The 144,179-nt window shown below is 41.2% G+C and overlaps 3 protein-coding genes across 13 annotated transcripts; 1 reads left to right on the top strand and 2 right to left on the bottom strand.

The window, feature by feature from the left end:
• Window positions 1-40,658: 40,658 nt before the first annotated feature.
• Window positions 40,659-44,442, bottom strand: SOX18 (SRY-box transcription factor 18). The gene is made up of 2 exons (XM_007475495.3): window positions 43,406-44,442; window positions 40,659-42,527 (listed from the first exon to the last, which is right to left on the bottom strand). Exons 1-2 carry the CDS (start codon window positions 43,848-43,850, stop codon window positions 41,626-41,628), a joined length of 1,347 nt encoding a protein of 448 aa, XP_007475557.3. The 5' UTR covers window positions 43,851-44,442; the 3' UTR covers window positions 40,659-41,625.
• Window positions 44,443-47,349: 2,907 nt separating this feature from the next.
• On the top strand, window positions 47,350-107,267 carry TCEA2 (transcription elongation factor A2). Of its 8 annotated transcripts, XR_008915390.1 has the most exons (12): window positions 70,858-71,154; window positions 80,807-80,869; window positions 82,588-82,693; window positions 86,080-86,170; window positions 88,667-88,747; window positions 91,451-91,584; window positions 92,221-92,282; window positions 98,136-98,285; window positions 101,864-102,010; window positions 102,791-102,890; window positions 103,377-103,595; window positions 105,160-105,236. XR_008915390.1 is itself a non-coding variant. In XM_056812778.1 (11 exons), exons 1-11 carry the CDS (start codon window positions 71,083-71,085, stop codon window positions 106,948-106,950), a joined length of 987 nt encoding a protein of 328 aa, XP_056668756.1. In that variant the 5' UTR covers window positions 70,858-71,082; the 3' UTR covers window positions 106,951-107,267. The 8 variants fall into 8 exon arrangements, 2 of the variants coding, with proteins under 2 accessions (XP_056668756.1, XP_056668757.1); XR_008915394.1 differs by lacking the exon at window positions 70,858-71,154 and adding an exon at window positions 47,350-47,373 and having other exon boundaries at window positions 102,791-103,595; XR_008915392.1 differs by lacking the exon at window positions 102,791-102,890.
• A 5,808-nt stretch (window positions 107,268-113,075) lies between these two features.
• On the bottom strand, window positions 113,076-137,860 carry RGS19 (regulator of G protein signaling 19). 4 transcript variants are annotated; one of them, XM_007475491.3, is made up of 7 exons: window positions 137,505-137,859; window positions 127,221-127,397; window positions 117,536-117,637; window positions 117,212-117,333; window positions 116,395-116,469; window positions 115,913-116,147; window positions 113,076-115,399 (listed from the first exon to the last, which is right to left on the bottom strand). In XM_007475491.3, exons 3-7 carry the CDS (start codon window positions 117,563-117,565, stop codon window positions 115,211-115,213), a joined length of 651 nt encoding a protein of 216 aa, XP_007475553.1. In that variant the 5' UTR covers window positions 117,566-117,637; window positions 127,221-127,397; window positions 137,505-137,859; the 3' UTR covers window positions 113,076-115,210. The 4 variants fall into 4 exon arrangements, with proteins under 4 accessions (XP_007475553.1, XP_001367556.1, XP_056668758.1 ...); XM_001367519.4 differs by having other exon boundaries at window positions 127,221-127,392; XM_056812780.1 differs by lacking the exon at window positions 117,212-117,333 and having other exon boundaries at window positions 137,505-137,860.
• Between the last annotated feature and the right edge of the window lie 6,319 nt (window positions 137,861-144,179).

Genomic DNA, 144,179 nt, shown 5'->3' with positions numbered 1-144,179 from the left:
CTTTTGTGTGAAGGAAAACCACAGTTGGCTCTTGATTATCTGCACAGATTGAATGACTTTTTTTTTTTTTGCTCTCTCTCTCCTGTACTCTCTGCAACCTCTGATAAGTTCTGCCTTGTGGCTAACCTGAGTTCCTCCCACTTTAACTTCTGTCTCTTTCCTTTGCTTTGTTCCTGATTCATGATGGAAACTTGGTCCCAGTGCCTTTGCCATTGCCCCATGCCCATTGATTTCCACTTCTGAGGAGCAGGAGCAACTCCTCCTCTCCTGTCCCTCTATGGGGCCAGCATGCTTTCCTTGCCTTTCCCTCTCCCCGAAGGCCGGCCTCTTCTCGCCTACTCCACTCCCAGCCATTCTTTGTAGCTGCCTGGGCCTCTGGCCAGCAGCAGGTTCAGTGAGTTTCCGCCCTGGTGCGCGGGTCTGGAGTCCCAGCCCTGCTCCCCTGGCCCTTCCTTGCTTTGTCCTCTAGCTAGCACACTCGGTGAGAATTCCCAGCCCCAGGCGCCGCTATCAGCCCCTAACAGAGACATCACCAGTGACCAGCCCACAGCAGCCCTAGCTCCCTCCTGAACCCACTAGCGCCCTCGATGTTAGTGGGTTTTCTGTGGCAAAGCCCGACTGCATCATCCTCAAATCAGGGCCCCGGAGAAGAGCTAAGAAGTATAGCTCGGCCGCTGTATTAGCTCCCACTGGCCCGATTTGTTTGGCTGTTTCTGGTGATGATCTCCACAAAGGGAGAGTTCCCCGTATTATCTCCTGGCCACGTGACTTTAGTGGGGCATGCCCATTTCTACTCAGGACTTTTTTGTGAGTTCGTTCCCTTTCTTGGCTTGTGCCTTAGTTTCCCTGTGGGGCTCACTCATCCAAATCGGGCCTGAATGAATGGAGATAGATGGATCAGAGGAGGTGCAAACTCAGGCTTAGGGTGGGGGGCGGCACCCATGTTAGGCCTCACGCTGTGGTCCCTGAGTCAGTCATTCATGGAGTCCCCGGGAAGGTCAGTTCAACCGAAGGCATATTCTAGGCTCTCCCTGTTTATGTTCCTAGTCTCGGAGTGATGTGAGCCGGAATGAGCTTTTGGGTTCCACTTCCGTCCAAGATTCCCTCCTGCTCTGCTCAGCCTGGGTTGTGCCAGGCTGGGCGGCCAGTAGGGCCCGCCTGCTTATGTGTGGCTCCAGGGGAAGGGAGACTGGCGCTGGGGGTGGCTGGGGGGGGAGGGGAGCTAGGGTGGGTGGGAGCCAGCTGTGGGGTGTTTGTCAAGGAACTCGGAGAGGAGTGCGTGGCTGAGATAAGCCCAAGAATGCCCGGGTGCTTAGGCCGGCTTCCTGCCGCTTCCGCCCCCTCCTCGGGCGCCTGCTCCAGGTCGTCTAATTTCCTCCCTCTGCAGCCTGGGCCGCTTCCTGTTTTCTCCGTGGGGGTTGGGCTGGCCGGTCTGCCCGGCTGGTGGGGCGGATGGGAATCGTGGGGAGAGGGAGCCATGGGGGACACAGCACCTGCCCCAGTCGATTCTAGAGCGGCTGAAGCTGGAAAGAAAGGTAACTAGTGGTTTGGCTCCTAAAAATGGACGGTGGCTGCCTCCCCCCACATCAGCGCTCTCCCGTCCGCTCCAGGACCTCAGCCTCAGGGAGCCAGCAGGTAATAGGACGAAGAGCTAGGGCAGAGCCCAGCCTTCCGAAGGCCCCCAGCCCACAGTGAACGTCTGGCCAGGGGAAGTGAATAAGGTCTTATGAGGTCAAGAGGGCCAAAGCCTTATAGGGAAGCCAACCAGGTGTTTTTCAAGGTTGGGACAGCCCAGAACTGGCCAAAGGGAAACAGGTGTAGAAGGGGCTTTTGCCGAGGCTAGAGGGAAGGAGGAAGGGGAGGTGGGAGGAGGGAACAAGAGAAACCAGGGGGAGGAGCTGCAAAATCCGGGTGTTTTGTACTGTACTCTGGGGCCAAGATTCCATAATGGGAGCCCAGTGTTTGTCCAGTGCCTCCCTGCTGGGGTTGGGGGGAGAGTGGTCAGGGAGAGAGGAAGTCAAAGCAGCAACTGAAACAACAATGAGAAGGAAACCGGACTCATAAATCAGGGACCCCAGGGACACTCCCCTCACCCTGTCCCTCCATAGAGTCTACTTTCAATTATCTGTTCTGCTAAGGGGCATTCACTCAGATAATCCAAAATGGTGGGTAATCCAAAAGCAATGGACTTTATTATATTAATTCCATTCTCTTTGCCATTGGAATGCAGATTAAAATCATTGATTTTTTTTCCTACTGCCAGAGGATCTGAGTTCATTTTGGCTTAGATGTCCAAAGGAGTATTGCCTAGGTATGGGGAGGGAAGGAAGGGAAGGAGCCTGGGTGAAATGTAGGCCCCAGTGAATAATCACTTTAGCAAATAAGAATTTGGAACTCAAAATTTAAATAAAAATGAATGTTAAAAAAGAAAAGAAAATGGAAAATTGATGCATGTTGGAGGGACCAGCAGGAAGAAAGAAAATGAGTTAAAAGAGCTATCCTAAATTCTTTCCATTGATAAATTCATAGTTCATAGATTTTAGAGCTAGACAGGATCTTAGACACCATCTAATTCCACTCCTTCTGACAGATGAGGAAACAGAGTTCATTTGCTCATGATCATACAATGAGTTAAGAGTAGAATAGAGATCTGAACCCAGGTCCTCTAACTTATAGTCTAATAGTCTTTTCACTGCTGCTTTTTTAGGATAATAATAATATATATGTGATCTTTTGGAGTTTTCCACTTTTAAAAATATCTCAGTTCATTTAAAATTATGTCATATCCAGCATGTATTTCTTCTTTTTATGCATTTGATGAAGTCCATCTACTTTTCATGAATTTAAGTTATTGTGGCATTTCTACTTCCTCATATAACATACTGTCTACTGAGGTTTTAGTAAATAAATATGGTGGTTGTATTGTCATTAATGATAAGAAATGATCAATGGTAGTCTACTCTGTTTTATGTCTATATGTTATCCTCTCAATTTTACCTGTAAATGCTCTTGGAATAAACAAGCTTAGTGGAGTGTTATACTTTCAAAAGGCTTATTTTCTCCTCTTTTACTTTCAGTGTTTTGTGAAGGGATCCTTCCCCTAATCTTCTGAATTCTTATATGTAATATTTTTCCATTTACTTGTACTTTAAATTATTGTTACCCTTAGTTTCCGTGTCTCTCTGCTTGGCAAGAGGCCATGCTTTCTGAATGAAGTAGTTTCTGGGGTCTTTTGGCTTCTCTGTTGTGACAATTGTTTAGTAATTGTTAAATTTATCTTAGAAATAGCTATGACCAGAGTCAATGTCTCTACATTTGTCCATCTCTAATTTTTCAGAATCAACCCTATTTAGATATGTAGCATTGAGGCTGTTATGTTTGCATATAACATTTTTCCATCTTTATTTTTTTCTTTTAATTTAGTGTTGAGTTCCTTTAACCAATCAGTGACTAGAATGACAATGTACAGCAGATTCTGAAATGACTATAGTAGCAAACATGTGCTTCCTGTCTGTTAAAAGTTATTTTTATTAATTTCTCATTTTGTTTGGTGTTTAACATGTCTGATATCTTCTAATTATTTTTTGTTAATGCTTTATGAGTTTAGATGCTAAGGCATTTTGGAGCATATATGTTTAAAATTAATATTAATTTATTATCTATGGTTCCTTTCAGCACAAGATGTTGCTCAGTTGTCCAACTCTTCACTGGGATTTTCTTGGCAAAGATACTGGAGTGGTTTACCAGTTCCTTCTTTGGGTCATTTTTTACAGAAGAGGAAACTGAGGCAAACAGAGTTAAGTGACTTGCCCAGGGTCAAACAACTGGTAGGTATGTGAGGCCAGATTTGAATTCAGGAAGATAAGTTTTCTTGATTCCAGGCCTGGCACTCTATTCCCTGTGCCACCTAGCTGGCCTCCTCAGCTCACAATAGTTTCTGTATTTACCTTTTTTTATGTTTCAAAGATTTATTTTTGCTAATCTAGTAGCAAGATTACAATGTTTGCTTTTTTTGGATTTACTTGATATATAGTAAATTTCTTCTAGTCCCTCATTTTTATTCTCTGAAAGTTTTTGTTTTTTAAATGTTTCTTGTAAGCAACAGATTATAGACTTTTGATTTTTTTGCCCAGTCTTTCACTCTTTTTCATTTTATTGGATTATTTAATCCATTCACATTTAAAGTTACAAGAGTTGGGTTTATATATTTTCCTACATTTGTCTTTAATATTGATTTTTCTTCCAATATGGGATTTTGCCCCTTCGTCTACCAACATAGTACTATGCTTCTTTAGTCATTTGAGTTTAGCTCCTTTAAGGCAATCCTATTCCCACCAGCTCTCTTCCCCTCACTTGTAAGGCCCTCACTCTGGTTTGTTACCACTTTCCCTAGTTTTGGAGTTTTGCTTTCTTGTACCTTTTTTTAAATCACTTTAATCTAGTTATTTAATATTTTTCTTCCTTTCAGCTCAGTAGTCAAAATTTCTCTCCTGCTCTTCAGTTTTTGTTAGTTTTAAAATTTTTATTTTCTTGCCTTTTTCTAAAAAGTTTTTCTTCCCTTCGTTTTATTCTTCATTTATCTTCCCTTTCTGTGTAATCTTTCTTTTGTTCTTTGATTCATGGCCCTTAAATATGTTTAACCCTTTTTAATCCTCTGTATTCCTCATGGAATTAAAACTCCTGAGGCATCTATTTTGGGATCTCTCTTCTAGTTATTGCATTGTAGATTTTGTTCCTGGCCTCTTTTTTTTCTGTTATGCCTCACTTTTAGATATATCCATGCAGGTGATAGAGAAGATATTTTTTGATGGCAGGAATCTTCCTATGTCCCTGAATGCTCAGTTTATTATTGACTTTTGTTAGAGTCCTTTCCCAAATTGACCATATTTCCCCCATTGGCCATAGTTTCCCCATTTTCCTTGAAATCCCTTCCTTGGGTTCATGTTCTTCTAGATTGTCAGGGTGTTACTTACCTGCAGGAGCTCTGATTCTCTTTCTCCTGAATCAGGATGAATAGTATCTATTTACAAGCCTCAAATTCCTCAAGTACTTTTAGATTATACCAATTGTAAGATCCTCATTTCTCTTTATAGAAAATTTCTCTTCTGTCATAGGAATGTTATTCTATGGTACCCATTTCTACTACTAAAACAAGATTCCCCCATTTCTTTTTGCCTTTTTAAATTCTTCCCTTTGCTTCTTTGCCCATTCTCCTGTAGGTTCTCTTTCCTGAGAGGATAAAGGAGGTATTTACTCTTCATTGTTAGCCTTTGGCTTGATTAGGGTACATCACATATTGCCTTCTATCTTCTTCTTTCCCTCATTGCTTTTATTCACCCTCCCAGTCTGTAATTTAGTTGCATAAAAACAAAAAAATCAACAAATATCAATTTACCTATAGGTGGGAGTGATATGAAGTTTGTTCTATGAATTTCAGGCCTGTTTCTCTATCTTTGTTTTTATTTGATTTCAGCTTTCATTCTTTTCTTTTCCATACATTTAAAAAGAAATATCTTAGCATTCTCTTTGGTGTAATTTTGTTATGAATATGATCCGTGATGGCTGTATATGTTTACTTTGCTTGTATTTCTATTGACCGCGGTGTTTACATAGCTAAAAATTTGTTCAAGTCTTGTTTTCTTTCTAGGAATGCTTCTTTTTCATTAATAATTTGGCTCAGACTTGTAAACTAAGTCATCTTGGATTGCATCTTAAACTTCTTTTCTCTTTAGAACACTTATTCCATTCTCTCCTATGGTTTCTGGTAGGTGAAGAATAGTCTTGTATTATTTATATTTCTTTTCCTTTATATTTGAAGATCTTTCACTTGCAGATCACTTGAAGAATTTATTTCCAGTGGAATTGTTAAATTTAGCATTATGTATTTTGGAGTTTCTGAATAGAGTTTTTTTTGTTTTCTTTCTGGAAGTGATCTATGGATTCTTTCAGTTGACACTATTTCTGTGTTTAGAAGTTCTGAACAGTTTATTGTATTTTCTTACATTGTGGTGTTTAGATTTTTAGATTTATTGTTTTCTTCCTTAAGCTATCTCTATGTATTCTTTTTTCCCCTTTTTATTGTCATGCAAAACATAATTCCATATTGTTGTAAGAATAAACTCATACATAACTAGAACCCCAAAATAAAACCACAAATACATTGATGTGAAAGATGACTCCAACAGTTCTTTCTCTAGATGTGGATATGTTTCTATGTATTCTGTCTTCAGAATAAATATGTTTTGTTTTTATGGAGACTCTGCTTTCTTTAATGTTATTGCTTTTTGTTTCTCTTCTTCCATACTTCCTTTCACTTCCATGTATTTGCATTCTCAATCTGTTATCCTCTCTTTTGTTTCTTTGGTGAGATTTAGCACTGTGGATTCATATTTTTCTATTCTTCCAATCATTTATGCTGTGTGAAACATAAATTCTGCTTTCACAATTCTTATTTCTATTTAAAACAATTCAGGAGCATCCTGATATGGTTCTGTGCTCTCTTGGGAATCTATATGGTCTTCTTTCCTAGTAGGTATTGATTCATTTTCCTTTGTCTTATAATCATTATAAATGCCTAAAATAATTTACCTGATTGGAGAGGCCAAATTTCCTTTTGCCGCTAATATTTTTTTCTTTGGTTTATCTGGCCACTTTAGTCTTTTCCCCTTATTTTTCCATATTACTCACTTTCTGACCCTCTCCCCTTTAGTGGTTGTTCTCCCGAGGGCTGGATTTCCAGCTTTGGTCTCTGCCTCAAGTGATTTCCTTTACTTTATGTAATAGTAACAACTCTTATGACAGAAGGGTATGGGCTAGACAAATAGAGTTAAGTGACTTGCCCAGGGTCACATAGCTAAGAAGTGTTTGAAATTAGATTTAAATCCAAGTCCTTCCAACCCCAAACTGGTATGCTATCCACTGTGCCATCTAGCTTCTATCCACCATGTTACTTTAAAAAAATCCTGATGCTCCCTGGCAGGCCTGGAGGAGGGCAGTGCATCAGGAAGTCTTAGCTGGGGGGTGGTTAGAGACCAGTCCAGTGGCATGATCATGGCAGCAAGAATTGGTCAGAGGGCCTTGAAGAGAGTGGTCTTGGGCTACTGCCCAAAGTTGGTGGCAGTGCCTAGAGGCCCCACCTTGGGTCTAGGCCCTTCAAAGATTGCTTGGCATCTGGCTTCCTGTGGTATTTTGATGACCAGAGTGCCTCCATTACACATATCACTTGTGCCCAAGGAGATCTCTGCAAGAACTTTCTTCAAAATTCTTTAAAAAAAGAAATGACTATTCAGAGAGGAGAATTCTAGGATATTCTATGCAAGAAATGTATGATGTAGTATCTGGTATGGAAGATTACAAGAATTTTGTTCCTTGTGGCAAAAAATCAGATGTAATATCAAAGAAATCTGGATATTGCAAAACAATGGTTAGAAATTGGGTTTCCATCTGTGTTGGAGTGATATACATCCATAGTAACCTTGGTGAAACCACATTTGGTCAAGGCATCCTGCACAGATGGAAAACTTTCCAATCACTTAAAATAGTTTGGTGTTTCAGCTCTGACCTTCCTAGATAACCAATGACTTGTACAGTGAATTTTTCTATTTCTTTTGAGTTTCATTCACTTCTACACTCTCAGTTCTTTACACTATTTTTCTTTTTTTTTAAACCCTTACCTTCCATCTTTGAATCAATACTGTGTATTAGTTCCAAGGCAGAAGAGTGGTAAGGGCTAGGCAATGGGGGTTAAGTGACTTGCCCAGGGTCACACAGCTGGGAAGTGTCTGAGGCCACATTTGAACCTAGGCCTGGCACTCAATCCACTGAGCTACCCAGCTGCCCCCCTTTACGCTGTTTTTCAATGAAGTTGTGAAGCAGATGGTAGCTGCCTTTGAAAGAAGAACATCCCACTTCCTTACCTCTCTTCTGCCTTGGAGCCAATACACAATATTGACTCCAAGACAGAAGGTAAGGGTTTAAAGAAAAAAATGAAAAAAAAGAAAGAAGAACATCCAAACTATATGGTCCAGAAACTAGTATACCTTGGGAACTGATGCTACATGAAGTCCATCACATATAAAGAAAAAGAAAACCTGGCTCTGTCTGCTATAATGATCATTTTAATCTAGTCCACTTTTAAGTGTTTTCATCACTGTGCTTTCAAAAGACAGGAAATAGTTGTTATATGTAGTTTTGAGTGTAAAAATGAAAGCATTGAAAGTATGCAACCAGATGTACATAGATGCTTGCTTTAATCAAGTACAATTCAAGGTAATTTGTACATTAGCATGTTCTGTACTTATGATAATGAAATGTAATTATTATTGCTAGAATACAGCTATCACTTTTCCTAGCACAATTTCAAATCTGTAAATCAGAAAAAACAATTGTAATTACTGCTTCACCTAAAATGTTAGCTATTTCTATTCTATGTAATATATTCATAATCAAGTTTAAGTGACTAAATCCAAAATATTTGTAACTTATTGTTATAGGGCCTATTTTGATAGCCTGAGATGTTTGATCTCAGTTTGAATCATTAGTGCATCATTAAGGTAAAAATTTTATGACCTAAAAATTTTGCTCCTGAGGGTACATGACATTGCTTTTGCATATTTTTATAGTGATTTTATCAGCCTGAAGGATTTTTTTTTAAATTTTTGGTCAGTGGTCCAGTGCTTTAAGCTACTTTCTGAGTAGTTTGTACCCTTCCCTCCAGGCACCCACTTGGCTGTTCTTTCAGCACTGTTAATTGAATACCAAATTTAGTCGACTGCAATTGACAACAGATTCAGATGAATTGGTTGGCATCTCTAGCAGTTTTCATCCCCATGTTTTTATTTATATTAATGTGTGCATTCACTTTCAATAATGTATTTTAAACCTTAATTGATATTTTTTATATCAAATCAATATAAGCACTGAGGAGGTAATTTAATAATGTTACAGCAATTTGTTAAAAAAAATTCTTACCTTTCATCTTAGAATCATTACTTTGGATTAGTTATAATGTAGAAGAGTGATAAGCCATTGGGGGTTGAGTGACTTGGTCAGGGTCACACAGCTAGAAAGTGTCTAAGGCCAGATTTGAACCTAGGACCTCCCATCTCTAGGCCTCTGACTCTCAATCCACTGAGTTGCCCAGCTGCCCCTATACCATATTACTTTTGATACTTTCCAGTTCTTCCCTCTTAGCTTCAGGAGGGAGGTGGTACCTGTTAACCAGAACACAAGGGTACTACTATAAGGTTGGAGACGAAGGTCATACAACAGGGGTGGGACTACTTCTGATTGACTAAGAGAATCATAGAAAGCTCAAGAAGTTGGGCAGAGACCAGCCTTCAGGGAAAAGAAAGCCTGAAAATAAGATGGAATTTAGTGGGAATTTAGAATGGAGGAAGACACATGGTTGGAGTGTTTGGGAGAAAACAGCAACCACACCATGTGTTGTAAATATAATAGCTGAACACTACATCCAGATTCCTATTATCTGATTTGGGGTTCATTTTGACTTGAATTAATATTTTGAGTCTCCATTCCCTCTGAATATCTTCCCCATGACTAGCTGCTATATTAATTCTGGGATATCACATTGTGATGGTGAAAAAGAACAGTTTATTTAAAACATTTAAAAATAGTTACTATCGTGGACCTCACACTGCCAGAAGAGGTTGCCAGTCTTTTTGCCATTGGTCAATTCCCTACTGATTATATTCCTCTAAAACTTTGGGGTCTTCTGAACTCCAGTTCTATTTAACCAATAATTAATAATCATGTTAGCTTTTTTTTTTAACCCTTATCTTCAGTCTTGGAATCAACTGGGTTTAAGTGACTTGCCTAGGGTCACACAGCTCGGAAGTATCTGAGGCTAGATTTTGAACTCAAGACCTCCCATCTTCAGGCCTGGCACTCTCTCCACTGAGTCACCTAACTGCCCCCATATTAACTTTTGCAAAAGAATATTTACTTCAAAGGCATAACAAGAACTAATATGCAAACATTCTTTCCCAACATCTAGGGGCATAACCTGCCCCCCTCCCACCCCCATCTCAATCCTTGAAGAGGGAAGAAAGATTAGGTTCCTTGCTTAACTCAGTTCCAACATAGGTTTGTCCTATCAAGCTTCAAGTTCAGATCCAACTTTGGGTCCAAACCCTGGGCACTCAGGTTTTTCAGAGCCTCTCTGATAGTCAAACATCAGTATGTGATCATGCAGTCCTTCCTCCAAGGTCTACTTTGGGGACACTACCTTTTGCATGTAGAACTGAAAAGAGCAAATAGAACAGAATAAAGCCCTAAGTCCTTTCTTGCGATAACAGGGCCTAAAAGAGGAGAGAGGGATATAGTTCTTCCTCTCACCATCTCGTTTCAGAGGGCCTGTGCTGTGGGCCTACAAGACCTTCACCTCTCTGGATACCACCAGAAAAAGAAAATGTCCTCATCAGGTCATTTTCAAGATGTAGCTTATTCTGGTTACATAGCCAACAGGAAAGAGTATGTTTCCACCCAAATGGTAGGTCATATGCAGAATCCTTCTCCTAGAGGCAGGTCCTGGGCATCTCCCACATGTGTGCCTCCAAGTTAGGTATTTTTGACATGCACAAAACAAGCCCCATTATAATAGAAACACAGGGTAAAACCAGGAAGATGCATTAACTAAAACCCTCTTAATACTCATGCCCTCCCACCCAAAATTCCCATGGTCCAGATCAAACTACTCCCTTCCTTAGATTCCCCAGAAATGAAGGATTTTTGACTGCCGTCTAGTACTACCTCCATAGTCAGCAAGGATGGGTAAAGGGCTCTAGGGTCAGCAAGGTGCAATTGCATCAAGTTCCAAAGTTTGCTATTGGCAGGAATGGGGGGAAAAAAACAACCATCAGTGACTACAGTGGTGCTGCTATCTCAATGATCAAGAATCTGATATCCTGGGACAGGAGAGAAAGACTGAAAATTCTGCATGAAAGGAATCTATGAAGTTAGAAGCTCTCTCTTCTATTTCCTTCTTCAAGGCTTCTCCAGCATTCCTCTTTAAAAAATCTCTTCTTAAAATAAACAAACACCTAAGAAATGTCCCAAATATATGTGACCATTTGTGCTTTCCTAGGACAGATAAAGTCTATAGTCCAAAAGCCTTATGGGAATCAATAATCAAACATTTATCAAGTATTTATTATGTGCTAGGCATGGTGCTAGGATCCAAGAATACAAAAATAAAAATAGAATAGTCCTTACCCTTAAATAGCTAACAGTATCAGGAGAAAACATGTATAATAGTAGATATGTGAGTGTGAGGATAGGGTTCTACCACTTCCTCAATTAATCAACAGAATAGGTATTAAAGGAATTTCCTATCCTTATCACAATGTGTGGACAATGTTTGAACTTAATTTGATAGGATTATGACTCTTAGATAAAATGCAGAAAGCCCCACACATGAATCATCTTGGTTAAGAAGTTCAAGTTACCTCTTGGATTACATATGAAAAAGAAAGTTCAACCTGAGCTAAGGAAAAAATGGACCATCTCACTGGCGATGGACTCTAGGTTCTGAGGATAGAGGGGAGAAAAGAGTTTTTGCCTTTCCTCCTCTCAACCCTGTCAGAGAGAAAGAACCAGTAGGAGACAAGGCGTCCAGTTGAAAGTCCAGAAATGTGATAGTTATCTGAAACAGAAGAGATTATGTCCTATAGCAGAGAGAGTATAATAAACATGAAGAAAAATGAATACATCAGGTAGCCAGTGGAGGGAGAAAATGGCATCAAGGAGTGCGACCTCTTACTCCAAAGAAGAATACTAGTCATGGACCCAGTAAATGATTTCCATTAACTAGTAGGAGCTGTGCATATTTATCCTTCGGACAAATGTTTTCTACATGTATGTGTATTTTAAGTTTGAGCACACTCTTTCCAGGGACCTTTTTTGTTCAAGGGGAAAGTACATCCCTGGTGTAAGAATAATGGTTTTGTAATTACGTTCTTGCTATAATTTCATAGTTAATACTTTTCCTGAAAGCTAGTTGAGTCTGTCTAGCAATTATCAATGGAAAATATAGGTGAGGATTCATGAATGACACAGTACCAGAAATGCAGAACTTTAGGTTTATTTCTAGTTCCTAGAGAATGTCAGCAGCTCTTTGGGAACACAAACTTTGAACAGAGCAAATAGCCTCAAAGTGGGGTGCTATGTAAATATGCAGAATAACTACAGGAGGAGATGGAGTCAAGATGATGGAGTAGAGGCACAGAAAGCAGGAACTTTCCTGAGACTCCTCTCCAACTAACCTTAAAAATAATGCTTCAAAATGAAGATTGGAGTGATAGAACAAACAAGGGGAAAGAGTGAAACAGTTTTCCTGGAGAAAATAAGTTGGAAGTTGGCAGAGACAATCTGGTTCAGTGGGATGAGAGGGAAGCACAGACCGTAGCAAGGCCATACAGCTTATAGCAAAGCCACACCAAGGAGTACCAGTGCAAGCCAACAGCAAATCCTTCCATCCCACTCCTGCTGCTCCAGGTTCTGAACCTAGGCCTAAGCCAACTTCAAGATCCAAGACTCTGCCTAAGCCAATAGCAGAGCACCAGAGACTATTGGCTATGTAACTCAAAATTACAAGCCCTAGCATGATCCCAGAGTGACACTCTTAGGCCCTGCCCAAACCTTCAGTGAGGCCCAGAACCCCAGCACAAGGCAGCCCACAGTGTGCCTACCTGGCATAAGACCAAGGGGAATCCCAGAGCCTTTGCCCAAACCTGCAGTGAGAACCAACCCCCAGTGGAAGGTAGTCCATAGTGTACCTAACTGGTATAAGGCCAGAGTGAGTCCCAGAGGTGAGTCCTTCAAGCCCTAGCACAAGGTAGCTCACAGTACCCTGGGCCTTACAAGCCCTCAGTAGGCTCTAGGGGAGACTAAATCAGCAATGGGAGATAACTTTCAGAACTTGACCCACAGGCTGTTATACCACCTTGGAAGAACTGAAACTTCCATAAATCCAGAAATACAGCTAAGGGTAGTAGCAAGAGAAAACTGAATTTTAAGAGAGTACCCTTTCTATCTTGAGAACAGAGCCCATCTTTAAGATAAAAGCAAAATTCAAGAACAGGACTGGGAAAATGAGTGAACATTAAAAAAAAAAAACCTAATGAAAGAAAACTTCAAAGAAAAATGTGAATTTGTCTCAGGCTCCAGAAGAGACCAAAAAGGACTTGAAAGAATCAAATAAGAGAGGGAGAGGAAAAATTGGGTAGAGAAATGAAATGATGCAAGAAGAAAATAACATGTTAAAAAGCAGAATTGGCCATATACAAAAAGAGGTACAAAAATCCAATTAAGAATTTCTTAAAAAAGTAGAATTGGCCAAATATAAAAGGAGGTTCAAAAGCTTATGGAAGAAAATAATTTCTTAAAAATTAGAATTAGGCAAGCAGAAGCAAACAATAAAGCAAAATCAAAAGAATGAAAATGTAGAAGTAAATGTTAAATATCTCAGTGAAAAATAATTGATGTGGAAAACAGATCAAGGAGAGACATTTTGAGAATTATTGGACTAACTGAAAGCCATTATTTAAAAAAGCCTAAACATCATATTACAAGATATTATCAAAGAAAATGGCCCTGATATTCTTAAACAGGAGGGCAAAATAGAAATTGAGAGAATCCAATTAGCATCTCCTGAAATAAATCCCCAAATGACAATTTTCAGAAATATCATAGCCAAATTCCAGAGCTCCCAGAGAAAATACTGCAAGAAGCCAGAAAGAAACAATTCAAATATGGAGCCACAATCAGGATCACACAGGATTTAGCAACTTCTACATTAAAGGATTGGAGGGCTTGGAATATGATATTCTAGAAGGCAAAGAAACTAGATTTACAACTAAGAATTGCCTACCTAGCAAAAGTAAATATATTCTTTCAGGAAGAAAATGGTCATTTAATAAAATAGAAGATTTCCAAGCATTCTTGATGAAAAAATCAGACCTAAACAGAAAATTTGATGTTTAAATATAAGACTTAAGATAAGCATAAAAAGATAAGAAAGAGAATATTTAAGTTTTTCAATAAGGTCAAACTTTATATTCCTATATGGAAAAATGATATTTAAACACTTAACATTTTTATCATTATGAGAAAAGTTAGAAGGAGTATACACAGAGGATGTGGGAGTTAAGTTGATTAGGATTATATGGTATTCTCCCCCCCTAAAGAAAAATCAAGGGGTGAAAAGAGGATTTCACTAGCAAAAAAGGAAAGGGAGAGGTAGAGCAGGGTAAATTATCTCTCCTAAAGAGGTATGAAAAAGATATTACAATGGAGGGGAGAAGAAGGGTAGTGACTGGCAAAATTTAACCCCCATTCTCATTGGAATTGGCTCAGAGATGGAATAACAATCACACTCATTTGGATATAGAAATCTATCTTATCTTATTGTTAAGATTAAAATTTGCCATAGACTGTTTATTAATTTATAATTATTCATTAAATACTAAAAGTGGGTTGGAGAGAGAAAAGGCACATAATCACATGGCTGGTTGACTATAGATAACCTGAAATTGCTGCTCACCCCATGTCGTGCTTACTTTCTGCTGCTTCCTAGCCAAGAGACTGAGCGTGCCTCCTTCATCCAAATTTTATACCCCTGGTGCTATCGCTTTTTTTCTGGGTCTCCCTGGTTAGAGAGACTTGGGCTTCAGTTTGAGTCAGAGGCCTGTCTTCTGGACAACAGGAGTCATGTGGGACAAGAGGCAAGTCCATCTTCTAGGATATCAGGGAGCCAGAGACTTCTCTTTATATAAGTAAGCCTCAAGCCTCATTCTCAATCCAATGAAAAGGTAGGGGTGGGGAGTAGTGGTGGTGAGACCTAAATTGATTTTCAGAACTTTCCTTTTAAAAAGGAAAGAGGGATTCAAATTTGTGTTAAATTTACATACTGTAGAGAAAAAGGAGGGGAATAAGGCAAGGAGGTGGGAATAACAGAAAGGAGGGGGATGTAGGGATGGTGATTAAAATCAAAACACTTGTGAAGAGGGATAGAGGGAAAGGAGAAAGAAAGAACAAGATCAAAAGGGGAAAATAAAATGGAGGGGAATACACAGTTATAACTATGAATATGAATGCGAAGAACTCATAAAATGAAAGTGGATAGGAGAGTGGATTAAAAACTAAAATGCTAGGATATGTCATTTACACATTTGAGGCAGGAAGATGCACACAGTTAAGGTAAGGGGCTGGAGGAAATGGGAAAGGGACATGAACAGACAATTTTTAGATAAAGAACTCAAAACTATTAATAAGCATATGAGAAAGTGTTCTCAATCTCTTATAATCAGAGAGATGCAAATTAAAACAACTCTGAGGTATTACCTCACACCTAGCAGATTGGCTAACATGACAGCAAAGGAAAGTAATGGATGCTGGAGGAGATGTGGCAAAGTAGGAACACTAATTCATTGCTGGTGGAGTTGTGAATTGATCCAACCATTCTGGAGGGCAATTTGGAACTATGCCCAAAGGGCGTTAAAAGACCGTCTGCCCTTTGATCCAGCCATAGCCCTGCTGGGTTTATACCTCAAAGAGATAATAAGGAAAAAGACTTGTACCAAAATATTCATAGCTGCGCTCTTTGTGGTGGCAAAAAATTAGAAAATGAGGGGATGCCCTTCAATTGGGGAATGGCTGAACAAATTGTGGTATCTGTTGGTGATGGAATACTATTGTGCTCAAAGGAATAATAAAGTGGAGGAATTCCATATGAACTGGAAGGACCTCCAGGAACTGATCCAGTGTGAAAGGAGCAGAACTGGGAGAACATTGTACACAGAGACTGATACACTGTGGTACAATTGAATGCAATGGACTTCTCTATTAGTAGCAATGCAATGATCCAGAACAATTCAGAGGAACTTATGAGAAAGAGCACTCTACATTCAGAGGAAAAACTGTGGGAGTAGAAACACAGAAGAAAAACAACTGCTTGATCACATGGGTTGATGGGGATATGATTGGGGATATAGACTCTAAATGATCACTCTAATGCAAACATCAATAATATGTAAATAGGTTTTAATCAAGGACACATGTAAAAGACAGTGGAAGTGTGCATTGGCTATGGGAGGGGGTGGGGAAAGGGAAAGGAAAGAACTGATTCTTATAACCAAGGAAAAATATTCTAAATTGACTAATTAAATAAAAATTTCAAAACAAAGAGATAAGAAAGGAAATTACATCTTGATAAAAGGTACCACAAATAATGAAATAATAGCAATACTAAACATATAGAGCCTCCAAATTTTTAAAGGGGAAATTAAATGAGTTAGAGGAGGAAATAGACAGTAAAACTATAAGAGTGGGGACCTCAATTTCCTCCTCTCAGAACTTGATAAATCTAACCAAAAAATAAATAAGAAAGAAGTTGAGAGGAATGAAATCTTAGCTCTCTGTAGAAAATTGAATGAGAATAGAAAGGACTATACCTTCTCAGCAGTATGTGGCACCTACACAAAAACTAACCAGTATTAGGGCATAAAAGCTTCACAACCAGATGCAGAATAGCAGAAATTATAAATATATCCTTTTCATATTATGCAATAAAAACAATAGTAAGGATCTGTGGGAAAGAAAAATTAAAAATCAATGGGAAACTAAATAATCTTTTTTTTTAAAAAGGATGGGTCAAAGAACAAATTACAGAAATGATCAATAATTTCATAAAAGAAAATTACGAGGAGGTAACATATCAAAATTTATCAGATACAACCAAAGCAGTAGTTGGGGGAAAGTTTATATCTCTAAATGCCTACCTCAATAAAATCGGGAAAAAAGCAGATCAATGAATTGAACATGAAACAAAACAAAACAAAAAAAACTAGAAAAAGAACAAATTAAAAATCCCCAATTAAATACCAAATTATAAATCCTAAAAATCAAAGGAGAAATTAATAAAACTGAAAATAAGAAAACCATTGAACTAACAAATAAGACTTGGAGTTGGTTTTATGGGAGAAAAACAAATAAAATAAGAGCCATGGTAAATTTGATTTTAAAGAGGAAAGAATAAAGTCAAATTGGCAGTATCAAAAATGAAAAGGATAAATTAATCACCAATAAAGAAGAAATTAAAGCAAACAAAATGATATATAATTAGACATACAAGGTGATACCATAAGTAAATTAGAGGAGCACAGATCTTGTCAGATCTATGGAGGAGGGAAGAATTTACGACCAAACAAGAGTTAGAAAACCTTATGAAATAGAAAATGAATAAATTTGATTATAGTGAATTAAAAAGGTTTTGTACAAACAAAACCAACATAGCCAAGATTAGAAGGGAAGCAACAAACTTGGGAAAATTTTTGCAACAAATTTCTCTGATAAAGGTCTAATTTCTCAAATACATAGAAAAGTAGTCAAATTTATAAGAATGTAAGTTATTCCTCAGTTGACAAATGGTTCATAAACAAGCAGTTTTCAGATGAAGAATTTAAAGCTATCAACAATCATATGAAAAAATGTTCTAAATTACTCTTTATTAGAGAAATACAAATGAAAACAAATTAGTTTGGGGTTTTGGCTTTTTATGTGTATTACCTTACAACAATAACCAGTATGGAATAAGTTTTTCATGGTAATACATGCATTACTCAGATCAAATTGCTTGCCATTTCTTGGAGGGGGGAGAGAAAGGAGGGAGAGAGAAGATTTGGATCTTATAATTTCAGGAAATATATGTTGAAACTTGTTATGTGTAATTGGGAAAATAAAATATGAAAAAATAAATTTTAAAAAAGAGAGCTAAAAAAAAAACAAACCCAACAAAACACAAAACAACCATGGCAAGGAAAGACCTGGAAGCTGGGAAAACCAGAAAAGAATTTATGTAGAAGATAGAACTTGAGGGAATGAGGCAGACAACTGGAAAATCTCTTTTCAAATGAAGCCTAAACCTCAACTTTTGTGTTTGGGAGTAAGTTGATAATATATTGGGAGCCACTCCTAGCTTTCGTGTTAATTTCTTTAACACTGATCTTTTGTAACACCATAGCAGTATTTCTGGAGAAGTAGTATGTTCTGGCAGATAGACCACTGGACTAGACACTAGAGCCCTTAGGTTCAAATCATAGATTTACTAGCTTTATAACTTCACCAGCTTCCAAAATTCTTTCTTTCTTTCTTTCTTTCTTTCTTTCTTTCTTTCTTTCTTTCTTTCTTTCTTTCTTTCTTTCTTTCTTTCTTTCTTTCTTTCTTTCTTTCTTTCTTTCTTTCTTTCTTTCTTTCTTTCTCTCTCTCTCTCTCTCTCTCTCTCTCTCTCTCTCTCTCTCTCTCTCTCTCTCTTTCTTCCTTCCTTTCTTTCTTCCTTCCTTTCTTTCTTTCTTTCTTTCTTTCTTTCTTTCTTTCTTTCTTTCTTTCTTTCTTTCTTTCTTTCTTTCTTTCTTTCTTTCTTTCTTTCTTTCTTTCTTTCTTTCTTTCTTTCTTTCTTTCTTTCTTTCTTTCTTTCTTTCTTTCTTTCTTTCTTTCTTTCTTTCTTTCTTTCTTTCTTTCTTTCTTTCTTTCTTTCTTTCTTTCTTTCTTTCCCTTCCATCTAATACTATGTATTGGCTCCAAGGCAAAAGAGTGGTAAAGGCTAGGCAGTGGGGGGCAAGTGTTAAGTGACTTGCCCAGGGTCACACAGCCATGAAGTCATGAAGTATCTGAAGACAGATAGAACCAGGACTTCCCATTTCCAGTCCTGGTTCCCAATTCACTGAGCCACCTAGCCACCCTGATCTACCTCTTTGGATCTCAATTTTCTCATCTGTAAAAATGAGATCTTATTTTTCCCATGGAGTTATTCTAAGGCAAGTACTTTAAATGAGTTATTATTATTATCTTTTTATTTTCTTTATAAATAAATCACAGACTGTCTGCCCTTTGACCCAGCTATAGCACTGCTGGGTTTGTACCCCAAAGAGATAATAAGGAAAAAGACTTGTACAAGAATATTCATAACTGCACTCTTTATGGTGGCCAAAAATTGGAAAACGAGGGGATGCCCTTCAATTGGGGAATGGCTGAACAAATTGTGGTATATGTTGGTGATGAAATACTATTGTGCTAAAAGGAATGATAAAGTGGAGGAATTCCATGGAGACTGGAACAACCTCCAGGAAGTGATGCAGAGCGAAAGGAGCAGAACCAGGAAAACATTGTATACAGAGACTGATACACTGTGGTACAATCGAACGTAATGGACTTCTCCATTAGTGTCAATGCAATGTCCCTGAACAATCTGCAGGGATCTAAAAAACACTATCCACAAGCAGAGGATAAACTGTGGGAGTAAAAACACCGATGAAAAACAACTGCTTGACTGCAGGGGTGAAGGGGATATGACTGAGGAGAGACTCTAAATGAACACTCTAATGCAAATACCAACAACAGGGAAATGGGTTCGAGTCAAGAACACATGTGATAACCAGTGGAATCGTGTGTCGGCTATGGGAGAGGGAAAGGTGGTGGGAGGGGGGGCGGGGAGGAAAAGAAAATGATCTTTGTTTCCAATGAATAATGTTTGGAAATGACCAAATAAAATAATGTTTAAAAAATAAAAAAATAAAGACTTCTGAAAGAAAAAAAATAAGTCACAAAAAAGTTATCCTTGGGGTTTTAGAAGCATGTGGTAGAGGAAGAAAAGATGAGAGGAGATTACCATAGCTATTGTGGACTGAGTGCATAGCTGGGGACCAGTGATCAGGGTACAGGAGAAGTGGGAACTGTCATATTTCAAAGAGGTTAAGTTTAAAAGATATGGGGTAATCGGGATCAGGGAGAGGCAGGAGGGAGAGCTTTTGCAACTGAAAATAAACTTAATTTTTGAAAAGATACTGAGTGTTAATTGGAGTCATGGGAAAAACCTCAGCAGATTTTCTACTTTGGACAGATCCCAGTCTGATCTGAGCCCTAGCCAGGGGAATTCCTCCCCAAGGGTATAAGGCTGTAGCTTCCCCCATGATGTGGGGATTGAGAGACTAATTCTATTTGGTTTTTAAGGTGCCAAAATGTGTTTTTCTGTCAGAAGGGCAAGAAGGAGTCGTTGGTGATCATTTTCCCTTGAATCCCTGTCCCCACCCCACCTTCTCCTCCAGGGGCCTCAGCTGCTAGCAACATAGCTCCCCTGCCCAGGAAGGGTCAGTGACTCTTGTTCTTGTGGTCCATGACTTGGGTGGGGCTTATTCCAGCAGACCTAGAAGGAGAGGCCAGTATGGGGCAAGATGTGATCAGCACTTGGAAGGAGTGACCAGGTTTCAGAAGAAGGAGATAAATGTCTTACAGAGGGAGCCAGAACACCTGGATTGTATTCCTGACTGGGCCCTGACTCATAGCTAATGTTAAGGCCATGACTTCCCTTCTCTGGGCCTCCTGGCCTTGCTCTGTAGATAGGAGAGAAACAGCCAACCTTCAGGGGAGCTGGGGCTGGAGCCAGGGTGGAGGCAGGCCTGGAGGCTGGACACAGCCAGGGAAGGGGGTAGGAACCCCTGTCCTCTGTCTCGTTCTGGCTTGAGCTTTGGGCTCTCTAGTTCCTGGTGGAATACAGAGCACTAACATTTAAGGGTGGCAGGCAGTGCACGGGGTACTGGTTAGACTGGAGGGCGTGGCAACAAGGGCAGCAGTCATGGAAAGGCTCAGGAGACAGAGGGAAGGAGGAGATGACCTTTCTTTGCTGGGATTCTGAAAATTACTAGGGATAAGCTTTGGGGATGCCTGTCCTCCCATTTCTAACCCCCTACTCCTACCCCCCAGCTCATTCTTCTCAGAGTTAAACCCTGGGAGACTCTTCTCTATCACCAAATCAACACTGTTCCTTTAAGCAGTTCTTTACAGCAAAACATTCTTACAGAATTAATCAAATACATGTAACCATGTCATTTAGAGGGGGAAGGAGAGGCAATTGGAAGAGCCTGATATTAAAACCATCTGCCTACCCTTCTCTCTCCCCACCCCCTCCATCCTAATAGTTTCTCAATGGGAGCCAGCGAGTAAACTAGGGGAGAGCCAGGACAGCTTTCATGTCCCTTTTCTGATCCCATTTAAGCTTAGAGGGATTCTGAAGGGTACCCAGAGAGGGACTGAGGGAAAAGTGGAAGGGGCTTGGCATACTCTTTCCTCCTGGCCTCAAATATATCCTCAAGATGACTCTCATTATTGAATTGTCTGCTCTGGCACAATGAAGCCCATCGTAGCATTTCTGGGTTCCCAGACCTTGCCAGGGTTATAGGCACCAGGTTGCTAAAGAGCTTGCTGATGCCATTTCCTAACTCCTTGCTTTCTGTTTTCCCTCTGACCCCACCAAATATGGGGATTTTACCTTTCTCTGCATTCTAAATCTTCCTGATTTCTGGGACCCACCAGTCTGAGACACAAAGCTACGACCACCCTGTACTTCCAGTCTGCTTGATTCTTTGAATTCTAAGATTTCCTCCTCCCAAGTCTACATTCCATTTTCCTCTTCTGCTGTTGCCAGATTCATTGGGTACCCAACGCTAGCATTTTCTCTTCCTTCCCCCTACCCCCAGCCCTTCCCATTCCATACCACAAAAAGGTATTTCTGTAGCAGAGTGTGTGTGTGTGTATATATATATATGTATATATATAAGTATGTAAAATTCAGAAATAATACACTAGAGGAAGGTAACTAAGTATATAACAAAAAAAAAAGCACTCATTTATAGTTTAGGTGCCCCTTGAACTTCCCAAATTGTTTTTCTCCATTCTCTAAACCTAATTTGGCCCCATACTATCTCTTAGGCCCCCAAGCAAATGACAATTTCTATTCCAGTGCATCCTCTGCCAATTTGGGATTGGTCCAGCTAGATGCTCTCCATAGAACCTATGGGTTCATACTATAATCTTTTTCTAGTTCTCAGCCAATCAGAGAATTTTCCAGATGGCACAATTCAGTTTTTAGGTGCTCCTTTGCATTCCTTCCTAATCCCTAACTAATTCCCCAGAGGAAAACTGAACAGGTAAAGAAAGGCTTCCCATCATCTCCCCAAACAGGACACAAACCTGAAGCATTCACAGAAGAGTTCTTTAGCCACAGAATCCCCAAAGGGGATGATTTTGCTGTTGTGGGGGTGGGGAGGGTAGCCTGTAGCACTGTGAGGAGAGAAAGTCTGAAGGCAATGGGGGAGGAGGAAAATGGGATGGTCTAGGGGCCAGGCAGGGTCGGAACTGTCTGCTCTGGCATGGCGAAACTGCCTTTATCCTAGCCCTGGCCCCAGCAGCCTGGCTCAGTTCCCAGACAAAGGACCCAAGCCAGCTCCAGCTGGGTAGAAGAGACTATGTGCGTCTGACTGTGAGAGTATGTGACTGTTTCTGACATTGCGTGTGTGACTTACTGTGAGAGTGTGTGATTGTGTATTTCTTGCTGTTTGTGTATTTGTTATGTCTGAGTAGCTGACATTGTGATTATCTGTGGCTATGAGAATGTGATAGTCTAATAGTACATTACTGTAAGAGTAATGGATTATGTGTCACAGAGACCAAGGTTACATGGCATTGTGTGTCCATCTGTGACTTCAAGTGTGCACTTTAGTGTATCTGTGCCCCGGGTAGGTGTGTAGCTGTTGTGGTGAAAGGTGATAAATAAATCTTGTCCAATTAGAGGCAGGATTTGGATTTACTTTGGGAATGTGTGAGTCTTCTTTCCCAGCCCCCCATGAGGAAGGGACATGGTTTGGTTTGGGCCAGATAGGAAGCTGGGCTGAGGCTACTAAACATCTGTCCACTTCTGGCTACTGCTGCTGGGGAAGAGTCTTTAGCTTCCCTTTCCTCCTTCAAAGGTCTCTATCTCTGAAAGAGACCAATGCCAGGGACCGAGAACTGGACCCACCCTGCTTCAACAAAGCACCATCTCTCTCTCTCCTCTGTTTCTCTAAAGGGAAGTTTGGAGGTTTTCTGTGAATTTTAGTTATTCATCCCACATCTTTCATACATATTCTCTGAGTCCTGAGACAGGGAGTTCTCAGACAGGGACTTTCTGGAGGAATTTTGATGTCTGTCTTGGCCTATCATTGGTAGGAGGGCTTTGGGCAGAGGATCAGAAACCAGTGTTCCCTACCCTCACCCCCCCCAAAAAAAAACTGGGGAATCATCCAACTGGGTGGCTGATGCCCCTTTTCCTTGCCTCTTCCCAGATTCCTTTATCCTTCCCATGGTTTCTCCCTCCTCCACCCTGGTCAAAGCCATTGTTTGTGGGAATTAGAGCTGTTGTCCCTAGAGATCCTTGGGACTCCCCTTGTTGAAGTTTGCCCACTTGTGAAAGAAGTTCAGCAGTCTTTCTAGTTAGTCGCAATCCAATCCTCAGACTCTTGGGTTATTCTCAGAAAAGTGAAGGAATTGTTCAGCTTCTGTGAGCTTCCATTTATGAATGGGGTTTATGTGTTCTCCAACTCTTCTTCCCTGAGACCAGATTCTGCATTCCACTTCCATCCTGGACCCTCAGGCTAATTCACTGCTCAATCTAGCTTGAGGTCAGTGATGACTAAGAAAAGTTTAGGACAACTGTACCATCTACCAGTTGTGGGGATATCAGTCCATTTCCTAGACATAGGCGTATGTCCACCTGTTTCTCCAGTGACTTGTCTGCCTGTCTTTCCTTTTCCCTATATCTCCCTATATCTCTCTACCTTGATTTCACTCTATCTCTTTTACTTTCCAACCCTCTTTTCTATAGTCTATGTGACTCTTTCTCTTTCTGTCTGTCTCTGTCCCAGGAGTGAGGAGAGGGCTTCAGGTATAGTCATGTTGTAGGACTGCTCTTCCTAGTCCATCTGGGCCACCCCCACCCCCAACCCAGCTGGGCTTTGTGTGAGACATGCTGCTTTAATATGGGGTGATGTCATCATGTTCTCCATAATGCCATAAAAAAACAGAACATCTATAAAAATACAGTCTGACATACATTTAAAGATAATCAGACACATATCCACAAATACGGAGACTCTCATGATCCTAGTCACACAGATATAAGCTCACACCATCACAATCGCAAGGAGTCACTCTTACACACAGGCTCATTCCATTATAGTAATAAGTCATGATCACACATAGATTAACATCACCATACAAGCTTACAATATCACAGTCATATGCAGATCAATGCACACAGATTTACATTCACGTGTTTGAACCTAACTATCAGAGCCATACTCCACACACAGAGGCTCTACACCAGCATAGCCAAACATATACAAAGGGAGGCATATACCATCTGGCTCATATAGCTCTAAAGGCATACCGCTACAGGTGTGCAGGCCCAAACTCACATGTATGAACACATACACACATATCACACGAGAATGGATTTTAATCATAAGTCATGTAGACTCTGCCCAACTCCCAACCCTCCCTCACACTTACAAGTATGGATTTATGCACACACTGCCTCAAGACTATCATAGCCCCCCTCCCCAACCACTCACAAATATACACAAATTTAAAGAAACAAAGTAATCTATACTTCCCCCATTTTCCTTTCCCTACTGCATCCACTCCTACACCTGTGACTAGCCAAAGGTAGAGAGTGAAGCCTGGCAAGTAAACATGAGCTTCTGGTATCTTAGTGCTCAGGTAGGACATGGAGGAAGCTATGCCTCTCTATCCCTCTCCATGTACTGTTGGTGGGATTGGATCTAGGGCTCTGTGGAGATGACAGAGCATCCCCAAGTTGTTGTCTGCTTTAATATGGGAGGAAAAGGTCTGGGGAATCTCCTGGTAGAAGTTTAGGGCAAGGGCAGAAAATGTAGAAATGAAAAGAAGAATCTGGGCTTGCTGGTGTTAGGGTTCCATTGCCATAGTGTATGAATGTTGAAAGTCTTTAACTCTCTGGTTTCAGGGCAAAGCTTAACTACCTTGTCTTCTTTCATCCCTTAAATATGCTCTGGGATCTTGCTAAAGTCAGCTAGATGACACATTAAATAGAGCATTGAACATGTATTTAAGAAGTCCTTAGTTCAAATCTAGAAAAAACCCACTTGTGACCCTCTGCAAGTCACTTAACCTCTGTTTAACTCAGTTTTTCATCTGTAAGGGTTAATAATATTCTGACATTCCAGAATTGTTATGAGGATCAAATGAGATAATATTTGTAAAATTCTAGCACATAGTAGGTGCTTAATAAATGCTTGTTTCATCCCTTCTTTCTCTTGACTTGAGGGTGGCTATTGGAGAAAATATGTTTACTTAGTTGTGTGATTGTTTGGTAATATGAATGAACATCTGAGAATCATTCATTCCATTAAGAGGTTATAAGATTGTGAGTTATCCTGGAATTGTAGAATGGTTGAATGAGTTTATTCTAGAAGTTGATGAGCCCCAAATTATCAAGATGGTGTTCTTATGAGGAAGATGATGTCCTTATTTGGGATATGAGAGAGACCTAGACCTAAAGTGAACCATGAATGAAGATGGACTCTAGTATGTCCCAGAAACTTTAATCAAGCATTAGATTATTAATCTTAGGTGGGTTCCAGTGTAGGACTTGGGAGCTTTCTATTATACACACTTATAGTCTGACCTTGGTACATAATTTCTGAATATAGATATTTAATTTTATATTGGAAATAAAATTTTAGAAAACATAATTGTCCTTTTTGAATGTACTGAGAAAAGGTTAAGGTGGGGTGGAAACTGAAGTGGGAGCTGGAAAATGGCACCAAGATATAGGAAGGAGCAGCAGGACAGAGTAGAGTGGGATTGGGAATCTAAGACCAAGGAGCCAAGCTGGCTCTTGAGATCCAGGGAGGTCCAATGAATTCACTCTGATTTGAGGTTCAGTCATCAGGGAAATTTAGAGAGTAGCAAAGGAAGAGAACTCTTGCACCAGGGCAGATATCCTCTGAATAGTTTTAAGGAGTATCTGGGATCTCTACGTAGCTGAATAGGTTTCATTAAGGCACAAGATCCAAGAAAAACTTTTAAGTATTTGGGAATCAGAGAGAGAGGTATATCTAGCCAAAGTAGATTCGGGGTGGGGGGGGGGAAGATTCACCTTCTAGATTTATAAAAGGCAATTCTAATTTAGGATAAATTAGTAAATTTAGAATCACTTAGCCTGATAGATTGGAAATTAGGGAAAGGGATCTATCTAGACAAAAATATCTTTAGCAGATGTTTTTGTAGTGGCCAAGAATTGGAAACTGAGGGGTCATCCATCACTTGGGGAATAGATGAACAAGTTGTGGTACATGACTATAATGAAATACTATTGTGAACATTGTACACAGAGACTAATACACTGTGGTATAATCGAACGTAATGGACTTCTCCATTAGGGGAGGTGTAATGTCCCTGAACAACTTTCAGGGATCCAGGAGAAAAAAAAAACACCATTCATAAGCAAAGGATAAACTATGGGAGTGGAAACACCGAGAAAAAGCAACTGCCTGAATACAGAGGTTAAGGGGACATGACAGAGGATAGACTTTAAATGAACACTCTAATGCAAATACTATCAACAAAGCAATGGGTTCAAATCAAGAAAACATCTAATGCCCAGTGGACTTACGCGTCGGCTATGGGGGGTGGGGGGGAGGAAAAGAAAATGATCTATGTCTTTAACGAATAATGCTTGGAAATGATCAAATAAAATATATTTAAAAAAAAAAAAAAGAAATACTATTGTGCCATAAGAAAAGACAAACAGTTATAAATTCAGAAAATCCTGGAAACACTTCTATGAACTGATGCAGAGCAAAGTGAGCAGAATCAGGAGAAGAATGTATACAGTAACAGAAGTATTGTATGACAATTAACTGCAAAGGACTAAACCATTATCCAAAGTAAGTTTTTTTGGGGGGGGGGCAGAGTCAAAATGGCCACTTAGATGCAGTAAAAGTCCAGATCTCTCTGAAAGTCCTTCCGCCCCAATCGAAAACAAAGTGCTTTGAGGGAACAGAAAGCCAAATCTAAAATTAGGACAGAGTTGTGGGACTCTCCTGCTGGATTCAGCTTAAAAGGTACACCAAAAAAAAGCCTGAATTCTTGAACTCTTGGGTTCCAGGGAAAGGAAGAAGGAAGGTCCCAGGACCCCTCCCCCTCCTACTATGCTTATTCTCCAGCAGTCCCTGGATTTTTGGGCAGGCAAGGGCTCTAGTCTTGAGGGAGTGCCTTGCTGCCACTGCTGTGTCAGGCTCAGGGCGTTAAACACAGGCAGCAGGTGGGCAGCTGGAGGAGAAGTGCAGAGAGGGCATAGATATAGGCAAAATACTCCATCTTGCCCCCCACACCCCTTCTTAAGGTTTTGGCCTCAAAGCACATCCAGCTCTGCAGATCAACCCTGCCCTGGTTTAATCTTATTAATAGGGCAGATAAGCCTTCAGAGGGCAGGGAAACTCAATCTCCAACACCCCTCCCCCACTGACTCCACTGAAAGCCTTGCTGACTAAGCTCTGAGGTCAAAGGCTGCAACCACTACAGAATACCTTGGTAACAGGATGGGAATCCAAGTTTCCTTCAGCCTCCATACCTTCGTCTACACCTTCAGCTTCTGCTGCCAGCTGGGGAAGATCTGACCTTAGGACTCATTAACACCATCAGCCTAACCTAGTAAATCAGCAGAGCAAAGAAGAAACTCCTTTGGGGCAGAATAGCCCAAACTCATAGATCCAGAAAATAATCAGAGGAACAAGATTACAACCAATGACATGGGAGAAAGAAGGAAAAAATATGATTAAACAACAGAAAAAGAAAAAAGAAATTGCAATTGACAGCTTCTATCTAGGTAATGAACAAAGAGCAAATGAAACTGAGGAGGAACAAGGAACACCAAGCAAAAACACAGAAACTCCAGTGAATTGGACACAGGCTTTGGAAGAACTCAAAACACAATTCAAAAAACAATTAAGAAAGGCTGAAGACAATTGGGAAAATTGCTTAAAAAGCAAAATAAGTCATCTGGAAACAGAGACACATGAACTAAAACAAGAAAATAGTGTCTTGAAAGCCAGAATTGACCAGTTTGAAAATGAGGCAAAGAAGGTGAAAGATGACTTACAAAGGAAATCAGACCAGAAGGAGAAGGATGAACAAAAAGCCAGGGATGAAATTCAGTCTTTTAAAATTAGAATCCAACAACTTCACAAGGCAGCAAGAATCTATAAAACAAAATCAAAAGAATGAAAAACTTGAGGAAAATAGGAAAAACCTCATTGACAAGACTACATATCTGGAAAATAGATCCAGGAGAGACAACTTGAGAATTATTGAACTACTGGAAGATCATGACAAAAAAAAAAAACAACTTGGACATCATTCTATAGGAAATTATTTAAGAAAACTGCCCCAACATTCTTGAGCAAAAGGGAAAAGTGGAGATTGAAAGAATCCACAAATCACCTTCTGCATTTAATTCCCAATTGACAATGCCCAGCCAAAGTCAAGAACTACCAGACCAAGGAAAAAATATTACAAACTGCTAAGAAGAAGTTCATTCAGATATTATGGAACCACAGTTAGGATAACTCAAGATCTGACTGCATCTACACTGAAGGACCAGAAGGCATGGAAAATGATATTCCGGAAAACAAGGGAACTGGGTCTATAACCAAAAATCAACTACCCCACAAAACTGACTATATTCTTGCAGAAGAAAGTATGGTCATTTAATAAAATAGAAGACTTCTAAGCATTCATAAAGAAAAGACCGGACTTAAACAGAAAATTTGGTGCCCAAACACAGAACTCAAAAGAATCACCAAAATGTAATTAAGAAAGGTAAAAAAAAACAAACCAGAACTTTTTTAAGGGACCCAATAAGTTCAAATGATCTGTATTACTATAAGAAAAGATGATATTGTTAACTCTTAAAATTTGTTATTATCATCAGGGTAGTTAGAAGAAGTATACTTAGAGAGAACAATGACAAACTATATAGGATAAAATGTCAAAATATATATATATGTATGTATACATAAATATCAAACTAGAGGTAAAAAAGAAGGATAATACTAGGAGAAATGGGAAAAGAGACAAAATTGGGTAAATTTATATTTCATAAAGAAGTGCATGGTGGTAGTTGTGGAGAAGACCAAGACAATAGAAGGGTGAAAGATGTTGGAGACAGGTAATACTTAATTCTTTTTTGTTTTGAAATTGACTCAAAGAGGGAAGAACAATCAGATCCATTGGGGCAGAGTATTGATTTGTGCCCTATAGAGAAGTAGAAGGGTAACAAATGGACTGGTGGGGAGGGAAGCAATACAAGGGAGGGAAAGTGTGGAGTATAGTTTAAAAGGACCCTAAAGAAAAATAAGGGGGGAATAAGAAGGGAGGGGGGAGAAAGGGAAGTAAAATAAGGGTGGGGATTAGGGGGACTGATTAAAAACCAAAGCAAGTTTTCAAGATAACCCACAAGGGACTCATAATGAAAATGCTATCCACAGCAAAAGAGGGAACAGTTGCAGTCTGAGGTAGATCTTGTACTTTATTTCTTTCATAAGATTTTTATTGTATATATGTCTTCTATCATGACATGAGCAATATGGAAATATGTATTGCTTGAAAATACTTATATAACCTATATCATACTATATACTGTGTGACAGAGATGGAGGAGTAAAGGAAGGATGGAGAAAATCTGAATCCTAAAATCCCAGAAAATAATTGTCAAAAAATATTTCTCTATGTAACTATGAAAAAATTAATTAATTAAAAAAAAGAAAGACTGTTTGAACTCAAAGTGGCCCAGCTGGGTTATAGGAAAGAGGTGGAGTGGTAGGGTTGGTAGGTATGTCATGGTGATGGCATTAAATACACTGATTTCTGACCTGTAAAGAAGGGACCAACTTAGCTTTAGAGTAAGAGGACTTTAGAAGGTAGTGCAAGTTCCTGGTTATATTTAGAGGTAGAATCTTACAATTAGACAAAGGCCTTGTCCTAGTCTGCCATGCCTTGTAAAGCTTAGTCTGTAAGTGGTTGGGGAGGAGTTGGAAATGCAAGTCTTGTAAAATCCAAGAATATGCACATTGTCTTCCTTCTTTAATGCTTTAAGGAGCCATAATTTCATTTATATTCAGGACCCTGCCAACCAAGCAGCTCACAATCACCATGATATAGTTGATGGTTTCATCAGTTACTGTGTTTAAATGAATTCATATGCAATATATTGTTCAAATCTCAGATGGTGGGCCTCCCTATGCTTAATTAGTCCTTGGGTGCCTTGTTGCCAATTTCTACTCCAAATCATTCCAAAACTGGAAGGAGCTTGTGCCTTGGTAACATAACCTTCAAGAAATCAGGGTCATCATTATATTATGAGACATTGGAGGAAGATGTTAGGTTTTACAGTCAGGAACGACAAGGGAAACCTATGTTCTTTGGCCCCTATTATCTTTTACCCTGAAATAAAGTTTCAGGGAGTAAATAGGGATGGGGGTGTGTGGAGGAAGCTATAGTTAATGACTCCACAGGAATTGTGTGAATTAGATGAAATATAAGCATGGAGAACAGAGACCTTTTTTTTTGTGGGCAGGTGATGCCAGTTTGGGGTAAGGAAAATATTCAGAGGAAAAATTTGCTGCTGGTTTCTCCTTTACCAAAAGGATGCTTCAGAATCTTTCTCCCAAGAAAGCAGGAGTAGTAATCATAATCTCAGATAAAACTAAAGCAAAAATAGATCTGATTAAAATAGATAAGAAAAGTAATTACATCTTGATAAAATGTAGAATAGACAACGAAGAAATATCAGCACTGAATATATGTACCCCAAATGATATAGCATCCAGATTAAAAAAAATTTTAAATTATTAATTAAAAATATTTTCCATGGTTACATGATTTATGTTCTCTCCTTCCCTACTTCCCTCCCCTCTCCTGGAGCTGACAAACAATTCCACTTGGTTATACATGTATTATTAATCAAAAACTATTTCCATATTATTCATATTTGTAATGAAATAATCTTTCAAAACCAAAACCCCCAATCATACTTCCATCGAACCATGTGATTGATCATGTTTTTCTTCTGTGTTTCTGCTCCCACAGTTCTTTCTCTGGATGTGGATTTGTGCAATAAAAAATATAACTAAGGAACTCTCCCATCAGTTACACACACACACACAAAAACATACACATTTTTGCCTGAAATATTCAGATAACTGAGACATGGAACTTTTTGTGGTTTAGAGAATGTGAGAGATAGTTTCTATTCAATATACAAATGTAGGTATTCAGTGTGCATGATACATATATTTTGTGAGATACTATAAGTATGTTGGTTTATGGCGGACTCTCTGTCTCTGCTAGATACTTTGGGCTGATACTTATTAAGGAGATAATGTTTATGTATCAGGAATAGATATTGCATACATGCAAAGGACAGAAATAATGCATGTGTACCAAGGAAAGAAATACTCTGTGTGTCTAAGAGAGATTCTGTATGCATGTGCCACCTATAGAGCTACTGTGAATAAGGGTAACAGTGTAAGGAACAATATATATGTATGTGTGTGTGTATGATTAGGATAAAGACACAGTGTATCTACAGCAGGTAGTGTGTGTGTGAGATCAATGGGGTATGGATGTGTGTCTATATATGGCAAAGATATTATTTATGTCAGAGACAGGGATGTTGTGACTATTAGGTTCAGAGAAATGTGTGTGAGTGTAAGAGATAAGGTAGACTAAAATAACTGTATTATGTAGATTTAAGTAGAAAGTAAGCTTCTCCAATAGAATATAAGCTTGTTTACAATAGTATATTTTTTTATTTTTGATCTCGAAATCTCTAGTACCTACCACAGTGCCTTGAATATAGTTAGTGTTCAGTAATTGTGGAATTGTTTAGTTTGGATTGGAAGATAACTCACAACTACTGTGTTATTTTTCTTTCTCCTCCCAAGGACAATTTCAAATCGGAAAGGATAGAACAAAGATTTACTTTTAACATAGGGAACTGAAATCTGTAACAAATGGGGAGATAATAAGAGAATACCATACTGTTCTTAATTAATTAAAAGAATTAGGTCTACATAAGCTAAGTGGACCTATCAGTATGTGTCCTTTGGGTCATGGTTTATCCTGTTTTTGAAGTGAAGGAAGAAATGCTAATTAGGTCATAGAAAGTTTGTTTTTTTCTTAAATAGCTCTCACATTTGAGTAGAAAAACTGGGGACTTTAATGTACAGTTAGTAATAAGCCATTACATTCTCCTCTACCCTCCCATCCCTCCTCTACACACTGAGAAGGCAAGAAATATGATACCCATTATACATATGAAGTGATGTAAAACATTTCTACATTAGCCATGTTTTGAGAGAAAAAAATAAGCAAGAAAAATAAATTAAAATGTTTTATTCTGCACTTAGAGTTCATCCCTGCTGGAGGTGGATAGCATTTTTCTTCATGAGTCCTTTGAAACTATCATGGATCATAATATTGATCAGAGTAGCTAAGTCTTTTATAAGAGATTTTTGTTACAATATTGCTATTATTGTGTACAATGTTCTCCTCATTCTGCTCACATTGCTTTGCATCAGTTTATATATGTCTTTCCAGGTTTTTCTGAAACTATCTACTTTGTCACTTTGTAGAGCACCATAGCATTCTATCATAATCATATATTACAACTTGTTCAGTGTGAGGAATGAATCAAACGGTCTATCAATCAATAATTTTTAAATCAATCAAAAACTTAAGCACCTCTACTTACCACTAAGTAAGAGTGTTTGCAAATCACTTGCTAAAGTGGATGACAACTCCAGAAGCCACTGTCCTGCCCCTGGGCAGTGCTAGGCAAATTGAAAGACTACAATTGGTTCCCATAAAGTGGAGGAAGGGATAGGAAGTGACATGGGAAAAGGACTATAAGAAGTCCTGAACTTCCTGTCCAAGGGACTTAGGTTCCACTCTGAGTTGTGACTTTGGCTCTTCTTAGAGGACTGCTCCTGGATCTTCTCCTTTCGACTTTTGTGTTGGAGGACTTTGCCTTGGGTGGGTGAGTAGCTGGCCTTCCTTTCCTGGCTTCTGGAGAGATTGGTTCCAGAGAGGCCTTCCTTTTTGGAGGAGGCTGCTTTGGTAGAACTCTTGCTGAAGACATTACTGGACTTTTGGCTGAGGATTATGAGAAAATCCATGTGGGAACAAGGGATGTGATGAAGCCCTGCTGGGGCTGAACCCCACTCTGGAGCAATGCTTAGGGTGATAGGCTAGATAATTCTTTACCTTCTTCTTACATTTTTCTACTTTCACTCTTTCCACATCTTTGTAAATAAAGCTACTAAAAAGTCATTTTGACTTTAGTTATAATATCTTTACATTGGTGACCACAATATTACAATAGAATTCTCATATTAGAATAATGCCCAAATTTTAAATTCTTATATCAGTCATTACCCAATTGATGGATATCCTTTCAGTTTCCAATTCTTGGCCACTGTAAAAAGAAGTACTCCAAATATTTATAAATCCTTTCCTTCTTTTTGGATCTCTTTGGGACATAGAACTATTAGTGATCCAGCTGGGCCAAAGTGCATATATAGTTTAACAGGGCATAGTTCCAAATTAGCTTTCCATGGCTGGGCCATTTCACAGCTCTACCAATAGTGCATTAGTGTACTTATTTTCCCACATTCCCTCCAACATTTGTCATTTTCCTTTTCTGTCATGTTAACCAATCTGATAGATGTCAGGTTGTACTTTGAAGTTGTTTTTATTTATATTTCTCTAATTATTAGTGATTTGGGGTATTTTTTCATATGACTATTTCCTCCCCTTTCTTTTCTTTTTTTTTTAAACCCTTACCTTACATCTTAGAATCAATACTGTGTATTGGTTCCAAGGCAGAAGAGTGATTAGGGCTATACAATAGGGATTAAATGACTTGCCCAGGGTCACACAGCTGGGAAGTGTCTGAGGCCAGATTTGAACCTAGGATCTCCCATCTCTAGGCCTGGCTCTCAATCCACTGAGCCACTCAGCTGCCCCTCATATGACTATTGATAGCGTTGATTTCTTCTTAAAGCTACCTGTTCATATTCTTTGACCATTTATCAGTTGGGGAATGACTCTTATTTTTATAGATTTGGATTGTTACAGATAAAAGAGTGGTTGCCATAAACTGTGACTGCGAAAATGTGGTTTCAAGACTTTGAATTGCCAAAACTGTAAAGATAATTTTTAGGGTCTTGATTTTATATCAAAATAAAGTGGTCTCCATGGGAAAAATTCCCAAATATGAAATACCCAAGGCAGCTGGGTTTTTATGGAGATTTTAATTAATACAAATAAGGAATTAAGGAAAGGGAGAGATAGAGTAAGAGGAAATAATGGGAAAAGGGGCTAGGCCATTGGCCTAGGCCTGAGCTTTAAGAGAGACCAGTCAGTCTTTAATTCACTCACCACAAGATTTGTCCCAAGCAAGATTCTAGTGTTCAGAGAGATCCAGCTACTCCAACTAGTCCAAGCTCCAACTCAGCTACCAAAGCTGAATTATCTTTCAGGGGCCTTCTGACCTCCTTTTAAAGAGAATTTTCTCCTGTGTCACCTCCCCTAAGTTTTTACGTCTACCAATCACAGTAGACGTTTTTCCAAAGGACTGACCATTCTTAATTCACATCTTGTTATCACCTTCTCTAGGTAGACTAAAACCTTACACCTCTTGCTAAGCTTGCTTGATCTTTTAGTGATTAATTAGACCTTCATAGGTACTTAGCACCTTTTTGTATTAGATCTAAAAATAGACCCAGCTTAAGGGTTTTAGCTTTACTTTAAGTATGGGCTGGGTACCTTTCCATTGTTCAGTAAGGAGTTTTACAACTTTATCTTCCCCTAAAGTATGCCCAAGTATGGGTGGAGTAATGTTAGAAGTCCCCACATTCCTGATCAAGTACCTTCATTGTTTAAAATAGTTTTAGCTTAATCAAATCTTCTGAAGTAGAGTCTGAGAATTTTTAAGATTCACAGGATCAGTTCCCCATCTAATTTGAGGAATGAGCCCTTTATCAGAGAAACTTCTTGTAAAAATGTTTCCCCTAGTTTCTTCCTTTCTTTTTAATTTTGGCTGTTTTGGTTTTGTTTGTGTAAAACTTTTTAATTTTAATGTAATCAAAATTATACATTTTGCCTCCTGTGAGCCTCTCTATCTCTTGTTTTAGTCATGAACTCTTCCCTTATCCATATATCTGAAAAGTAATTTTTTCCTTGCTCTTCTAATTTGCTTATGATATGTATCTAAGCATGTAGACACCCAAGTATTTTATAGTGTCTGTGGTTATTTTAACTGGAATTTTTCTTCCTTCTAGGTTTTGTTGGTAATATATAGCCACTCCATAGTTTAGAGTCTTCGAGGGCTGACTAAAGTACTGATAATTTTAGTGACTTTCCTATGGTCACATAGCTAGTGTGTATCAGAGTAATGGGTAATGGGTAATGAGTTGGACCCAGGTCTTTGATTTACTAGATGGTACAGGGCATACAGCCTTGGACCCACAGATAGGTCTGGACCTGAGTTTGAATCCTACTTTAGACACTTACTAGTTGTGTGACCCTGGATAAGTCACTTAAGCTTTCTCAGCCTGTTTCCTTACCTGCAAAATGGGAATAAAGTTAGCACCTATTTCACACAATTACAGTAAGCATCACAGTCAAATGAGATAATTTATGTAGAGTGCTTTGAAAACTTTAAAATGTTATATAAAGGGGCAGCTAGGTAGCACAATGGATAGAGCACCTGGTCTGGAGTTGAGGGGACTTAGGTTTAAATCTGGCCTCAGACACTTCCTAGATATTTACCCAGGGCAAGTCACTTAACACTGATTATCTAGCCCTTGCCACTCTTCTGTCTTAGAACTGATACTAAGACAGAAGGTAAGGGTTATTTTAAAAAATTCTATGTAAAAGTACACATGATACAATAATATGTACATATATTATTTAAATGTCCATAGCCTACCATGCAATTTCCAAAAGTTTATTTTCTCCCAATTGTAAATAAATGCTAAAAAGTTCACAATTGCGGTATTCAGTTTGTGCAGAAAGTGATGAGGTAAAGTGAAAGGGGATTCTAGAAGAGTTAAGCAATTGTGGCAGTGGTAGGTAATGAGGTATGAGTGGGGCAGATCTCTGAGCCTAGAGTTAAGTAGATTGAGGTACTGAAGGGAAGAGACTTGGTTCTTTAATCTTGGGTTTAGAAAACAGAGAAATAGTAAAAGAAAAAAAAACCCAGGATCAATAGCAAGGTCCTCTGGACTCACTCCAAGAAAGAATTGGAATCCCTAGAGAAGCTGACAAGTATCAGAGTCTGAAGGCTGGCTCTTTTTACAGAATGTGATTATAAAATCACTGAGAGTGATTTTTGAAAAATCCTAGAGAAAGGGTAAATTGACACTGGACTGGGTAGAAGCAAATTTTTGTCCCTATTTTCAAAAAGGGAAAGAAAGTACATTCTTGAAAATATGACCAATTAAACTTCAACTCCTTGTAAAATTCTAGAAGATATTATTAAAAGGATAGTTTATAAACACTTTAAAAAACAAAATATTATCACTATGAATCAGTATGGTTTCATTAAGATAAATCATGTCATGAACAAGAGATAAACAAGAGATAAAGAGGTTTATAGGAGATAAAATAGATGAATATGATTACATAAAATTAACAAGTTTTTGTACAAACAAAACCAATGTAGGTAAAACTAGGTGAGAAGTGAAAATTTTTTTGGGGGGAATTTTTGCAGCGAATTTATCTGATAAAGATTTCATTTCTAAGAAACATAGGGAACTGATTCAAATTTATAAGAATAAGAATCATTCCCCAATTGACAAATGGTCAAAGGATATGAACAGGCAAATCCAAGCTAACAATAGCCAAATTTTAAAAATCCAAAGTCATTAATAATTATGGAAACACAAATTAAAACAACTTTGAAGTATAACTCATCAGATTGGTAAAGTTGACCAAAAAAGAAAATGACAAATTGCTGGAGGGGCTATGGGAAAGCGGGTATACTAATATACTATTGCTGGATCTGTGAAATGATTCTTTGTCCAAAAAGCTATTAAACTGTGCAGATACTTTGACCTAGAAGTACTAGCTCTATCTATACTTCATAGAGATCAAAGAACGAGGAAAAGGACTTTTATGTACTAAATTATTTATAGCAACTCTTCATGGTGGTGAAGAATTGAAAATCGAGGGCATGACCATCATTTGGGTAATGTCTGAACAAGTTTTAGTGAATGATTATGAAAGAATACTATGGTCCTCTAAGAAATGATGAAGTGGATGACTTCAGGAAAACCTGGGAAGATGTATACGAGCTGATGTAAAGTGAAGTGAGCAGAATCAGAATAACAATTTCTATCATAACAATACAAACTTCCTTGAAAGACTTAGTAATATCAGCACAACAGAACCAACTATAGTTCTAGAGGATTCATGATTCAGAATGCAGATTTGAAGAATATATATGTAAAAAATTCTCATGTAATATATGTATACCTATATATGGCTAAGGTGGGGATTTGCTTTGTTTTGACTACATATTTGTAATGAGTTTTGTTTTTCTTGCTTTCTCAATGAGTAGGAGAGGAGGGAGACAATTCAGAATCGAAAATAAAATAAATTTAAAAATCAGACAAGTTATATCAGACTAACCACATTTTCTTTTTTGGAACAAATTGTTAGGCTACTAGATCAGGAGAATGTTGTAGATATTATATACACACAAATGTGTGTTATTTTTTTACATATGTTATTTTGTCATTTAGTTGTTTCAGTTATGTCCAACTTTTCATGACCCCATTTGGGGTTTTCTTGACAAAAATACTAGAGTGACTTGCCATTTCCTTTTCTAGTTTATTTTACAGATGAGGAATTAGGGTTAAGTGTCTTACCCAGAGTCACACAGGTAGTGAGTATCTCAGGTCACATTTGAACTCAGATCTTCTTGACTATAGACCTGGTGCTCTATCCACTGCCCTAAACTCTCTCTCTCTCTCTCTCTCTCTCTCTCTCTCTCTCTCTCTCTCTCTCTCTCTCTCTCTCCCTCTCTCTCTCTCTCTCTCTCTCTCACACACACACACACACAGACATATATAATCAAGGTAGTTGACAATTTTTTCAAAATGTTCTTTTAACAAGGTAGAGAAATATGATTAAGGTGATAATACAGGTAGATGAGGATTGGAACTGGTAGGCTAGAGAGATTGAAAGAATGTTGATTAATGTATTCATGTTATTTTGGAGGAAAGTTTCTACTCATCTACTCCTGAATTGTGTCTTTGGCTCTGTTTTCAGCATTTTTACCAATGATTTAGATGAAAACATAAATAACATGTTTACCAGATTGTCATATGAGACAAAACTAGAGGGTACAGCTAATATGTTGGCTAACAGAGATCTTAACAAACTGGAATGAAGAGCCAATATAATAAAATGAAATTAAAGAGGGATGAATGTAAAGTCCCATAATTGGGTTCAAAAAAATCAATTATATACATACAGTTTGGGAGTATGATGGCCAGGCTGGAAGACATCTAGGGCCTTGGGTGGACTGAAAGCTCAGTATTAGTCAGCAGCATCAAATGATAGCTAAAATAACCAAAGTGATCTCAGGCAGCATTTCTAGATTCATAGTGACAGGATCAAAGGACGTGATAGTCTAACCATAACAGTTATGGCAGAGGGGTCAAATGATGCAACCCTCAATTTGCACACTGTAGCAAAACTCCTGAGTGTGACTGAACCAAATTAAAATGAAATTGAGTAGTGCCTATCAAAATAAATAAGGATACACTACAACATAGATTATGTTCATTTATGGTTTCCTAGGTCAACACAAAGCCCATAGGGATTCATGTCTATTTGAGTTTGATACCACTGATCAAGAATAATTTTGCCCTGTTCTTGGAGCCACATTTTAGAAAGTACATTGACAAGAAGAAGGCAATCAATATGGAAAAAAGACCATGAAGTTGTTTAAAATGGAGAAACCTCAGTGGGAACATAATTGATACCTTTAAACATTTTAAGGCTATGTAGAAGAAGAATTGGACCTATTTTGCTTGGATCCAGAATTTAGAACCAGAAACAATGGGAAGAAATTACATGGAAGTTAGGGGCAGCTAGGTGGCTCAGTGGAGAGAGAGTGAGGCGGGGAGACACAAGGTCCTGGGGTTCATATTTGACCTCAGACACTCTAAAGTGTGTGACTCTGACCAAGTCATGTAACCCCAATTGACTAACCCTTAATTCCTCTTCTGCCTTGAAACCAATACTTAATATTAATTCTAAGACAGAAGGTAAGGGTTTTTTTTTTAATTATATGGAAGCAAATTTCAGTTGATTCTAAAGGGAAACTTCCTAACTAGAAATAGGCTACTTCCAGAGATGGTGAACTTCTTGCTAATAGGAAACTGAATGCAATAAGCACTCATGGAAGACTTTCTGAAGGCAGAGCCATAATATAAGGAATTACAGTGTGTGGGACCAAGTTGAATAAGCAGGAGAGTGGGAGAAGGAACCTATGGTATGATCACTTCTGTGCATGGTTGAGATAGACTAGAGTCAAAAGTCGTAGGAGTTAGGAGTCAGCTAGGTAGCTCAAAGGATTGAGAGCCAGACCTAGTGACACTAGGCAAGTCACTTAATATCCATTGCCTAGCCTTTATCAATTATCTGTCTTGGAACCATTACACAGCATGGATTCTAAGAGGGATGATAGGGATTAAAAAAAAAAAGTCATAGGAATTGAAGAGGTTGAAGAACTGGTAGGCCAGGCAGGCCTTTGAAGGGAGTAGGAGAAGAATACCATGTCAAATACTAAATTTTGGGGGGGGGAAGAGGGAGAGGAACCTGGAGTTCTATAGACAATAGCAATAAGAATGTTGGTCAGGTTGATATGAATTTTGAAGGTGAGTAGAGTTTCAAAGGGCACAGTGGAAATGAAGGGCAGAATATAGCAATTGGAGAAGTCTAGGGTTCTGTCTAAATGGGGAGTGGGTCAAAGAATGGCTGGTTTATGTTGCTTTTGCTATTGAACCTCCAATCAATCCCAAGCAGATCCCTAGTATATTGTGTGATATGGGTCCTCAGGCCAGACAACTCTGTATGGATCAAGTTCATGCATCAGTTAAGGGATTAGATGACTTTTTAGGTTCCTCCCATTACCTTCCAACTATGTGATTCTGTAGAAAGACAGATACTGTGTTAGAAGTAGATACACAAAATTATTGTGTCACACATTACCCAAAGCAAGAGAGATATAGGGTCACAGGGATAGAGAGGCATCAAGACCAGGATGTGAGCTGACAGGAAAGACAGAGAGGAAGCTGTCACCTTCAACCCCCCAGTGGGACCTCAGTGATGTCTCAGTGATGGATCTGTGGTACTAGGAAAAATTATCTCCTCCCTCAGGTGGCCAGGCCCAGGTCCAACCCCAACCCCGCTGTCCTAGTCCTGATAGCTCAAGATGGGCAGATTATGAGTGGAAAGTGTAATAGATACCACTCTTGGGAGAATTATGGTAGTAAGGAAGTGTTGGAGCCTTAACACCAGGAAATAAGCTATTACAAAAGGAAGGGCCTTGTTGACTGGGGTTGCTTCTATATATGACCCTCTGTTAGCAGTTTTTATAGTCCCAGTTGGTGGGGGCCCACAAGCTTGCAATAAACACACAGACACATGAACCATACAGAAAAGGCTGAGGTGGTTTATTCAGGGACACTCTCATGACCTTGACCCTAATTATTTAGGAGCTCAGGCCCCCAGTGAAGGCCATTGAGAATAAGGGAGCAGGATCCTTCAGATGTTATAGAGAAATTACTTCTAAGGCTGTATTAATGCTCTAGGGAAGCTGGACTATAACCTGTCCAGCTGGACAGCCTAAGGTTATTCCACTCCCAGTGTGCTAACAAGTTTTTGCCCTAGTTCCTTTTCCTTGGTTTATTTTTTTAAAACAACTTTTTCCCCTTAATATAAAACGACCTTGCTACATCAATGCTTCTGATCTAGGGGAACATCCCCAGAAAGAAAAACAGTAAAAAAAAGTTTGATAATAAAAAAATTAAATATCATATTATATATAAAAAAGTTTAGTAAAAAAGTCTTATCAATGAAAACATATTGCTGGTGGAGTAGACAATGTTTCAGAAATGTGGTAGAAAATTGTGACCCTGAAGTGAGGCATCAAACAACTTCTGTAAACAAAGCGACCCAATATTTTCCAAAACCACAGGCCTTGCAAAAGAGCTGCTTGCCCACTTGTCCAGGCCAGTAATTAAGTGAATGGCAGCTGTCACGTATCCCTGGCTAGTTTGTTCTCCCTTCTCTAGGTGATACTGGGAGAGGGAATTGAAACATTGGGGCTGGGTAATAGCTTTTTACAAGGCGGGTGCCTGTTACACAGTGTAAATATTTATGTGTACAGGGTTATCTATATCACTGGCTTTGGAAAGAAGACATACATTGGTACTATATAGGTATGCAGTATAACGTTACTGGAGAACATTAAAAAAAAAGAAAGAAGCGCTATGTGTTTTAATGAGTTACTCTAAATAATATTGATGGCTCCTGGCTATACTGGGGCGCTGCCTCCAAGAGGCAGGCTCAGGAGAGGCTTCAGGACGTCAGAGGCCCCAGGCGGTTGCCCATCTGGTGTTAGCCGCTAATGCAGGGGCTGTAGTAGACCGCACTACTGGCGTCAGACAGCGCAGATATCAAACTGCTCTCCTCGCAGGACAGGGTCCTAGGGGTTAGCTTAGCCAGAGACACGTGGTACGAGAGCCCGGGCACTTCTGGCCGAGTCCGGCTCGTGTTTAGATACTGGTCAAACTCATTGCGGTCCACGTCGGTCCACAGCTCAGCAGAACTCAGCTGTTCCACGCCATCCAAATGGTGTACTTCAGGTGGGGGAGAGAGCTGGCCCAAATGTGGGGACAGGCCGCTGGCCCGGGGACCGGCAGGGCCCGAGGGGCCGCATAACTGGCTATAGAAGAGGCCTGGCGGGGGTGGGGGGGCGGTCCTTAGGGCCTCGGCCAGGTGGGCTGGAGCCGGGGGTTGCCCATAGGGGCCCCCCAGGTCCCGAGCCAGCGCCTTTTCGGGGGCGTAGTCCAGCTGTGGCGGATAGGGCGAGCGGAAGCCTAGGAGACCGCAGTCATCCTGCATATGAGGCGGGAAGAAGGCTGGCTCGCTGGGCTCCAGCACGTCTAGCGGGGACATCTCGGGCGTGGGCAGCCCGAAGTTGTCCAGCTCGGCGCCCAGCGGGTGCAGTTCTCTGAAGTGATTGAGGGGGGGCGGCTGCTGGTGGCCCGGCACCCCCGAGTGTGTTGCGGCAAATCCCTCAGCGCCAGTGCCAGCGCCGCAGCTGGAGCCGTTAGGCGGCTGGGAGAGGCCGTGCAGCAGGAGACTTGGCTCCAGCCGCCGAGTCTTCTTGGCTTGTTTCTTCCTCCGGGGGCGGTATTTGTAGTTGGGGTGATCTTGCAGGTGCTGGATACGCAGTCGCTCCGCCTCCTCCACGAAGGGACGCTTCTCGGCGGTGGTGAGGGCTTTCCAAGCCTGGCCTAGGGGTCGGGGGGAAAGATGGTTAGCGCCCAAGGCTGGGCGTTGGAGTGGGAGGGGAGGGGACAATAAGGGGCAGGGAGCAGCTCCCAAGATGAAGACGAGATCTCCCCGATCCAGTCTTCTTGGCCTTCAGGGTGCCCCGGTAGTATGACCTGTGTCAGGGGATGGAGCTTAACTCCTCCCGGTGAACTATGCGCAGAGGGCTGAGAAGAGCTTTGGCTAGGGGCGGCTAGAGGCGCCAGCCTACTGTACTCTCCATACCCCCCACAGAGACAGCTCAGGGGCAGGGAGTGGGGGAAGGGGCTGAGGAGGAAGTAGTGCACATTCTTCCTTAGAACTCAAGGAATGTAAAGGAACACGAAGTTGGGAACGTCTGCTTGAGGTGCCCAGCATTTGGATCAAAGTATATAGGGGGCCAGAGCATAGGAATATCTTTATACAAACATTTCCTCTCACTTTGCATCTTCTGCTTCAGTCCCTAATCTACAAGCCCCATGTTCTGCCCGCCTTCTCTCTTTGTCCCCTTCCTCATTCTGCCCGCGTTCCCCCCCCCCCCGGCACCCACCTTTCCACAGCCCTTTTCCCTTGTCCAGTCCTTGTCCTACTCCAATTTGTCCTATTCCAATACCTTAAGACTCTATCCACCACTCTGCTGATAGCTTTCCTCTCCTTTCCTTTGGTCCCTACTCCCTTTCTCCATTCCAACCTCCCTCTTCTGATACTCCGATTCTCTTCCACTCCCCATTTTCTTTAATCTCTGGACTTCTTCGGGATCTGGTCCTATTTCCCCGGTCCTGACTCCCCCTCCTGTTCTAGTCTATCCCCTTTACTCCAAACCCTGTCCAATCTCTGATCCTTTTACCCAGCTTCGGCTTACCCAGCATCTTGCTGAGGACTGCGTTGTGCAAGTCGGGGTTCTGCTGCGCCAATCGTTTGCGCTCGTCTTTGGCCCAGACCATGAAGGCGTTCATGGGCCGGCGGATACGAGAATCGTCACCCTGTTTGCTCTCAGCACGTCCCGGTGGTGGGCTGTAGCCATAGCGTGGCTCGGGACTGGGTTCGGGGCTTGGCGGGGAGGCGGGTGCCCCCGGAGCTCCCTGGCGGAAGGCGAAGCCGGGGCCAGGGGCTGGGCTGGGCGACCGAGCGGGCGCTGCTGCTGCTGCGGTCAGCGCTGGACTCGAGCCGCGGAAGGTTGCTGCTGCTGCTGCGGCGGCTGCGCGCCCAGGGGGCTCAGCTGCGGGCTCGGGCCCCGGGGCCCATGAACAGTCGCGCCGGGCCTGCGGAACGTCCTCTGCCCCGTAGACGGGTGGCGATCTATGCATTCCAGCTGGACGGGACCTGGAGGCAGAACTGAGCCGCGGGGAGAACTGGAGGCCACGGACCACTGGGGCTGGAGAGATTGAAAGATACGGCCGGCGGGGATCCGAGGGGGCGGCCGGCAAGGCTGACTTTGAGCTGAGGCCGAGCTGGAGGGGCCAGATATAGGGGCCGGGACCAATCAGCGCAGGGAAGGGGGGGGGGAAGGGGCCGGAGTCCCGGTCTCAGGAAGAGAGGTGGGTGGGTGGGTGGGGGGAGCCTGGGCTGTCCCCTCTCGTGAGTTTCCTTTTCTCTCTCCTAGGGGTCTTGTTTGGGGGTATCCTCTTGTCACCTCTCCATCTGAATCTCCGCCCGCCCCCGCCCCACTCAGTCTTCCACGACAACCGCCACCCCTCCTTCCAGCGGAGGGAACTTTGCCAGTAGCAGGAGAATTGTGTGTGGGTGCACAGCTTTTCTCTTCGGCTTCTTTCCCCAACCCTCTCTCACCCCAAGCCCTGGGGAGGGTAGCATAAGCAGCTCTAAATTCATTTTCATACAGAAAAGGTTTCTGTCTAGGACTCGGACCCAGACCCAGGTAACTAGGCTGCCCTCTTCTGTCACAGTTCACAAATAGATAGCACTGGTCATGCCCCACCCCTGGTGTCATGGCCTTGCAGCGGTCACCGCCCCCCCCCCTTCTATGCTTTGTCCCTTTGCCTCAGGGTGGTAAAGTCCTACCCGAAGTGTAATCTGAACCTGTCACTCAGTCCTGAAAGAACAATCTAAAGCATATTTGTGTTTTGAGGGAATAAAACAGGTCTTTTAGGGCTTCAGCGAAGTGAATCACCTCATTCACCATTCATTAAGACGCTGGTCACAGCTATATCGCTGGCCCCATCCCTCTGACCCCAGTAATTTAGAGAGGACTCTAAACTCAATGGTAACACTTCCCCTCGCATTTACCTACCCTCCCTCCCCTAGAGTCTTTTGCTCACCCCTAAGCCAAAAACTCAGTAATTTCGTTTTGACACTTCCTTCTGCTAGGAACTTGAGAAGGGGTAAAGTTTGACCCGAAAGTCTTTGGGCCTGGGAGAAAAAGAGATTATGGTATAGACAATCTAGCAAGGGAGAGAGTCCCAATCCTTGGGGGACTGTGGAACAATGACTAGATAAAAGGGGATGTTCTTGAACCTACAGCAGAAGCTCTGACAAGCAGAGTGGGATTCCTTGATTATCCCTAGTGTCCTGAGGAAATGATCCAGGTCTGTCTCTAGTTGGATATTGGTGTCTGGAGGAGGGAAAGGTAAGGGAACATATTCCTGGGCACCTGGGTTGAAAGAAGTGGGAGAGGCAAGAGTTTGGATGAGGTGAGGACTCTGGCAGGAGTGAAGAAGTAGCAGGAAACACTGGACCCTTTAGCTCCTTGGGTGTCACTTTTCCTAGGACACCAGTCGTCTGTCTTGACAATAAAGCCTAATCCTAGTTGAGCTAGGTATGCTTTAGCCCCTGTGGCTCTACCTTCCACCTTCACGAGAGATTCGCGCCGCCTCCCCCCTCCCCCCCCCCTTGGTGGGAGAAAAGCGCTGGGGAAGGGGGGATGAGGTGCTGGAGCGGGTGATGATCCCAGGTCCCGGAGAAGGGACCTGGAGGAATAAACTCAAGGGAAGAAATCTGTGCAAGAGGTCCACAGAGAGGTGGCCTGGGGGAGGGCGCCTGGGGGAGGGCGCCCAGCGAGGGTCGAGCAGCCGCTGCCCTGGGCGGAAGCGCTGGCTGTTCCAGGCCAGAGATAAGATCCTTGTCTATGACCTCTCCCACCACCTTCCCAGGCAGGGCTGGCGTCCGACGGGCTGGCCAGCAGCCCGGCCGCAACTCTCACCGGACTGACTGACGGGCTGACCGACAGGCGGGTCCTCTCGGGTTTCCCTCATATTCCTTCTCCCAACCCCCCAGCCTCCCAGACCCCAAGGGGTGGAAGTCGAGGAAAAGGGAATTTCGACTGGAGCCCCAGATTCCGAGATTTAACTGGTTCCAAACATCTGAGTCCAGGCTTGGCACGGCCTATAGGATTTGGGGTGGGTGGGGGGAGACGCCCTCTCCTTCAGACTTGTTTTCCAAGGCTGGGGGATGGAAGGAGGAGAGGCGGAGCCGCAAAGTCTTGGTAACCGGGATAAGTAAATAAGCAGAGTCCTGGAGATGGCAGGGGGCTTCTCCTCCGCCTTAGGATCTGTGTCCACACCCTGTCGGGTCCTCATCCCCAAGGGATGATGTACAAACTCTAACCACAGTCCACCCTTGACCCAGGGGTTTTATTCGACTCACACCCTCTTTCTCTCCAGAGCAATCTCTTAAATCCCACTCCACATCCTCTATCCCTCCCCCTTCTTAGGGTGATGTCCCTCGACCTCGGGAATCGGGAATGGGTCCGATTTCCCGAAATAACACTTCAGTTGAAAGAAGTCTGGAACTGTTTGTAGGTAAGCCCTGCACACATGGCATCTTTCTGCTTCAAGGTATTCCCCTGAGGACTGCTCTGCAGAGCCTCGGAACCAACAAGTTCTCCGGTCTTTAGGAAGCAGATCCAATGCTTAACCCTTGGGAAAGAAGGAATCTCTCCGACCACTTATAACACATTGCACTTTCCTTTTAAGGGATCCGACCCTTCTCTTTTTTTGAAGCTACAACTCTAAACTGCCCGGAGGGGGGTGGGGGGGGGAGTGGGAGTGGCGGCTGGTGTCTCTGGGTCGGGTTATGGATTGGGGCCTGTGAGGAATGGTTTAAAGGCGAAGCTTGCATAAATTCTAGAGGCAGCAAGCAGTTAGGTTTTCCACCTGGCCTCAGACTGCCTCTGGGGCTAGAGGAGTTAATTCCCCTACCTCCTACTTTCCCTTTCCCTCTTCCAACCCTCTTCCTTCTTAGAATAAAGAAAACATTTCAAAACCAGAGATTTTGAATTATTCCCTCTTTTCCATTTTCTGAGTTTGCACTTCGTGCTTTTTGTGCAGGTGCTTGTGGGTGTGTTGTTTCTCTAGGCCGAGGTGCAGCGCTAATCTCTGTTTGTCTGAGTAGTTCTGTATCTAGAATGCAAAGTTTTGCCTTCGGAAGGTCAGGCCAGCACCCGCTTCCCCTTTTTCCAATCCCACCGTTCCTACTACAGTTTTGGATCTGAGCTGTGATTATTGACTGAAGAATACAGAACAGGGAAATTTTATTTAAATTGATGCAAATCAAAGTGAGGAAGAGGCTTTGCCTTCGATGTCCACGGTCCTTTTTAGGTATAACCCCTCCCCTCCTCCAGACTCGAATCTCTTGACCCCTTTCTATTTCGTGCACTGGTATGTCGCATGGAATAGAAGGATCGAGTTTCCAGGAGCTATTTTCAGATTCTCCAGCCTCGTCTGCCTTCTGGTTTCAGGCCGAAGGGGAGAGGGGTGGTAGGAGAGAAGAAGGGAAGGGAGTTGAGCCAGAGCCAAGTTCCCGTGAAGTCAAGAAGTCAAGAGAGGTTGAGCTGGGAGGGCTGAAGCCTGGGAGCCTCTGGCTGGAAGGCAGGAGGTAGGACTGACCCTTTGATACATTCACCATCTGGCAGCACTCACACATTGTCACCCTTCTCTACCTGCTTGTCTGGAGATGGGTGAAAGCTGGGTTTGGGACCCCTTAGACCCAGATTCGGCTTCAGGGCTGAGCTCATCATCTCCCTTATAGGAGGGAAGTTCCTTGCTCCAGGAATGCCCTGCTCCCACCTACTGTAATTGTACCTGGCCTTGGAGACACAGCTCAACCTCCCCTTCTACTCCTTTCAGACTGCTCCATCCTAAAGTGACTACTCCTCCTTGAACTAAATAAAGCCCTCAGTGTCAGACCAGCAGTGAATTATTCTCACTGTTAAGTCTGAGCTTCTGAAGAGTGGAAGGGCTCTCATTTCCTATGGCTAACCCCTAGCTCAGTGGGCTCCCCATGCAGCTCTCTGTTCTGGGCAGATGCTGGGGAGGTAGGTAGATATGTCTGAACAAAGGAGCAATGGTGATAGTGGGGGCAACTTTCCCCTACTATTCCATAGTTATGGGATTTGGCAAGGGGACAGTTACCTGTGATCTGAGTCCCTGCCCCTTTTCTTGGCCTAGCCTGGCCCTCAGGACCCTGGTCAGCAGCAGAACAGTTACTGAGTCTAAGGGAGAGAAGACAGGGCCTCTTTAGATTGCCTCCCAGGAAGCCATCCTACATCTGGGACAGATTTTCTGTTCCTGCCTGTCCTGCCACAGTCCTCACCATGCCCAGAGTTATTCTCAAGCACCATTACCTCACCATCCTCTCCTCCCCAGCTCTGGCTTCAGACTCCTCCTGTCTGGCGCCAGCTGCTGACCCTCTTGGGCTTGAGCCTGTACTTTCAGGTGTCCATTTGTTCCCTGATCCCCCTGTCTTCTTTTCTGGTAGAGCCTTGGCTGGATACTAGGGGGCTAATTTCTCCTTTGCAAAAAAAAAATCCCAGCATATTTGGTGAGGGATATCAGGGTCTTGGACTCCTGGGACCTATTTCTCTGCTCTTACCAAGAGTTCCTGGCTTACTCAGGGCCCTGACTATGGGGCTAATTAGTAAAGATTGTTTATTACTCTGGTTCCCTTCTGTCTTGTACTAAATGGCAGAATCTAGGTTAGGCTCAGAGTTAATATATAGGGACTAGGGAACAGCTCTCTCAGCCATTTCTAATAGGATGAAGGTGGTAGACAGGAGCAATTTAATCATTGCTTCTTGTCTCTTTAGGATCCTATCTGGATGCTTTTTTGTCCTTTGAGGTGAGCTTTCCCTTGCTTGAATTTTTCTGAGGACTTGAACCAGAGCTGGTGGGGGGTAGGGTTGGGGAATTCTTTACCAGAGGACTCTGGTACCATCTAGAAGGGAGGTATTCCAAGTCTTCAAAATTGACAGAGGGAGTTGGACTAGATAGTCTTTAAGGATATTTCTAACAGTGACATTCTCTGATTTTATGCTGTCATCTAATTTTCCTCATTTCTTTTGTTGGGTCAGCTGGGGGAGGGAGAATGGTCATTGATGGCTCCACTGGGATGTCAATAAGGAGGGTATATTTTCCCCATTGGCACATCTCTGAATCTCTTTGGAGCCTCTAAGAAAAGGTCCCAATGAATGGGTGCAAATCTTTGCAGCTTCAGCCTCTGCTCCAACCCCTGTGGCCTTCCTGGGATAGGACAGAACTCTGATTCCTGCTCCCCAAGTCCCTGTGCTGCCAGGCAGTGGGGGTTGGTGGGGAGTAGGGACCTCCCAGGCACTCCAGTTGGTGTGAGGCAGGGACCTCACAAGCTCTAAGCTGGGGGGCGGGGGGAGACCTCACAGAATCCGGGAATCGGGGCTTCCACCAGTTTCCTCCTCCCATCATTGCCTTAGCTTTGAGAAACTGCAAAGCTGGGACCAATTATCTCAGAGTCCCAGCCTAGGCTGCTTCTGGATCCCCAGTCTCAGTTCTTTCAGAAGCACCTCCTCAGACCCATAGGGAGTGGAGTGAGAAGGATTAGAAAGAGAATTGGTGATGTGTACTGGAGGCAGAGGGTGAGCTCAGGTTTGTAGCATTTTTAAAAAATTAATTTGTTTGTTACATTGAAATTCCCAGGTATCTCCCTATCTCTGTTCCTCCCTGCCCTAAATAAGGCATCATTTTATATATATAGCTATGTCGACTAACTCATTTGTAAGAAAAAAATTTCAAGAATATCAAGAGGATAAATGAAAAAGGAAGAAGATCTAGCAGTTGCCAGATTTTAAACTGTATTATAAAGCAATAATTATCAAAACTATTTATTTGGTTACTGGTTAGAAATAGAAAGGTTGATCTTGGCACAGAACAGACATACAACAAAAAGGTAAAGATCCAAGTTTTGGATATAGAATTCGCTATTTGGTAAAAAATTGTTGGGAAAACTGGAAAGCAGTCTGGCAGAAACTAGATATGGACCAATATCTTATACCACTTACCAAGATACATGACTTAGACATAAAGGGAGATATCAGAAGCAAATCAGAACATGGAACATGTTACCTATTAGATTTATGGGTAGGAGAAGAATTTATAAATAATCAAAAGCTAGGGAGCATTGTGAGATGGATAATTTCGATTACATGAAAATGTTTTTGTACAAATAAAATTAATATAGCCAAGATTACAAGTTTTGTGGCATTTCTGAGGATGCTGAGCACCCTAAGTCAGGCTTTAGGCTCCCTTAGTCTATGTAGAATGCTGTTCACTGCCAGGCATTGTGAGTGGGAGAAAGGGCAAGTGGATTATTGGACTAGGGATAGTCTGTATCTTTGAGTTGCACAGATTGTCTTTTGTCATGCATTTAGGGAATGTGGGGCCAGAGAAATCCGATGATCATGTGGTCTAATCCCACTTCTGACTGCTGATTGGGACAGCTAAGGGCTCAGTGGATATACAGTCAGGCCTGGACATGGAAGGTCCTGGTTTCAAATTTGACCTTAGATATTTCCTAGCTCTGTGATCCTGGGCAAGTCACTTAACTCCATTTACTTTGCTCTTACTTCTCTTCTGCCTTGGAATTGATACTTAGTGTCAATTCTAAAACAAAGGTAAAGGTTTTTTTTTTCCTTAACAAAAAGATAAAGAAAAATATGCAGACTTAGTTTATTTGAAATGAGAGGGGACCTTTGTTTCTTCTGACCATGCTCTAGTTCAGTGGATACCCTATATACCCACCCTAGCCTGGGCAAATGCTGTGGGGGAGGTGGGTTTGCCAAAGAGTTTATCTCTATTTTGCTTCTGTTTAGTGGTCCTTAGTCAACTCTCATTTAATCCCAGGCATTTTACTTCAGTAGAATTGTGACTGAATTTGGGTGGATCCTTCCTCTACAAAGACCTTTCACACCCTCTTGTCCTCCCAGAACCACAGAATATCAGAGTTGGAATGACTTTTATACACTATCACAAAAAGATCATCCTGCTTCCCTTTGGACATCTAGAATAAAAGAGAACTCACCATTTCCAGAGGCAAAGTTTTGGACAGTACTTGTTAGAAAGTTTACATTATTGGAGTTGTCTTTTCAGTCATGTCTGAGTCTTCATGACTCCATTTGGGGTTTTCTTGGCAAAAAGATACTGGAGTGGTTTGTCATTTCCTTCTCCATCTCATTTTATAAATAAGGAACTAAGGCAAATAGGGTTAAGGGACTTACCTAAAAGTTTATAGTGAGTTACAACCTGCCTCTATATTTTTAAACTTTGCTCCCAGTTTTCCCCTACAGAGCTAAGCAGAAATTTCAAATACTTTAAATAGTTGTGGACTCCCAAGTCTTCTCTTCTCCAAATTGAATATTTGAATTTCTTCAACAGATCTTTAGATAGTTTGATCTCTAGTTAACTCATTCCTCAGGATATGAATTTTGTCTTTCCTAAAATGTAGTAATGCCCAGGACCAAATATGCTATTCCAGATGTAATCTGACCAGAACAGAAATAAAAGTCTCTCTTTAATCGCTCTCCTTGATCTGGATATTAAGACAAGTTAGCTTTTTTGGCTGCCATGGCACACTGCTGATTCATATTGAAGTTGAAGTCCATTAACTGCACTCCCCCAATCCCATCCCTACCCCCAGTCAATTCAGTTCAGTTCAATTCAAGAAACATGTATAAAAAGTGCTTCCTCTGTGGAGTACTTGGCATACAAAGGTTAAAATGAAAAATGAAAACAGTTCCTAACCTCAAGCAAGGAATATTCTTATTGGGGGATATAGCAATTTGAAGAAGAAGAAATCAGGGAGACTACCTCAAGGAGGTGGCACTTAAACTGAACATTGGGTAATGATTTTGCATGTATATAGTGCTTTATGGTTTGCAAAGTGCTTTAGACAGATACTATCTCATTGCAGCATCACAACTTTGAGAGGTAGGTGAGAATATGAATATGGGTCTACCTGACTCCAGCCCTAGCCTACTAGCTGCCAAAACACACAGAACAGTGATGGTCAATCTATGAAATGCATGCCTAAAAGGGCACACAGAACCTTCTTGGTGGGCATGTCTGCAATTGCCCACCAGAATGTGTTACTAGAAAGCCAGAGGGACTTAGGATGGAGCTGTTCCCCTTCTCCCTCTCCATGTGCCTAAGGACCTTCCTCACTTCCTCCACCCCTCTGCCTAGCAGCCCAATGGGAAGGCTTCCTTCCTTCCATCTTGAGTAAGGTGCTGGGGGGTGGGAGTAAGAGGGGAGCTCACATGCTGCATGAGGGCTTGGCACAAACAGCAGTTTGTTCAGTCTGTGGCAAAGGTGATTCCTGTGGTGGGGTTGGAGAGGAGCTAGGTTTGAGGGGAGTATATCTCATAGTGTGGCACATAGTTGGAGGGGAGCAGAGCTGAAGGGGAGTGAAGTGCTGGGGCCAATCTCCTCCCCCTCTTCACAGGTGCCTCTCATCAACTGCCCAGCAGCCCAATAGGAACACTTCCTCCTTCCCCTGTCTGGGGTAAGGAGGAGGCCTGGGGGTCAAGATGGAGGGGGCAGGGCATGGCACTTGGTCTCTGGGGGTGGTGGGCACAGCACTCCATCTCTAAAAGGTTCACCATTGCCGACATAGACTATACATGAATAAGGCTAAATGCTCTGAAGGTCAATCACCAACTCTGCTCCTGAAAGACCTTCTCAAAACTATTATTTTGAATAATAATAGCTAAGATTTATAAAATACTTTAAAGTTTGCAAAGTGCTTTTTATATATTGCCTAATTTTCTACACTCTACTAGTATGGTTGAATTTTTTGAACCACAGGGTAAGATAATCCATTTATCCATATTAAATTTCACCTTGTTAGATTCATCTCAGAAGATTCTTCTTCAGAGTCAGTTCTCAGGCTCTCTCCCAACCGCCTAGCCCATAGGAACTTAAGGGATATATCCTTGTCATCCTTAACTGGACAAATGTTGGAAGGAAATCTTCCTCCACCCTTCCCCATCTGGTCCCAGTTTCCAAAGTAATGAAAGCTTTTGGATTGTCTGCTTCTTTGCATTTGCCACTCTGATCTGGCATTCCTCCCTTAGTGTAGGGGCTAAAGAATCCTGGTGTTTCATTCATGGATTTCAGTTGTGGAGAGAAAGAAGATTGTTGGCTAAGAACTTTGGAGTGGGGTGGTTAGTGAGCTGTATTTCAAGTTGACATTCAAATTTTTGAGATGATGGGGAAAATACCCAGTGTATTAAGTCCAGATTTGTCTTCATACAGGTAATTCCTACGTGTCTGAAACTTACTTCCTGCCTCCTACTGTCCTAGAATCTCTAGCTTCCTTCAAAGTGCCACCTCCTACATGAGAACTTTTCTTATGTCCCTCACTCTATTTCCCTCTCGAAATATTTTGTCCAATTCTGTTTATGCTTTATATGTCCAAGTCATATCCTTCCAAAAGAATTAAATAAGCTCATGGAGGCTAAGACCCCCTTTTTTTTTACTCTAGCTAGCACAGTAGATGGTGATTGTTGTCCTTCAAACTTGAATTTGACCAAAATGACATTCAGGGGTGATGTCTTTTGACTTGTACATGGCTGGATTTAAGTGAGGCAGTTTCCAGAGTCATGGAAGCCCATTGGCAAGACAAAAGTCAAGATGACTGGTGGCGGTTTGGGTTGCAGTGGATGACCTAGGCTTCTTTGATGTCTGACCAAGCTCTACATAGTCCACAGTCTCTGCTTCTGATGCTAAATTATTCTCATCTACTCCTTCCATCTGAGGAAGTCTTGATATACCCTGCTAACTCACAGAGAGCTTTGAGACCCATTTGTTACTCTCATCTAGGTTTAGCCTGTCTACCAGGATGATTTTATTGGGGGTGTGACCACTGCCTATATTACAGCTTCTTGGAGCTGCAAGTGAGAGCTAATTTTCAGATGGACACCAATGGCAGATGAGCAGCTCTGAAATGGTCTCAGCGAACTTTCATATTGGAGATACTAGTTTTTCCTGAACACTTTGTACACTTTATCACAATAGATAAATCATTGGGCTTGAAGTCAAGAAGATCTGAGTTCAAATGTAGTCTCAGACACTAGCTATGTGCCCTTGAACAAGTCATTTAATTTCTATTTGCCCCAGTTTCCTCATATATAAAATATAAAATAATAGCACCCATCTCCTAGGGTTGTTGCAAGACAAAAATGAAATTATATTTGTATAGTGCTTAGCACATATTAGGCACTATAAAATTTTTATTATTATCCCTATCTACTAACTCAGTGTCTTGGCCATAGTAGGCATTTAGTAAATTCTTGTTGAATTGAATGGAATGAAATTCAACATTAGCCAAATGACATTTTGATGAAAATGTTGACATTCTCATCTAAGGACCATGACAGAAGCAAATGAACCAGGCCTAGAGAGAAAGAAGGTGGACTAAACCTGGCGTTGGGAAGAGTATCAATATGGAATAGCTTGGAAATGACTTCTTCCCCAGGTTTTTATTCATATGTCTAGTTACCTTACTCTGGAAGAACATTTTGGAATCTGTATATTTTCTTTTCCCTTGGAAATAAATCCTAGAAACACATTTGTGATATGAAGTGGGTGGAGAAGGAGGAAGTAGGTGCTAGAACTGGGCTATAAAAGTACTGCTAAAATTGGATAGCATTAAGCAAAGTCAGCACAGGGAATTAGGGAAGGGGGACAGGCTCAGAGCAGTTTGCAATGCCTAAGGGGTAAAGTCCAATAGACTACAAGATCCTGTAATTAATGAAATCTAAAGCCTAAGGCTAAATCTTTCACAGGTCGGGCTATTAGAAAGGGGATAGTGAAGAGAAGGGTTCTCTAAGAACTTACTGATACCTCACAACAGGAAGTGGCTTTGAGCTTGACATCATAGATAGAATACGCTGGACTAATTTCAGTTAGGAAGACCATAGAGTCCTACATTAGCTGTTTGACCTTGGGCAAATCACCCCAAATGTTGGTTTTCTTATTTGTAAATTAGGAATGACAATAACATGGTAGAACCTACCATAGATGGCACAATGGATAAAGGCCTGGACGTGGAGTCAGAAAGATCTGAATTTGAATCCCTCAGACACTTACTAGCTGATCCTGGGCAAATCACTTAACCCTTATGTGCCTCAGTTTCTTAACTGCCAAATGGGAGACAATAATAACACCTACCTCTCAGGGATGTTGTGATTCAAATGAAGTATGTAAAATAGAGTTTTAAGGTCATATCCCAAAGTCAGCTATCATGTTCCATCAGCATTATCATGGCGGAGGGTACAAAAGGCTGACCCTTGGCACTGGGAAGAACTGGGTTTATTGAAATCTGAAGCATATTTACTACGGATCTCAGCAAATTCATACCTGCCTACTGGAGTGCATATGATGTTTGAAGCTATGAAGGGTGGTACTGCACATTGTATGTTGCTTTAAGGTATAGATGCTGTCTTGGGTCATGGATGTTTTACAGGGAACTTTAGCTGCTTTGAGTGTGTAATAGATGTCTAGTGGGCACTGTGGGATGTGGTTGTATAGCCTCAGGGGTCCTGGGGGCACTGCCCACATATAGGCAGGGTGGCTTAGTTGAGTGGAGACTTGGTGGCCATGAATATGTTGTCGGAATGTCATCTAGGTCAAACTGAGTGTTACTTATGAGCATGTATGGATTTTTCTGTTTGGAGGCTCCTTCCAGGCTCCCTGGCTCAGGATTGGTTTCCATGATACTCCCTTGGGCCAGGAAACATCAGGAAGAGCCGGAAGGAAGACTGCTGAACAGCTTTGGAGGGACCTGGCCCAGAGTCCAGCAGCCCAGCAGTGAAAAGGCTGGGAAAGACTCATTCATCTCAGAAATAGAGGAGAGAGAAGGAAGAAGCTGGGTGCTCCATGTGCTTGTTCCCTCTGCCCCAGTCAGACCTGATTCAGTTTGGGGAACATTTTGCTATTTCAGTTCAATTATTTTGGAAAATGTGTCACCTTAGCTATGCTTTCAAGGGGCTCAATTTGGAAGGAAAATGAAGTGATTCAAATGTCACAGTTCCAAAAATTTATAATGGAGGTAGTATGGTATAGTAGATAGAGGAGGGGTTCTTGACCTGGGAGTTTGTGAACTTGGTAAAAAAAAAAACAACCACCACCAATATATATATACATATATTACAATATAATTTATTTCCTTCATAATCCAATATGCATTTAAAATAATTTTTTTCTGAGAAGGGCTCTCTAGTTTTCAGTAGACTACCAATGGGAAGATGACAGAAAAATAAGGTTAAGAACTCCTGGGATAGAGTCAGGAAGCTCTGCATTCAAATTCTGATTCAGATTTTCTAGATATGTGATCCTGAGCAAGTCACTTTATCTCTAAGTCTCAACTTCCTTGACTATAAAATGGGGACACTAATAGCAGGAATTTTGTGAGGTTCAAATGGGATATAATACAGAAAGCATTCTTTTGAAGCTTTGGGTAAATGTCAGTCATTTTTGTTTTTCTTAATGTTGGGTCTCTAGTCCCTAAGAAGGTAACCTTGTTTCCCCTTCAGAGATGTGTTTATTCTAACCTTTACCCTAGATATAACTATCTTTCCATCGCTACCTGATTCTACCTATGCCGTTGGTTCATAAAGGTGTCCATTCCCCAAGAATTTCCCGTCCGATTGGGATATCTGTGCTGTATATGTCTCTGTATCCCTTTCTATACATGTATGTGTGTAGATGATTCTCCAGGTGCATGAATTTATGCTTCTTTTTGGGTCTCTATCTTTGTGTCCACGTATCTATATGTCTTCCCTTGTGATTGAGTGCCCTTCTGTCTTCTCAGGTCTGTGACCATAATATACATATCTGTGTCTCTGTCTTCATGTGTGCCTTGGTGTCTCTGCATCCATGTGCCAATGCTTATCCAGGTGTCTTCATGTTTTTTTGTATCTGTTCCTGTGCATGTGCAAATGAGGGTAGAATTCTTTTGGGAAGATTTGGCACAGATATATAGATCTGTAGAATCATAGAATCTGAGGATTCAGCAAGTGTGCTGGTCTAAGAGAGCCAATAGTTAAATTTTTAGTACCGGCATTTACACTTTGGAACCTGGCAAACACTACAAATTAGGACATGATTTTATTGTTTTGTTAATTGTCTACACTTGAGAAAGTGATGGAAAAAATGTTAATAACTCGACTTAAAATTAAAAGTGTTAGAGAGCCAGTTGTTAAATATTTACCAGCCCATTACTAGATGAAATAGACTTCAGCAGCCCTTTCATCTAACCCATTGTATAAGAAAAGAATTCTCAATTCCTCTGCTTGAAAATCTCCAAGGAGGGGAACCCAAACCCATGTATTCCACAAACTTTAATAATTGCTTGTTGACTAATTGGTAATTAAGTGATTTTTTTTTTTTGCTGGCTAAATACAGTGAGGTGATACAATGTATAGAGTATTGGACTTGGAATCAGGAAAACCTCATCTTTCTGGGTTCAAATCTAACCTTAGACACTTAGTAGCTGTGTGACCTTGGGCAAGTCACTTAACCCTGTTTGCCTCAATTTCCTCATTTGCTACATGAACTAGAGAAGGCAATGTCAAACTGCTCTATTATCTCTGCCAAGAAAACCCCAAAATGGGTCACGAAGAGTTGGACATGACTGAAACAACTGAACAACCATAACAAGGGCATCAGTACAGAGGAGGCAGAGTATAGGAGGAGGGGATATTTATCATGAAAGGCTTCAGTGGAGTTAAGCTTTGAATAGGATTTAGAAGCAGTGGAGAATCATGGATTAGAATATGGATGGGGGAGGTAGGTAGGCTGGTGAATGACTGTTTCACAGTATCATTCATTACTGACCTTCATACATGTCCTCAGACTTGACTTCCAGCGAGGATGATAATTTAATTAGGAATAAGTGCCAAGACCTTTTGACATCCTTCACCCAAAATGATGGGGAACTAAGCTCCCTCCCGGCCTCTTGCCTAAAATTCCATGGTTCAGAGGTTGGGAAGGGGAACAGTTCCCTGCTCTGCTGCCCCCATGGGGGCCCTGGCTTCCTGCCCAACCAACCAGGATAGGGTGGGAGTGGAATGGGGTAGGGGCCGCCAGGATGGCTGGCAGGCATCCCCTGGGAGTCAGAAGCAGGAGGCTCAATGTTTCTGGGAATTGTGTGAAGAGAAACTCTTGGGGAGGGGAGGAAGAAGGGGTGGGGAGCAGTAAGTAGTGAGCTCAGGCCCCAGTCCTCCTGGGATGCCCATTCTCAGACTGGGACTCCTTCCCTCTGCCTCCCTATTGCAGTTTAGACTCTCAATCCCTAGTAGATGAACAAAAGGCACCTCTTAAAGCTCATTTCCATCCATTGTCCCATGTGATCCCCAGGAGAGCCCTGGGACTCAGGCAGGGCAGGTATTATTATCCCACTTGCTTAGTGAGCTTATTGGCAGTAGAGGTGAGACCTTGATAGGATGCTAACTGATGATGATGCTGATAGCAAAGATAATGCCGATGATGACAGCCATGATGATGATAACTCTAACTTATCATTTATAGGTTAATGCAACTCCTTTGTCAAAACAGTCCAGTGAGGTTGGTAACCCAAGTACTGCCATCGTTCCCTCATAGAGGAGGAAACAGATTCAGAGAGGCTGACTGGTTCAGGGTCACACAGCTAATTCATTTGAGAGGAGGAGGTGGAACCCAGGATTCCTGATTGTAGGCCTGGTGCTTTTCCGGCTATACTATGTTTGTCCTCCTGGCCAGGCTTCTCTTTGACCCTGGCAGGACAGACAACACAGGACAGGAAGACTCATTTCCCAACCACACCCCGAAGGGTGGGAAGGTGCCACTTCCAAACTCAGAGTGACAATTTTAAATTCTGAGTAAATGTGCCCAAAATTGGATTGGGGGGAGGCACAGCCTGGCAGTGAAGAGAAGAGAAGAGGGGGCCAGGTGAAGGGAGCAGGGAGGTGATGATGGTCAAACTTTGGAATGGCTTGTGAGGGAAGAGGGCGGTCCTGGATGGAGAGCAGGCTGTGTATTTTCAATTCTAGTGTAAAGCCCAGGTCTGGCTGGTGGAGAGAGGTGGAGGCAGGCTTGGCTAAGTGTCTTCAGGGCACCAACAAGGGAGCAGCTGAGATTGCTTCTCTGGGGAGGGAAGTAGCAGCTTCTCACCTCCCCCAACTCAGGGACTGAGGGAAGTGTGGCCTCCGAGGGACTCCTGTGTGAGAGTTCAGCAGTCCAGCACTTCCCACCGCTTCCCACCAAGGCTTTATCTGCTGCCCAGCCCTCCCTCCCAGCTCTCTAGCCAGAAGGGAAGCGCCTGAAGCCAGTCTGCTGGGGTCAAGGGCGGGAGGGGGTGGGGAATGAGCAGTAGGCCTGAGACACAAATAGAAAAATAAATGACTTGAGCTTCCTATTTTTCACTAGACGTTTAAAAAAAAAAAGGCAAGAGAGAGACCTGGATGTCTGTCCAAAGGTAAGACTTGGCCCATACTTCTAGTAATGCGACTTAAACCACTGATCAGCCATGCCTCTCAGAATCCAAGGAAGACAAAGCTTGCCCTGTCCTTTGGAGTCCTGGTCTGGCGTGATTGGAGAGGGGTCCAGCAGATTCTTCCTACCCAGTGCCTCAATCTCCATTTCCTTCCATCTCTCAAGAAGCCCTTTGTATGAGGGGAGGAATTGTGCCCTTGAGACTCACAGGTACAGCTCATACCCACCAAAAAAAGGCAATACAAGATAACATTCATGCACTCATGTGATGAAGGGAAGGGGATAAGGAAACTGACCATGATGGAATTAGACAGGAAGATTTCTTAGAGGAGCCTAATGTTGACAGAGTCAAGAGCTTAAGTGAAGCTTTCCTCGATTGACTCTCCTAAAACACTGGAAGACAGAACTCATAGATGAGAGCACTAAATTTAGGAAAAGGGATCTCTGTGGAGCTAGGGCTAGAGGGCTGGGTTGGGCTGAGGTCATGGGAATGGGGTCTAGATCTGCTGGCCCTTGAGGTCCTCTTGAGGATTCCTGCCTTAGCAGGTTGGCCCCTGGAGAGGACAGCCATTTGGTTTCCTTTCTTGTATAGAGATGGTGAGGGGGAGGGAGCCAGTCAAGTCTGTCGATTGCTCCCCCAAACATAGAAAGCTCTGCTCCTAAGAATGAAAGGCAAGGTGGGAGTCTAGGGGATACAGGTTCTGAGGAAGTTGAGGCATGAAGCTTCAGAGGAATCTGGGAGATGAAAGATTTGCCAAAAGAGTCTGGAGGATGCGAGAGTTCTTAGAGGAATCTAGGAGTGGTATGTTCTTAGCAGTCCAGGGAGATGGAAATTCTCAGTTAGAGATGAAGGATGGGCAAATCTCAGGAGTGCTAGGGAGTGCTTTGTAGAAGAGTCTGCAAAATGGACTTATTTTCAAAGAGTTGAGGGGTTTGGAGGAACAGGACCACAGATCTGAAAAAGTTTGGATATCAGAATTGGTTGGTCTCTGTGGAGTTTTAGGGTAGACCTGAGTGAAATCGCAGGTGGAAAGTGGAATTCCACCATAAAGAAGCCCTTTGAGGCCCAGATCTCATTCACCCCCAGACCTCAATCTTCTCCTGCTGAACCTCAACAAAGGATTTGGGAGTTGTCTTTTTTGGGAGTCTGATTCAGGGACTTTGTGGTGTGATCTTCCTTACTAGACTTATACTTATATTAAAGTATGCCTCCTTTGCTCTCTACCTCAATCCACTCTAGCCCTATCAACCTCCAGAGTGTAAAAGCGCACTTCCAGTAAGTTCTTAGTTATCCAAAGATAGATTTTCAGAATCAAAATTCAATTCTAGGCTGTCTTTCCCATATTTTCAGGCTTGGAAGTATGATTCATTGGTATATTTGTCCAAACCACTCAGGTCAAGGAAGTGAAATCTGCAGCCTTAACAATCAAAGAATCTTCCAAGTTTTGGAGTGATAACTTTGGATGATTAGCATGTCATAGTGGAAAAATCTTGTTTTCAAATCTCCCTTCTACAAAATAGATGTGTGGCCCTGGGTAAATCACTAATCCATTCTAGGCTTCATTTTTTCCACCTATAAAGTGAAATAGTTGGACCAGATTACCTCCACAAATACCTTTCAGTGCCAAGCTTTATGCTCTGAGGAGTTTAGAGATCTTCTTCAACATGGTACTTCTTCGTTCCCTTGTATAATTGAGAGTTAAACAAGAGCTTCCTGGGGATTCAGAGAAAAATTCTGGAAGATGGGATGGGGGAGGCAGTGGTGGAGGGAGAAGGCTTGAAGGTCAGAGTTTGGGACTTCATCCCTCACCATTGTCAGCAACTAGGTGCAGAGGAATGTGAGAGTGGGGACTTCTAACATCAGTTATTAGATACCCCATAAATGAACAATGGTGAGCAAGGCCTCCAAATATCCTTTGTATTCTCTGTAGGATGGGAGAAGAGGGTAGTTGTGTATATGTCTCCCCAACTACAGTGCTTCCCAAACCAGTAGTGCTCTCCCAAACTTCCCATATTGTCCTGGTACTTTGTCATGATGTCATCTCTCAACATCTCTTTAGAAAGTTCAGGGAGGAGAGAAGGGCTAAGAGACCAAGTGGGAGAGAGAATGGCTGTGATGAGGGGTATAGTGGGTAAGGAAGTCTATTTTTCATCCAGATTCTGGAGGGAAGGGCTGAGAAAGGTCCTCTCTTTTCTCTTTACCCCTTTTACCCTTTATGTGGCTCAACACTGCCACCTGAAGGCCTCTGCTAATTACTACCCTAAGGGGCACCCCTTGGGTCACTCCTAGGTCCTCCCCTTCTGGGGATCTCAAATCTCTAGAACTTACAGAGACCTCTCTAGTCACAGCCACTTCTCTGATCTCCAACCTTATCTCTAACTTTGCTATTCTAACCTCAAGCTCCCAACTCCCACTTCAGCTTGCCCTTTGGGAAAAGAGGCCTTCCCTTCAGTTGTTACTATGAAACCTCAGTCCTATGCCCCCATTTGGGGACCCTGGGCAAGTTTTATATTATTTTTTCCTGATCTCCTTGGCCTACCTACAGCATTTATTACATATCTTTTCTCTCCTTAATTCTCTTTCCCTTTCTCATTACCCTCTACCCTTTTCCAGAAGGGATTCTTATCTATTTTATAGAAAATAAAGAAGCTTTAGGAAGTGAACTTCTTCATCCTCACACTGCAGTAACCCTCTATCTATTCATTTCATCTTCTTTCTTTTCCTCTGGTCTCAGAGAATGAAGTTCTCATTCTCTCTAAGGTTAAACTCTTTCCACCTGCATTCTGAATCATATCTTCTCCCATGTCTTCTGAGATCTTGTTCCACCAAAATCCCCCACCCCTCAACCTCTTTTATCTCTTTCATGTTGGGTCTCTCCTTTTCCATTGACTCCAAACCCTACATGGTCTACATGGACTCTCATTTATTTCACTTTCTTTGCCTCCCACTCATTTGTAAACTGCCTGCTGTTTAGGATTCCATTCTCATTCATCTGAGACTGTCCTTTCCAAGGTCACTGGCCACTCAACTCCCACATCTTGTTCTTTTTCAGGTCTTATCCTCTTGAAACAATGTTGTTCACTCTGTTCTTCTTAATGAATACCTTCTGCCTTGGCAGGGAGACACTGTGTACCACTGTCTTAAGATGCTACATTCTTTTCATTCACATCCTATCTCGCTGACCTTGTCTGTCTCTTTTTTTCTGGCTTTTCTTTATTCTGTTGTTCAGTAGTTTCAATTGTATACCACACCTCTTGGACCCCATCTGGGATTTTCTTGGGAAAGATACTAGAGTGTTTGCCATTTCCTTCTCCAGCTCATTTTATAGATGAGGAAACTGAGGCAAACAGAGTTAAGTGGCTTGCTCAAGGTCACATAGGAAGTATCTGAGGTCAGATTTGAACTCAGGAAGTTGAATCTTCCTGACTTGGAGCCTGGGACTCTATCCACTTCACTATATAGCTGTTTTTCTTTATCTTTTGAAACCCTGTATTCTAGAATTACCCCTATGTCTCAGTCAGCTATTGGTCATTGTGACATAGGAGCAAAATTTTGAACTTGGAAACAAAAGACTTGGGTTTCAAGTCCTACCTCTGGTACTACAAGCCTGGGCAACTAAATTAAGTTCTGAGTATCAGTTAATTAATTTGCAAAATAAAACTTGTACTACCTACCTCACAGGGTCATCAAAAAGAAAGTGCTTTATATACTAGCTTTTTTGATGTTTCTTTAATACTATGGAACAACGGTCATCTCCCATCTCCATGCCCTTGCACTAGCTGTCCCTTATACCTGGAATATTCTTCCTCTTTACCTTGACCCCTTAGTGTCCTGACTTCCTTCAAAACGCAATTTATTCTAACCTTCTGTAGGAGGCCCTTGCTAGTCTTCTTAACTGCTATTGCCTTCCCCTCTTAGATTACTTTCCAGCTATTCTGTGTTTATGAAGTCAAAAACTATTTTGGCCTTTCCTTGTAACCCCAATACTTAACACAATACCTTTTCCACAGTAAGCCTTAGTATATAAATGTCTGCCTCAGTATCCTTATCTGTAAAATAGAGATGATTAATAGCATTTACCTTCCAGGATTGCTTTGAGGATAAATGAGATAATATTTGCAAAGTGCTTTGTAGATCTTTATTTTTAATTTTAAAAAATTAAAACAAACACTTACCTTCTGTCTTAGAATAGACACCAAGTATAGGTTCCAAGATAGAAGAGCAATAAGGGCTAGGCAATTGGGGTTACGTAACTTTCCCAGGGTCACATTACTAGAGCATGGCTGAGGGCAGATTAGAACCCAGGACTTCCTGACTCTAGGCTTGTTTTTCTATCCATTCAGCTACCTAGCTGCCCTTCTTTCTGCATATTGTTAATAAAGTCTAGCAGAAGATACAGAAAAAGAAATTTTATTCAAAATAACCACAAAATGTAGAAGATATCTGGGGGTTGTCCTACTGAGATGTAATCAGACATAAAGAAATATAATTACCAAACACAATAGAAAAAAAGGTAAAATAAAACAATTGGAGATGTGTTAATTACTCATGGTTGGACTGAGGCAATATAATAAAAAAACTATTATGCTACTTTAACTAACTTATTCAGTTCCATACCAAACTATAAGGAGTTTTCTTTCTAGAACTAGATGAAGGGATAACAGAATTTGTATGGATGAACAGAAGATCAAGAGAGATATTGATCTCAAGGGAGATATTGCTAAAAAGTAGGAATGAGAGGGGTCTGGCAACAAGATCTAAAACTACATTACAAAGTAGTAATTGTCAGAATTATTTGCTATTGTTTAAAAAACAGAAAAGCTGATTAGTGGAACAGATTAGGTAAACAAGACTTGGAAACAAATGAATATAGTACCAGAGTGTTTGATAAATTCAAAGTTACTAATGGCAGAAGGATTTATTTCACAAAATCTGCTAGCAAAATTGGGATAGCAGTCTGGAAGAAATTAGGATTAGACTCACAGGTTACTCCATTACTCTTAACAGGCATGTGACTGAAATATAAGAAGTAATATTATTTAAAAAAAAGAAGAAAGTAGAAGATAAGACAACCATGGTTAGGGGATAAATTATTTTTAAAAAAATATTTCTATTTATATCTTGTATAAGAGTGGAGATTAATTGAATAAATCAAGTCACCCATACCTCCTGAAGTGAGTGATTAGAAGAAATGCCTTGATATATAATTTTTTCTTTCTTTTTCTAAAACCCTTACATTCTATCTTAGAATTGATACTAAGTATCAGTTCCAAGGCAGAAGAATGGTAAGGACTAGACAAAGGGGACTAGTTAAGTGACTTGCTCAGGGTCACAGAGCTAAGAAGTATCTGAGGTCACATATGAACCCAAGACCTTCTGTCTCCAGGCCTGGATTTCTATCCACTGAGCCACCTAGTTGCCCCCTTGATACATTTTCCTGGTGAGAACACAGCTCCATTGTTTGGGGGTTTGGAGACATTAGCTGTTTATGGCCAAACTGGATCAAATGTCAGCAGAAAGCATTTATTAAGCATTTACTATGTGCCAGGCACTACTAAGCAGTGGGGATTCAAGGAAGGACAAAAAACAATCCTGTTCTCACAGAGTTCACAGTCCATTATCTATGAGACATATATAGATATTGTAGAGGATACAATATGTATCTACCTTTGATTCAATACTCATATATAGGATTATGTTATATATTGTTATGTATATAATATAAAATGTGATATAAATATATTAACATGATGGACATACATGATATATAATGATATGATTTTATATAATACAACAATGAGATATGATATGTAAAATAGATAATACATATTATATATAGGGCACATATATGGTATTATTGAATCAAAGAGTATGAATATTTTAGTGATTTTTTTCCCCAAATTCAAAATTGTTTTTCAGAAATATTGAACTAATTTATGACTTCACCAGCAACAGTGATTGACATTTTACAGCCCCTCCAACATTGTCTTTTTTCATCACTACCAAATTCATGGTTATGATAATCATTAAGATCACATTAATTAACTGTACACCTTTTAAGTGGAGGGACTGTTTCATTTTTATTTGTCCTCTGAGTGTCTTTCACAGTGCTAATCCACATTGCAAATTTGTATTTCTCTGATTACTAATCATTTAAAACAAATTTTCCAAGCAAACTAACTTTTAAACAATGTGTTCTACAAAATCATTTTTGCTTGTTCATGAATTCATTTGTTTGTACTTTGTTACCATGATTGTACATAAAGTAAATTTTTTCAGTTTAACTGAATGAAAATTCCTAAAGATCGGGTAACTGTTTTAACTGCTATGGGTTTATGTAAGAGTTTATTACTTATTCTGGAAGCTAATTTGATTGTTGATGGTTGTTTGTAATTAAAATTAAGGAGAATATGTTTTAGAATATTGTCAGGACCTGAATCATGCTTGATATTCTATATTTTGAAGAATCTGCTTTCTGCCCTTTTCTGAAAAATTGTGCCATATATACCATCACTAAACCTGTGGCATCTCTCCTTTTCTTCTGAAGGTCAGTATACTAACCTAGAAATTGTCAATTCTTTTAGTATCTTGAGATATTATCTGGTTCTAGGACTTGTGCAGGGAGCCAACAGACCCCCCCACTGGTTGACACAGTCACAGTCTGGGAAGCTGGGAACTGCAAGGCAGCCCCTGCCCCCCAAGAACAAAGCCCCCTGATGACCACCTTCTGTGACTTCTCTCCCTCCAACTTCCCTTTCTAATGGACTTTTTATGATTATTATTCTCTCCCTAATACAGGAGAAATAAGATGAGAGCAAATACTTATAGGATTAGGATCAATACATATATATATCCCACTTTAATCCCCCTATGTTATTACCCCAAAAGATTGCATTTACATAATTAAAGCCCAAAGATTATTGCCTAATCCCCCCCCCCCCCCCTTTCCCTCTTCACAGAGCCACATTCACTCCCATTACAAGGCAGGCAAGCCAACTACATCAATCACCTTCAAGACACACTCCACTGAATTCTGTTTATGGACAGAAACCAAGCAACATTGCTAGGTGCTTTAAAGTAACACAAGAAAAATAGAACTTGTAAATTGAGGAAAACCCCAGATCTGGTCTGTTATTCAACTGCCCTCTAACCTTGTACCTAGCGATGAAATGTTTTGTTAGACATCTCCTAAGTAATTGTGATTGATTGTGAAAACTGACCAAAAGTAACAATGATTCTTCTAAGTCAGGGAGAATTAACCTCTAGATCACCCTGTTTATGTCATTCATCTATAGCATCAATGTTTTGTTGACTATGTCCTTAGGCTACATGTCTGTTGTTAAGTACTATGGAAACACATATGTAGAAAACTGATTGTGTGCCAAAGAAGCATGTACGCACTAAGCCTATATAACACTATGGCAGAACACTGTGTGACACCTAAGTACCTGGACCTGAGCACAGTGTTTCTCATCTCTATTACTCGACCCGATTGTCACATCTAGATAGAGGGAGCCCTCGCCCTCAGGGAGACTGTTGGATGGCTCCCAAAGGACTTGAATTCATTAAAGGCAACTATGTTCCTTCTGACCCCTTTACTTTACTTCATATTTTCATTCCTCATTACTTTCCCTCTCTCCCCCTTCACTATCAAATATTTCCTGGTCCAAAGGTCATTTTCTTTCCATTTTCCTCTTGATAGGAATCAATGGGCTTCATCATCAGAATTTCTTTCCTGAGAACCTGCTGAACTGACTTCCCTATATAACCATATGCCAAGAGAAATGACTTATCTTTTTGTGTATTTTTTTGCAATTCACCATCATAGTATAGGCAAATGTCAAAGCATGCCTTTAGTTCACCATCACAAACTTTAGCATGGAGTTGCCATTGTTTCTCTAGGTTCCTGGCATTTCTACTTAAGCAACAAATTTCTTCTTTTTAGATTAGTCTAGAATGACAATTCTCCTTGATGCTTCTTCCATATTCTGAAGAACAAAATTATTAGCAAGGGAAGTTGTAGATTTCCTTACTAGCTTTGTGACTCAATTTTTTAACCTGTAAAATGGGAATATTTTTCATTTTTTGCTATATAGAATCCTTGTGAGGAAAGTGCTTTGAAAAATCCTACATTGGTATAAAAATGTGACCTATATATTGGTCCCCTTTTTCATACCTGTGGTTTCATTTCTCTTCTCTACATTGTTGGCTTGAGCCCTTACCTCTTCCCTAAATTCCAGTGCCAAATATGCAGCAGCTTGTTGGATAATCTTTCCACCTGGAAGGATTTCATACTCTGAATAGCCTTATAAAGAAGGGAATGTTTTGTTTCAGGGTACTTTGTTATTTATTTGAGGTGTTAGGAAATTCTAGAATCATAGGATCACATAGTCCAACACCTTCATTTTCCAGAGGAGGAAATGAAAACCTAGAAAGATGAGTTGATTTATCCAGATCAATCAACAAGTAAGCACCAGAGTTGGAATTAAAAAACCAGACCTTTTGTATTAGGCTTTGGGGATGCTCAACATGAAAAGCTGGCAGCTGTGTTTGGAGGAAAAGGAGGAGCACAGCTATTTGTGGTAGTGATCAATTTACACTTAGAGGTTCTGACACTGTCAATCAGTTAGTCTACAAACATCTATTAATGATAATAATAGTGAACATTTACATAATGCTTACTATGTGTCAGACATTGTGCAATCAGCCGGTGATATTGAGGCCATTCTTCCAGGAAAATAGCTATTCACAGATCAGAGAAGGAATTAAATAATTGGCATAATTCTGAGCCTGAAGCCACAACCAGGGGTAGAGGTTGGGATTGTCAACATGCTGAGTTTGCTGAATGTCTGATATTGAACATATATCTTTGTCACTCTAATTCCAAATCCAGAGCTCTTTTCACTTTGTATTTATTTCCTTGGATGAAATGTTCTATTCTTCCCCCTTAGTAGGGAAGGGAATAATTACTTAGCAAGTTAATGATTAAGGTGGTGATAGGATTCTATGCCTCTTTTTTGTTGTTGTTCTAGCACTTGACATTACTGGAATGGATTATGAATAGGCTATACATTGCTACCCAGGAAAATCATGTGAAATTATCTTTCCCATGGGAAACGTAGCTGTTTTTATGTAGATCAATAGAAAACTCCTGCCCAACCTGTTGTAACTATATCCTGTTAATATATTGCTTGTTCTCAATTCCAAATGCTCCCAATTCTCCCTCTATATATATTTTTTGTCTTCTCAGTCTGGTATGAAAGATGATATATATAGATATAGATATATTAAAAAAAAATATATATATATATACACACACACAGTGCAGGGATTTTACTCAGGTTGGAGAAGAATCTAACAATGGTATCCATTTCTGAATCTGGCTGCTGAAATAATTCCTGCAGCTACAAGAAATATAAAAAGTCTTAGCTAAACAAGAAAACAAGAATCAATTCTTAAACATTAATGAGAACTTGATTTCAAATGCTTATCCTTTTCGACTTAGCATCCATGTTTGATCCCAAGTATTCCTGGAAGTGAGGAATGGTTAGTTCCTGATTGATTTATGGTATTTCTGAATCTGAGGGATAAGATTGGAGATTTAGTGCTGGGAGTTCAGAAGTTATTTAATTCTGCTCAGCTCCACCAACTGACCTTTCTGGCTTTGTTTAATTCCCCACAGAAATCCTTTCTTTACTGGAAGATTTCTCCTACTCCTTTTAATTCTAGTGCCTTCCCTCTCTTAATTACTTTCTATTTATCCTGTATTTGGGTTGCTTGTATATATTTGTTTGCATGTTATCTCTCCTATTAGATTGTAAACTTCTTCAGGGTAGGTATCTTTTGCTTCTTTTTTTTTTTTATCCCAAGTGTTTAGCACAGTGCTCAACTAATTTTATTGATTACTTCAATTCCCTCACTTTACAAATGAGGAACCTGGGGTGCAGAGAGTTAGAAGTGACTTGCCTAAGGTTACAAAGTTAGAAATTGGCAGAGGAAAAATTTCAAGTCAGGTCTTCTGACCCCAAAGCTAATGTACTCTTCCAACTGCACCATAGTGTATGGGATTGGACTAGACTGTTCAGGAAGGGAAGGGGTTAGCCAGACTGCCTGGAAGGTTTTAAAAATAAAGGTAAGCAAAGGACTGGGTGTCATCCTGGGCTGTTAGGTAAAGACAGAAGGAGCTAGATGCTTTACTGTAGCTCTGGACAGCTAAAGGAATCATAGTGGAGCAAAGATTTTTCATCTTGATCATACACCTTTGTAGGAATTTTTGGAGCCCTGTTTTTGTTTTTCAGTCTTATTCTTAGTAGTTATATAGGTGAATATTTTCACATTTCAGTAACTTCTTGAAAAGCAAGCCCTGAACTTTCATGTGCACTAGCTGGCATAAGTGGAGAAGGAAAAGAGGGAAATAGAAGTTTGGGAATTCAGAGCTAAAGATAAGGCCCAGACAACTGAGGGTGACATAGAATAGGCATAATGAGATTGATAATTCAGTGCCAAAGGCTCAAAACATTTCATAGACTGGGGAAAAATTTAGGCTTGAGAATCTGTCTAGGGGAACATTAGTTCCTATTGTGATAATTCCCTGAGTAACTGGGGCTCCTGATTGTGGAATTACTCATATTTTCAAAACTGAATCTTCATCTGTCCCATACAAAGCCACTTCCAGTCCTTAACTATCGTATTTATTCATCTCATCTCTCTGACTTTACACTGAAATAGTATCTGACTCCCCCTTATTTTCTCTCCTTTCAGCTCAGTATAATCTGTGGCTAAAGCCTTGTCTTCTGAAATATCCTGAGATCTGTGCCTTTCTCTCCATTTCCAAAGCTGCTCTCTAGTCCACGTCTGGGTCAGTTACTACAACAGGTTCTTTACTTCCCCGCTATGGGCTTCCCACCAGCCTTGAAAAAACTACCAGACTAATTAGCTCTAGCTCCCCTCTTTCAGGTTCCCAGCCTTCCTCCCCACCCCCATTGACAGATTAAAATCCAAATTCCCTAATACGTCGTTCTCTTCTCTGTCTTCTCCAAACCAAAGTTTGGCTCCAATTTACTTTTCCAGTTTTATCTGTCAGAGGTCTAGATTGGGGATGGTGATGTACTTTGTCAGAAGATGAGGCCAAGGATGTCTCCATCACTGGGAGGTTCGGGACTGGGCAGGCAGAAGCGGGGGGGGTCATCATCCTTTTTTTCCCTCATCTTACCCTTCTGCACCCTCTCTAGTCCTGTACCATCCCTTCCTCCTCCCTGAGTCTTGACCGTCCGGCAGACTTATTCGCCAGACTCCCTTTTAAGGAAAGCTCTGCTTAACGACCCCACCTCCCAAAGCCGCACCTAGACCCAACCACAGATTCGATAGCCTCAGTGGGCTCCCAGGAGTTAAAGTTCCCTCTATGGGAGCTTCTCCGAGGGGATTGTGGGGCTTGAAGTTTTTCTGTAATGCGGAGAGCCGACAGACAGAGGGCCAGAGACCACGCTTCCCACAACGCCAAGCGAGGGCAAGTTCTCTGGGTAGGCACGAGCCTCTGGCGGGGAGGGGCAGGCGCGGGAACTACACGTCCCAAGATGCAGCGCGGCGGAGCCGCTGAGCCTGAGGCGTTTGAACGGCTGCTCTCCCGCCCGGGCGCTCACGGGCAGCGGCGGCTGCGTTGTGTCGCTGGGTGCCGGGGGCGGGACGAGACTAGCAGCTCAGGGCCCGGATTGCGGCAGCTGGAGGAGGAGCCCGGGGCCAGGCGGTGTAGCAGCAGCAGCGGCGGCAGCAGCAGCGAGACGGCCTGAGCGAGCAGCCCACGGGACGATGATGGGGAAGGAGGAGGAGATCGTGCGGATCGCTAAGCGACTGGACAAGATGGTGACCAAGAAAAGCACGGTGAGGTCATGGGCCCCCGAGCACCTCGAGACACCCCGAAATTGCCCTGCGAGACACACCTCCGAAAGCCCCCCAGACACACCCTGATACCCTCCAAAGATGCCCCTCCTCAGAACCCCACCCCCAACGACTGCGCTTAGAGACTTCTTTGAGGGACTCATCTAGAAGCTCCCTAGATTTCTCTCAGACCCCTCAACAGTGTCCCTCAGAGACCCTCCTCCCATTTCCTCGATGTCCCCCAGCGGTCTTTTGAGAGACCTTCCCCAAGAGGCCTTGCGATTCTCCTGAGAGACTCTCCCCAAGTCTCCTTCTTGGGAACCTCCCCTCCCCCCAAACAAAACAAAACAGTCTTGTGACTCTCTCTTAGACATACCACTTAGAGGTCTCCCAAACCGATACTTTTCCCAGAAATCTTGAGACAAATCACCGAGATAGCAACTCTTGACATCCCCCAGAGACACCACTTAGAGACCCTTTGATAGTTACCAGCAACGTCCCCAGGGACTCCACTCAGGGACCTCTGCTATCCAGCCACCCTTGATATCCCCCAGAGACTCTACTCAGAGATCCTCTGATAGCCATCCAGTGACATCCCTCAGGACTTCTGGTAACAGACTCTGATAGGCATCCCTGTCGCCCAGGACCCCTGATATCCTCCTTTCACTCAATGGTTCCTTAAGGAACCTCCCTCATCAGAGACTCTCCTGAGACTCTGGGACCTCTTCCCTTCAGATTCCTCAGACCCCTCTCTCTAGTCTCCCCTTTAAGCTTTCAATCAGTAAACATTTATTAAAGTGTCTACTATGTGCCAGGAACTGTACTAAGCTTTCCTCCCTAGAGATCTGAGGGACCTCTCCATTCACCCCCACAATTGAGGGTTGATTTACAGGAACCAGGGAGGGACCCTTCTTCCCATTCCTGACCTTGAAGTGGTACTGCTGCTTACTATTTGTGTGACCTTGAACAAGTCTCTTCTGTTTAGGATCAGTTTTCTCTTTTGTAAAATGAAAGCAGGTGGTCTAGCTCTCAAGAGCTCTAACCTCATTCCAGCCATTAGACTGGCTCTCTGAGATCTTTGCTATAGGTTTTCCGGTATCAAATGCCTCTGTCTTATTGTCTGTAAAGTGGGGATAATAGCACTGGTATATGGGTTTGTTATGAGCAAAGTACTTTTTAGCACTTCGTAATGCTCCCTTGCAGGGCTGATATGAGGGTCAAATAAAATAAGATAATGTATGTAAAGAGCTTTGCAAACTTTACAGTGCAATGCAAATATTAGCTATTTTTGTAACTATTATTTGTAAGCACTAACTGCTATAGAAATATGAGAAATTATTATTTTTGCTGCAATGGATCTTTTCTTAGCTAGACTCAGACTAGAGCTAGAACTGAGACTTACATGCCCTATTCTACCCTTCCCATAAGACTTAAGATTAAGCTTTCCTATTCCCAGGGCCACTAAAACCCTCATCAGGGATGCTGACCTTCGGAGTAGTTTAATAGATTTGCAGTCATAGGACCTGAGTTTGAATCCTGCAGCTGCAACTTTACTAGTTATGTGAACTTGGGAAAGTCACTCTACTTCTGGTCTTAGTTTCCTTATCTGCAAAATGAAGGACTTGGATTAGTTAACATCCTGCTTGTAAATTCTTTGATCCTATGACTGTCCTTTCAGAGGTCTTTTGATCTCCTGTAAATACTCCTGCTTAATAAGTATATATTCTGTGTTTCCTTTTCCACTGATCTGCTGTCATCCTCAATTCTCAGACTCCTTTTCTTCCCAGCTTTTGTCTTTGTTTATCTCATCTGAGGCTCTTCTGGCCTCACTGAGGGGCAGCATTGTTCCAATCAAGACTTTAGTGGGAGCTGCCCATAAATCCGATCCCTCAGATTCTCACAAATACTTAAAAATTTTTATTTTATTGAATTTATTTTATTTTTGTGTTAATATCATCATTTCCTAATAGATTAATTTCTTAATACATTCCTCCCCCTTCTCCTTTCTAGTGAGCCATCTCTTATAACAAAGAATAAGAAAAGAGAAAAAATCAATTCAGCAAAACCAACATGTGAATTGTGTCAGACAGTATATGGAATATTCCATAATCATAGTCCTCATTCTCTGCAAAGAAGGGAGGGAAACATAGTTTCCCCAATAATTTTTTGGGGGCCAGGCTTGGTCATTATAATTACATGTGTTTAGTTTCCCTTTTTTATTCTTTCCATTTATATTACTGTAATCTCTGACATAAACATTTGTTAAAAATCTATATGCAGACAACTATGCCAAGTGCTAGGTGAGGTGGAGAATTTAGATAAGATATGGAGTGTGCCATTCTGGGATTTTTCTAGTACATACACAAATAGCATTAAAAATTATGTAAGTGCATAAGAGAACTGCAGACCAAGTGTGATGCATCTTCTTGAGAGTGGGGAGAAGAAAGGATTGTTCTTGATTAGGGAATTCAGGGAAGGCTTGATGGAGAGCTGACATTTGAGTTGAATCTTAAGGAACAGTTAAGATTTCAAGAGCTAGGGCCAGAGGTAGGAAGCATCATAAGCATATTGATGGTAGTTTTAGCAAAGATATTCAGTCTGGGTATTATTTAGAAGAAAATACTATGAAAGGTTAGGATGGTGACTCTTTGTGGAGGGTTTTGCATGCCAGGGTTAAGGAGTTAGAATTTTATTTAACAGGCAGTAGGATTTTGTACAGAAGTGTGCTATAACTGCATTTATATATAAGAAAGATAAATCTGTCAGATGTATGAAGGATGATTTGAAGGGAGAGTGCATATGTAGGAGGGTCTATTAGGAGGCTGTTAATAGCAGTCCAAGCAAGTAGTAGTGAAGGCCTCTGTCCTAGGGTTATAGCAATGGAAATGGAAAGGAAAAGATTAATCTGAGAGATGTTTTGGAGGTAGAGTTGACAAGATTTGGCAACTTATTGGATGGGAGGTTGGAATAAGGGAAAGAGAAAACTCAAAAATGGCTCTAGTTTACAAACATGGATGGTCTGAATTTTGGTATCACTGACAGAAATAGGAAAGTCAGAAGTGGGAGTAGGTTCTTTGGGAAAAGATAACTGTTTTGGACAAGTTAAGTTTGAGATGACAGCAGGCTATCCAGGATGAAAGGATCTTTTATGTAGTTGGAAATGTGAGTGTGGAACCTGGATGAAAATCACAGTTAGAGATAAAGTTTTGTTGGTATTGAAGTGATAATTAAAACTAAGGAAATGAATTAGGGTGAGAGTATGGAGAGAATTACATAACTAAAAATAAGGGATGAAGAGGATCCATCAAAGGAGATACTCAGGGTGCTCCTTTAAACTGAACCAAGACTTTTGGGACACTATGTAGTAACAATAGTAAGAAAACTAGAAGAGTTCTCTCTCAGAAGCTGAGGGAGAAGAGAGTATCTTGGAGGAAAGTAGTTAATAGTGTCAAAAGCTGCAGAGAGGTCAAAAAGGATGAGGACTTGGAAAAGGCTTTTGGATTTTTTACTTTGGAGATTGTTGGTAACCTTTTAGAGATGTTTCAATAGAGTGATAGGAAAGGAAGAGAGATTGAAAAGGATGTAGGAAAGGAAGAGTGATTGAAAAGGATGAGGAGTGAGTGGGTGATGAGATATTGAGGCATCAGGTATATACTGTTTTCCCAATAAGCTTAGTGAAAAAGAGGAATGCAGTGGGATAGTAATTTGATGGGATAGAAAGGTTGAAGAAAGGCTTTTTTAGGATTGGGGCTACTGATTATAGGAAAGGATCCTAGACATTATCTAATTCAGATTTCTTAATTTACAGATGAGGTTTAGAGAGGCTATTGCCCAGGATCACACAAGTGGTAAAGAGAAGACACAGTATTCAAACCCAGCTCCTCTGTCTTCAAGTGTCCTGTCATGCTATATCTGAAGAGGAAGGAAAGGAGAGGGGATGATTGATTGAGCAAACTCCTCATGGAGCCTGGAAGTCACACTTTCCCTTCAAAAATCACTTTGTACCTATTTTGTTTATGTCTACATGGAAATGTTGTGACCCCCTTGATGGCAGGGTCTCTTTTTACTTTTCTCTTTATATTCCCAGCATCTAGCACAGTATTTGGTACAAAGGAGGTGCTTAATAAATGTGTTTTGACTGATGGGCTAATGGGCTAATGGGCCCAGGTAAACAGATTATCCTTGTCTGATATTAGGGGTTCTTCCTCTGAGATAGACTCCGAGTAGAGAATGTGATAATGCTGAGGAGATTTTAGGGCTGGAGATAAACTGAGGGAGCTCCCATTGCATGCCTTGGTCTTAGTAAAGTAGGAAATGAAGTCATCTGTTGGGTATGAGTGTGTTGGGGAGTGAGAGGTGAGTAGTAGAACTGGAGGGTAGGGGCTTGAGGATTTGGTAAAAAGTTTGAAACAATCACTTTGGTGAATGAACTAGGGAATCACAGAGAGCTGGATAGAGAGATTGCTGAACATCAGTAAGGGTCTAGTGTATGTTACCACTGATTTATAGAGTCAAATAAGTATGATTTCAATTTAGCAAATATTTAGTAAGCACACAGTGTTTACAAAATACTTTTTTTCAATGATGCTCAGCAGTTTGGGAGTAGGAGCAGTTAAACTAGATGATGGAAGTTACTGAGGGTTGAAGATTAGCAAATTTAAAATAATAGGTCATAAGAAAGAAATATTCTGGTGTATTGTTAGTGAATCATTGATATGACTTACTGAGAGTTCAGCTGGGGTTGAAAGGCTGATTGCCTCTCATTTATTGTGTCCTTTCCTACCTCTGTTCCTGTTCCTTTCTATGACTTTTTTCTGGGAGGTAGATAAGCAGTTTTCTGAAGTTCTTTTTTCTTCCAGGCTTGGGAAATCTCTTCCACTGGATTTTTAGTGCTGTCATTGTGTGGGCATGGGAAAAGGGGTGGAATCCTCACTTTAACTAGAGATCTATTACTAATTTTTACATTAAAACTAAAAACTAGCATATATTAGGGGAAAAAAATATTATTATTGTGTCCAAGTTATTCCTCACTATTCATAGTTTAGTTTGAGAGTAGAGCAAGGCTTCCCCATACATCCTCTGTGGGATAATGAGTCAACATGGTATACTGAACAGAGAACAAAGCTGAGAATTGGGAGGCCAGGGTTCTAATTCTGGCTCTATTACTTAATACTTGTATTGCCTTAGGTAAGTAACTCAGCCTCTCTCTCTCTCTCTCTGCTCATCAGTTCCTGATAGTATTTATCCTGTCTAGGTCACCAGACCCTTTGGGATCAAGAAATAATTGATATGGAAGTGCTTTAAAATATTAAAAGCTTTATGTTAGATGTAAGAGCATTTATAATTAATCTTTGAAGGATTTAGAGAGTAGTTCATGGAACAAACTCCAGATTTGGTGTCTGAGGATAGAAAAAGGGGAGAAAATGCATATTTGTCTTGGCAATAATCCTTAACCTAAATTGTCATAGGTAGTGAATTTTTCAAGGTTAGGCGATAACAATATAGAATAAATAGTTCACAAAGTCTGTTCTCAGAACCACAGAATTTTACAGCTAGAAGAGGCCTTGGGGATCATCTAAGAGGGATATCATCTCATTCTGTAGATGAAGTAGCAGCCTCAGAGAAGACATAGGATCATAGATTTAGATTTTAGAGGTCATTTAGTTAAACCTTCTAATTTTACCAGTGAGAAAAGTTAATCTCTCAGAGATTAAGTGGTTTACCTGGGGCACACAGAACTGAGATTTGAACCCAGGACATCCAATTCCATATACAACATTCCTTCCAGTTTATCACTGTAATAAGTGAAAATTAATATATCTACCCAATTATTAATTTTGTAAAGTTTATTAATAGGAAAGGTAGATCAGCATATTTTAAAATCTTTCTTACTCGAAGTCCTCTGACCATGTTTTCCCTATTCTTCATTAATCTTTCTCTCCCTCACCTGTCTCTCCAGCCCCGTGTCCATCCAAGAAGGCCAGGTATGCCCCACCTACTTTCTTTTATTGACGTTTGGACAGTTCACCAATGCAAACTCTGGCGAAACCCCAGCATGCCAAGAATCCTGACGTACAGGTTAGGAACTCAGAAGGGGGAAGGGATAAAATCCCCTCGGCACACCACATTGCCTGTATCTTGAGGGATTTCCCAACATTTTGTCCCCAGCAAAAGAGGCAGGTCCAGTAATATTGTTGGACTATTAGAGGAAAACACAGAGTTTTTACTAACCAATTTGTACTAAAGTAACACCAGTTCTTTCCTTTGCTCATACCAAGTATAAGAGCAAGTTCAGTAAAGTTTGATTACAGTAGACATAAGCAAGTTGATCTTGTAGAATAACAAGGTCTTCTAGCCTGACTAGTAAAAGCTGAGGGAAGAGTCAAATAAAGTAATAATTGTTCTGTCTGAGAGAGTGAAAAAGAAATCCACAGAATTTGCTTTGGAATTGTTTTAGATCTTATGTTTTGAAATTGCCTGGCCATTTCAGGAGGATGGTTTTGGAATGAATTTTGGAAAAAACCCAACAAAAACCCCAAGACCAAATAAAACAAAAATATCTCTGCACAAAGGCTTCATGAAATCTACAAAACAGAGAGCCCAGGTGGCAGAGGAAGGACCCAAGTCTTCTGACTGCAATTCTAGCATTCTTTTCCACCATTGATGACCATCACTCTCTTTTTCTTCTTCCACAAGTGAATACAGTAAATGCACTTTTAAATATTTCTTTTGGTTCATAGTAGAATATGAGTGCTGGGTTTAATCAACTTGTGATTTTTGATTTTCAGAAAGATTAAAGGGAAGTGTATTTTGAAACACAGTAAAAGCCATTTCAGGTATGTTTCTGTTGGTTTCCAGCATACAGAATTGCAGATGCATGTTTATATTTAGACCTCTGATTCTGATTTTGGTTTGGCCCATAGCCCCTGTCCTACAAGATGATGTTGGCAATTGAATCTTTTCCTGGGATGAATTGGAAACAGTTTGTTTGTAGAGAAGGGAGTGGGGAAGAAACTTAGTCATTTGAGCCTCCTTCCTACCACTTTAGTTATAGTGACTCCAGGATTTGTATTCCAAATGACTCCTTTGTGAGCTGTATTTTTTTTAAACATTATTTTATTTGGTCATTTCCAAACATTATTCATTGGAAACAAGTGAGCTGTATTTTTAATAAATTGTTAAACTTTTAGGATAGAAAGAATTGTTTGATGGATGGGAAAAAAGACTTGTAGTCCAAAATGGAGATTAAACATACATATGATCATGTAGCAAGCTGTAGTTCTTATGTAAATAGATGCTGCTAGAGGGTTGTAGAGATGAAGTTTTGCTCATTTTGTTTCCTGTCACTTGGTATACATTTTTCTTGGAAGGGTGAGTTTTTCAGGATTTTTTCTAAGAATTTAAGTTTAATTAATTAATTAAAAATCTTTTCCCGTGGTTACATGATTCATGTTCTTTCCCTCCCCTCCTCCCACCCCCTTCTGGTAGCCAACAAGCAATCCCACTGGATTTTACATGTATCATTGATCAACATCTATTTCCATTTTAGTAATATTTGCAGTAGGGTGATCGTTTAGAGTCTACATCCCCAATGATACCCCCATCAAACCATGTGATCAAATAGTTGTTTTTCTTCTGTGTTTCTACTCTCATTCTTTCTCTGAGTGTGGATAGTGTTCTTTTTCATAAGTCCCTTAGAATTGTCCTGGGTCATTGCATTGCTGCTAGTATAGAAGTCCATTACATTAGATTGTACCACAGTGTATCTGTCTCTGTGTACAATGTTCTCCTGGTTCTGCTCCTTTCACTCTGCATCAATTCCTGGAGGTCGATCCAGTTCACATGGAATTCCTCCACTTTATTATTCCTTTGAGCAAAATAGTATCCCATCACCAACAGATACCACAATTTGTTTAGCCATTCCCCAGATGAGGGAGAGTCCTTCATTTTCCAATTTTTTTTCCACCACAAAGAGCATGGCGATGAATATTTTTGTACAAATCTTGTTCCTTATTATCTCTTTGTGACATAAACCCAGCAATGGTATAGCAAAGGGCAGGCAGTCTTTTAAAGCCCTTTGGGCATAGTTTCAAATTTCCTTCCACAATGGTTGGATTAATTCACAACTCCACCAGCAGTGCATTAATGTCCCAATTTTGCGACATCCCCTCCAACATTTATTACTTTCCTTTGCTATCATATTGGCCAATCTGCTAGGGTGAGGTTTCAGAGTTGTTTTGATTTGCATTTCTTTGATTATAAGAGATTTAGAGGTGTTTGGGATTTTTAAAAGTTCTGCTACCTACATTTTAAGATTTACCAGTAGAATTGTCACCTACTGAAAGTGAGTCAAATAAGAAAGATCTTCTCTCATTGAGAGAAACATGTCAGAGGTTGTACAGTTTGTCTTTGTTTACTAAGGGTTATTGTTTCAAAAATGGACAGGTAATATTTTGGAGAGCAACTTCCAAGGGAGGTAATTGTGTATTTTACTAGTAATGAAGTATAAACTCCACAGCAAGATAAAAGCAGATTGGGAAAATGTGGTGGCATATTTTAAAACAATTACTGTTTGGAGGATAGTGTGTTTTATGATTGTTAGTTGTGCTTCTTTTACATTGCTCTTTCTGTAGGCCAAAGAAATATCATGCTTTTCCTTTGGAGAGGGATTTATTTAATCACTTATAAATTGGACTTTGGAAAGAGACCATTTACTAAGATGAACCACACTAAATATAGACTCAGTATCTTGAGAATATAAATTCTGTTCCCCCCCTTTATTTTGGGTAATTGATTAGATTACTACTAATTAGAAAAAATATAAAGAGCTTTCTATAGTCTGATTTAAGGACTTCATGGTACTAAAGTTGTTTTTTTTAAACTCACCTTCCATATTAGAATCAATACTAAGTATTGGTTCTAAGGCAGAAGAGCAGTAAGGGCTAGGCAATGGGGATTAAGTGACATGCCCAGGGTCACACAGCTGGGAAGTACCTGAGGCCATCTTTGAATCTAGGATCTCCCATCTCCAGGCCTGGCTCTCAATCCACTGAGCCATCCACCTGCCTCAAAAATAAAGTTAATAAGTATCTTATGTTATGTCTATTGAAAGATTAAGCTTTCATTATTTTTCTTTTGGTCCTTATCTTTGTAGAGCTATTGCCTCACATTGTAATTCTGTCAATATTAGATGACTGATAAGTACTACCTTAAATTTAAGTATGGAAGATGATTTGGGGATAATTCTCATTTTCCTTCTATATTCCACAGGAACTATAGGAATATTTGATCATTTTCTCCTTATACTTACTAGTTTCATTATCATGTTAAATTTCCACAGATTTAGAAGTGGAAGGAATTGCAGAGGTCTTCTATTCCAGTCCTCTCATTTTATAGATGAAGAAACTGAGACTAGAGAAGTTAAATAACTTGCCTTAAGTCATCTTGGTAGTAGATAGCAGAACCCAGATGTGAATGCATCCCTTCTGACTACTAATCAAGAGTTTTTTTCCACTGTACTATGTGGACTCCCTTCTGGATTAAGTTCATTCCTTAGTTTGTTCTTTCAAAGAGCTCTATTGGAAGAGAGGTTGAAAATGTCCAGTTTTGTTAATATTTGCTTTTTTAGTAAATCCTTTCTTTTCCTTCTTTTTAGGATGGAGCTATGGATTTGCTAAAGGAACTGAAAAGCATGCCCATTACTTTGGATTTGCTTCAGGTAAGTCATTCTGTCTTCCTACCAGGAAACTGAAAATCTAATTATAAAAATTTCCTTTTGAGTTAGGTTAATTACTTAATTGGATAAACATTTATTATTCTGTACAAGGAAAGTACTGTGCTAGGTGTTGGGGTTATAAAGATGAAAGTTGATATAGTTTTTTCTCCAAGGAGATTTTATCTATTAGAATAGGATATGACACATACACAAATAAATATGATGGAAGATAGAATGAGACAAGGAAAGTTCGAGAAGAGAGAGAGAGCTTTTAGCCAGGACAGTGAAGTTTCAGGGAAGGCTTCATAAAGGAGGAGGCAGTTGGCCTGGATTTTGAAGGAAGAAGTAAAAGGAAAGACTTTGAAAGGCAGAAAGGAAGAATGAGTTTTAGGAATGAGAAATGACTAGTGATCATAGGATTATAGAATTAAGAGCAAGAAAGACCTTAGAGATAATCTAGTCAACTCCTCATTTTATAGACAAATAAATTGAAGCCTAGAGGAACTGTGACTTGTCCTATGTCTCATAGCTGGTAGTTGGGACTAGAACCCAGGTTTCCTGTTTCTGAGCCTGTACTCATTCCTCTACATCATAATCCCTGCTATGTATATATGTGAACCTACTGAAACATGTTTACCAGTGGTATTGACTTAAATAATGAACTTAACAAAAGTCAATAATAAACTGAGCTGGTTCGAAACTTTTTTTTTAACCCATACCTTCTGCCTTGGAATCAATATTGATTCCAAGGCAGAAGAGTGGTAAGGGCTAGGCAATAGGGGTTAATTGACTTGCTCAGGGTCACACAGCTGGGAAGTGTCTGAGGCCAGATTTGAACCTAGGACCTCCCATCTCTAGACCTGCTGGGATGCCTTGACTCTCATTCCACTGAGCTACCCAGCTGCCCTCCAAAACTCTTAACAGTTATTTCTTAAGAAATTTCAACTACCAAAAGTGACTGTTCAAATACAATTTTGTGATTTCACAAGGGAACTGGACTTCCTTTCCCTCTCCTTTTTTTTTCTTTTGGTACTATTGAAATTTTTTAGTATATTATTTGTAAGAGTTCAAAAATAGTAATGTTGAAAATGTACTAATACCTTTTTCAGATTAGGATGCATATTTCTCAAAATCACACTGACAAGAGCTATTAGGGGCATTTAGCCAGAAGAGATCCTAAGACTTTTTGGGATACCTCTGAATAGGCCATTATATATGGGTCTAACAGTGGTAGTAGGCTGACTGACATAGAATGCATGTGAATTACATTGAATAGTGAGCCCCAGATTTGAGTCCCTGGCATAGTGGTTTTACTAAGGAAAGAAGTTTTCATAACTGGGTTAGAACACTCTTTTAAAAAAAATTCATTAAATATTTCTTGATTACATGTTAAACATTTTTAACATTCATTTAAAAAAAATTTGAGTTCCAGATTCTTTTCCTCCTATCCCTCCCTCCTCCTTGAGAAGGCAAACAATTTGATACCAAGTATACATGTGAGGTCATGCAAAATATTTCCAGATTTAACCATGTTGCAAAAGAAAACAGACAAAATGTCCCAGGAAAAATAAAGAAAGTAAAAAGCTTCAATCTGCATTTGAAGTTTTTCAGTTCTCTCTCTGGGGGTGGATTGCATTTTTTGTCATATGTCCTTTGGAATTGTGGGTTAGACCACTGAAAAAAATTTATAAACAATTTCTCTCTTGCATGTTGGTTTGCAGTCTACCCGGATTGGGATGTCTGTGAATGCACTGAGGAAACAGAGTACTGATGATGAAGTTATCTCACTTGCTAAATCTCTCATCAAGTCATGGAAAAAACTGCTGGGTAAGTGTCCAACTTGTGGTTAGTAAGAGTAGTAATTTATTTATTATGGTCAAACCAAAACTTCTAGTCCCTACTTTGAGGAAGAGAGAGAGGTGACTCACTTTTGCTTTCAAGGATTAGGCAATCAAAGTTAAGTGACTTGCCCAAGGTCACACACTTATGAAGTATCTGAGGTCAGATTTGAACCCAGGTTTCCCCTGCTCCTAGTCCTCTATTCACTTGCTATTAGCTGTCTCTGAGATAACTCACTTTTAAAAGGTGAACTAATTTTCAGACCATCAAGGACAAAGTTCTTTTGTCCCTTACTTTTCATGATTCTGATGCATCTCTCCAGAGTGGAACATTTTAGCCCAATTTTACCTGCAATATATGATCCATAGTGTTACATTTACTGCTAAATAAGTTTGGTTGGAATCTGTTGTTGGGACTAAAGGGGCTTTATAGTTGAATTATATGAGCCAGTGCTTACTGGCTAAAAAGCAAGTGGGCCCTTTTATTTGGTGTGTATAAGAGAAATATCCAAAGGGAGGGTTATGTGACTTAAACTGGAGACATCTAAGAGATTAGGTCAGAGGGCCAATAAGAAAGAGTAATTTACTGACCTTCTCTGTCAACCTGGGGCCATAGCTGACATCTCCAGATTTGGGTAGTGCACCATCTCCCATTACACTGAGATTCATTTCCAAAGTAGAACTGGAAGGGGCACAGAAAGGGTAGAACCAGTTTTGAGCACTATGGTCTTCAGGCCTTGTTAGGAAGAAGGGGTTTATGATAGTCTGCTTCCTAGTATTCAGATTATACATTGAGTCTGGGCTTCAAGATAGTTCTGGCTGTTTAGTTGCTGGGAGGATTGGGGATCATGGTTGCCAGAAGTGTTATAGGGAAGTGGATTGGTATGGCTTATGAGGATGGGATTTGGTTCCCACCCCTGAAATCACAGTCAGGGATATTCCAATCATCTAAGAAACTGATGTGATACAGCCTGTAGTAGAAGATTCCATATTTGGGGTATTCCAGAGAAGGGATAGGACAGAAATGGGGAGTACCAAGAAGGAACCTATTTAGCCTATTGCAGAGAAAGACTAGCCCAGGAGAAAATCCCTGATTTTTCTGGATACTTTTATTCCTAACTATTTTTTATTAAGTATTATTAGTTTTCTTCACTTAAGTCTTCCTCTAGTACCTCATCCTGGTACAGAAGTGACCCTGACCTCTTGGAGGCTATGTTAGTGGAGTATAAGCTCTGGAAAGTACTGCCTTGGGATGGATTATCTCCATCCAAGTGAGAAAGTCTAGCTAAGTGCACAGAGCCGAACCATACTGTTAGGTGAGTCTGTTTGTTTTTTTTTTGTCTGTAGTCACTCAGGAATTCTGTTAAAGTATAGGAATTAATGTGAGTTGGAAGAACTACCCAGGCTAATGAAATCACATTGAAATGTACACATATGTTAAATGCTTTGAAAATCTTCAAGTGCTATATAAATACTAGCTAACTCTAACTATTAGTTTCATTAGATCCTTATGTATTTGATAATGTTTTTTATATTGTGCTGCCATTGGTTCTTGAGTGTTTTACCTAAGAATGGTGGAATGTTTAGTACACAGTATGTTTGTCATGGCATTTTGAAAAGGACTTAAGTGGTGATGTTGCAGCACTTCGGCTAGGAAATATATCAGTATGCCCTTTAGTCCTGAAATGCAAATCTCCTTGCCCCTAATTCCATCCTGGAATTCTCTCCTACAAGTGCACTTACTGTACTTGTTCTGCCTTTCAACTGATCTCCAAAATTGAATAAAAGTTGATTGGCAAAGAGCTAGATTCATAGATTTTTGGATGTACCCATCAAGCTGTTTCACCCCGTAGCTAGGGAAGTATGATAATGTTAACGTTTTTGTTAATCATTCAGTGTAATCAGCCAGGCGGTTGGTGAAAGAAATCATTACTATTTGTAGGAACAACACCTGTGAAAAAGTCTCTGTTAAAAAGGTCCTGTCTCTTTGTAAACATCGTCATTTGCATCAGGTTATGTTTCTCATATCTTTATGTTTGGGGAAATAGAATTTCTTTAATGTTATTAGTTCATATTTCCTTAGATAGCCTTATGATTTATAAGGTGTTTTATCCTCTCTGAGGTGGATAGTGCAAATATTATTATTTTCATTCTACAGAGAGAGAAACTGAGGCTCAGAGAGGCTGAGTGATTTAACCGTAACCATGCAACAAGTAAGTGGCAGATCTGGGCATCAGACTCAGCCTGCTGCCTCCAAGTCCAGTGCTCTTTTTGCTGTTTTATAAACATTGAATTATAAAGAATTTGTTGAGAGTAACAACATTCACAATATGGTAGGCATGACTTTGGGCTTATTTATTCCCCATAAAGTGAAAGATTGCATTTCATAATGTTTATATAAACTGTCAATTTGGGGCTGTATCCCAAAGACTGGTCCTTGGTAAAAGAGTGACTGTAATCCTGATAGAGACTGCTCACTTAATTGGCTAGAAAAGATTTCTTCACTCTTTGGGCTTAGATGAGGCCTTTTCAGGAATGTTGGGTATCTGGCATTAGTAGTAGGACACCCTTCTATCTGTTGTTACTGCTGTAATATGATATAGTGGAAAGAGTGCTAAACTTGGAGTTAAGAGACTTGGATTTAAGTCCTGACTCTATCCTACTTATTAGGTATGTGTCCTTGGTCAAGTCACTTGGTCTTTCTTAGCTTAAGTCTCTTCATCTTTAAAATGGGACTAAGTTTATGGCTGTGAGAAAAGTGTTTTTGTAAACTGTAAAATAGATAAATATGAGTGATTATTACTATCACTACATCACAGGATGTAGTGATTGGATGTAGTGATCACATTATATCACATTATAAAGGCTAAAATTCTTTTATAATGATGGTGTTACAAGTTGCCATGCCTCAAAAAATTCCTCACCTGTTGGCCAATATCTTTGCACTTATGCTGACCCTTGGACAGAGAATATAAAATCCATTGGTGGGCCTGTATTTGAAGACTTTCTAGCTTAGTAAGGCTGGCCAGAGCTTATGTTGTGCTAGAAGAGCCTTTGAGGATTGAGGATCACTTTCCTACCACAGTGAAGCATTGGAGGAGAGATTTATTATTCTTATGATTTTTAAATTGCTTAGAGTCTGCACTTTCATTCTTACCCAGCAGAATACTCTTGAGACCATAGCTGAGATGGTTTTGTGTTTTAGGCTAAGGTGTCCATTGATAGGTTTGGCCCAAACAGTGTATGTACTCTGCTAACTAGGCTAGGAGAAAAATAGAAAGGATTTGTGGTTTGCTTTCAGATCACTTCTCAATTTAATTATAATTCCATTTGGTCTTCCATTATGTGTTTCCATTCTTTCCCTATTGAATTTAGATGCTTCAGAAGATAAAAATGATGAGAAGAAAAGGAATTCTTCCTTGGCAACATCATCTTCGAAGGATGCTTCTGACACAAAAGATCAAAGGTGAAATTCCAACTGACAAAGATGCTCAAGGGAAGTGTAGCCTGGGAGGGAGACCAAAGGCATCTTTCTTTTTGACTTTGTGTCTCTCTTTGTTTTTGAGAGCAGATCTGTAAAACAGGGATAATCAGTTCATTTACTTCAGAGGGATGTTGAGGACTAAAATAATGTCTATAAATTACTTGTGGTTCTTCGAAAAGGAAATTATGATGAATACTATATTATATATGATCAAGTCACCAGTCTGATCTGATCTGAAATTGGAAAGGATTTTTTTCAAATTCCTCTTTTGGGATATGTGCAAATTTCCGATTATCAAGTCAGAGCACACGTCTGCCTCTTGGCATAGGATTGTTTTTGGTTACAGAAAATGTAAAATGTTGGGATTGATTATTATTTTTTTCCTAATCCTACTTTTGGTCTTCAGAATGCTCTTTCTGATTTTGGGGCATTGGTGGTTTTTCTTATTTGCAGGAAAACTCTTGTCCATTTATCAAAATTTTATGGAACGATTATGGGATTTGGAGTCAGAACTGGCATTGAATCCTGGATCTCCTGTTTACTATATGAGCCAAGCCAGTCATTTTTCCGCTCTGAACCTCAATTTCTTTATTTGTAAAATGAAATGATTGGGCTGGTTGTTCTCCAGTTCTAAATCTGCAATCCTGGCATATATGTGTTAGAATGATATTTTTCACTTGCTTGCCCTTTGATCTGTGAGGACGTTTTCCTTTTGGATTCTTAACTGTATTTTCTCCTGTTGTCTAGACTTAGTTTCTTTTAACTTTGTTTTGGTCACTTTAGCCACACCTTCTTGGTTTCTTTGTTTCTTTTCTTTGAATGTACAATCAGCTTGCATAGAAGCGACCCCCTAAGCAGCTGGTTGGGAATAATTGGCCAGGCATCAGGTTTCCTTGAAAAGCATTTTTCCAAGGCTGAAAGTAGTGAGGTTTTCTTTCCTTACCACTAACAAGAGTTGTCAGAAAAAGTGATTGTACTTACTGGCCCTTTCTCTTTTTAAGGTTTTTCCTATTGTTTGAAATATATGAGACCATGAAGTTTGGGCATGTGACAGCTCAGCATTGGGATGACTATGTAGACTGCATAGGACTGTAGGATAAAAAGCTAGAAGGAATTAGAGGCTGTCTAGTCTAAACTCTTCACTTTACAAAGAGGAGACCGAGACCAAGGAAGAATGACTTGCCTGTGGTCACTTAGATTATTAATTTAATTTTTATCTTTTTATTTTAAACCCTTACCTGCTATCTTAGAATTGATACTAGGTTTCATTTCCAAAGCAGAAGAGCAGTAAGAATTAGGCAGTTGGGATTAAGTGATTTGCCCAGGGTCATAAAACTAGGAAGGAACTGAGGTCAAATTTGAACCCAGGACCTCCTGGGCTCTATCTGCTGAGGCACCTAGTTGCCCCTGGAGTATTAATTTTAAAGTTTGATTTGGACCTAGCTCCTCTGACTTCAAGTCCAGGGTTATTTAAAAAAAACAAACAAAACAAAACATGCTCTCAGAAATTTCCTTTACCTCAAAACACCTGAAGAAGTCACTAAGACTATTTTATCCATTAAGGATGTTCCCTCCTTTAGGGAAACAATTTCATTTCTCTTTGCTGCAGGAGGGGCAGGGAGGAATCTATTGAGTTCCAGAGTAATGTGGGGGAGGAGCACACTTTTGAGTATGGAGAGAGCAGAGGATTTAGTGCTAGAAAGGGACTTTAGTATCTAATACAAATTTCTCATTTTATTGAGGAAGAAACTAAGGCCTTAAGGGGTTGTTAACTGACTTGCCAAGGTCACTGAAGTAGTTAATATCAGAGCCAGAATTTGAAATCAAGTCTTCTGATTCCAAATTCAGGGTTTTTCCTTACTACACTCTACTACTTTATGTTAAATTTATGCTTTGGGGCTGATTTAGGACTTGTCATTTACATAGTTGTGAAAAAAAGTTGGACTCGATCTCAAAAAATTTTCCTAAGGTAAGAAACAAATATTTATTAAGCACTTACTGGGTGCTGGGCACTGTGCTAGGTATCAAGGATATGAATACAAGCAAAAATAGTTATTGCTCTCAAAGTTTTTACATTCTTTTGGGGGAAGCCAAATTGCAAAAGGGAGCTAAAAAGCAGAGGTGAGAGAGGGTGTGCTGGATGAAGGTACCTGGTACTGTGGCCATGGTTTTGAAGGAAGGAGTGAAGGCCACCCCGGGCTCATTCACATAATTTAGGGTCTAGGAGGAACTCACTAGTAGGTAAGGTGTTTCAGCATGGAGAAAGGTCATCAGGCCTTGTTGGATGTTCAGAGGTGAGAAAGCTCCAGGCTTTGAGGAAAGGTCCAGAAAGAGACAGGAACAGGGGGGTGGGGGGTAGGTGATTCTGAACTCTGGAAGCCAAGGACAGAGCCAGGAGGCCTTTATAAATATGAATATTGTAGGGAGAAAATTCCCCTCTTATTAGAATGTGATAACTGCTTCCCCCAACCCCCTCAGGAGTGACTCTCTTCTCCATACCTCCATCCCACGAAGAACACACAATGAGGAATGTATACTGGAACTCTACCAGCAGCATAGGTAAGCCCATCATTGACAGAGCCCTGTATTACAAAATTAATCTTCCCAGAGTGAGAAGCACAAGCTCATACTTCTTTCTACAGTTTGGTGTTTTGAAAAAACTGCTGGACTTGGAGTAAGGAGTCTAGAACTCACATTCAGTTCTGACTGACATTTACAAGCTTTGTGACTGTAGACAAATTGTTTAATCTCTGAGCCTGATCTGTAATTCACAGGGTTGTTGGGTAGAAAGTGCTTTATTTACAAACTTTAAAGTGTTTCACCTGCTCAGGGACGGAAGATCACAGAGCTGGTAGATGATGTCAGGTACAAAGTGAAATTGCCCTTAGCAGTAAATGTTTTAATCCCTAAACTGATCTAGGTCATGGGGTACTATAAATATAGTGGAAGCATTGGGAAGAGTTCTAGAATTAGAGAGATGAGGACCCTGAGGCCCAAATAGCCTTTTCATTCTAGATAGTCTACTGAGGTGCTTCTTACTGAGTCGGAGGAATGATAGTTCCTGGGTAGTGGGAGGAAAGACAAGGGTCGTGAGAAAGGAAGACTTAAAATAAAACAATAACAATAATGTCAGAAGTTAATGTAGTGCTGGGGAAATGAGCTCATTTTCTACACCTGTGTGTTTTTTTTCCTCTTCTTTTTTTCTTTTTCCCCTTAGGAAGTCCTTCTGTTTCCCTTTAGTGCATAGACTTGAATCTATAAATCTCACCTGACTAAATACAGTAACAGATGCTAGTAACATTTCAAAGGACGTTACATAGGATCTTGTGCTGAAGCATAGGATCCACTTTAGAATGTGGTTAGATTTGGCTGACCATATAATCTTAGAGATCATTCCCTTTTAGGAAAGAGGAAACTGGGGATCAGATATGGTAAATGATTTGCCCAAGTTCATACAGGTAGTAAATAATAGAGCTGGGAATTGAACTCAGGTTTTCTGCCACCAAATCTCTGCTCTTTCTGGACCCACCATACTGTTTACATGTTCTTTCTGGGAATTTTGTAATTCATGTTTGGAAGATCTAATCTTAAATTGGGATACTGCAGACACATTATAAATACCCTTTTCTCCTTCCATCCTTCCCCCCCCCCAAATAACAAGCATCTCACAAGACCACTTACATCATGACCAGTTCTTTAACATCCTCCACAGAAAGTGCCTAAATTAGTGTATTATGATTTATGAAATATGCTAGATCAACAAATTGAAATTCTCTTTAGTTTTCCATGGAAAGTTGGGAAAAATAAAATTTTCTATTAGAAATTTGTGGATATTGATGACATCTGAGAGGGTTCTGTGGCCAGAATCCCTTGACATCTGACCCAGAATTGGTAAGGGCTCATAAGTTGTTGTCAAGGACAAGAACATGTAACACAGAATTATCACTAGCTAGTCCTTTGGTACACTCTGCCCAAGAACCAGTGCAAGTTACTGCATAGCCCTACACACAAGATCTCCCTAGGCCAATACACGATCTCCTTAGGCAGGACTTGCACCACAGAATGATAACTACCAACATACAGGGGAAACCTTCCAGGTAACCTGGTACCTTAGAGTCACACTGCCTTGTCACAAGGTGGTCTTACCTGGATCTTTTGCTGTCTTCCTTGAAAAACACACAACTCAGCCACTACAGTTTGATGAGCCACCAAATACCAGATCTAGGTTTTCTCTGCTTTTAATGTGGTGCCTACAGGTAGACTTAGAGTGAGAGAAAAGTTGATGGCATTTGTAAGGGTTATTGGAAACAGCTTCCTGATTCCTAGGCGCATGGGTAGAACTGTCTTGTTTTGTTGATTATGAATAACTTCTGGTTTGGGGGGAAAAATTATTTCACATAGCTTATAGGATTTTTCAGGTAGCCTTCCCTGATTTGTCCCAGAGATTTGTCCCAAAGTTACCTTGTTTTTGTGACCATATCAATTCTCAGCCCTTTTGCTAAGAGAACCACACAGAGTGAGTGGCATTTTTTTCTTTCTTTTTAAATAAAACCTTTTAATTCTTACCTTCTCAGGTTGAAGATCCAGAAGGGGTAGGCAATTGGGGTTAAATGACTTGCCCAGGGTCTCAAAGCTAGGAAGTGTTTGAGGCCATATTTGAACCCAAGTCTTTCTCACTACAGGCCTTGCACTCTATTCACTATGCTACCTAGCTGCCCCTGAGTGATACATTTTTTAAAGTCTGTCTTTTTTGGTTTCTTTTAAAAAATGATCTTCTTACTTATTAGGACATTCTTGTAAATTAGATCTGTTTGAGCATGAGAGCATCAAAAAACTTCACAGTCATCCCTTCTCTCCCTAGTATACATAGTTAGGAACTTTTTTTGGGCATAGTTCCAAATTACTTTCCAGAATGGCTGGACCAATTTACAATTCCCCTCCAAAAGTTGTCATTTTCCTTTTTGTCATCTTTGCCATTCTGATGGAATGAGGTGGAAACTCAAGAGTTGCTTTATTTGCATTCCTCTTATCAGTGATTTGGAATATTTAAAAAAATATGGTGACAGAGAGCTTGGATTTTTTCCTTTGAAAACTGTTAATATCCTTTGACCATTTTAGATAGGAATATTGATAGATTTGGGGTGCTTTCATGAGTTTTTATTTTACTCAATTGGTATTATGCCTTAGTTACATATTTCTGCCCCATTGAGTTATCTGTGGTTGCCTTAACAAAAAACATTCTGACAAAGTTTCTTTTTTTAGCTCCAACAAAAAACAAGACCCACCAAGGACTATATCCACTCCGAAAATTACCACCTTTCCTCCTATTCCCATCACTTGTGATGCTGTTCGTAACAAATGTCGAGAAATGCTGACAGCAGCCTTGCAGACAGACAGTAAGTGAAGAGAAGTAGATTATTGGAGGGTGTTGCCACAGCAGGTTCCCTTTAGTAGGGTCCTAAAAATTTTCCATTCTCCCTAAACACAACAGGGAAAGGCCTGAATCTTTAGATATATGCATTTAGAAACTCTTTTACTGGCATTGGTGAATAAAACCCCTGGACACCCCAGTGAGACTTTTCATGTAAAGGTGTTTAATTCTATAAAATACTTTGAAGTTCTTGGTTAGACTCTCCAAATAAAGTTTTTATTATAGAGGGTCCTACTTTCTGATGATACTTTCATGATCCTAAATCAAATTTAAAATATAATGACTTTGGTCATATTTCATTTTAAGTGACAAACTAATTAGAAGGGTTGATTATGTTGTGGTCATTTTTGCTTGTGGCAGATGGAAAGAGTCAAAAGAGAGGACAGTATATCCCTGAGAGAGAGATTTGGGTTGAGGAAATGGCAAAGAACTCAGAAGTAAATGAGCTACACAGTTTGGGTTTGGCGTCAGCTATAAGTTATGGGCATCACTTCATTTCTGGAAAATGATGAATTAACTCAATTGGCTTCTCATGATGAGAAAGTTCATTGTTTTTCCCCCTTGACGTTGGTCGTTGTTTAGAAGTCTTTTTTGTTTACAGATGACCATGTTGCGATTGGTGCAGACTGTGAGCATTTATCTGCCCAGATTGAAGAATATATCCTTTGAAAGAAGGCTTGCCAGAGGTTTGGGGGCTGAGTAGATGAATACTTGCTTCACTGCCTGGGAGAGAGTCACAACTGGGTTTAATTATGTTTTAAGGGAGATGCTATCAATAGCCCAGGCCATTCCTATCTGGGGCCATAAGACTATAAAGTTAACATACTGTATAAATCCTTTAGATAATCCAGTTTAGTAACAAATGTTTCTTAAGTTCCTAATGTGTGCAGGGCCCTGTAGTTGATGCTGGGGATACAAAGATGAGAAATGGACTCTTCTCAAGAGCTTACAGCCTAATGGAAGGTGGTGGTGGACACATGATGTATACAGATAAGTGTGATTGAAGCAGAGTAGAATGTGATGTGGTTAAAGGAGAGAGCCAAACAAAGAACTCTAGGAAAATTTGAGGAGTGAATGATTATTTTTATCTTATTTTGTCTTGAATTTCTCCATTAAGATTTTATCTGGTATATCTTATGAATGGATCTGTTTGGAGGAGTGTGTGGGGAGAGATTGCTGTCTTGCTACTCTGACATCTTGGCTATGCCTCCAGCAGTTACATTTAGAAGATACTATAAATCCCATAAAACCAGTGATTTGCTTATAGACAGGGGATTGTGAAGGTGTGGTCCGTGATGTTTCTAGCCTGATTTTATACCATTATTTCTATTTGACATCTGCTTTCACCTATAGCTCCTCATGTAATTTTAGAAAGAAATCTTCTGTTCTTTCTGTTGTTATTTTGTTGTTGTTGTTCTTGGTTGCTTTATTTGTTTATCTTTCTTGTATTTCTGTTGTCTGCAGTGTTTGCAAAGCAAATAATTTGTTTGGGTCTGGTTTTCTTTCTAGGAGTGATTCAAATACCTTCTTTATTCATATGGTATTCACTTTTTTCCCACTAATGGTTAGGTTTAAGTTTGCAGAATATGTTACCTTGGGCTTTATCTTGAACTTCAACACATTATCCCATTTCCTCATTTGGTTTTCTGGTGGATACAGAATAATCTTGTATTGGATATATGGGTGTATAGTGTGATCTATAATTCTTAAATTGTCTTTACACATCCTGCCTTTGAGTTCTTTATAATTTGCTGGTGTGGAGATCATGTTTTCTCTAAATGCTTTTGGCTTTTCTTCCAGATTATCCTTCCCTTTTTGTATTTACATTTTCAATCAATTGTTCTCTCTCTTGTTTCTTTGGTGAGACTTATCACTATGGATTCAAATTTTTCTATTCTTCCAGTTATTTCTGCTATTTGTTGTCCAGTTGTTTCATGTGTGGTTTTCTTGGCAAAGATTTTGGAGGGGCTACTGCCAGGCCATAAATTCCATAAGCATGGTGGACTCTGGGTTAAGGGTTACTGGGTAGGTGCATTAGGGATTATGGATTAGCCTTCTCTGCTGTTAGTTTTTTGGATTGCTACCTCATTAGGTGTCCTAGATGGTGAGGCAAGCTGAAATTGCTTTATTTCTTCCATATACTTATTTTGGAGAAACTCAAGAGCTTTCTTTGAGAAAATCCCTTCACAATCTGGTTCTAACTAGTTTGTTCAACTGATTTCATGTTATTCTCCCTTGTATATACTAGGGGTATAATTCTAGCCAAATGGGTTTCCTTGTTGTTCTTCATACGTGACAATATAATTCTTACCTCTCTGTTTTTGTGGTCCATGCCTGGATTGCTCTCCTGCTCTTGTCTCTATTTCTTGAGATTCCTAACTCCCTTCAAAGCTCAGTTCCAGTGTTATGTTCTACATAAGGTTTTTCCTGATCCTTTCAGTTGTTAGTGCTTTATTGTCCCCTAGAATCATATATTTGTTTTGGATTTTTTTAATATTTACTTATCTCTGAACATGTTGTTTCAGTAGAATGTAAGCTTCTTGAGGGCAAGAACTGTTTCCTGTGATCTTTGTATCCCTAGTGCTTTGGATAATGCCCAACACATTATAGATGCAGAGTAATACTTGTTAAAGTGTTGAATAGAATAAAATAAGGCTGGGAAGGTAGGTTGGAAACATTATAGATGATTTTAAATATTAGGCTCAGAAATTTTTATTTTGTCCTATGGGATAGTATGGTGCCATGGATGATTTTTGATCTGGAGAGTAACATTATTAATCTGTGAGGAAGATAATTTTGGTAGCAGTGTCAAAGATGTATCATAGAGGAAAGACTCCATATATTCACTTGTCTTTTTAGAGTAGTGACCTAAGGGATTTGGTATTTTAGTTGTATGATGGATAGAATTTCTCCCTGCCAGTATTTTACTATTGATGATTATGTTTGCTGCACATACAATGCCTACAGCAGGACCCTCTTCTTGATAGGGGGAGATGAAAGTTAACTAAGCATTAATCTTTTCTGATAACCCTATATACCTAGGATTGTTTACTCATCTCTAGAGCCTTATCTTTTTGTTTAGGTACTTGACATCCCAGGATTATAGGCTGCTGCTATGGAGTAGAATTTCATTGTTGCCTGATATGGAATGGAGCAGATCTAGAGGTTGACCAGGTTGGTGAGAAGCTGGGAGGCAATATTAAATGGGGATTGATTGAAGGAATCTGGGGCTACTTACTGTGGAGAAGAGAAGATTTAGGGGGCATGTGATAACTCTTTTTAAGTAATTGAAGGGCCATCATTCTGTCTGACTCCAGAGAGCAAATCTAGGAACAGTGGATGGAAATTTCAGAGTGACAGATTTTGGCTTGATATATGGAAACATTTTCTAATAATTAAATCTGTTCAAAAGTGAATTGATTTTTCTAGAGATGGAGTTTGCCTCCTCACTAGAAGTCTTCAATCTTCAAACTGAATGATTATTTGTTGAGTTTCAAATCAAAGTTATGCTATGTCTGAGCTGTCATCATCATCATTATTATCATTGTAAAGCTCTTCTCTTTTCAATAGAGTTTTAGATAGAAATAGCCCTAGGACATATTGCTACCTACTGTGATTCTTTTATATTTAATATTCTATGAACTATTGCTCATGAAGGTAAAATAACTGCATTCTATAGTTGAATAAAAATATTGGGTTGTAAGCTCATGTTTTCTAGGTTTACTGAAAATCTCCTTGGTACAACTCTAGTAGCTGACAAGATGATAGGGATATCTGTCTTTGCATTTCCTCATAAAATTTTGCTAGATTTTCATATTTTGAAATCTTTTTGTTCTGTATGACTTGGAGATTGCAAATATTTAGTATAGCAACATCTATTAAAATGCTACTTTTGAGTTTTTATGAATCAGAATTATATCTGGGTAATTATGAATAATAGTTCAATCTGTGATGAGGTTCCAGTTCTAGTACAGTTTATTGGTTGAGTTCTCAAGGATATTTGAAGTTGATGTTTGTAGTATGAGAATTTTTAGTTTGTCAATTCATGAAAGATAGTAAGCTTTTAATGTTCAATTTTTGCTACCAGTTCTTGTCTTACTTGGTATTCACACAGCAGGGTTTTATTGTTTCACCTACTGTTCCTAGACTTAGTCTTTGGAACCAAATAATTATAGCCCTTCAGTTACTTGAATATAGCTATGACAGGCCCCCTAAATCTTCTCCTTTCCAGCTTTAACACATGGGCCACACAATTTCTACTACTTTCTTATATAATTTGAATTGGTCATTAAGTCAAGGTTCCTTAAAGTATAATTTCTGAGGGTGATCACTTGGTCCCAAATTGTTATCATCAAATCCTCTATTTCTATAGCCAGATTTCCCAGGACTTGGCCATTTATTTGACTCTTCCTTGTCTACATTATTATTTATTTTTATTATACAAATATGTTCATATATTTTAGTACACTATTATTCTAAATATATTGATGTTATGAGTAAAATCTGGTGTCATCTTTAACATCATCTGTTAAGAGCCTTGTTCTTCCATTCAAGAGTTAGATTTATGTCCAGGTTTTGTCAATGACCAAAAAGGTTTTGTGTTTATTTTTAAGTAGTTTATTTCTTGAATTCTCAAAGATGTTTGAGTGTGTATATTTGTAGTGCAGTGATCTGCTATCTGCTAAATTTTTGAAGGATAGTGAGATCTTGGTGTTTAATTCTGACCACTTGATTGTGCCTTTTTGGGTGTTTATTGCGTTTTAAATGTATTCAGCATGTAGGAATACACTGTAAGGCATCTACTATTATCTTGCATCCTGAAATGCCATTTTGAGGAGTTTGGATTTATTGATTGATGCAGATTTTGCAAGGAAACTGCAACATATCCCCACAGGCTACAAAAATTTAGCATCTGCTGAATACCTAGAAAAAAATCATATGATGAGATTCACACACAAGAAGTTTATTATCCATCTTGACCTAGCAGATGACATAAGCTTATCCTTCATAACCTAGCAGACAAATCCCCATACTACAAATACAGACACTATTTCTGAGAATTCATCACATAAACTCTACTAGAACCAGTGCATCATTCCAGACAAAATCTTTCCCCCAGTTATTCTGAGATAATATTGATCCCACAAATTTAAGAAGTTTTTTTTTTTAAGGAAGTGTTTTTTAATAGATGTTGCAATACTAGAGTTTCATTTTACTTAGTTTGGATATTATAAGTAATTTTCAAACTATAAAGACCTAGCAGAAGAACTCAGAACCATGTGGAACTGACTGAGGTACATTGCATTCAAGGCCTTCTGTCTGTTGCTAGAGTTGTACTGAAGATGCTTTCATGGAACCTACAGGATGTTTTTCATTCAATAACAAAAAACAATCATTTTACCCAACAAGGCAAGAGCCTGAAAAATATTAAATGTTAAAAGAAAAGCAGGATAATGACTTGTCCCAGGACTATTTCTGTCCATACTCCACTGAAATAGATAAGGAGAATGATGTTATAATATTATTATTATTGTTTTCTATAGTGGGCAAAGCTGGGTCTTGTGTGGCTCTGAGAGGCCTTTTATATTGGTAGTTAAACACATATATGATATATGATCACTGAAAACAACAGCAATATTTTTGCCCTCTTTCTTGTTAGCAGAAAGTATGTCTGCCAAACCTGAGGGGGAAAGAGTATAATTTGCATTGTAGACTTTATTTTTGCTGCTTTTCTTAAGCAGGCTATCATTTGTATGAATGGACATATGTTCCCTTTTCTTTTGCTTTTTGACTTTAAGTCAGCTTTCTAGAAATGTCTTTTTTTTTTTAGACCTTTACTTTCTGCCTTTTTTCCCCCCACCCTTACCTTCTGTCTTGGAATCTTATCTCCTGTCTTGGAATCAATACTGTGTATTGGTTCCAAGGCAGGAGAGTGGTAAGGGCTAGGCAATGGGGGTCAAGTGACTTGTCCAGGGTTGCACAGCTAGGTAATGTCTGAAGTCAAATTTGAACTCAAGACCTCCCGTCTATGGGCCTGACTCTTAATCCATTGAACCACCCAGTTGCCCTCTACTTTCTGTCTTAATAACAACTCTAAGAAGAGCAAAGGTTAGGCAAAACGGGGTTAAATGACTTGCCCAGGATAATATATTTAGAAAGTGTATGAGGCCAGATTTGTTCCCAGGTCCTGACTCCAGCCTGGCATTCTATCCACTGTGCTACCTAGGTGCCCCCAGAAATGTTTTTACTACTTGTTTGTGACACATCTTTTTTTGCTTCCATTAAGAACCAGTTTAGGATGTTTAAGATCCTCTTCACCCCTGAAGCTGGTGTATAGTACTATCCTTATGTTATTGCAGTAGATTTATAGAAGATTTTGTTAACATTTTGAACATTAGATACCCCAAAGAGCATTTGGAAATCCTTATGCTAAAAGGCATTGATCCTCTGATTGCTGAGGGAAAAGCAGGAAGTTTCTCTTTCCCTTATAAATCCTTAAATATGCTTGTACATATCTACCAAGATGTCAAGAATACAGATATGAAGTACAAAAACCGAGTAAGAAGCCGGATCTCCAACTTAAAGGACTCTAAAAATCCTGACTTGAGAAAGAATGTTTTATGTGGAGCAATCACACCAGAACAGATTGCCGTGATGACCTCTGAGGTGAGATACAAAATACTTTCAATTCTATCCCTTATATATTGGTTCAAATGCTGTTCCAATAAAATAACACTTGATTAGCTATCCATGAATTCATCTTCCATAGGAGTCAGCCAGACTCTCGGTTACTATGAGGCTGGTTTGCCAAGCAGGCCCATTCTCCAGTTTTTAGAGAAAGGGTCTTGTGGAATACAGAGAAAGTATTATAATGTGAGGATTCTTTTGCAGTGTTGGGCTATGGAAGTTAAGACAAGACCACCAAGACTAGAACTGTGGCTTCTTTTGATAACTCCCAATAGTGTCTAGCCTAGGTCAGTATGAAGATATTACTGATTTCATGAATAATATTGATGTGATAAAGAAATAATTCATGATATATTCTTTGAAGTATGGAATACCTAGCATCAGGGAAAAGGGGTTTCACTTTTTTTCCTGTACCACTAAATTTCTTTTTTTTTTTTTAAAGAATTTAATTTTTTGCCAGGCTCTTGTTTTAGACTTGTAATGTCAAACTCAAATAGAAACAGATCTCTGTTGGATCTCTTTTGGCATCATATTGACTTAGAAAATCACAAATTAACATTATCTGAAACTTGAGGTACATACTGGCCAAGAGCTTGACTCCTCTCTTCTAGACCATTTGCTTGCAGAGCATGGAAATATAGCAGTAATAGAGAAATTTAGTTCAACTATTTTCATATTTATTTGGTGAAATCTGATGCCCTAGGGGCAGCATTGGCAAATATTTTGGAGATTGTGCCCAAACTGCACTTTCAAGCTGTCTTACCCCAGATAGCAGAGGGAGGAAATGCTCAAGTTGGGCTATTAGGCAAAGGGCAGGGCAGGTGAAAAATGCCCTTGGGCACTGTGGAGACGGGGAACGAGCAGCCTTCCCTGTGTTGCCCTGGCATCTGTGCCACGATTTTGCCAACACAGTCCTAGGGTTTACCTTTAGCCATGTGCTGTTTTTTTTTTCATCATTGATAGGAATGGAGACCTATAGATAATATGCTTATGAAACTTAAATGTAACACAAATGGATAGCAAGCAAACACATTGGATGATTGGGTTAGGATCCAAAAGGCTCTCAATAGGCTATAGAACAATGATCGCCACCTATATAGGGTGAAGTTTAATTGAGATAAATATAGAATTCTACATTTGGGTTAAAAAAATCAATTGCACAGGTCTGGGAGAGCAGAGGCATAGCTGGATAATTAAAAAAAAACCCATTGATTAAGCATATACTATATGCTAAACATTGTGCTATGTAAAGAAAAGATCTTAGTGGACTTATAAGTTCAGCCCGAGTGTGTGATATGGTAGCGAAAAAAGCCAACAATCTTAGGCTGTATTAATAGAGGCATTAGTATCTACAAGGAGGGAATTGAAAGTTCTATTATACTCTGCCCTAGGCAGTCTGCATCTTGGCAGCCTGTTTATTTCTGGGAGCAACATTTTAGGAATGACATTGACAAACTAGAGTTATTTATATGGGGGAGAGTGACCAGGGTAATGTGGGAACTGGAAAGAATTGAGGCTCTGTTTAAGGAAGTCGTTTTGTTTAGCCTGAAAAAGGAAAAAACTTAGAGGGCTTATAGTACCTGTCTTCAAGTATGTGGAATAGGGACTGGAATTGATCTGCTTAGCCTCTGAGGGCAGAACTAGGATCAATGGGTAGAAATTGCAGAAACTTGGTTTAGATCAGAGTAAAGGAAATCCGCAGCAATTGGAGCTGTCAAAAAGTAAAGGCTATGGTGGTGTTCTTCTTAATCAAGGTCTTGAAGTAGAGGTTGGATGACCATTTGTCAGTGTAATTGTTTTCATGATTTTTATTCAAGTATATGTTGGATTAGATGACCTATGAAGGAATCTTTTTCAACTCTGAAGTTTATTGTATTTCTCAGTATTTTAAATTTTATTTTTGTATTTTAAATTTATTTTAGTCAATTTTGTAAATATTACTAGGTTAAAAAGGAAAGTAAATCACCTCCTGCCAAAGAAGGGATGAACTTAAAACCCAGGGGGAATTCAGGGATTGCCAATGTGGGAATTTGTTTTACGGGACTAGGATTACTTATGAAAAGGGTTTTGTTTTCATTTTTCTTGTTGTTATAGTTTAGTGGAGGGGTGGCAATTGAGAGGGAAGATAAATACATGAAAAAATTAAGTTTTTTAAAAATGGAAAATGGAGTGTAGTCATTAAATGTCTGTAGCAGTGATTGCTCATCCTAGGTTTAACACCTCAGAAATTATGTCAGGAATCTTAAGGAGGGCTGTTAAATTCTCAAGGATGTTTCAAAATTAATTTTTAGCTTTTAGATATCTTAAAGTTTGTGTCACACAGTTCTTCTGGAAGGAACAAGGGGAAGGGACACTGTAAAGTTAAACAGCTGTCAATGGATTGTGATAAAAAGTGGTTGGGAATTGCTCTTTATCCTTCAGTGTTGTTAAGTTGCTACTTATCCCCCAGTCTGTAACTGATGGATTTCTGGGGCTCTGCTAAATGGCCTTAATAATTTTAGTGTTTTCAAGTGTTGTAGACTGCCTTTTTCTGAGCAACTTACTAATTATGTTGATTTCCTTTGTAGATTTTTTTATATTCCCTGATCCTTGAGAAGAGTGTAAAGCAAGTATTAGGAGGTGGAGAATTAGTTACATAGTGAGTAGCTTGATCTTAACAAATGCTTAGACCATGCCATGTGAAGACTGGTGGAAGAAACTGCTAATGTAGAACCTGGAGAAGAGAAGACTTGTTGCGGGGAGTGGGAACATGATAGTTATCTTTACTATCTGAAGGGCTGGTATGTGGAAGAAAGATTAAACTTGTTCAATTTGGTTCCTGAGGGCACAACTAAGAGCAGTGAATGGAAGATGAAGAGAGAGATTTGAATTTGATTTATGGAGAAACTTTCTCTAATGATTAAATGGTCCAGAAGAGCAGTCAGCAGTAAAGGAAGATGGGGTTTCCCCTTCCTTGGAGATCCTCCAGCAGAGCCTGAATGAGGATTTGTGAGGGATATCAGAAGAGAAGCTTCTTTTTCAGGTCCAGGTTAGCCTAGATCACTTCTGAGCTTCCTTCCACCTCTGGGAATCTGTGATTCATAGGATTTAGAACTGGAAGGGGAGATCCCTTTGTCCAGTTGTGTTATGGATGAGGAAAATGAGGCCTCAGAGAGGTTAAGCAACTGGTTGATTCAGGATCCTATAGTTAATAAGTGGCAGAGATCAGATTCTCTGCCTGGAAAGCCATTGTTTTTTCTGTTATATCCTGGCTGCCTCCCCAGGTACTACAAGTGATCCCTGCTATTTTGTAACTAGTATGGCTGAAATTTGTGCAGTGATAACCTTTTCTCTTCCTTAAAAGTTAATATGGTGAATAAATCTATAATGCTCAGGTTTCAGCTAAAAATACTTTTGTGTGTGTGTGTGTGTGTGTGTGTGTGTGTGTGTGTGTGTATAGCTTCATTGTTATTTTTAACTCACAGAAGCATATATATATATATATACAGTTTGTTTCATGTTATCAGAACTTGACTTCTAAGGCTGTTTTAGGCACCAATGTTTTTCTTCCCTTACAGGAAATGGCCAGTAATGAACTAAAGGAGATCAGGAAAGCCATGACCAAGGAAGCCATCCGTGAACACCAGATGGCGAAGACAGGAGGCACCCAGACAGATCTTTTTACCTGTGGAAAGTGCAAGAAAAAGAATTGCACTTACACCCAGGTCAGTATCTTCGTTCCTGGCACAGGTTAGCAAGGCTGTGATTGGGTGTGGCTCTTGGAACTGAGTGGCAGATGTAACAGGGTAGGGCCTTTGCTATTTTATTGATGGTAAAAGCAGTATGTTATCTGACTTTTAAGAATAAGAGCATGTAATAACATCATTCTAAGCACTTAGAATTTTGATAGTGCTAGTAAAACTGCTCTTATCTATTTTGCAGGGTTATAGTGTTCTGCTCAATTAGAATGCTCTTCTTTTAAAAATTATTATGGCCCTGGGGGGAGGATCTGTTATTAAGAGTATTACATTTGGATCTTGCCCTTCCAATCCTAGAATTGGGATGTATCCTTAGGAGGGAAGGGGGAGTTGGAGCTGTCAGTATGTGCTTTGGGGCTGAATGAAGAACTTACCAGAGTCTAGGTCCTTCCTACCATTTCTTCTCCTCTGAGGATTCTTCACTCCTGCTACTCCAGAGGAGAGCTTAAAACTCCCTTGCTTTCCTGTGTTGGCCCTTTGTTCCCTGTATGGCAGGCACATAGTGCCCTCAATTTAAATTCCTTAACAGCAGAGACTTCGAGGCAAAATGATTATTTTACCTGGTAGTCTGTGTTTTGGCATACATTTTTGCAAAGAAGTGGTTTATACACATAAATGCTATTTTTAGAATCCGGCTTATAGCTGACTTGTTGCAGATATTTTGTTATGTCCAAGATGCATAACAGGAGAAGAGAAGAAAAGTAGGGATAAAGATACTGAAAGATACTGTACCTTTGGACTCTTCAGATTGAATGTCACATGATGAAGTGGCTAATGCAACGATATCTTGATATGGCTTTGTTATACTTACAACTTTTATTCAATCAAATTTGAACCTGGTACTTGGGTGAGTCATCTGAAACTTTTGAAAGGGAAAACCCTTTTCCCACCTCCCTCTTAGAGTTAGGTGGTTTCATGCCATCTTCCATTCTATTTATTGAGCATTTATTATACTTGAAAAAGACAAAAACAAGATGATCCCTGCCCTCAAGGAACTTGAGAGATGGTGAAAAGAGCACTGGACTGGGAATCAGGAGACCTGGGTTCTAGTCCTGGCTCTTCCACTAACTGGCTGTATCACCTTGGGCAAGTCACTTATTATCTCAGGGCTTCATTTTCCTCATCTATAAAATGTGGAAGTTGGATTAGCTGACTTCTATGGTGCTTCCAGCTCTAAAATAGTATGATTTTGTGATTCAAGTTCTGTGGTTATTTTCTCAGGTGAAACTCTTTAGTCTCAAGTAAACTGTGGTTCTTTGGTTGGGGGGTACATGAATGCCCCATTGTTTCGAAGGTTGGGTGCACTGTAATAGGAATAGTGTTCAACCAGTAGGGGTGCACATGGAAGAGTGAAGATGCTGGCAGGGGAGGCTAGGACCTGCAGTATGGCCTGCACAAGAGGCCATGCTGAGCTCCCTGGTGCAGCGGCAGGAGGGGAGAGAGAGAGCCCTCGAACACGGAAGTGGAAGATACTCGTGGTCAAGAGGTTGGGGGAGCTCAAGAGAACATTTGGATTCCAAAGAGATGTTGGGAGGCCCTTGAAAGCACAAAGGTAAGAGACAAGAGTGTCAGGGCAGCAGCTAAGGGAGAGAAGTAAGATGTAAGCATGTATCAGGCAGTATGGAAACTAAGATGTCAGTGTTTTCGAGGACTGAGCAGGAACTTACAGATTCATACTCTCTTCTTCCCAAGACAGTCTTTTCCTGCCTGTCATTTATGCTTAGGAAATTAACATTTTTTTCCTTTTGCCCCAGAGGATTCAGACAGCTTTATTAGCAGTCACTAGGTTGTTTTGGTTTATGATACATTGGAATAATTGGTTGCTTATGGGACTCAGTGTTTGAGTGGGAATACGAAATTTACTTATTACCTTGTTTTTGTTTTTTTGTTTGTTTGTTTTTTCAGCAAGAAGCTTGACTCATGTGGGTAAAGGAAGGTACAAGGGCCAAGGAGGGAAAAATTTAGGGGTCTTTATCCATCTTCTGATTCCTAAATTGGAAAGAGATGGCAATTTGTTCAGATGAATCTTTGTCATAAAAAAATGCAGATTAACTCTTCACCCAATGAAATGGGAATTTGAGGATGCATTGAATGTCTGAGCATGCCCCCCCAGTTTCCCATTTCTCTACATTCATTGCAGTTCAGATTTAGATTTTAGAATTTGGGGCTGTCAAGCATGAATTTCCTCTCATCTGGAGGATTCACTGCTAGAAATTCCCATGAAGAGCTTTTCAGGCCTGAAGTTGACAATTAGATCAGCCTGATCATAATTCCAAACATATCTAGTGTACAGAATATTTGCCCTCTCCTTTTCTTTTGCTCTCCCAGAGTTCCAGATGATGAAATAAGCATAAGCTTGTTCTGTACTACTTGCTCTCATATATCATGACTTTTTCAAAGACAGGATGAGTGTTTGGTTTAGCTGAACTTTTCTGGCCTGGAAAGCCTCACTCTCAATAGAAACTAAACTTCCCCCTTTCCCCAACAGAATGGGAATAGAGGATCAGGTGAGATCTGCCTCTGAGCTCAAAGGTGGGGTAGGTCAAAAGGGGATTGACACCCAGGGAGAACTCTTGTTTTTTCTAGTAGTTATAAATATCTTGATTTATAGATCATTTTTCTTCCAAAAGATCAAAGTACTTTGCAGAAATTATCTCTGTGATCCTTTCAACATTCTTGTGAGGTGGGAAAAGGCAGGGATCTGCAGTACATTTTACAGTGGGGACTTGGGCAGAGAGATGTCAAGCAACTTGCCCAGGGTAACACAGCAAACCAGTGGCACAACCAGAACTAGAAATCCAGTTTCCTTTAATTCATCTTCCCCTTTTATCATAGCTATAAGTTTTCTATCTCATGTTAAGTGGGAAGGAGGGTAGAAGTGGTTCTGTCTGCTAATATTAACTGTTAAAATTAAAGAGTGAAGCTTTTTAATAAATTAATAGTTTTCATGTAACCTCCAGTAAAAGCGGGGTCCTCCCTTTAGTAAATGTGACTGGTATTTTGTCCACTGGTGCTCTGCCAGCCTGAAGGGCTCCACAATGATGACCTTGGGGAAGCATTGCATATGAGTGGGAAGTGCATTGTGATTCTCCTTCCTTTTCTCTCCCTTCCTATAGGTTCAGACTCGAAGCTCTGACGAGCCTATGACCACCTTTGTTGTCTGCAATGAATGCGGAAACCGTTGGAAGGTAGGGCACATCACCTCATGTACTGAGGATGTCCTGGAGGTCGCAGGGACGGGAGGATAATCATCTCCACTTTCCCTTGCCCAAGATCTCACTATAGTGTGGCTGGACTTTGTGCCGAGATCTGATTGACTCAGTCTGCATTGCAGCTCAGCACTCCCAGATGATAGGGATTGCAGACATGTGTCCCCATACCTGGCTCCCCAGAGTCTTTTTTTCACTGAGGATGGTAGAGGTCAGTTTCCCAGATAGGGAGAGGTCCATTTATGTAGGGCCTCTTGTCTCACACATCAGGATTACTTCAGATAATAGTATTTTTATTTATTTGTTTGTTTATTTAATTTTTTTTAAACCCGTACCTTTTGTCTTGGAATCAATACTGTGAATTGATTCCAAGGCAGAAGAGTGGTAAGGGCTAGGCAGTGGGGGTCAAGTGACTTGTCCAGGTTCACACAGCTAGGAAGGGTCTGAGGCCAGATTTGAACCCAGGACCTCCTGTCTCTAGGCCTGGCTCTCAATCTACTGAGCTACCCAGCTGCCCCCAGATAATAGTATTTTTAAAAAATAACTTTTTATTGATATCTTTTGTTTTTATGTCATCTACATTTCCTCTTGTATTCATGCTAGCATTTGTGCTAAAGTGGCATATCTGGACTACAAAAGATATTTTGGTTTCTTTTGCCTATATAGCTGGGACAGTGGGGGAGAATATGGGAGGGCCACTAAGATTTGGGAGTCTCTAAGAACCTGGCCCTTAAGGTCAGACCCCCTTGCTGTTGGTCACCTTCTCCCTACAGCTTGGACTCTCAGCTTCACAAAGTCTAATGAGGATATCTTTATGCTCCTGTGAGACCTTCTCTTGCTATATACACATTCATACCTGTGTGTGTATATGTATGTACACATACATATATAATATGCATGGATAGATATCTAGTGGGAGACATTTTGTTTCCTGGGCTGGATGAGATCCTTATAGTCATTCTTCCTGAAACCATATGGTTAAAAACCAGAAACTATTTCTTCTCGTGTCATACTCAGTGGCCATGTTCATGTGTTGACATAGAAGTATCCACAGCCTTTCTTGTTCTTTTCTGTATGTATTTATGTAAATACCTCCAGAAAGTAGGCTTGGCTACACTTGCAGGTACTCTCTTACTCATTGTCCACCATAAGTTAGAGACCCTTAGTTGAAATGCCTTATTTCCTTTTTCTCTCTTCTCCCCCTATTGTTACCCAAATCTTGTTTTCCCAGTTCTTGTCCTTCAACTACAAGCCAGAGAGTGGTGTGCTGGTCCTGCTCTGCAGGGCAATCTCATATTTGCAATGTGGCTGTCATAGCTAACTTCCTAGAAAAAGGGTGGGAATTTTACATTTGTGATTAGGGCTGCTCATTCCTGAATGGAAGGACTCAATTTTTTTTCTTCCCTTTCTTTTCATTTTTGGCCAGTCACCTTAGTCAACTTAAGGTTTGATTTGGAATTGATTGCTTTGCCTCTTTTCCCAGCTGTTTCAGTAGTTTCTCTTTATGGGATGGAGCCCCTAATCAAGGGGTCATTTGTGGCACTCCTTGTGTTGGGGCACTCATGGCCCAAACTGTTCTATGTTACCCAGAAAATTGTGAAGCTTCCCTTAGGCTTGGGCCTAGATACTCTCTGGCTACTGGGGAGCCTCTGGGTGGGATGGCACTGACATTTTCTTAACTTCTTACAGTTCTGTTGAGACTTTGCAGAACAGGACAGCAACCACTGAGCCAGGATGGGTCCACCCTCATGTTCTCCAGCTTCTAAAGCAGTTCTGTGCTGTCTTCCCCAAGTTTCCTTTGTCACGAACACATCCAAGAGCAGAGCACTGCTGTGCTGAAGGCCTAACCTCGACCTCCATGTATGCTCCATTGAAATCCATCAGCTGTTAGGGGCCCCTGGAGGGTGGGCAGAGAGCCTGTCCACACAGCCTGGCCCTTTCAATGGTCTCATTCCAGTATGTATCATTATTTGTTTGTTTTCTTCCAAGTAATAATAAACATTTTCTTTTTGTCATTTTCTGCCATTTCTTTGCTCTTTTGCGATTTCTTGGTGTGTCCTTGATGCTAGGAGTTTATATAGCACCTCCTCTGGAGCACAGTACTATAGTCAGGGCATGTCAGGTTACCCATTTCCAAGTCTTGGAAGGCCTGTCACTAGGCCTTGCTGCCCCAGTTCTACACTACATCCCAGCAAGCTTTGGGCTGAATTCTTGTTAGTGCAGAAAAGACTACTCAGAGCTCTCAGTCCAACCAGAATGAATGTGAGCTAACCTGTCCAGCAGAGCTGCAGTCTGGACAGGAGGCTTAGATTCAAGGAGTCTCATTCTGGGGTCCAAGAAGAGATTCTTTTGGTTCCTTGTATGAATTCTCTTTGGACAGACCAATTTGGCAGCTGCTCTGGACACTTGTCTTTGCCATTCTGCCCTTGTGAGGACCATGTACCTTGGAGACCATTGTGCACAGAGGGGTCTGGGGGATCAATTTGTCTGCTGTTACTCTGCCCCAGAACTCGTTTGTAATGTGGGACTTTCAAGTATTAGGAATTTTATTTTTCTATCTGCCTTTTCCTCTGTGCAGTTAGGGACTGGCATTTGGGCAGCTGGGCCAGGGAGGGAGAGAGACAGAGAGATCATAGATAAATGTATTGTTTCATTTCCCTTTTGGATTTTCTGTTGTAGAGCTTAGTTTGGAGATGCTGTATTGGTGGGACGCCTGGTAAGTGAGTCCTCCTCATTCAGTGAGGAAGTTGGGGGAGATTGTCAATAACAAAACCAGTTGGATATCCTCATTGACAGGGACAGATTGAAGATGTAAAGACTTCTTGAGGAAGCATTTTGTTCTTCCTCTGGTATGGGAGGGTTTTGTTATTGTTCAGTTATGTCCAACTCTTTGTGATCCTGTTTGGAGTTTTTTTGGCAAAGATAGGATAGTGATTTGCTATCTCCTCCTGTACAAATTACAGGTGAAGAAATTGAAACAAATAGGATGAAGTGACTTGCCCAGGGTCACACATATAGTGCCTGAGGTGGGACTTGAACTCAGGAAGATAAATTTTCCTGACTTCAATCCTGGCCCTCTATCCATTGCGCCACTTAGCGGTTATTAGAGCTGAGTGTTATGAGGAGTGCAAATAATGGTGGCCTGCAATTCACAGTTCCAAGATCTTTCAGGAGAAGCAACATAAAAGGAAAACAGACATGTGGGGATTCTCAGAACCTCCACCAATGTGTTAGGAATTAGACTGTTCTGGGCAGTCTTTGCCTGTGCAACAGAGTGAGACCACCCGCTCTGTGAGAAAGCTGACATCTCTGCTACTCTTCTTACAACAGGAGGCCCCAAAGCTGCTGCCCAAGACAGATAGGCAGAATAGCAGTAGCATATGGTGCTACAAAAGGACCTGATCATGCAAGCAGACCCTAACATGAGCTGCCAGTATTGGGCTTCTTCCTGACCCATTCTGCAGAATCCTCAGGAAGCCCAATTTCTCCCTGAGAATTTGCTGGGCCAGACACAAGACTATAATAAAGACTTTATGGACTGGGGTAGAACCTTGCAAAGAATAAGGTGATTAGAACATTCAGGTCCTCATGAAAATTATTGTTCAATATAATTCAAAATCACCTCAGAAATAGCAACCAGGTTCCTTAAGAAAACACATAAATGTCTTTAAATAATATGAGGAAGTTTGTACTGAAAGAGCAAGCTAGCATAGTTTTTGCTACCACAGGATGTAGAGGAAGCAGGCTGTGTGCCAATTCTCAAACCTGGAGGAACTCTGGCAGAGAGGGAGCCACAAAAAGGATGAGATGAAAACAAGAGATTCACATGGCTATCCAAGTATTTCTGAATGAAGTCCATATTTCTCTTGGGGAAATTCAGGTTCTTACTGTTGGCACTTGACTTCAGAAAATAAGGGAGCAACTCCTTTATAATACAGTACCCACATTCCCATTGCTCAGTGCTATATTGGCTTCCGAGTTAGAGGTATATGAGAATTTAGGACTCATGTTAACCTGTTGGCCAATTCCTGATTTAGGAACAAAGGAAATATTTGGTTTCAGTCATTGAAAAGTAACATCTTTTTTTTTTTAAACCCTTACCTTCCATCTTGGCATCAATACCGTGTATTGGCTCCAAGGCAGAAGAGTGGTAAGGGCTAGGCAATGGGGGCCAAGTGATTTGCCCAGGGTCACACAGCTGGGACGAGTTCAGATTTGAACCCAGGACCTCCCATCTCTAGGTCTGACTCTCAATCCACTGAGCCACCCAGCTGCCCCCTAAAAGTAACGTCTTTTTAAAATTTTCCAGTGGTGAAATATCTACATGTAGATTGTCTTAAGTTGTTTGCTTCTCCTCCTTCTGTAGTTTGCTTTTGGAGCACAACATTGCTCCAGAATTCAGTCAATAACAGATTGGGACAGGGAAAGAGACAGGAGATCTAATATATTCACAGGAAAGTTGAGAGATGGAGTCAGCCTCAGTCTCAGTGAAGTTTGTGATTCTCCAGCATTCTTTTCTTTGTTCAGCCTTCATACCTTTACAGATTGCAGAGTATATGCCATATCTTGTTTCCTGCCAGGACATCCTAGAAGCATCTCTTGGTTGGGAAAGTAGGGTCGTCACAAATGGATAGGGCTTATTTGGACAGGGCATTTCCCCAGGGCCCTCAAAGTTGTTCATGTTGTTAGCGTCACAGATGATGCCTAGAAATTGTGGCAGAATCCAGGAGCAACTCTTTTTTAACTTGCCCAGGGCTGAGAAGACTGCTGCCCTTCTTCTGACATGACACGTAAGCTCTGGTCCTAGAGGAACCATTAATATGAGGAAATGTCTGGAGTCTCAGCCATTGTGTCAGGCAGGAAACTGGGCTAGAGCTGGCATTTTCCAGCAGCTGTTTTATCCCCAGCAGTTTAGAGCTGGGAGGAAGTGGTTTGTGAGCCTGTCACATAGCCTGGCCTTCAGTGTGAGGAATAAATATATATCTATGTACACCTATAGATGTGTGTATATATATATTTATATTTATATACACACATACACATATGGAGAGAGAAAAAGAGAGAGAGAGAGGGAGAGAGAGGAGGAGCTTTAATGATGGTGGGAAAAAAGAAATCAGATAATCACTTTGGGATTGTATAGAAATTTTATCAAAACCCAAGAGTTCCCAAGCTATGGATCTCTTGGGCCCAGGTTTTAAAGTTTTTTTAGTTTTTTTTTCTGAGTCCTTTTGACCCAGAATTCTATCTGTGCTTTTCAGGCTGACCTATAAGTAAGGCACATAAAAGGTTGTAGAGATTCCAAGTCATAATGAGTTCAGGTTCTTATAGGCATCCCTGTTTTGGTTTTTCCTCACCAATGTGCCTTGGAAGAAGCTAGTCCATCTTTACCTTAGGCAGTAGAATGGAAGGTCATTGCCACAATCTTCTTGAGTCTCTTTTAGCCCAAGGAGTAAGAAGGGTCATCTTCTGGCCCCAAACTCTATGAGATATGTTAGGCTTTGGCCATCTCATCTGTGATGAGATGACTAAGAAATTCTTGCTCGGTATCAAGTACAGTATTGAGTATGTTGCTCATCAGATGTGACTGGCTTTTTTTTTCCCTGGAACTTCTTTGCTTTAGCAGTGGAGGTTCAGGTGTCCTAAAATGGTATGGGCTACAATGGTATAGGTAAGGAACTCCCCACGTCACTGGAGATCTTTTAAGTTGAAGCCAGATCCTTACTTGTTGGAGATATTGTAGTTGGAATTCATACTTGGGATAGCAGTCAACCTCTCAGATCCTTTCCAGTTCTGAGATTCTCCAATTGTAAACCTAATAAAAATATTTTTTGAGATAACTTCATGAAATTCCATTACAGGGCTTCGATGCCTCCTTGTGGCATGGATCTCATGGCTGTGCCCTAAAGGCTCAAGCTCTAGTACTAATAAAAGCTTTGAGTACAGGCCTCAAGACAGACTATCTGTTGTTCCAGGACTAGAGCCCATCAAAGTTTAGAGAGGCTTATCACCAGAGAATTGGCCAGTGAGTTGATGTTTTTCCTCATAACAACTGGTAATTCACAAAGGCTATTAATGGTAGCACTGTATCATAACAGAAAGAGCCTTGAGTTTGCAGTCAAAGGCCCTTAGTCTAAATCTTGGCTCTTACATTTACTTTGTGTGGGACATTGGACAAGTCCTTTTACTTCTCTGGCTCTATTTAGTCATCTATAAAATGAAATGACTGAACTAAATGATCTCTAAGATCTCTTCTAGCTCTCCATCCATGATTCCGTGAACCACTAAGGCAGTGATGGCAAACCTTTTAGAGATGGAGTGCCGGTCCAGATCTAGCTCCCAGATCCCATGCCCTGCCCTCCCCCCCATTCCCTACAGAGGGGAGGGAGTAAGCTCTCCCATTGGGCTGCTGTGCAGAGGGGCGGGGGATGTGAAAAAATGTCCTACCATAGAGATGGGGAGGGGAGCTGCTCAGCACCGTCCCTCCCTTTGCTTTTTAGTAACAGAACTCTGGGGATAGGGGGGTAGGGAGGGAAGGTGGCTATGTGCCCACAGAGAACACTGTGTGCCATAGGTTCGCCATCACTGCACTAAGGAATTGAGATTATTGGAGGGAGCATACATGTTGATGACATCATAGGTTTCTGAAAGGATGCCCTACTTAGAGTGAGGTGCTTTTAAAAGTATTTTTGCAGTTAGATTAGCAGGTAGTAGGCACTAATTGTTTTTAAACCCTTACCTTCTGTCTGAGTAACAACTCAGTAACAAGACAGAAGGGCAAGGGCCAGATAACTGGGGTTAACTGACTTCCCCAGGGTCGTATAACTAAGAAGTATATGAGGCTAGATTTGAACCAAGGACTTCCCATTGCCAGGCCTGGCTCTCTATCCATTGAGCTACCCAACTTCCTGAAGGCTTAAAACGGACATTCTCCAAAACCCTCTGAACACAACTCAGATAATATTTGTAAAGCTCTTAGTATAGCGACTGACACATAGTAGGTGTGATATGCTAGCAATTATTGCGTTGAAACTTTGGTTCAACTAATATTGATGAAAGAAAAGGTGACACGATTGTTCTTTCTCCTTCTCCCCTCTCCCAGTTGGCCAGCACAGCTGAATGAGTCTTGTTCATACAGTTGGGGTACCATTTAAGGGTCTTTAGGGAGGTCTTCTGCAGAACCTGATAGCATGCAGCTAAGAATATGTAAAGCTTTGAATGGAGAAAAGTCTGGCTTTAGGACATCTGGACAGAAGCACATTTGCTCTTTGGGGCTTGGCTTTGCTTTCTGTATATGACTGCTCTGGATCCATCCACCTTGAATGTCTTCTGGATTACAGCTAACCAGGCAGATCCTCCCAGTGCTAAGGTGCTTCTCAGCCAATGAAAGATCCTAGTGAAATCTCTGGCCTGTCTGTGTGGACCTGGGACTATTATTGTAAAATTAAATATAAGCTATCTTCATCCTGGACCTTCTCTTGGCTTGGGGCCACTCTGTGTCTAACCTTGATAGATGGAAGCCTCTCCCTTTGGAAAAGGCATCTCTGAGCTGTAGGTGACCTGGCATGGTAGGTGAGGCCCAGCAGCAACAGCCCTTTCTGATAGGTCTGAGGCAGGAAACCAGGTTAGAGGATTGGAAGGCCTGCCCCCTGGTGGTAGGCAGAGATGGTGTTAGGAAAAGGTAGCTAAAGGTATGTCTCTTCTGGGCCAGGATTCTAGGTCCTTATCCAAAGGGCTTCTGTGTGTTGCTTGTCTCCTGTCCTTCCCCCTGCCCTGCCTCCCCTCTTCTCCCCTGTAAACCCATCAAAGGGGAAAGAAAGAAGCTATTTCTGTTTTTGTTTAAAAAATATTTTCAATAAAAAGAACATTCTAAGTTTGGGGGTGATAAATATTAAAACCATGGTTCCCCCCCACCCCTAAAACATACAGGAAAGACTATAGTTTTCACAGCCTGGCAGACTTAGAAATGATATGAAAATACAAAACAAACTTGAGAGACCAGTAATTTTCTAGGGCTTGATGAGTGGTTTCTTCCTGGAATGGCTGGCGCAGGGGTAGAAGGTTGGGAATGTAGATAGACAGCCTGAGTTTGAGTAAATGGTTTTTACCTTACAAAAATATATTCCTATGGAGAATATATTTCCCATCAAAGAATTTCTTCAGTGACTTGGCTTCCTCCCCTGCAAATCTGGGAAAAATGAGATCCTAGTATATTTGTTTATAAATTAATGGCCCCATGGTCTCTTTCCTTACACAGCTTCCCCCCCCCCCCCAAAGTCTGCTCAAGTTGTGTCCTCAAGTAGCTTCCCCAATCGGAGCTTTCAGGGTCTATAAGGATCAGGCTCAGAGCTCCAGAGAGGGATCTTCAGAGGCCTGGGTTCATCTGGCTCAAGGGTTGAATTTCTATCTGGTGGCCTCTGAGAATTTGGCACAGGACTCTAGGCTGGCTGGGATTGGAAGGGGGGAGTAAAAAGTGGGCAATAGCCTGGCTTCTAGCCCTCTTCTTATGAGCCAGGTGTGAGAGGCTACCCATGTGTAGTAAAGGGGTTCAGGGAGAGTGTTTGGGGTCATAGAGAAGAGGGGGTGGGGATGGGGATGGGAAATCAAGGAGCCTGACTGGGAAGCTACTGGGAGAGTGGGGGAAGGAATGCCAAAGTATTTACCCAAAAATGGTTAGTTAGAACTCCCCTGTCCCAGCTGACTAGCATGAGAAAGAAAGACTTCTCAGCTGAGGACTTGGGCAGAGCCTCTATTACAGGATCATTCTCCCCTCCCCTCCCCCTTACAATTTTTCCCTGCTTCCCCAGGGCACACTATTTTTTTTTTAAACCCAGGGCCTTAAAGAGGACAGATGGGAGAAAGCAGGGAATGGGGACAGACAGTTCCTGTCACTTGGGCATGACAGGATCTCAGAGTCACAAGAAATTACCACTAGGAAACTGAGGTGTGTATGTGGGGGATATTGTCCTGAGGACCTTTCTAAGTGGGGAAGACACAGCCCTAGCTTGAGTATGTGTCTATCGTTCCTACTTCCTACCAGAATCCTGCTGCTCTAGGGATGGAGGTGGCTGTTGGGTAGTATGAGGGGCTTGCTCCTTTTTTCTTTTCTTTCTTTTTTAAATTCTACTTTAACATGTGGGTACGGAGAGGGAAAGAGGGGGAGGATTTTAGAGCTCCAACCCTCCACATCCCCCAGTTCAGTGTCTCTATCAGCATGGTGCTGGCCCGGGCAAGTGCATTGTAAACTTGACACTTCTTTATACAAAGACTTGGAAAAAAAATAATACTAAACCTTCCCTTCTTGGGGGGAGGTTGATGGACTAGAGGAGGGAGCATAAAGTGACCATTTAAAAAAGAAAAGCAGCAGATTCTTCTGGGCAGGGCTGGCCTCTTGCCCTACAATACCCTCCAGTGCCCCACTCTGCCATGAATACCCAGTTCTCCTGAGAGTCCTGTGGATCCCTACTTGAGGGGGTTCAGTAGTAAAAGAGGCATTGTGGTGGTGTGGAAAGAGCACTGGACTTGGAGTCAGAAGACCGAAGTTTGAGTCTCTGCTCTGCCGCTTATTAACCATGTAACCCTGGCCAAGTCATATAACCTCTTTGAAAGCCTTAGTTTCCTGATCTGCAAAATGGAGAAAATACTTGCAATACCTACCTCTCAGGGTTGTTGTGAGGAAAGCACTTTTGTAAACCAGGTAGCGCTATAGAAATGGGAGCTATTATTATTAACAATGTCAGGCCTGAGGTTGTGAAGATAAGTTGGTCCAACACTGTAGTACAGGTAGTGGGCAGTGACCTCAGGGGCCAGAGGACAATTCTGTGAAAAACTTCAGGTTTCTCTAAGAGTGGGGGCATAGGTGCAATATGCCCCCTTGGTCCCATTTTCCAAAGTGGCCAGATCTTCTCACTCTAGGTGTCGTAGGCTGCCCCCTTTCCTACTGGGGGGAGGGGAAGCTGTCCTAGGACTCAGAGGAGGATCTTGAGGTGCTGAGGAGCAGGGCTTTGTAGAAGGCAGAGTTCAGGAAGCGAGGGTAGGAGTCCCTATGCATGAGGGTGTAGATCTGTAGCTGGGCATCATCAAACGTATGGGATGATGGCTCTTGCATCCTTTTGTTGATGACCTCCCGTACCCTGGAGTCCAGGCTCACCTGAGTATGAGGATTATAGGTGAGCATGCACTTCTGGTACCCTGAGGCTTATCAGCCAACAGGGGGTTGGGGCTTACCTTCCCCAGAGGCCAGCATGCTGATGGCCCACCTCCTCCCCTCCCTAGGGCCATATGATTGGGCAAGGGTAGGATTGCCTCTCCCAGGGATTCCAACCTTCCTGGCTTTTCTATATGCTCCCCCCTGCCACCCCTCCAATTGACTCCACACCGGCAAAAGGGAAGATGAATTCTGGACTCCCCCATGATGTCTCCTAGGGAACAGGCAACATTGATGAGGCATCTTCCAGATAAGGACCCCATCACCCCAACCCCTCTGGTGTTAGTAGTGGTTTTAGCTTGAAAAGGTTAGCTCTGTCCTAGTACTGAGGATGGTCTGGTGACTGGGGACAAGACATAGGAATATAAGGATGAGGGAACAAGGGAAGGACCCTGGGGGGGGGGGCAGGGACACCGACATTATTGAGGGCTGGGGGGAGGGGGGCCTAGGTCGCACCTCTTTGGGAGAGAGGATGGAAATATAGTCCTCGTAAATAAGCCGAGCCTTCTCATCAATGGCTTGCTTGTTGCCTTCTCCCTTGAGTTCCTCACAGGCCAGCCAGAAGAGCATATTCTCCTCACTGTATTCTGTACGAAGGAACTCCCGGAACACATTGCGGCCAGCAGGATTCTTCATTAGCTTGTCAAAAGACTTGGCCCAGCTCTGAACCTCCTCTTGGCTGGGCTTGGTGCTGCAAATGTTTAAGTCCACATGGACGGGGGGGATAGACATTTGTGAGGGTATCGTTTGACCTTTATTCTCCCATCACCAGCTCTCTCCACTCCCCTCGTTCTCCGAAGCTATTTTGCTTGGAAAACTCTGAAATTCCCCTCAGAGCCAAGGTCAAGCTTTCTGACCTTGCTAACCCCTACTGTCAAGTCCCCCTGGGGAAAGAGCTTCCTCCTCCGTGAGGGTGGGCATGGAATGGAGGGAATTACCAAGTTTCACAGTTGGGGATGGTCTCCAGTCTGGTCTCTCTAGAGGTTTTCCAAGCCCGTTGCCGTTCTTCATTCCTAACGGTGAAATCGAAAGGTAGAACTAGCACTCGGGATGCTAACACAGACATGTGGACAGACGGACACACACCCCTACTTACCCAGGGGCACGTGGGCTGATGGAAGCACGTGTAATCTCACTCTCTCTGTCTCTGTCTGTCTGTCTGTCTGTCTCTCTCTCTCTCACACACACACACACACACACACACACACACACACAGAGTGATGCAAGGACACATCCAAGACAAGCTGCCATTTTCTCAGGTCTATGAGTTGGCCAAAGGTGAAGAAAGACTACTTCTCTATCTCAAAACTCCTCCTGGCCAGCAATGATGGCACGAGGGAAGAGATGGCTCAAGACGGGCTAGTTGGCTGCTGCGTAACACTCCTAAGGTCCAAAGCTACTGAAGTCTATCTTATCCACTCGCTTGGGTTCTCGGTGTGTCAAGAGGGGTGAGGGATGAGTAAGCGCACTGGGGCCCATCTGAGGATTGTCCATGGGGCCATTGGTCCCCAGCCTAGCACTGGAAGAGGGATGGCTAGGGGGTTCCTAGCCTGCAAGTGTGAGTGTCACAATTCACAATCTGTAAAGCAGTTACCCCATGGACGTTGGCCAGCACTTCTGCCCGGGATGTGGCAGGACAACCTATTCTCTCTACTCACTAGTTAGAGGCTGCCCCTCATGCACATACACACATGTTGACACATGTAGACACACATATACACCCATGCACACGTGTTTGTGCGCACAAACACATACCATGAACAGCTGCAGCAGCAGCACCAGCAGAAGCAGCAGGCATTAGGCCGGGAAGGAGCCAGAGGGGCTGGGTCATTTCGGGACATAGAAGGGGGCCTGTCCGCCTCCTCAGGCCCTGTATGCTGAACAACAAGAATAAGGAGGCCTGGGGCCCTGCCCCAAAATATGGTTCCTTCCAACCCCAGGGCTGACCCTTCCCAATGTACAGGTTTTCCCAGACTAAGCAGTTCATCTTTCCCTTTTACTCCTTACTCTGTATCCCAAGGGTATATTGTACCCATTTCCCTGAAAGAGCAACCAGAGATCAAGGTATTGTGCTCTCACCTGCTTCCCAGCCTCATCAGCTGTCGGCATGAATGGGTTGTGTTTGTCTCTAGTGCTCCTTCCACTATGGGTCCCAGCGCCCACACTCTTTGCTTAGACGCTCTGGGGAAAATAGAGAAGAGGCTTAGTATTGGCTCCACTTGCTGAACCTTCCTCTGCAGAGGGGCCCTCTTGGAATAAGGACATCTGCCTCTGCTCCAAGCACAGAATGTGCCCCCTCCACTTCTACTCTTTTTCCTTAAAGGAAAATGGACACGTTATATCGAGAAGAGGGACAGGCTGCAGAGAGGGACCCCCTGTCTTCTTCATTCGAGCCCATCTCAATCCTAACTTGGACTTCCGATACTCAGCCAGGAACAGGAGAAGGCACTCTGGGCTCTGCTGTTGTGATTATTCCATCTTTACCTCCTCCATTAGTCTGAATAATTCAGAGTGGGCTGGATTTGACCCAGGTTTGGTCTTGTGGGAGAAGGAAAGGGCCATGAACTCCCTGACCTCCTCTCTTCCCACTCATGCCCGTTCTTCAGAAGTGACTTCTGGTTACTCAGCTCAGGCTCCTGACCCATCCTTGATCCCTGAATAACAAATAGCTGTGGGTTGGGTCCCCAATGCCCTCTAAGTGCTGGCTCTCCACATTTTCTCTCCTCCAGAAGCTAAGACAAAATGAAAAGGCAAGATACAAATAGAAAGCAATAGATGTAAGATTAGTGAAAAGAGAGAAGAGGGGGCAGTCAGGTGACTCAGTGGATAAAAGAGGTTCTGGGTTTAGATCTGGTCTCAGACATTTCTTAGCTGTGTAACCCTGATCAACCCCTATTGCCTAGCCCTTACCACTCCTCTGCCTTGGAACCATTACTTAGTATTGATTCTAAGGGAGAAGGTAAAGGTTTCAAAGAATAGACGAGAAGTAGCAAGAAATTAGAATGCCTGCTTTATAGTGAGTATTGTATGGAGCAGATGAAATGACACATATGAAACACTTTAGCTATAAATGTCAACTTTTTTTTTTTTCAAAGAGCTCAGATAACTGAGGACAGTCATTGCAATTAGAGGTTTGACTAGAATCTGCTGATTGCAAATCAGAGACACCTGACTAGCACTAGGAATCAGAAAAAGCTGAAATGCCCCAGAAAAAGGTGGGAAAACATCCAATTAAAAAAAAACCACCTTTGCTCAGAATTCTTCCCAACACTCCCCTTCCTCTCTTCCCCAACCCCCCAAGCCTCAGGCTGTTGGGAAGACTAAGAAGCAGAAGCCACTTCAGAATAGGGTATCTCAGTTTCAGAAGGTAAGAAAAATAACGGAAATGTTTTTGTGGATCAAATGTGAGCTGGTCTCATTAGCACAGGAAAAGGTGAGAAGGCTAGAGCAATGTCTCTGTCTACTCTTCAGTTTATTAGGAAGAATGAGAGCACTGAACAAACACTTCAGGGGAAGAGCAGAAAGAAACCAGAGGCAGGGGGCAATCTTAACTGGTGTGAAGAGGGTGAAAGAATGTGACAGCGAAGGAAGGGAAGAAGGGCCATGGAAAGAAGCTTTTCCCACAGAAAGGAGGAAGCAGCATTCAGTGTTTCATAGAATAGTGAAAGGGGCTGAACTGTATTGGTCACAAGAAGAATAGATTAATCTTAACAGTTGGCAACTCCTTCCTGAGGGCCCTCAAATTGGCCACAGGTAAGCCTGATAGAAATAATTGGAAAATGGCCTGAACAACGGGACATTAAACTTGGTAGGGACCTTAGAGATCAGTTAGCTGAATCTCCTCATTTATGAGTGAGAAATTTAAAGTCTCAGGTTACATTGCTTCTGAAAATAAAAGAGTATAAAGCATTCAATGTGAATCTGGTTCTTATGACCCTTCCTGAAACTATTCAAACCTGATAACCATTATCTACTTTTGGCATTTGTGTAGAGTTGAATGATATTGGCAGAAGGAACCTATAAAACACTCAGAGATGATCAGGTCCCGGGCAATAAGAGTTAGAGGTCACATTTTCATCACTGATGCAGGTCAAGGGTAGGAATTTCCCCAAAGAGAGAGATTTGGAAAGTGAGCAATTACTTCTTTAGATCATGTTGAAGAATGGGATTTGCCTACAGCCAGAGAAGGAACTGTTGGAGTCTGACTGCAGATCAAAGCATGCCATTTTTTGCTTTATTTCCTTCAAGAGTTTTTTTAATTGCATATGTGATATGTCCCCTTTCATGGCATGAGGAATATGGAGATAGGTATTAAATGACAGCACTGGCATAAACTATATCAGGCTATTTACTGCCCCAGGGAAAGGGGGATGAGAGAGGGAGGGAAAGAATCTGAATCACAAAATGTCAGATAACAATTGCTATAAGTTGTTTCTGTGTGTATTGTAAAAAGAATAAAAAAAAGTTTTAAAAAGTGGGGGGGAGGGAATGGGATTTGGATTTTTGAATCAGAATTTAAGAGATAAGAATGATTGCCAGGAATGGAGGATATCTAAAGAGGACTGGTAAACTAAGTATTTTCTTGTATATCTGTTCTGGAAGGCTACACTGAAAACAGAGAGGTAGGAGGAAAAAACTCTCTCTACATGTATTTACCAAGCCAGATAACAATAATAATCTAAGCACATCAATATTATCTCATCTTTCAACAACCCTGATGGTGGCGGGTGTTATTATTATCTCTTTTTACAATTGGGGAAACTGAGGCAAACAAGAGGTTAGGTAACTTGCCTAGAATCACACCGCTAATTAAGTAGGAGGCCAGATTTGAACTTGGGTCTTCCTAACTCTGGTGGGCTCCAGATACAATAAATGCCATTTTACCTGCAGTTATAAAGCAGGATGAAAGGCCTGGTAATTTGACAATATCACCTTAGAGCAAATGGCAATAAAATCCAGGCTTTAGGTGGTTATGCACAAAAAATATGAGAAAGAAACATAATGAACTAGAAATGATGACATATCAGGGAGAGCTTTTCTTCTCTTTCCTTCTCTCCCATGTGCTCTGTAGGATTTTAGATGTGCTGGTATGCGTATCAATGACTAGAAGAATAAAGGAATGAAAGTTTACTCCTTTAGTTCCAGAGGCTCCGGCTAGGTAAAGGTGAGGGGGCCGTAGCTTGTGACTTCAAAAAGGTGGGATTTTCTATAGCAATTCACGAGTGTGAGGGGAGAAGGCCAGGAGGAGAACATCTGAATTTGGATTAGTGGTGAGGCTTTGTTACAGGCTATTAGGCCAGTTGGGAGGTCTGGATTATGAATTCCTGAGAGATGACCTGAAGACATGGAGGCAGGATATAACCATAGTGAGGAATTTCAACTATCTAGATAATTCATTCAATAGGGATTAAGAATTGATTAATAAGGGGGCATCTGGGTGGCTCAGTGGATGGAGATTCAGGCCCAGAGATGGGATGTCCTGGGTTCAAATGTGGCCTCAGACACTTCCCAGCTGTGTGACCCTGGGCAAGTCACTTGACCCCCATTGCTTAGCCCTTACCACTCTTCTGCCTTGGAACCAATACACAGTATTAATTCTAAGAAGAAGGGTAAGGGTTAACCAAATAAAAGAAAGGAGTAGGAAGGAGGGAAGGACAGAAGGCATTCCATGGGTAGGGTAGATCAGCCAGTGAAGGAGACATAGGAGGAAGGGTTAGAGAAATAGGATAAGCAGAAGCATGGGGCATCTTTGATGTCAAGGCAGGGGGCAACGGTGATGAAATCTGAAAAGAGATTTAATCTTTATTTGGTTCTTATTTGACCATCAGGTACATTTTTCTCCCAACCCCGACCTTTTTAGCTTTGGTTTGTATATTGTCTTCTTTAATTTTTTTGTATTCTTTAATAATTATATTATACATCATCTTCTTTAATTAGATTGAAAGCTCTCTAAGGGAAGGGCCTATCTTTTTTCATATTTGTATCCCCAGTGCTTTGTATACTTCACAGCACAAAGTAGGCATTTAATAAATGTTTGTTGATGTAGGCAAAGGAGTAGATTGAAAAAAAAGATAATTGGTTTTGGTGATTCAGAGATCATGGGTAACTTTGGAGAGAAGTTCTTTTATGGAATGGGTATGCATGTGTGACAGAGGTTGGAAGGGGTTGAGGGGAGAATGTATTAGCATTAGTTTAAAGCATTTAGTTAAAAAAAAGTTTAGCAATAAGGAGTGGGAAAAGAGAGAGAGGAGCTGGTAGCTGGACAGGGTAGAAGGGTCAATGGAAACTCTTTTTCAGGATTGGGGAGCCCATGTTTGGAGGCAGATGAAAAAGGGCCATTGGAAAGGGAGAGATGGAAAATGCAAGAATGAGAGGGTTTGCCTAAGAGCAAGAGTATAAGTAAACATAAATGAGAAGTAGGAGTTCTGCTTTCTTAAAGCCATGGAGGACATAGAATGGACAATGATGCTGAGAAGTTTTAAGGCATGGAGGAGAATAAATAGCTAAGGGAGTTCACATCAAATGGCCCCAATCTTCTCAGTGATGCAAGAGGCTAGAGTCATCTGTGCTACATATAGGGAAGAGGGATACAATTTGGTGGAAGGGAAAGGAGGGAAGAAAAGGTTTGCATCTGGCATGGAGAATGAGATAAAGAACTGGTAAAATTAGTCATTTTTCTGAGCAACAGCCAGGGCCTAGCTGGTCTTATATAACATAAATTTGTGATGGGAGAAGTCAGTTGAATCTGGGGATTTTCTCAAGTAATACTCAACAACTATATTGGAGAAATCACCAAGTCTCAGAGATGGAGGGACCTTAGAGGCCATCTAGTTCAACTCGTGCCAGAATAGCAATCCCCATGACAAAGTCCTTCACAAAGAGACCCTCTTATGGGTTCAATGATCATCTCCACACACAGACTACCCCCAAATCTATATAGCCACTCCTTATTTCCTATGTATAGTCCTGCATCAACAACTGCCTACTGGATTCCTTTACTGAATAGCTCATAGTAACTTCAAACTCAAAATGTCTGAAATGGAGTTCATTATTGTCTCCTAAATCCACTCTTCTTCCAAAATTCCTTATTTATGCCATATTCTAGTCATCTGAGTTTATTCTTCCCTTTTTCTTCCCCTCCTACCCTCTTCCCAGTTTGTTGGCATCATTTCCCCAACATCTTACACATTTGTCTCTCCTCTATTTCCCATTTGTTACCCTTGCCAGGATTATTTGAAATAGTCTCCTAATTGGTTTTCCTGTATCCAGTTTCTTCCTCTCACCAATCTATCCTTCAAACAGCTGCCAAATGAACATTTCTAAGATAATGGTCTGATGATATGTTGCACTTGATCGCTATTCAGATACTTCAGAATGGCTATCAATCTCTACAAGACTTCTTTAGGCAAAAAAACCCCAACAAAAAAAACCACCCCTGGTTCCATCAGCTAATGCTTGTACTTAATGATCTCCATTTCCTTCACCATTCTGGTCACTTTTCTTTGGAAGGGCTCCTGTTTATAAATGTTCTTTCCCAAGTGGAGTGCCAAGTTCTAAACACCAAATACTCAATACTCCAAATCTGGTCTGGCTGGATCAGTACTAGCCTAACCATGTGGGATAATATAGCACTGGATTTAGAGTCAGAAAACATGAGTTTTAATCCCATCTTTGTTATTTATTAGCTAAGAGACTGTGGGAAAGTCATTTGGTCTCTCTGAGTCTCAGGTCTCTCATAAATAAAATTTGTGGTTAGGCTGGATAATCTTTGAATTGGAAATCTTTTCCAATTTTAATGGACAACTCTAGACACTAGCCTTTCAGTGCAAACTGAGATTGCATTAACTTTTTTGGCCATCTCACTCCCTTCACTCATACAGCTTGAGGTTATCTAAAACCAGTTGATTTTTTTTAATCCCAATGTAGAACTTTACATTCATTCCAATTATATTTTCTTATTAGATTTAGCCTATCATTCTAGGCAATTTCTTTGAATCATGACTTAAATTTCAAATTCCAACATTATTGGTAGATATTATCTATGCCATCATGCAAATTAATGATGAAAATATTGAACTGCACAGTGACCAGGACAAGATCCTTGGGGCTCTCCACTAGCAAACAAGTTGACATGGATCAATTTAGTGCTAACTTTCCTTCAGGTCTGATGAATCAATCAGTGCTAACTTTCTCTAACTGTATTATCTAGCACATAATTCTCCATCTTGCCTACAAGCCTTTCTGAAATACCTTGCTGAAATCTAGGTATCTGATATTGCTATGGCATTCCTATAAAATATCAGGATAGTTAACTGTCAAAAGAGGAAATTGGGTTCATCAGGCATGACCAGCTTTTAATGAAGTGATTCTGACTCTTGGTGATCAATGCCCACCTTTCTAAACATTTGAGCCATCTCTCTTGGAATTTTCCTGCAAGTTGGAGTTAGGGTTTAAGGCCTACTATTGAAAGAATTTGCTCCCTTTCCTACTTTGTAAATGGTGACATCTGCCTATTCTAATTCTAGAGAGTCACTCCAATCTTCTGTGTTTTTCAAAAGATCACTGATAAAGATTCAGCAATCATACCTGGAAATTCATTCAGTGCACTAGGTGCCTTTTGATTGTCCTTAGCATTCATTATCAGTCTGAACAGTCTGATTTTATCAATGCTGAACCCATTACAGGATGATGTCACTCTTTTTATATTCATCCTTATTTGTCCTTGTTTTAATAAGATTAAAAAAATCATGGTCTGGGGCTAGGTAGCTAGAGAGCCAGACCTGGAGATGAGAGATCCTGGGTTCAAATTTGACCTCAGAAACTTTCTAACTGTTTGATCCTATGCAAGCCCAATTGCCTAGCCCTTATCACTCTTCTGCCTTAGAATCAATATTTAATAACACTTGTAAGACAGAAGATAAGGGTTGTGGGAAAAAAAAAAAACCTTTCAATGAACTTTCTATGCACTCATATTAGTCTTCTTAAACAACTTCCCCTTTTCTTCCTCACTGAAATTGTTAGTTGTATCTCCAGAACTGCATTCTCAAGAGCTTTCTAGCCCTGACTATCATGAGAGCCTAACTATTCTTTCCCTAAAATTTTTGAAATTCATTGTCCCAAAATTTAGGGTACAATTAGACTATTCAAGTCTTTTCTTGTCTATGAAGAATTATTTCCTCCCGAGGTTAATTTTTTTTTTTAATTTTAGCGACTAGTTCTTCCTTATTGGTCAGAATTTGGTCCAGAATAGCAGTTCTATTACTTGTCTTCCACATTCTAAGTATGAAATTATCATGAAAGCATGTCAAGAATATTGCTTTTGGCAGAGAAAACAGCATGCTGGAGTGGAAAAATCATTAGAAGGGGATTTGGAAGACCTGGTTGAGATCTTGTGTCTGCTGCTTGGTGTGGGACTTTCTATTCAAGTCACTAGAGCTTTCTCTGGGGTTTGGTTTTCTAATCTGTAAAATGAGGGAAAATGTCTAGATCATTTATCAGATCCTTTTAAGCTATAAATCTGATTGCTTGAATTTTACATCTGGAGAGTTGCCCTCTCATCCCAACAATCATGTCTCCAAGGAAGTTTTGGGATCTCTTTCCCCCAAATCTTTTAGCCATTTTCCTCTCCTGACCTAGTCATCAGCTGTACCATTCACGATACCACAACATGCCACAATAGCACACCTATTTCTCTCTCCAAGTTTAGCCTAAACCTAATTCTAATTAGATTAGATTACTCAGGGCTGAGGATTCACAAATCTAGAACAGGGGAAAACAATTACTCTAGGGTAATAGAAAGAAAGAAGGGAATAATTATTTCTGTAGTGTCTATTATGTGTCTGGCACTGGGCTAAGTACTTTATAAATATTTCATTTGATAGTAAATTTGATAATAGTTGGTGAAACAGTGAAATGAAGTCATTTTGAAGAAAATTATTTGAGAGAAGCATGCACAAACGCAGTGCTGGAAATCACAATGAAGGCAAAGAGCTGGTTTAATGTGAATGAAAGAAGAGGTGTGGCATATTTTTGATAGATGGTGAAGTCTAATGTAGAATTATGTCAATGTATATAAGGAATAGGATGGCAAAATTCATTGCCATTATTAAGGAGGTTGAGGAATGGAGAAATCAGGGTTAGGAAGAGAAACGTGTATAAACCATGGATCATGTGTGTCAACATAAGCTTATGCTCAATGCATGTCCTTGGTTATCAGCATGGACATAGAAGTCTCTTTGGATGATGGCAAGAGATGTACAGAGGAGGAAGACCAAAGCCCGATATTAGATTAATTGAGAAAGCTGGGAGAGCGATCTGAAGGACAGTAGATGATAGCAGAATGAGGAGAAGGTAGTATAGATCTCAAAAGATGGAAAAAGTATGGTGTGGAAGCAATATGGAAATCAAGGTATATGTTTAGCTCTCTTCTTGGCCTTGTAAATCAGACAGGATAAGTAGGGAAAGTGGCTTCCAGTGCAGAATTACAAGAGATGTCATATCATCCTTGGGGAGAGATTCATATTAAAACCAGGAGATGTAAAGATGTTAGCTGAATTTTTGAGTGTACAGGGGAATTTCTTAAGAATAAACCACCGTTGGAGCTCTTTGCTAAAAGCAGAACATGTGATGAATTCTTCTTTTTAACCCTTTCCTTCTGTCTTAGAAGTAATACTGTATATTGGTTCCAAGGCAGAAGAGTGGCTAAGCAATGTTGGTTAAGTGACTTATTCAAGGTCACACAGCTCAGAAGTGACTGAGGCCAGATTTGAACTCAGGATCTCTAGGCCTGCCTCTCAATCCACTGAACTGCCTAGCTGTCTCCAAGAACATTTTTTTTATGTAAGAAGAACATGCTGGGGGCAATAGAAAATACTTAGGATAGATGGGTCTAGGATAATGGATGACAGAGGAAAAAATAGAGTTGCTCAACTCTCTATTCCACTTTTATTTTCAATCAAGAGCCCCAATTTATTAAGGTCACTGATAAATAGGAGAACATCCAGAGGAGAGTAGCCAGGCTGGTGAAAGGCCTCAAGTCCATGTCACATGAAGATAAGTTGAAGGAATGGGGACATTTAGCTTGGAGAAGAGAAGAAGGGCTAGAGCTATGATAGCTTTATTGAAGTACTTGAAGAGTTATTTGGAAGTATTAGCCTTATTCTGTTTGTAATGGATGAAAATGGCAAAAGAAGCAAATTTAGGTTTGGTGTCAGGAGAAAGCATTCTAACAATGAACGGTGTTCAAAAGTGGAATGGGCTGCTTTGGGAAGGGATAGGATTTCCCCTCCGTGGAGGTCTACAATTTAAAGCTACTTGTCAGGAATGTTAGAGTGGGAATTCCTTTTGGGTGTGGGTTGGATTGACTGGTAACTGAGGTGCTTTCCAACTCTCAAATTCTGTGATAATTCCTATTTTACTTCTGTTTTCTCTGCCAATGACAATGATCTTCATATTAGGAAGAAAAGATGACTTAGTGAATTGATATTGAAATTAAGAAATAGGAAGAGAGTACCAATTTGACCTCTATGAATTCAGCTCATCAGATCCAGATGGAAGATGCTGAGCCCCTCAAAAGACTTGAAAGGTGGCAGTGCTGTTGCTAGATAAGAAACAGACATGTTTCTAGTGTCTTACTTTTTCCTTTTTAAAGGTTAAAAAAAAATGCCTTTGATTATCATTTCTAGAATTTTGCCATGAATAAAACTCATGTCCATAGTCCTATCATTTGAAAAATCTTACATTTTTAGAAAACTGAAACACTTACCGGTTTCTTGTCCTGCTGCACTGTAACTGGCACTCCTAACAATTTTCATCCAGAACACGTTCTTGCCAGATGGACCTTATTTTTCTTTCTGATAGGGTTACTGGGCTGGCAGGTCAGAAGAATGCCATATTATATGTGGATTTTAGCAAGACATTTGATGAAGTCCTTCATCCTATTCTTGTAGACAAGAGAAGATGAAGATTTGGTGATGTTACAATTAGATAAAGATCCAGACCCCCTTTCCTTGCCCCCTCCCATTAAAGTAGTGATTAATGATTGATGTTATAGACTCTTGATCCAAAAAGATCTCAACAGAGTAGAGCATCGAAATGAAATAAGGCAAAATTTAATAGGGACAAGGTAAGCGTTAAGTTTACATTTATATTTGTAAACATTTCAACCTGAGTTAAAAAAAAATCAACACTGGTTAGGGGCAACATGGACCAACAAGAGTTCAAGTGAAAAAAATCTGGGGGCCTTTGTGGACTGTAAGCTCCATATGAATTAAGAGTGACATGCTAGCCAATCAATGCTGAGAATGAGAGAAATGACAGTCTTGTAATCTGTCCTAGGTCACTTTTAGAGTATTCAGTTTTGGGTACCACATATTGGGAAAAAAAGGACATTATTAACTAGCTGAACTCCATCTGAATTCGATCGATTAGGATGACAAGAAGACTAGAGACCAGGCCATATAAGAAATGACTGAAGGAAGTGGGAGTGTTTTGCTTTGAGAGATTTCAGACGGAGCATAATTGCCATCTTCCCAGCAGTTGAAGAGTTCATGAGAATGAGGTGTTAAATTTGTGCTGCTTGGTCAGAACTTAGCAGCACTAAGCAGAAGCTGTTGGGAGGCAGGATTCAAATTAATATAATGAAGTACAGATCTGTCCAAAAGTGGATCTGCTTGCCTTGAGAGGTAGTGAGCTCATGGTTACTGAAAGTGTACAAATAATAATCATGAGTAGTTTTGTTGTCTTAGCTTTTTTCTATGTACTTTTAACTTCTGGGGCAGTTTTTAACATGGAAAGAGGTTGCCCAAAGTCCTCAAACCTCTCTCTCCTTCTCTCCCAACCCTAAACCCTTTTTGTCACCTTCCAGATATAGTATCAGCTTGGGGGGGGTGGGGAGGGAAGGGACCTTGCAGAACTTCCTTCTCTGCTCTTGCCAAATCCTATTGCTTTCTGGGTCTCTCTGGAGTTTTTTGTTTTTTAGGTTTGGTGACTGGCACCCGGAGCTCATACGGGTGTTCATATGGATATACTTTATTCAAGAGGACCACTTGGGGCACCGACGGAATCTGAGAATGGGATTGCTCAGCTGATGCTACAGTGGATCTCTTAATGGGGAGGTCACCTCCCTCAGGAAGACTTCCCAGATGCACAGAGAAGATTCTGCAGCCTGACTGCTGATCAAAATGCCCCAATCCATATGCCATGGTTATTATTTGATAAATATAGATGATAAAGTATACCTTATGTCACCACCCTTTCCCCCTCTGCCTGAGCCCTCTCTAGAGCCTCAGGGACTATTATCTCCGCCCTCCCCATGGGTTTGCTCAGTCATTTCTCTGCCGGAAACCCGGAAGAGAGGGTTGTTCCTCTTTCCACGTTTCCTGCTTTCTCAGCCCCTCCCTGATCTTATTCTGAGGAGGGGAGATTGGGGAGGGTCACTCACAGGCGACAGGTCATCCCAGCCCTAAGGGGACCAGAGGAGAGGGGGTTCAGGGGCCAGGGAACGCAGGGGGCAGTCAGAGGGATTCCCTCCTGCTCTTATTCTGGCCATCCCCTGCCTCTAGTTCTTAGAGGCCCCGGTGGGGGTGGAGAGGAGAAAGGAGGGGTGTCCAGCCTACTTTTCCTGCTTCCCAACAGTCCCAAGAAGCTGCTGACCATGTATTATCCTCAGAGGACTGAACCTAAGAAAGCGAGATGGGTGGCAATGCAGATTTATGCATCAGGGGAAATCTTCACAGGGCATTATTTTCTGTGAGATGGGGGAGGCTGGACCAAAGGGCTTTTCCCTTAGAGGTTTTAAAGAGGAATCAAGGGGATGGATGAAATGACTTTCCATCCCTAGGGCTCAGGCCTTCTCCCTTAGGTAGACCTGTGTTGGGCCCCCAGACTCTGATGGCCCCTCTCCTTCCCTGTCCTCACCCCCGCCCACTCCCTCCCTCAGTCATCAATTTGGCCCATCCTTACCAGGATCGGTTTCTGGTTTCTCCGCCAGTCACCCCCCTGCTAGTGGCTTTCTATACATCCGCTTCGGGGGCGTGCCAAGCTAGGGGAGGGGCTGAAGGAGGGAGGGCATCCGGATGGAGCCTGGGCCTTCTTTTTAGGGCTCCCCCAAAGTGATCCCTAATTTCAGGGAATGTTCCCCCCCAATTCCAAGGCTCCTGATTTGCATAATCTCAGCCACATGCCCACTTTGAAGGTACCAAGTGGCTTCCTTATCTTCCCACCCTTCCTTCTGATATCAGTTCCTGTCATCCCCTGGGAATAGGGGCCTGAGGAGGGGCCAGAGAGACTAGGCAGGAGGTCTCTTCTCTTTCCAGGTTATCAAAGGGGCTGGCAAGGCCATGGGCATTCCAAATTTTAATTCTGGGCAAAGAGGCCAGCCTGGGACAACTCTAACATGAATGACCCATAACAACAAAAATCGGGTGAGCTCTGTGATAAATAAATTTGATGGCACATCTGTAAAGGATTTCCGAATGCCAAGGAAAGAAAAGTCTCAGCCAGCCCAATCTCAGATGGCCCAGGCAGGGGGCTAGACCTCCTGTGATTCTATCTTCTGGTTTATCCAGAAGGCACCTGGATTTTAGAGCAAGGCTTGGATGGGCCCTCAGAAGGGTTAAGGAGACCTATGCCCCAGTTGTAATTTTCTGGGATTTTGGCTCCTGCTTGCTTGTGGCTCAAGCCACAACCTTGGGATCAGGAATGAAGAAGAGCCTAGAACAACAACAGGGCCATAAAACCGGTTTGCCTCAGAATTTTGCTCTGGAAGGCAGTAGACATGGGAATAGAGAGCCTTGGGCTCCAGCTGAGGAGCTGATGGACAAAGTGAGACAGCCCAAAATGAATTCTCAACTGGGTTCTCCATTCAGTCACTTTCCTGACAAAGCCTGAGTTTTCTGGAGGATGGATGGTGTCTTGGGCAGCTCTGGTCTATCCCCCTAGTCCATATCAGTTGTCTAGATTCACTTCCTGCTGACTTCCTTGTTATTTAGGGTGAACTTGGTTATTTCCTTCTCTCTACTCACTTCACAACCACACTAATACAGGCTTGTATCACCTCTCTTGGATTATTGCAATAGCTCTCTCACTAGTTTTCCAGCCTCTAATCTTTTCCCCTTCCGATCCATTTTCCTCAAAGCTGATAATCTGATATTCTTAAAAGTGTGTTTGACATGTCACCCCCACCATGTCAAATCCAGGATAAAATGCAAAACTTCTCTCTTTGGCATTTAAAGTCCCTAATAATTTGGTTCTAGACTATTATCCCAGTCTGATTATATATGACTCCCCCTCATACACTTTATGTTCAGGCCAAACTGGCTTCTACCTGGCTCACCATGAAAGACATTGTCTCCTGCTTATGTACTTTTGTATAAGCTGTCCCCTTTACCTGGAACACCCTTCCTTCTTTCCAACTCTTGGCATTGGTAGTTCCCTTCAAAGCTCAGCTCCTAACTCCCAATAAGAGGTGTATCCAATTCCCCCTAGTATTACTGTCCCCCCAAATTATTGTGTATTTTTCATACATTATACCCACAATTACATATGTTAATGTTGGCTTCCCTGTTATAATAAGCTTCTTCAGGTCATCGGCTCCTTTATTTTTGTCTCTAAATCCCTGGGATCTAAGCACAGAGCTTGGGACACAGTAGACACTGCATGAATGCTTGTTGATTTGAAGAGGGGTAGGCCTGAGGTGGGAATATTTTGTGCCAACCACTGGGCTACAGCCCAGTGCTCACATTTGCCTCTCACTAGCCCTGTTCACCATTCCTTGATCTTTTCCACATCTCTATTTATTGTCTTCCTTTCTCTGCTTTTTTCTTTGATATGTTTAATTTCCCTCTCTTCACCTTCCCTAGTTCTTGGTCATGATGTTCTTTCTTTCCTAGACCCGTTCACTGTCTCCTTCATGTATCCCTCTTATTTTCTAGAATATCTCCTAATTCTCCCTCTCCCTGTCTCAAACTCCTTCCTTGGGTTTCTAAATGCTTCTACCTGGGTATCTTGTTGGCATCTCAAACCCATTATTTCCAAAATTAAGCTTATCTATTTTTCAAACCAGTTCCTTCCCCTTCCTGTCCCTGTCAATGGTACCCCCAACTTCACAGTTAACTAGGAGCCTCTGACTCTCCCTTCTTCTCCTACATCCAAACCAATGGGGGAGGTGACAAGTAAACAAATATGGACAAACAAGCGATGTTCAAGAAGGTTTCCTGGTTGAAGTTGGGACTTGAGACCAAGAGGCAGAGATGAGGAGTGAGAGCATTCCAGGCATGGAGAATCTCTATCACATTGCTGCTGAGGTCATCTTAGGATTTTTGAGCTAGGAGAGACCATCAGGAATCATCATCTAACTCCTTAATTTTATAGTTGATAACACTGAGGTTCCAAAATATAAAGTAACTGTCCAAGGTCATACAAGGTAGGAAGTGATAAAGGCAGATGGGAATGTAGAGGTCCTGATTCCAAATCACAGCACTGAGTTTGTCACTCAGTGTCAGAAGAATAAAATGCAAATTCCTTAATGTAATTCAAGGTCCTTCATTCTGGCTCCAACCTATCTTTCTAGTCTTATCTCACTCTAGTGACCTTCTCATACTCCATGCTCCAATACGATCTGGACATGTCCTCAATCCCATTCTATACTTTAGCTTGTGCTGTTTTCTATGCCCAGAACATGCTCCTATTTACTGGTATCCTACTCATACTTCAAGACCCAACTCAACAAAAATAGCTAGCACTTTAAGGTTCACAAAGCCCTTTACCTACTTTTTTTTTTTCATTTGGACTTCAAAACAAACTGGTGAGGAATCATTGCCTCCATTTTGCAGATTTGGAGAATGTAGCTCAGAGTGATTTTTCTATGGTCATAAGACTGGTGTCAAAGGCAGGATCTGAAACCAACGGTCTCTCAATTCTCTGAATCTAACATGCTTTTGGTTTATCATACAAACTTTCTAAATTCTGTCTTCTTCAGGAGGATGTCCCTGATTGTAATAACTAATCTCTTTAGCCTCTCTAATTTCCTAGCACTGGGTTATCACATATGTTCACATTATCATTTTATCTATGTGTCTGTCTGAGAGTTCCTTTTGGTTTCCTCTCAGACAATGAGGTCCTTGAGTTTAGGGCCCAGGTTTTGTTTCTGTCTCCCCTAATCTGTGATCTGCCTAAAGGGAGGGATTTGGTCTGTCTCTTTTGTGTCTACCCTGCAGGGTGATTTTAGGGCCCAGGTCTGCTGTTCCTCTGTCATTATTAGACAGTGACCTCTTTAAATGCAGGAACTGGGTCTATTTCTTATCAGTATCCCCCAGATGATGAGCTCCTAGAGTTTAGGGCCCCCGTCTGTTTCTTTTCAGACTATGAGTTCCTTAAGGGAAGGGCCCAAGCCCTGTTCCTTCTTTGTTTTCCCCTAAACACCAGGGTCCCAAGATCAGGGCAGGTCTCCATAATCCTTCTGTTGGTTAAATGCTTCCTAAGGGCCACATGAGGGTACATCAATAGATGATAATGAACAAAGACAATCTTTGGCTTCTGAGAGACTACTACTAAGGGCAGTGCCTCTGTTGGTTCCTTCTCCAAACTTCCTGAGGAGAGGGTATAGATCTATCCCTTTCTCTCACAGGCTATGAACACCCTAAAGACAGGACCTGGGTCTCGATTATCTGTCTTAAGTACAGCTCAAATGCTAGGGTCAGTTAACGAATTTACTTTTTGAATTAAACTTAGCTGAATTGTACTTAATTGATCATAAAAGTAGCTCAGATTTATGTACCAAGTGAGAGACAGATAAAATTCTAAGCCATTTCTCCTTTCCTTGGAAAGCTCTAGCTGCAATTGAGTAGTAAATTTTTCCTGCTTTGTGCCAAATCAACTCAGGCCCAGGCTGAGGCCAGATGGGTAAGTTTAGCCCTTCTAGAGCTCAGGGGCTGGAGGTGGGGCCTGGATATAAACTTTTGTGCCCAATAATTCCCAAAGTACTTCTAATTGTGAAGAGATGAGAAGATATTGCCCTAATCTGGTCTGAAAGTTGTTATTCACCAGGGCTAGTGCTATCAGCAGGACCCACCTCTGGAACCAATAGCTCCAGGAAGGTGTCATTTCAGAGGTGAATTTTAGCCAAATGACTGCCCTTAATTACCTATCAGGCTGTTCCTAGGCTCCTTGAAACATTCTTTATCTGAGGCCAAGGGGACTCTGTTTCCTTGAGAATCAAAGACTCTAAGGACTGGAAGGAAATTCAGCAACTATCTAGGCCAATATGCACCTGAACAGAAATCCCCTCTACAATATCCTTGACAAGTAACATCCTTGACAACTAGCCTCTTCCTGAAGACTTCCTGGAAAAGGAAACCCACAACCTCCTGAAGCAACTCATTGTACCTCTGAACAGCTCTAATCAACAAGAGGCTTTTCTTTTCTTTTTGATAGCTCTGTAAATACTTGAAGACAGCTATCATCCCTTCCTAGTCTCCTTCTACCCCTCCAGGCTAAACACCCAGTTCCTTTCAATGAACCTTGTATGACCTGGTTTTTAGTTTTACCACCCTAGACACTCTCTGGACACACATCTTTATTTTTTTCTAAAATGTGGCCCTTGGAATGGAATATGTAATACTATAGATGCAGTCTGATTCCAGAGTACAATATGACTATGGAATTCTTTATCAATGCTACTTAAGATCTCAACTTTTGGGGATGATTTGCTTATATTAAGCATATAGCCCACAAAAAATCTGAAATCTTTTTCATAGGTATTGGTGTTTGACCACAAATCTTCCATTTTATAATTGTACAAAAGGTACTTTTTCAGATGCAAGGAATGACCTGAAATCCTGGGCACTGGATTATGGATCTCACCTTCTGTAGATGGGCTCTGATGGAAGGGAGGATCCAAGAACAGATTTTTTTTCTGTCACCTCTATGAGTTGCTCAGAGTTCCTTCCCCAAAGTGGGGTAGTAGAGACTTCTGGTTGAAACCCCAAGGAGGGCCAAAGTCTGAAGCTGAAGTGGGGGCAAAGGCATTGCCTATCCCAGGTCTGAGTTGAATATAAATGGGGAGAGAGAACATGCTCTCCACAGAAGGGTTCTCTTGAGTAATATCATTAACCTGATCAGGATCACTACATAACATCATCAAACTGACCACAAGGCCTCCCTGGGTAAAAATCACAGTCCTAATCACAAAGGGTGCCTGGGTAAAAAGCACTGATCAGACCATGCAAGGTCCCTGGGTAACCCTTCTGGCCTGACCAAAAGGTCCTGGCAAATTAGGATGGGAAAGGCTCCCTAGAGAATTGCTCTCATCCCCGGGGGAGGCTTTGGCTCCAAACAAGGAAAAAAAAATTTTTAGAGTTAGTGATGTCCAAACAAAATCGTAAAATGTGACAGGCCTGGGAGGACTGTCCCCACTAGACTCTGGAAACTGAGTTCCGGCTGGCCCCCCAGGCACTTGGGTTGGCGTGACTGCCTAATACTGTCCTCAAGTGCCCTGAGCTCCTGCCCCATACATATTTGCCCTCATTCTGAAGGACCTTGGGATAGGGTCTTTTTGTTAACCCCATTTAGCCCGATGCTGATCTCTGCTTTATAGTATCCCTATAACACCTAAAATTAAACTTCTATGTTTCTAGACTGAGTGCTCCCAGAAAGGAGGGTTGTGTCTCTTCCCTTAAGCATTTCTAAAAAAGCTTTCCATCCTTGATTTTGCCCACATTAGTTAAGGGGAAGCTTGTCCTGTACAGAATTTGTCTCATGAGGATCTATGGGTCTCTGTAGGATATTTCTTTCTCCTTCCCAACTTCCCTATTTCTACTGAAGGCACCCAGGGCTGCAACTTTGTCTCAATCTTTACTTTTTTCTCATCTTACATATTTATTCAGTTGCTGAATTTTATTGACTTACCACCTCAACATCCTCTCATTCCTTCCTTTTCCTTGACTAACATGGCCACTACCCTAGTTCAGACCCTTATTACCATTTGTCTAAAACTATCTCTCTCTTCTTCAATTTAATCCAATCCTTACCCACCAATCCATCCAATTTTTGTTGTTGTTGGGTCGTTTTAGTTTTGTCTGCCTCTTTAGTGCTCCTTTTGGGGATTTTCTTGGTAAAGACACTGGAGTGGCTGGCCATTTCCCTCTCTAGCTCATTTTACAGATGAGGAAATTAAGGCAAATGAGGTTAAATGACTTATTGACCCAGGATCTAGTAAGTGACTGAGGCTGAATTTGAACTCAAGTCTTCCTGACTCCTGAGCCAGCACTTTATCCACTGTACCATCTAACTTCCTAATCCATCCATTAACAAAGTGATATTCCTAGATCACACATCTGATTGTCACTCTCCTGCTCAGTAAGCACCAGTGGCTCTCTACTGCCTCTAAAATAAAATTAAACTCCTCTTTGAAACCTAAAGTCCTTTAGATATCCAACCTATCTTTTCAGGTTTATTACACTTGACTCCTTTTTATAGTCTAGTCAAACTAGAATGCTTATTTTTTTCACACAGGATATTCCATCTCCTTTGCACAGGCTGTGTCCCTGATGACTGGAATGTATGTTATTCCTCCTCATTTCTGCCTCCTGGAATCTCTGGCTTCCTTCAGACTTCAGCTCAAGGGCCACCTCCTACTGAAAGTCTTTGCCTAGTAGATAATGCCCCCTTTCCCAGTATCCTTATATTTATATTATAATTCTATATAGGTATAGGAGCACATGCTGTTTCTCCCTATATAGAACAATAAACTTCTTGAGGGGAGGAACAAGACTTGGCACATAAGATAAATGCTTTCTCATGCATTGGGAGATTTAAACTCTAAGAGTCCTTAAAAATAATTTAATCCAGAGTCTCCATTTTACAGACCAGGAAAATGAAGCCCAATGAAGGTAAGTGACTTGCCCAATACACTCTGGGAAGCACAGGCAAACCTGGACCCACATCTTCTTGATTCCATGTCCAGCATCCTTTTCATTATACCACACTGTCTCTTATGTAGATTGGCCTGAACATGTTATGAAGAGCTCAAGAGAATTATTCCCACCACTCCTTTCTACCTCCCCAAGCATCCCTGTAGGGGGATGGGGCAAAGAAAGGATTCACTTTAAAGCAGAAATATAGTTTATTGTAATTAGGGTGGTTGAGGAGGAGAGGAGTTTAAAGCACAGATCAGTTCTGCAAAGAACCTCTGAAAGTGGGGATCTAGCCTCTCAGGCCAAGGCATAAAGGCACTCTAGCTGTAGATAGACTGCAGTTAGAGGAAAGCCAACACTTCCTGCCACAGGGGAGGGGCACATGTCTTCACAGTAGGGGAATGGATGGGATAGACCCTTAACCTCTTTCCCACCTTGGACATTGTGCTGTTCCCCAAACATGAAACCATACCCTTCCCGGAGGAGTGAATTATTGGTGTTCTGGACACCCCCACACCAACTTGGTGGAAACCAAGTGGAGTCCAACGTCTCCTGGAGGTTCTGAACACTCCCCCCCCCCCCCCCCCCCCGGGGAGAAATCTTGCCCTCCTGTCCCACAGGTGGAGGATTGAAGGTACTGGGGTTGGAACATGGGAAGCCCGGAAACCTGGGGCCTCACTGCACCCCTTTTGTGCAATCACTTCCCGACCCAACCGCAGAAAAGGGGAACCTGTGACCAGTGTGTAGCAACGTCTGTCCTTCCCTTCCCCGCTGCCCCCCCATCTCATGCCCCTCCCGTCCCGGGGAAGACAGACCCTCACAGCATCTTCCCCTTCTCCTTGCAGTACCCCCTCCACCATCCCCAGGATCTTCCCCTTTTCACTCCAGACTCCCACTGGGCCCTCCCCGCCCAATGCAGACCCCCCCCTCCCTTTCCCTGCCTTCTACAGACACTCCCACAGGCCTCCCTACTTTTCCCTGCAGACCCCCACAGACTCCTCCCCCTCGGCCCTGCAGACCCCAGTCGTTACTCCTCTTCCCCAGGCAGACCCCCCCTCCCAACACACACACACACACACAGACACACACACACACGCACGCGGGACAAGGGCGCAGACAGGCAAATTAGCACTCACCATCGGGGCGCCCACAGCTTGGCCTGCGCTCTCTCAGGGGTCTCTCAATCTTTCTCCAGGGTCTCTGTGTTTCAGGGTCCCTTGTGTGTCCGTTAGTATTTCTGTCTAGAGGTGTCTGCTTGTTTCTCAGTGTTTTGGTGTCCGTGTGCTCCTTGGGGTGCGTGTCCCCAGATTTCTCAGGGTTACTTAGTGTCTCTCAGTCTCAGTCTCAGAATCTCCGGATCTCGGGCTCCCCGCACCGCGGACCGAGATTCAGGATCAGGAGTCGCCCCCGGAGCTGGGGAGGAGGGGGGGTGGGGGGCTCACTGCGCAGGCGCCAAGGCTGCCTCCAGTGACTTCCCAAAAGCGACGGAGCCGAGACTTCCTTACCGCTGGGGGCCCCGCCCGCCCCCGCCCCGCCCCCGCCCCCGTTCCGGCCCCCGCCCTAGGACTTCACTTTGCAGCCTCCTGGGTTAGGCGGCGGGGGAGTTTCTCACTTTCTCCACCCCTCCCCCCCGGCCCGGCGGGGGCTTGGGATAAAGCTCTGGCTGTCTCCACCAGACTAAAGTGGGTGTGTGGGTGTGTGGAGGTGTGTGGGTGGAGAGAGGAAGGAGATGCACTGAGAGACCCGAAGGAGATGCACTGAGGGGTGGGGGTGGATGGTGAGAGTGGGCGGCAGAGGAGACCTGTACCCTCCAGGTTAATGGCCCCACTGATGCTCGTCCCCTTTGCCCGGCATCGCTGGTTCTGGACAAGGGATTGGGAAGAGAGGGTCTTGAGGCCTGTACGTGGCTGTATCTCTCTGTCCATGGCTCTGTCTCAGGCTACTCATGTCTCTCTGAATCTCTGAGTTAGAGATGTCTCTAACTCCGTTTTCCTATCTTTCTGTGTGTCTCCGTTATCTCGGTCCGTGCTTCTGTGTCTGTTCTTGTCAATGTTTCCTTATCCTCGTGTTTCTCAGTTTCAGTGAGGGGATAGATCTCACAGGTCTGAGGAGGAAGACAGCGAAAGCTGCCACGTCTGGACTGCCCAGCAGGTGGTGACCAAATCACATTAGGAGAATAGTGGGGCTCCAAGGAATGGAGGAGAGAGATGCTAACAGTCAGGATGCAGTCACCCACTGCACAGGGCTGGAAAGGGTTCTAAGTGGTTCAGCTTTGTCAAGGATAAAAATTTATCCTGGCCCCAGGTCTGTTGTTTGGTAATTGTCAATATTTATTAAGCATCTAGTATATGAAAATAACTGTTTTAAGTGCCAAGGATACAAAGACAAGCCCTGCTCTCAAAGTACTCAGAATCTAATGAAATGAGTGCTAATAAGGGAATTATATACCCTTTGAGAGACAGAGAGAGAAAAATTGGGTAGTAGCTTATTTGGATCAGCAAAGTCCCTACCTTCTATGCTTCCCACTCTGTGACCTGTATAGTCCCTATTTGGGAATAAATCTTATTATCAGACTAAGGTACCTTCATTAGGATACCTTTTGGAGATAGTATACTTAAACACAATGATGTACACAGTGATGTTGGAAATTCCTTCTTCCATCTCATCATGGGACCTGTTTCTTTATATTTTCCTCCCCCCTACCCCACTGAGGCTTAGCATTTGCTAATCACACGCTTAGATAATGGGACCTTAAAGATTGAACTCAACTTCTTTATTTTACAGGTAGGGAAATTGAGTCTTGTAGAGGTAAAATGACTTGTCCTAGACAGGAAGGGTCAGATATAGAAAGTGAATGTAGAAAGTTTTAGGTGCTAAGGGAAGGGATGGGGGAAAATGGGAGCTTAGTGCAGCAGTAAGGGCTTCCTACCTGACTTGCTCTGCTAGCAGGAAAAATAGGCAGGGAAGGTGGGTGGATGAACCCTTCGTTTTTTTCTCATTCTTCTGGAAAAACCTCTTTGAGTCCAGGTTGGAAATTGCTATGAATTTCTAGTCAGAAAAAATGGGAAGCTAGTCCCTCTGAAAAGGCTGGGAAAGGAGTTGTTTAGTCTTTCCAACAAAGGCTTTTTAAAAGATTGCTTTTATTTTATTTCCTCTATTCCCCAAGCCCAAGTACCTTTCTCCTTGCCCCTTTCTCTACTCAGTTGAATTCCTACTCATCCTTTAAAACACAACTTAAATGCTGCCTTTTCTACTCAGCCTTACTGAATTCTCCAGTTGATAATGCCCTTTCTGCTTTCACACTCCATAAAGCACTTTGATTGTCTGAGTCCTAGTATAAACTTCATGAAATGGACTGGTTCTCATCTATACTTTATATCTCCCTAGCTTCTTTGTACATGGTGGGAATGGTTGTTGAGTTGAACTAGTACTCCATTGTGCAGAATATTCAATTAAATTTAATGTTCACTTGCCAAGTGTTTAATGTGTGCTAGGCATTGTGCTGGGCACTGGGGATATAGTGACAGAAGTACATTATTCTGACTTGGGACCCTGATATTTCAGAATGCTTATCTAGATTGTATTGTGTTCTCCAGAGCCCCTGTGATGAGAAGAGGGCTTTGATTCATACAGGTTCAGAAATGCTTTGATGGGGACAAGCTCACATCTGAGATGTCTGAGATATGAGCAATGGCTTTAGAGGAAGAGGACTTGGATTCCACTCCTATTTTGGGTGATCAATACCTGTGTGACTTTATTTAAGTTTACTTATCAGGTCCTTCTCTTTAAAATGAGGAGATTGGATAATAAGGAAAAAGACATCTACAAGTATACTCATAGCCGCACAGTTTGTGGTGGCAAAAAATTGGAAAATGAGGGGATGCCCTTCAATTGGGGAATGGCTGAACAAATTGTGGTATCTATTGGTGATGGAATACTATTGTGCTCAAAGGAATAATAAAGTGGAGGAATTCCATGGAGACTGGAACAACCTCCAGGAAGTCATGCAGAGTGAAAGGAGCAGAACCAGGAGAACATTGTACACAGAGACTGATACACTGTGGTAAATTTAAATGTAATAGACTTCTCTACCAGTAGCAATGGTTCCAGATGATCCAGATGCAATGATCCAGAACTATTTGGAGGGACATATGAGAAAGAACACTATCCACATCCAGAGGAAGAACTGTGGAAAAAGAAATCTAGAAGAAAAACAACCACTTGATCACATGGGTCAGTGGGGCTACGACTGGGAAAGTGGACTCTAAAAGATCACCCTAGTGCAAATGCTAATAATAAGGAAATGGGTCTTGATCAATGGCACATGTTAAACCCAGCAGAATTGTGCGTCATATTTGGGAGGAGGGTGGGGGGAGGGGAGGGAAGAAACATGAGTCTTGTAACCATGGAAAATTATTCTAAATCATATAGTTAACTAAAATTTTTAAAAAAATTTAAAAAACCACACAAAAAATAAAATGAGGGGGTGAGGTCCTTTCAAGCTCTAGATCTATGACTTCATTTTTCTAATAATTGAAAGTCTTCAGATAGGGACAGCTTATTGAAGTATTAAGGATAGGAAATGGACCTGTGACTTCATTGGTTTAGAGGGCTTCCAAGTGAGAAAATTCCCTTCATCAAAGCAGGGGGACAACTCCTCTGCAATGTGGTCTCAGTTTTCTGGGGAACCGACAGGGTAAGTGATTATATATATATATATATCTCAGAAGTAGGGCTTGAAAATGGGAGGTAGAGCCAATATGGCAGAATAGAGGAAGCATTACAGTCTAGCTTTTTCAGCATTCCCCTCCAAACAACTTTAAAATAGTACCTTGGAATCCAGATTTTTCTGGTCTATGGCCACATCTTTATCTATTCCTTTAATCATTAAATATGGACCTCATTCCCCAAGAGTTGAGTTGCCCAAGGCACTCTTCTAGCTGCTTGTTCTCTTTTGATGGTGATTTAATTAATTTCTATGGAGCTGTATACTCTGAGAACCACCTTTTCAAGTTGTACTCAACTGTATCCCATGTTTGTCATAAAGTTCTGGCAGAATTGAATTTCACTCTCAGCTTCTCTTCTGATTCATTTCAATGCTTTGAAACATTTTTTGGGGGGTAAAATAATAGTTTGTGTTCTGTATAGAGCTGCCTGTACATATCCTGTGACACAGGAGGTCTGATAGGAGAGAGTCATGGCAGGGCAAAGGAAGGACAAAAGCTTAAATTTTAGGATTAAAGTTTTTTGAGAAATACTCCTTTAGTCCAGTCACTTCCTCTCCCCCCAATAGCATTTGGAAATTTCTTGGGAACTCTCTCTTTGGTCCTTTACCCTGTTTTGTCAGGGATGATGAACCTTTTAGAGGAGTGTGCTCTACCCCCACCCCAGCCCCCAGACTAAGTGCCAGGCCCACCTTGCCCCCAGAGCCTGAATGCTATGCCCCTGCCCCCAACCAAGTGCCAGGTGTGCCCTGCCCTCCATCTTACCCCACACAGGGGAGGAAGAAAGCACTCCCATTGGGCTGCTGGGCAGATGAAGTGAGGAATATCCTCAGCAAGTATAGAGAGGAGGAGGGGAGTGGCCCAAGCCCATCACTGTCCTCCAGCTCTGCCACCCGTGAGCTGCACACCTTACCCACTGTGAGCTCTCATTAGGCTGCTGGGCAAAGGGATTGGGGATGTGAAAAAAATGTCATCGGGGACGGTGGAGAGGGGGGAAGGGAGCAGCTCCACCTGATTCCCTCTGCCTTTCTAGTAACAAACTTGGGGTGGAGGGGATGGTGGCTGCATGCCCACAGAGAGTGCTCTGTGTGCCATCTTTGGCACCTGTGCCATAGGTTTGCTATCACTGTTTTAGTAGTTCTTTCCTTTGCCTTCCACCCCATTTTGTCACTCAACTCCTTCCTCCCTGCTCTCTCAGTCCATACCTCCTTTCCAGACTTCCACTTTTCTTTCAAAGTATTGACTGGTTAACTACTATATACTGAACTCTCCCTCCAGTCCTTTGCTTCCTTGTCTTCATTCATGCCTTGCTTAAATTCTAATCTGGGATACCCAACTACTTTCTCTACTCCTACTCCATACAGATGAAGAATTAACAACCTAACTAAATGGGTTGTCCACTACAAATTTATACTTTCTGATCTCAACCATTCCCTAATTGCTGCATGGTTGGTTGACTTTGTATCACACTATAGCTCAAAAGTCCCCAGTCTCTTTTTAAATCTTCTCTATATTACCTCCTCTCTTTCCTCTCCATTACCTTCCATTTACTAATAAGGGATTATCCAATGAGAACTCCCTGATCTCCCTTAATCTATGTGTTAGAATCTCTTACCAGTGTTCACCATCCTTTTCTTTTTTGGTTTAGTGTAAAAAAAGAGGAATCTTCTTACCAAGTTAACCCCTCTAGACTCAAGCTCTTGATTCCATCTCCTCCCATATTTTCTTGGGAGCTCATCCTCTCAATCCTTCCTATTCTCTTTTATTTTCAGTCTCTTCTTATCCATTGGTTCCTCCTCTGATATTACTCAACATACCCAAATTTCCCAATCCAAAAAAAACAGCAAAACAAAACCTTACACACTCAAGCCTCTTCTTAAACCTCCTCCATTACTTTCTCCCTCTACTTTACCTGTTGCCTACTTTACTAGTAAAAGAGACTATCCATAGTAAATTTTCTGTTATTCCCTTAATCCATTCTCAGGATCCTTCACTACCATTCATTCTTTCCTCTTGCTTTAGCCTCTGAAAAAGAAAACAAAAACAAAACTCTTCTTACTCTTCTTAGTCAACTCCTCTACTTGCACTCTTAAATTCCTTTTTTCTCTTTTCAGTTTCTCTTGGTTCCTCCTCTTCTGACCATTTGCCCAGATCTCACTTCCCATATAAACAAATAACAACAACAAAAACCTGACTCTACCTTCTCTTTAAGAAGGCAGGCCTTGATGTCCCCTTAATCATTCAAGATGATCCAAAATCTAATTGGTTAACCCAATGGCCATCTTTCTGGGATTATATTTGATTCCTCTCTTCTTGGATTCTCTATCTTTAGTTGACTTTTAAAACATTGCTCTTTCTTGGTTTTCTTCCTGTCTGGTTATTCTCTTCTCTGTGCCTCCTCCCCTTCTTAACCAATAATTGTGGAAATCATCCCTTAAGACTTTTGTCCTAGGCATTCTTCTTTCTGCTCTCTTGATGGTTTCATTAGTTCCTATGGGTGCTCTCTATTCAGATGATTTCCAAATCTACATATCTAGTCTTAATCTCCAATTTTAGTCCCCTCCCCCCCCAAACTGGCCACTAGACATCTCTACCTGGATGTATCACTCGCACCAACTAATTTCCTCCCAAGCCTAACCATCCTCCACATTTCCCTATTCTTTTTGGGGTACAACCATCCTTTCAGTCATTGACCCTTTCAGCTTTGGAATCCTTCCTAACTCTGCTCTTTTTTAATGCTAATATCCAATCAGTTGCCATGTCCTATCCAATATACATCTACATATATACATCTATATGTGTCTTCCCTTTTTCTATACTCATACACTTTACCATAATTTAGACCTTTGTAACTTTCTACTTAGGCTATTGCAATAGTTTACTAATTGTTTTTCCTGCGTCTATTTTGTTCCATAACCAATTCAGTCTCCTACCAAACTGATATTCCCAAAATACACATCAGACCATGTCAGGCCCCTACACAAAAATCTTCAATGACTTCTGTCTAAAGGATAAAATACAAAATCCTGAGTCTGACATTTAAAGTTTTCCACTACTTGGTTTCTTCTTTTTTTTTTTTAATTTCAG

This window comes from Monodelphis domestica, chromosome 1 (genome assembly GCF_027887165.1).
Source record: "Monodelphis domestica isolate mMonDom1 chromosome 1, mMonDom1.pri, whole genome shotgun sequence".
NCBI lineage: Eukaryota > Metazoa > Chordata > Mammalia > Didelphimorphia > Didelphidae > Monodelphis > Monodelphis domestica.
This window is presented reverse-complemented; position numbering and strand designations above follow the sequence as displayed.

Excerpts from the sequence above, each read along its gene's own strand:
- RGS19 (XM_007475491.3), bottom strand. The coding sequence starts at position 117,565 with ATGCCGACAGCTGATGAGGCTGGGAAGCAG. Across the intron at positions 116,148-116,394 it reads ATCCCCAACTGTGAAACTTG|CACCAAGCCCAGCCAAGAGG; the intron begins GTAATTCCCTCC and ends AAACATTTGCAG. Across the intron at positions 115,400-115,912 it reads CCATCCTCTCTCCCAAAGAG|GTGAGCCTGGACTCCAGGGT; the intron begins GTGCGACCTAGG and ends CCTCATACTCAG.
- SOX18 (XM_007475495.3), bottom strand. The coding sequence starts at position 43,850 with ATGCATAGATCGCCACCCGTCTACGGGGCAGAGGACGTTCCGCAGGCC. Across the intron at positions 42,528-43,405 it reads AGTCCTCAGCAAGATGCTGG|GCCAGGCTTGGAAAGCCCTC; the intron begins GTAAGCCGAAGC and ends CCCGACCCCTAG.
- TCEA2 (XM_056812778.1), top strand. The coding sequence starts at position 71,083 with ATGATGGGGAAGGAGGAGGAGATCGTGCGGATCGCTAAGCGACTGGAC. Across the intron at positions 86,171-88,666 it reads TCTGACACAAAAGATCAAAG|GAGTGACTCTCTTCTCCATA; the intron begins GTGAAATTCCAA and ends CAACCCCCTCAG. Across the intron at positions 98,286-101,863 it reads TTGCCGTGATGACCTCTGAG|GAAATGGCCAGTAATGAACT; the intron begins GTGAGATACAAA and ends CTTCCCTTACAG.